The sequence below is a fragment of the Oncorhynchus nerka genome, linkage group LG20, assembly GCF_034236695.1.
Source record: "Oncorhynchus nerka isolate Pitt River linkage group LG20, Oner_Uvic_2.0, whole genome shotgun sequence".
NCBI classification, from domain to species: Eukaryota; Metazoa; Chordata; class Actinopteri; order Salmoniformes; family Salmonidae; genus Oncorhynchus; species Oncorhynchus nerka.
The window spans coordinates 33,858,484-33,984,007 of record NC_088415.1 but is presented as its reverse complement, the minus strand read 5'-3'; the positions used below and the strand labels follow the sequence as shown (position 1 = coordinate 33,984,007).

At 43.1% G+C, this 125,524-nt stretch overlaps 2 protein-coding genes and 1 non-coding gene across 12 annotated transcripts; 2 read left to right on the top strand and 1 right to left on the bottom strand.

Annotated features, from left to right (window-relative positions):
- Positions 1-43,761: 43,761 nt before the first annotated feature.
- LOC115102321 (synaptotagmin-2-like) lies at positions 43,762-73,425 on the top strand. The gene is made up of 9 exons (XM_029622145.2): positions 43,762-43,910; positions 55,844-56,060; positions 56,446-56,606; positions 60,473-60,610; positions 61,257-61,424; positions 64,652-64,819; positions 65,042-65,159; positions 65,808-65,941; positions 66,805-73,425. Exons 2-9 carry the CDS (start codon positions 55,871-55,873, stop codon positions 67,018-67,020), a joined length of 1,293 nt encoding a protein of 430 aa, XP_029478005.1. The 5' UTR covers positions 43,762-43,910; positions 55,844-55,870; the 3' UTR covers positions 67,021-73,425.
- A 154-nt stretch (positions 73,426-73,579) lies between these two features.
- LOC115102323 (protein phosphatase 1 regulatory subunit 12B-like) lies at positions 73,580-116,883 on the bottom strand. Of its 10 annotated transcripts, none has more exons than XR_003859437.2 (12): positions 116,710-116,864; positions 115,156-115,246; positions 111,853-112,071; positions 111,530-111,668; positions 111,078-111,202; positions 85,038-85,054; positions 83,131-83,260; positions 82,621-82,725; positions 82,291-82,341; positions 78,184-78,234; positions 77,649-77,747; positions 74,623-74,712 (listed from the first exon to the last, which is right to left on the bottom strand). XR_003859437.2 is itself a non-coding variant. In XM_029622149.2 (11 exons), exons 1-11 carry the CDS (start codon positions 116,727-116,729, stop codon positions 74,626-74,628), a joined length of 1,035 nt encoding a protein of 344 aa, XP_029478009.1. In that variant the 5' UTR covers positions 116,730-116,845; the 3' UTR covers positions 73,580-74,625. The 10 variants fall into 10 exon arrangements, 6 of the variants coding, with proteins under 6 accessions (XP_029478009.1, XP_029478014.1, XP_029478012.1 ...); XR_010460164.1 differs by lacking the exon at positions 77,649-77,747 and adding an exon at positions 75,920-76,179 and having other exon boundaries at positions 116,710-116,863; XR_003859438.2 differs by lacking the exon at positions 74,623-74,712 and adding an exon at positions 76,093-76,179 and having other exon boundaries at positions 116,710-116,867.
- trnaa-ugc (transfer RNA alanine (anticodon UGC)) lies at positions 110,596-110,671 on the top strand. Its single transcript has one exon. It is a non-coding gene; the product is annotated as a tRNA-Ala (tRNA).
- Positions 116,884-125,524: the final 8,641 nt, after the last annotated feature.

The following is a 125,524-nucleotide window of genomic DNA, read 5'->3' as shown; positions in this document are numbered from 1 at the left end:
AGCCAGCAAGCTGCAGCCGGGACTCCCGAGTGCTGCATTGAGCTGCATAATTAATCCAGAGGGGGAGGAGAAAGGGGAGGAGCAAAAGGTGGACCTCCGGTATGAAGAATATAATGAGCGGTAGAGACAGTAATGCTGCTGGAACGGAGCCAGCCTATTCTTGTGTGAAATCTCTGTTCAGAAGGCATGCTGAGCTCTGGACATATTTTTATGCAAAAGCAAATAGGGCACAGGACCCAATGTGTTTCTATTTCTATCAGACATATTCAGTCAGAGAGACGCAAAACTGCTTGGAGTAGGGAGCAGGGCCAGGGAGTGAAGGTAAGAGGGGATGCATATTCAGAGGAAGCACCCTCAGCTGTTTGGTCCAGCTCTGCTCTGCTCTGTTATTCTCTGTGTTCCTGTCCCATCTGTTCTCTTGGCCCCTATTATCCAATCAACTTCCACTATACTGCGTGCCAGAACACACTACTTTTCTTGCAGGGCCCTCTTTCTCTGACTCAGTCTGTTCATAATCAGCCAATTTGCTGTAAAATGCTTTCTTATTATTTGACCCGTCTGGTGATAACATACAGATCCAACTGGGGCTTGATACTATGGGTGTTTCACTGATGTGTTGGGACCTTCGTCGAGGCTAATCCTCCCCTTTTAAAATGTTGTTCTTGAGATGGTGACAGGGACCTTGAGTGTTATGTAAGTATACGCGAGACCCTTTTTATGAAGCCTCCTTCCCTTCCTCTCTCTGTGAGGAGTGTGCAATAAAAGCTTCCAAAGCCTCCTCTCCTCGGTTTTATTTATAACCACTGTTTCCCTGCAGAGGAGACTTTCTGCCAGATCAGTCATGCATTCCACACTGCAGTTTCACACAAGCAATGTGAGCGGTATGTGTGTATATATTTGTGTGGGTGCGTTTGTGGTGAGAGTAAGAGTGCGCGTGCATGTGGGGGGGCATGTGTGTCTGTGCGTGTGTGTGGCAGGTCTTGGCCAAGAAGATGGCGGTGTGTTTTTGGAGTTTACAGTAGGTCACTATCCCTGTCAGAGCTGGCTCCCCACTGGGACTCTGCTGTCACTGGTGATTGTATAATCTGGCCCGTTTCTTCACCCGTGTCATACCACCTGGGAGCACCTCTGTCACCTCACCTACCCATCACTGTGGTTCCCCCCCATCTCATCCATTCTAATGCACTGTAACTTGCTAAATCCTCAGTGAGTCTTCACTGCTCTGAGATACTGCATGTCGCTGCGCAGGTGTAGTGTCTCTATAAAACTATAGTTTAATACACTCTGAAATCCAATGTATGTATTTGTTCAATGTTTCCTGTGATTTTGTTGCTCCTTAAAAAAACACAATCAAAGAGCACTTTCATGTCTGTCCAGTTTTCTAATCACAGGTAACATTGTGGTAGAAATTGCTAAATAAGAACTGTCATAGTTTCCTTTAAGATCTGGCTGTTTGTAGGTTGAGGTAAAAAAAATCATGGGAGCTGGGGAAGAACACAAAGGCATTTGGAATGCACCCCGTGCCGGTCCTGAATCTCCCAAAGCACAGCTGGGGAGCTTGTAATGTTTGCAATCTCCTTCCCGTCTCCTGAGAGCCACCAGATCAGACTTAAATTACAAAACAAATTACCCTGTATACCCACTGCAGCAGTGCAAAGCTGATATCAAGCACAGAGGTGTGGTCCCTCCAGAAAGGTAAGTGTATATCTCAAATCCATGCTCATGACTTTCCTTTCCATACCCAATGACCAAAATCCTCTCTCCTGCACCTTATGGGTGATTTGTAGGCTGCTACAGTATGGGAGCTTTAAGGCATCCGCATGCTTCTCATCCGAAACAGTTCCGATCAGTTTGTGCATATATTATGACATTTTGTGAAGTTTTGGTCTTCCGAAAGGCTATTCGTGTACGCACATTTTTTGCTCGAGACATGCCGAAGTCTACACCCTTTCATTGGTCAACAGTATTGATTCTTCAATTAAGTGTTTGTTGTCATTCAAAGATAGACAACTCATTTTCATGCACATTTTTTCACTTGGGAAATACCACACCAAACATCTTAGTTAATATCAAATTGTGCGACTAAGATCTCCTCGGCAAAAACTGCTGCATTTTCTCGTCTTTCAAGTGAATGTCTTTTAAGGGACTATGCGAGCACAATAGGGCCCCAGCCGAACCAAAGCACGCGGAAGGCTTTAGGGTGATGGGATCATAAAGTTGTCATGCTTCTGGTTTCCCATTCATGTTCTGCCTGGATGTTTCTTTCAAAAGGGCATTTGGAATACATTCTGATTTTAAGCTCTCTCCATATACACGCTCCAAGCAAGTGTTACACCATTAAACATAAACAGTGTTTATTTACATCTTCTGTCCACCAAAATCAAAAAAACAAAGAGACATATTCTGGCTCAGTTTTAATTCCACTCCCAGGGGCCTTTCTTTACAGTGCAAAAACAGAGTTGCCATCTCCCAGCAGTACTGGGAAAACTGACCATCTGACATTAAGAATGCGGGAGTGATGTTTTTGCCAGTTCAGAGAAGCTACTAGCCCTAACTAATTCAATATCTTCTCCGAAATATTGTTACTACACTGTATTGACCAAATGATGTTATCACCTCACATTAAAAAACATCCCCTTTATATTATATATTTCTATTATGCTAGCTCTAGTACTGTGGTTTACCTATTTGATTGGCCAAACAGATGCTAAAGAAACACAGATTCCAGTGCTGGGAGAAAGTTTGAGAGAGTTGGTCCTTTAATGGCTCTGAGTGGTTGCTCAACGACAAGGTTGTTTCAATTCATTGAGTTTTGGAGGCCAGTGAGCAGAGGAAGGACACGGCATACAGAGCAGATCCTGTAGGCGCCATCAGTGCTGCTTCCTGCCTGTCACATTCCCCTTGGTTTTAGAACTTACAGAGATAGACACATAATAACAGGATGGAAAACTCAATCAGAACACAAGAATAAATTATATTTTTGTCGTGCATACAGAAAGAATGGAAATGGCTTTTAATGGCATGGCTTTTCTTGTATTGTGGCATATTCATTTTCAAGAATTGTATGATATTTTTTTGAGGTAAAACAATCAACACATTTGCCACTGACGTCACCAAACAAACATTTCCATTTAATAACATGAATTTGTGTTTGAACAGATTTGATGAGTATGAACCTGGATGGTCATAGTTAGAGGATACTACTGATGCTGTAATGTGTACGAGCTGCCTTACATACAATATACAGAAAGTATTCACATCCCTTGAATTTTTCCAAATGTTCTTGTGTTATAGTCTGCATTTAAAACGGATCAAATTGATGTTGTGTTACTGGCCAGCACACAATACCCCACAAGAAATGTATAACAAATGAAAAGCTTAAATATCTTATGTCAAAGCCAATTCCTCCTTTGGTCGTCTTTCCTTCCAGTTCTCTGCTGCCCATGACTGGAACGAATTGCAAAAATCTCTGAAGCTGGAGACTCACATCTCCCTCACTAGCTTTAAGCACCAGCTGTCAGAGCAGCTTACAGATCACTACACCTGTACATAGCCCATCTGTAAACAGCCCATCTATCTACCTACCTCATCCCCATACTGGTATTTATTTATTTATTTTGCTCCTTTGCACCCCAGTATCTCTACCTGCACATTCATCTTCTGCCGATCTACAATTCCAGTGTTTAATTGCTATATTTTAATTACTTCGCCACCATGGCCTATTTATTTCCTTAACTAACCTCATTTGCACTCACTGTATATAGACTTTTTGTTTTCTTTTGTTCTACTGTATTATTGGCTGTATGTTTTGTTTATTCCATGTGTAACTCTGTGTTGTTGTATGTGTCGAATTGCTACACTTTATCTTGGCCAGGTCGCAGTTCCAAATGAGAACTTGTTCTCAACTAGCCTACCTGGTTAAATAAAGGTTCAATTAAAAAAAATATATAAAAACAAAATAAGGATTCAACCCCTTTGTTATGGCAAGCCTTAATAAGTTAATGTGTAAAGATATGCTTAACATTAGTTGCATGGACTCACTCTGTGTGCAGATCTAGTGTTTAACATGATTTTTGAATGACTACCTCATCTCTGTACTCTACACATACAATTATCTGTAAGGTCCCTCAGTCGAGGAGTGGATTTCAAACACAGATTCAACCACAAGACCGAGGAGATTTTCCAATGTCTCTTAAAGAAGAGCACGTATTGGTAAATGGGTCAAAAAAAGCACACATTGAATATCCCTTTGAGCATGGTGAAATTATAAATGACACTTTGGATGGTGTATCAATACACCCAGTCACAACAAGGATACAGGCCTCCTTCCTAACTCAGTTGCCGGCAAGGAAGGAAGCCGCTCAGGGATTTTACCATAAGGCCAATGGTAACTTTAAAACAGTTACAGAGTTTAATGGCTGTGATAGGAGAAAACTGAAGATGGATCAACAACATTGTAGTTACTCCATAATACTAACCTAATTGATAGAGTGAAAAGAAGGCAGCATGTACATAATACAAATATTCCAAAGCATGCATCCTGTAAGCAAAAAGGCACTGAAGTAATATAGCAAAACATTTGTCCTGAATACAAAGTGTTATGTTTGGGGCAAATCCAATACAACACATTACTGAGTACCACTCCATATTTGCAAGCATAGTGGTGGCTGCATCAAATCAAATGTTATTGGTCACTAACACATATTTATCAGATGTTATTGATCACTAACGCATATTTATCAGATGTTATTGGTCACTAACACATATTTAGCAGATGTTATTGGTCACTAACACATATTTAGCAGATGTTATTGGTCACTAACACTTATCAGATGTTATTGGTCACTAACACATCTTTAGCAGATGTTATTGGTCACTAATACATATTTAGCAGATGTTATTGGTCACTAACACATATTTAGCAGATGTTATTGGTCACTAACACATATTTATCAGATGTTATTGCGGGTGTAGCGAAATGCTTGTGTTCCTAGCTCCAACTGCAGTAATATCTAACAATTCACAACAATACACACAAATCTAAAAGTAAAATAATAGAATTAAGAAATATATAAATATTGGGTTGAGCAATGTCGAAGTGGCATTGACTAAAATACAGTAAAATAGAATACAGTATATACATATGACATGAGTAAAGCATCATGTTATGGGTATGCTTGTAATCGTTAAAGACTGGGGAGTTTTTCAGAATAAGGCAAAATCCTAGAGGGAAACCTGGTTCAGTCTGCTTTCCACCAAACACTGGGAGATTAATTCACTTTTAAGCATGAAAATAACTTAAAACACAACCCCAAATCTACACTGGAGTTGCTTACCAAGAGTACCGTGAATGTTTGTGAGTGGCCGAGTTAAAGTTTTGACTTAAATCTGCTTGAAAATCTATGGAACTTGAAGAATTTATAAAATTATAATGGGCAAATACAGTACAATCCAGATGTGGAAAGCTCTTAAACCGTGTTCATGTTGGCAGTTTGAAGTGACTCAAATCCTATTTATTTGCATATCTATTATTTTTCCCGCAGTCTGAACAGCCCAAAAATCACATGGAATCGGATATTTCAAGCCACCTTACCCTAAGGATTTTGAACATTCAAAGCAACTGAAAAACATCCCCGGCAGGCATTGTTGTCACCTTAGCTTGCTACACAACTTCTGAGTGATATGAAGCAGCATCATCACCCAAAAAAACTTAGGAACAAAGTTTTGCCCACGCTGCAGGCTGCTATATCGGTCCGCTAATACAGACTATTAAAGACCTAATGCACTACCTTAGTGTGAAAAAAATATATAATCCAGGGTTTTTCTTTAATTTGACTATTTTCTACATTGTAGAATAATAGTGAAGACATCAAAACTATGAAATAACATATGGATCATGTAGTAACAAAAAAAAGTGTTAGACAAATCAAAATATATTTTATATTTGAGATTCCTCAAAGTACCCTTTACCTTGATGGCAGCTTTTTTGAAAAACCCTGGAATGAGTAGGTGTGTCAACTTTTGACTGGTACTGTATATATTTGTATTCTGTTTTTTCAGGGGGTGCTGCAGCACCCTCAACACCCCTACCTCCCGCAGCTGTGGAGGGGTGAGAGAAAAAATAAGAATACTGTGACACGACAAAATGTGCAATAAGTCCAGGGGCATGAATTCTTTCTGAAGGTCACATTCAACCTTGATGTAGAGTTCCCCATTAAAAGTGTTTGAGTGGCAGGTCACGTAAGATTGTTTAGATTAGAAGAGAGAGGTGTTGTGTGACCTTCCCCTCTCTGGCCATTGTGCAGATGCCACCCCTAAAGAAATACGACTATTGAATGAGATACGGGGGTGAAGTTCATTTATACTCCTAGGACAACTTGAATTGTGTGTCCCACCATATTGTTAAGAAGGCAGGCCTATTACTCTGCAAGCAAGGCAATCAATTGGGTGATTCTGTCATATTGTGGGACTCTCAAGTCCCAAATGGAATAAATCAGTTTTTGTTCAGTTAGCTAACCTTGGACTGCTCAATGAAAGTACAGTATAAAAGAGAATATAATAGAATATAGTTATTTATGACATTGTTTTGTGACATGGTTTTTGTGTGTCCTGCTCCATGGGCTTTTCAATTAAATTCCAAGCAGCTTGCAGAGGCATTTAGATTTCTCCAGTCCTGACAACAAATTGGTCAGGCTCTAAGGCTCCCAGCCCATCTCTTCCAATACATCAAATCCTATCATATTTAACATACAATATTGGCTTAAATTAATCACACTCTCCTCATTCTCATAATCTTTAAACAAATTTGTGAAGAGCTTTCTGAACACATAAACCAGTTGTAAGTTTGTGCTGACCAATTGTCCTTCTTATGGTCACTGTAATCATAGTTGTCAATGCCTGGTACATATGTTGAATACGATGATGGATAATGCTTTGGTATAATTGACTTTACTTTGTGTCAAGTTGTTTATTGAGCCCGAGTGTTGTGTTTATTGCAGCATGTCTCTGAGTCCTTCGCAGTTTAGAGTAGTTGTGTAGTGTAATTTCAGACTTCTGCTCAGAATGTAAAAATAGATGTGTTAAATAGAGTGAGGGAACAAAAGAGGAGACCGCTCTGTTGTGTTGTACTATCCAATTTGTACCAAGCACCATTTTAAGACCTGCAGCGATTCATACAAGGTGTATAACAATCTCTGACCGTGTTCCATCGCCTTGTTCTTATCATGAACAAACACATTCCCTCATAGCCGCGGGAAGTAGGGGTGCTGAGGGTGCTGCGGCACCACATGTCGACAGTACCCCCACCCCAAAACATCTACCCACGGACATGCATTCACTTGCCCGCTGAGGAGAACATAGAGCACATTGCATCGCAGGCTTAAGTTATTATATCATTGATAGCTAGCTCTCAAAGCAACCATATCCCATTGCCAACAAAAGTATATTAGATTTATACTGAAAATGTGGTCCGAGTACAATTATCCATTTACACTACTAAAAAGCATAACACACCATGTAGACTCAAGAACCACAGTCTGTTGATCCACCTGTACATTGTCCAAACGATGTTGCTGCATGAGAATGAGGGAAGAGAGGAAGGCCTATAGTGTCAAAAGGTGGATCGCTCAAAGAAAAGTTGAAGAGCTTGGCCCGACAATCTTTGCCACTGTTCTTGAAGTTCCCGAACAGCAACCCTGACTGACTGTCATAAACGGTCCATCAACAGGCTGCAAGGCTGTCATTTGCTGAGGAAAAGGGTATTAGTGGCTCCTTGCTCCATTCTTACATATCCCTAACAAGGTCTTTCAAGTCAGGTTTGATCATTCCTTCTCATCCATCTGGTTTGTGACGGAAACCCTTATAGACATGATGGTGGACAGTTAAGAGAGCAAGGTAAATGATTCATTTGGGCTGTCTCACTCCTTTACGAAATGATGACAATTCAAGCTGTGGGCTGGTTTGTACTCCATATTCGTATGATATTGCTGTGCATGACACTGTGTTGTAGACTGTGTGTGTGATAGAACTGATGTAACTGTTGGGGTAGGAAGGCACCCTTGTGATTCTTACGAGGCTGAATTGCTTTTAAGGTAGCGGGCAACAACTCTTCTCCTCCCACGTAATTGATGTCCCGCTTTCTTCACATCACACTTTTTCTTGCTCTGTTGATTTGTCATCTGCTTAGATCGCTGAGCAGTGAGCGTTACATGGCTTTATATGGTTCTATAAAGCAGGAATAACCAGTGAGATGAATATTCTGCACCAAGGCAACAACAGGGTGTCAAATTGTGGAGAGAGTCCTGAATTGACATGGTTAACATTAAGAACAACCCATTGGTGTGTATCATATTAATATTCCTGTTATAACGAGAAAGAGCTAGGACTCATTTGATTGGTCTCTACTTTGATTGCATTTCCCTATGAAATCGTATAGCCATGAATAGTTCAATTCCTCTCTGCCACTTTCTGCCATTTAAAAATGCAGCGCTGCTTTAATTTCTTAACAAGGCGGCTGGAAATAGTATGACACAAAGCAAGCAGGAGGACAGAGGACAGGAGATAGAGACTCATTTGATTAGGCAACGAAGCCTCTCTCACCTCCCCATTGGCCTTTTGGAAAAGCTGGTTGTTTCTATCCCACAGTGTTCAGTCTAGTTAACTCAGATTTATACAGTGGCTGTTTGGTGCTTCAAGCACAGAATCCACCTTTTCATTACTGGCCAGCTGCCACTAATCCACTGGGGTCTGAGACAATATTTTTGTGATTTAGCTGTATGCATGTGTTTGTTATTGCCTGTGTATCTGTTTCTCTCTGTGTGTGTGTGTGTGTGTGTGTGATGCCGATTTATTTTCTTCTGCCACGCTTAAAACAAGATTCCATTCGGCGGCACATACACCTACATTAATATTTTGTACACATTTCACTGTATGCAATATGCATTTCTGTTCTAGATATTGACTTTCAGTTTCACCTCATGGATGTCAAGTCCCTGAAGAATAGACAGTAAAGCTGCATAGCAGCACAATTGCACACGGCCGACAGAATGTATTCACACCCCTTCACATTTTGATGTGAAGAGATGGCATAGCAGTTCAGACGTCTTTTGTCCTCGTCTTGTCGTGTCGTGTATATATATATATTTACAACTTTTTTCACATACATTTTATTTTTATTTTCCATCAACTCATCTTCAATACACTCTCCTGCAACCTGCCTCACCAATTGATATGTATAAATACGTATTATTTACCTCAAATCTGCAATCCTCCAAGAAGCTAGCCAGAAACTCCAAGAAGCTAGCCAGAAGCTAGCCAGGAGCTAGCCAGAAGCGAATCAGAAGCTAGTTAGCTTCTTTACTGGCAACTCGTTAGTATTCAGCTAACCACGGTTTGTGGTCATCAGCTATCCTTTAACTCGAATATCTATCGCCAGTTTTGTACGGCGCAGCGCGGCTCGGAACGGAACATACCGGACCGATTTTTCTCTCCATGTCCCTGGATTTCAACTGCTCTCTGGACATTCACTCCCGGATCTCACAGCTAGCTGGCTGCTATCCGTGTGTCTATCTGCTTTCGTCGATTCCGGTGCTAACAACAGACCTCCATCCTATGCTAGCTTGCTACCGATGTCCTGGCTAGCTGTCTAAATCGCCGTGACCCCCAAACCAACCTCTCCACTCCCTTGACCCTTTTGATCACTCGACTAAGGATGCCTCTCCTTAATGTCAATATGTCTTGTCCATTGCTGTTCTGGTTAGTGTTTATTGGCTTATTTCACTGTAGAGCCTCTAGTCCTGCTCACTATACCTTATCCAACTTATTAGTTCCACCACCCACACATGCAATGACATCTCCTGGTTTCAATGATGTTTCTAGAGACAATATCTCTCTCTTCATCACTCAATACCTAGGTTTACCTCCACTGTATTCACATCCTACCATACCTTTGTCTGTACATTATACCTTGATGCTATTTTATCGCCCCCAGAAACCTCCTTTTACTCTCTGTTCCAGACGTTCTAGACGACCAATTCTTATTGCTTTTAGCCGTACCCTTATTCTTCTCCTCCTATGTTCCTCTGGCGATGTAGAGGTGAATCCAGGCCCTGCAGTGCCTAGCTCCACTCCTATTCCCCAGGCGCTCTCTTTTGATGACTTCTGTAACCGTAATAGCCTTGGTTTCATGCATGTTAACATTAGAAGCCTCCTCACTAAGTTTGTTCTTTTCACTGCTTTAGCACACTCTGCCAACCCGGATGTTCTAGCTGTGTCTGAATCCTGGCTTAGGAAGACCACCAAAAATTCAGAAATTTTAATTCCAAACTACAACATTTTCAGACAAGATAGAACTGCCAAAGGGGGCGGTGTTGCAATCTACTGCAAAGATAGCCTGCAGAGTTCTGTCCTACTATCCAGGTCTGTACCCAAACAATTTGAACTTCTACTTTTAAAAATCCACCTCTCTAAAAACAAGTCTCTCACCGTTGCCGCCTGCTATAGACCACCCTCTGCCCCCAGCTGTGCTCTGGACACCATATGTGAACTGATTGCCCCCATCTATCTTCAGAGCTCGTGCTGCTAGGCGACCTAAACTGGAACATGCTTAACACCCCAGCCATCCTACAATCTAAACTTGATGCCCTCAATCTCACACAAATTATCAATGAACCTACCAGGTACCCCCAAAGCCTTAAACACGGGCACCCTCATAGATATCATCCTAACCAACTTCCCCTCTAAATACACCTCTGCTGTCTTCAACCAAGATCTCAGCGATCACTGCCTCATTGCCTGCATCCGTAATGGGTCAGCGGTCAAACGACCTCCACTCATCACTGTAAAACGCTCCCTGAAACACTTCAGCGAGCAGGCCTTTCTAATCGACCTGGCCGGGGTGTCCTGGAAGGATATTGATCTCATCCCGTCAGTAGAGGATGCCTGGATATTTTTTAAAAATGCCTTCCTAACAATCTTAAATAAACATGCCCCATTCAAGAAAATTAGAACCAGGAACAGATATAGCCCTTGGTTCTCCCCAGACCTGACTGCCCTTAACCAACACAAAAACATCCTATGGCGTTCTGCATTAGCATCGAACAGCCCCGTGATATGCAGCTGTTCAGGGAAGCTAGAAACCGTTATACACAGGCAGTTAGAAAAGCCAAGGCTAGCTTTTTCAAGCAGAAATTTGCTTCCTGCAACACTAACTCTAAAAAGTTCTGGGACACTGTAAAGTCCATGGAGAATAAGAACACCTCCTCCCAGCTGCCCACTGCACTGAAGATAGGAAACACTGTCACCACTGATAAATCCACCATAATTGAGAATTTCAATAAGCATTTTTCTACGGCTGGCCATGCTTTCCACCTGGCAACTCCTACCCCGGTCAACAGCACTGCACCCCCAACAGCAACTCGCCCAAGCCTTCCCCATTTCTCCTTCTCCCAAATCCATTCAGCTGAAGTTCTGAAAGAGCTGAAAAATCTGGACCCCTACAAATCAGCCGGGCTAGACAATCTGGACCCTTTCTTTCTAAAATTATCTGCCGAAATTGTTGCCACCCCTATTACTAGCCTGTTCAACCTCTCTTTCGTGTCATCTGAGATTCCCAAAGATTGAAAGCAGCTGCGGTCATCCCCTCTTCAAAGGGGGACACTCTTGACCCAAACTGCTACAGACCTATATCTATCCTACCATGCCTTTCTAAGGTCTTCGAAAGCCAAGTCAACAAACAGATTACCGACCATTTCGAATCTCACCATACCTTCTCTGCTATGCAATCTGGTTTCAGAGCTGGTCATGGGTGCACCTCAGCCACGCTCAAGGTCCTAAACGATATCTTAACCGCCATCGATAAGAAACATTACTGTGCAGCCGTATTCATTGATCTGGCCAAGGCTTTCGACTCTGTCAACCACCGCATCCTCATCGGCAGACTCGACAGCCTTGGTTTCTCAAATGATTGCCTCGCCTGGTTCACCAACTACTTCTCTGATAGAGTTCAGTGTGTCAAATCGGAGGGTCTGCTGTCCGGACCTCTGGCAGTCTCTATGGGGGTGCCACAGGGTTCAATTCTTGGACCGACTCTCTTCTCTGTATACATCAATGAGGTCGCTCTTGCTGCTGGTGAGTCTCTGATCCACCTCTACGCAGACGACACCATTCTGTATACTTCTGGCCCTTCTTTGGACACTGTGTTAACAACCCTCCAGGCAAGCTTCAATGCCATACAACTCTCCTTCCGTGGCCTCCAATTGCTCTTAAATACAAGTAAAACTAAATGCATGCTCTTCAACCGATCGCTACCTGCACCTACCCGCCTGTCCAACATCACTACTCTGGACGGCTCTGACTTAGAATACGTGGACAACTACAAATACTTAGGTGTCTGGTTAGACTGTAAACTCTCCTTCCAGACCCATATCAAACATCTCCAATCCAAAGTTAAATCTAGAATTGGCTTCCTATTTCGCAACAAAGCATCCTTCACTCATGCTGCCAAACATACCCTTGTAAAATTGACCATCCTACCAATCCTCGACTTTGGCGATGTCATTTACAAAATAGCCTCCAATACCCTACTCAACAAATTGGATGCAGTCTATCACAGTGCAATCCGTTTTGTCACCAAAGCCCCATATACTACCCACCATTGCGACCTGTACGCTCTCGTTGGCTGGCCCTCGCTTCATACTCGTCGCCAAACCCACTGGCTCCATGTCATCTACAAGACCCTGCTAGGTAAAGTCCCCCTTATCTCAGCTCGCTGGTCACCATAGCATCTCCCACCTGTAGCACACGCTCCAGCAGGTATATCTCTAGTCACCCCCAAAACCAATTCTTTCTTTGGCCGCCTCTCCTTCCAGTTCTCTGCTGCCAATGACTGGAACGAACTACAAAAATCTCTTAAATTGGAAACACTTATCTCCCTCACTAGCTTTAAGCACCAACTGTCAGAGCATCTTACAGATTACTGCACCTGTACATAGCCCACCTATAATTTAGCCCAAACAACTACCTCTTTCCCAACTGTATTTAATTAATTTATTTATTTTGCTCCTTTGCACCCCATTATTTTTATTTCTACTTTGCACATTCTTCCATTGCAAAACTACCATTCCAGTGTTTTACTTGCTATATTGTATTTACTTTGCCACCATGGCCTTTTTTGCCTTTACCTCCCTTCTCACCTAATTTGCTCACATTGTATATAGACTTGTTTCTTTTTACTGTATTATTGACTGTATGTTTGTTTTACTCCATGTGTAACTCTGTGTCGTTGTATGTGTCGAACTGCTTTGCTTTATCTTGGCCAGGTCGCAATTGTAAATGAGAACTTGTTCTCAACTTGCTTACCTGGTTAAATAAAGGTGAAATAAAAAAAATAAATAAAAAAAGATGTTACGGCCTGAATTTGTAATGGCTTCAATTGAGATGAATTCATCCCTGACCTACACATAATATCCTATTATGTCAAAGTGAATTATGTTTTTAGACATTTTTACAAATTCATAGAAAATGAAAAGCTGATGGATCAACAACATTGTAATTACTCCACAATACTAACCTAAATGACAGAGTGAAAAGAAGGCAGCCTGTACCAAGTAAAAAATTCAAAAAAATGCATCCTGTTTGCAACAAGGCACAAAAGTACTAATGGCAAAAATAATTTGGCAAAGCAATTCACTTTTTGTCCTGAATACAAAATGTTATGTTTGGGGCAAATCCAATACAACGCATTACTGAGTACCACTCTCCATATTTTCGAGCTGCATGTCTCAGTCATGTTATGGGCAGGGGCACAACCTTTGTTTTAGAAGTAGGGGGGTCAGTCGGATATCCAGTCGGATAAACACTCCAACCAGCTTACCTGACCGCTCGGAGGCGTCCGCATGGTCCTAAAGCACACCGGAGCATAGTTTTGTATCACATTCCAATAATAAAACGGGGGAAGAAAAAAAAAGCTATTTCAGAATGTGGGGGGACATGTGAAAGTTGCACCCCTGGTTATGGGTGTGCTTGTAATCTTTAAGGACTGGGGAGATAAAAAGAAAAAAAAAGTTGCTAAGCACATGCAAAATCCTAGAGGAAAAAATGGTTCAGTCTGCTTTCCACCAGACACCTTTCAGCGGGAGAATAAGTTAATACACAAGGCCAAATATACACTGTAGTGGCCGAGTTACACTTTTGACTCAAATCTGCTTGAAAATGTATGGCGAGACCTGAAAATGGTTGTCAACCAATTTGACAGAGCTTCAAGAATTGCAAATATGAGTCTAACATGTATTGACTCAGGGTGTTGAATATTTGTGTAGATCCTCAACAACAAAAAAGACAATTAAATCCACTAAATGTGGAAAGAATCAAGGGGTGTGAATACTTTCTGAAGTCATTGTATGTCCAGGGGAATTGACATTTTCTCCTTATCTATTCTGTGTGCTGCTGCCCTAGTATTACTGTAGGTCTACATGTATTCTAATGCTGCACTAGAAAGGTCATGAAATGCCATCAACAGAGTGTTGTATACCAATGATTAGATCAGTTGTTAGATCAGTCATTCTCCTGCCCAAGTGAATGACAATAGACAGCATTGAGTATGACAGTCTCAATTGCACATCATCAACAACATAATGAAAGCTGTCCCTGACTGTGTTATTTTGACATATTTGGCATTTCAGGACATATTAATGCTCACTAACTGAGCCTTCTTCAAGCCCTACCAGTTAACAATGGTTAAAGTTGATGCCTACTAAGCCTGTGAACATTAACTTCATTCACAAGGCAGAGGTCAATTGATATTTTGAATGATGAATTCTGAGTATGTTCTTCTTAATGTTTGAAATAACTATTGAATCCAGCCAACCTTCCAGTGGCAAATCATTAATAAAATTGGTTGCGCTTTGAAAACAGTAAATTCATCATAGTTATCAATCATTTAAAACCCTCGAGGGCACATAGTTTCAGTCAGTATTCAGTCGGAGTCTGAGCAGTCGCTCTTATCTAAATACATTAGAATGATTTCAACTCGTGGGAATTAGGTAATTGCAGACCTTTGACTAAGGATGTTTTAACCAAAGCAAAGGGCTGAAACCCCCATCCTTGTATGCGTGAACATTCAGTTCTACTTAGGATCTCACCAAATCATCTTGATTTTAACCTGGGTAGACAGGGGTGGTCGGCAATGTGTTGCTTTCTTTTTTTTTTCTTTTTTTACCCTTTGCAGACAATGAAGTATGACCTGATATTCTTACATTTTTTTCATAAATAACATCCTGAACTTAATCCTGTGTTTGTCTGCCCTTAGGCAGAGCTTAACAGGATCCCAGCATTACGGGCCTTGAGGTAAACTAATATTTAAGTCTTAACGCAGGACATTTTGTTCCTTCTGTCACTAAAATGGAGGCTGGAAGCTAAGCTCTGGATAAGAACTCAGTAACCCTACAGGAAAGATACAGGATTTGTGGACCAGGGAAACTCACCTTTGCCTGTTTATTAAGCCTGAATATGTTATGAGTTTTGGGGCAGGTGGGTCTTGAATAACTGCCAAGATGAATGTTTCCTCTGGGTGGCTCGTTAACCATATTACTACACGAGTTGAAATTAGATTTTTTTTTATAAACCTCTTATACTGTACACCAATGAAGTATATACCACACTGCTCGGGAACACTACCCAGTGCCTTGAAGTCTCAGGAGGGCCATGTCACGGCATGGCGCTAAATAACCTTGTCTGTGATCTTAAGATTTGTGATAGCTCCCTATACTAATACATAGGCGTTTAGCTCAGTGGGCTAGTGGCCCTTAGGTGTGCAAACACCCAGAATTGGTCACCCATGCCCATATGGATACACATTCACACCTCCAACCAACAGGTCTGAAAGAACTGAATGGCACATTACTCATTTTGACTTCCTGTCAGGATAGACCCTTGCTTTTCCGACACAAGTAGTTTTTGAGGTACAGTGCTCCTCTCTGCTTTCTGATTCACAATGGGTATAAACAGTGTATCTGTGATCAATGTTTCTTCAGTGCTGCTGTGCCCACAGCGACCGTTAGCTTTGACAGGTAGCAGATGGTATGCTGTACACAGATTTACCACAGCATAGCCTTGGGTGCTGTATTTTTTGCAAGCATCTCACAATAGGTTTTCCTCCTGAATAATTAATAACATACTGCCAGTTTTATTTTCTGTATGGGCTTGGCCTGCTCGTCACAGCAGAGGAGAGGTTTTTTGCACATATTCTGAGATGTTTCCAGACCCCCCCCATCCTTATGATTTGATCATTGTGCTTCATCATTGTGATCATTGATCATTGATCATTGTGCTTCATGGTTAGCTCTGTTAACGTGTTGACATGGTGTTTTTGACAGTAAAAGGGAGCTGAGAAACATCGGATGAATGGTGCACTCCTCTCTCCTGAGATGCATGTATGTTGATTGAGTCAACGCTCTATCCTTTACATTAATCTTCCCATAATGGCTGTAGTGGATCGAGTGTTCATGCTACACAATCTACTATAATTTACAACCATCCTGTAGAATACTTTCAACATCACTAACAGAATAGCATATGCACTGGAAAAAGTCTCTAAACCTGTAAACATATAGATTCTTCTCCCCACCAAAAGAGTCCCTCCTCAACATAACCTCTTGTTGAAGTAATGTCCATACATCATGATTCATGATAACAGGACAGAACATCTGTATCGTTCTGAGAAGATATGTAGGTAAGTATTTCATACTTTACTGTCTCTCATCATGGGCCATTAGAGTGTCGGGCCATTAACCAAAAGGTTGCTAGTTTGAATCCCCAAGCCAACAAAGTGACAAATCTTTTGATGTACCCTTCAGCAAGGCACTTAACCCTAATTGTTCCAGGTTCGCCGTTGATATTGTCTGACCCTGACCATGACCCCAGTCTTTGATGGTGTCTCAGGAAGAGTTGGGATATGCAAAAAAACACATTTCCAATTCACACATGCGTATTAATACACACCTGTACATATAATAGGACTAATTATTACCAAATTATTAAGTAATACAGAGAGTTTTTTTTAATGTTGTAATTACATGATAGAAACTGCCCAATAACAACAAAATGTGTCACACAGAAGGCAACCGTTTTGGACAATGAGAGAGGACAAGGACTTGATCTATCCATCTAGGTGTTAACCATTTTGGACAATGAGAGAGGACAAGGACTTGATCTATCCATCTAGGTGTTAACCATTTTGGACAATGAGAGAGGACAAGGACTTGATCTATCCATCTAGGAGTTAACCATTTTGGACAATAAGAGAGGACAAGGACTTGATCTATCCATCTAGGAGTTAACCATTTTCAAGGGTGTTTCTGAAAGGGTCATCTAATCTGTGTACCGTAAAGTTAACAGCAGTTCGCTGCTGGAAACTGATAACTCCGCAATTACCACAAGGCTCCTAACTGGGCATCGATTGGTCTTGTTTTCTCTCCCCCTGCCCTCAGCTCATCGATTGTTGATGCAGCACCAAGATTACAAGACTGGGTGAGGCCCAGTGGTAATACCCCTATGTCTGGCTGCAGGAACATCTTTGACCTGTGTGTGTGTGTGTGTGTGTGTGTGTGTGTGTGTGTGTGTGTGTGTGTGTGTGTGTGTGTGTGTGTGTGTGTGTGTGTGTGTGTGTGTACAGAAAAATGACTGCAAATGTATAGCTGTTTTCAAGTAGAATAAAATAGACTTCTCATTTCTACAGTAACCAGCTGTGCCATATGAAGTGTTGTCAATTACGATTACATTTTCAGTTATGTGTTTGAGTAATTGAACCGAGACAATACACACACCTTATTCTCCTCCAACCATCACCAAGGGAGTTTTGTCACATAACCTATTATTGAACCTAGACAGTGTGGAGCCTGGTGTCTGACGAGATCTCAGAGGGCTATTCATCCATGCCAGACCACTGAGTTCTACGAGCTCTACTGAGGTAATGGTACAATGTGGAACTTATGACCAGCCCCTGATCACCAGCTACTGCTACTATATAGGTGTCATAAATATACTATGTTATTTCCTTTATGGAAGCATTCAGTTGATCTCAATGTCATTGATACTGTTTAAACTGTTCATGGACATTGCAATACAGTGAAAATAAAAATAACCAGATGCTGATGCCGTTTTGATTCTAATCACTCCTAAGATTCTGATTTAAAATGACAATCAGGAAACAATTTTATAATGGCAGGAAAGGCCCTTGAACGATAACAATGACAGTTGTAATGTTAATTATAAGTGAGTGTGTTAAAGTACTTGTCCTTGCCTTTCCTCTAGTCTTCCCTGTGCTGGTATGCTTGGAAGGTCAGTGCTTAATTTGGTTTGTAATGAGATTAATTGAAAATGACTCCCTTCTACTTTACAATTGATCTCACAGTTAATTATCACTATGCTCTCAGGTCAAAGCGTTCACATCACAGAAGGAGACACTGAGTCCTAGAAGACACCATCGAAAACACTTATAAGTCCTGCAAATGGTAACAGCTACTTGGAACAAGTACCTTGAAAAAGACAATACCTTCTCTATGTACTGGCACTTCAGGATAAGTGCTTATTGTAATCTCTCAAGTGCTTAGAAAAGTCATTTGTCCAAGAGTCAAAAGTTTTTCTAACGCTAGAAGGAGTCATACATTTTCAGTACTTTGTGCCCACATCAGGTGTCAGCATAATAGGCTCCAAATGAGACGCCATTACTGTGGGCTGATATAAACACAAGTGACCTTGGGAGAACCCTGCTGAGTCACTGGCTGCAGTCCTCCTCCAAGCTGCATATTCATTGGTTGTGTCCGAATACCAAAACTAGCTTATGTACTTAAACATTTAGCAGGTACTGTCTAGTAATAAGTATGCAGTATGCCACAGCCGCAACGCAGTAGTGGCTCAGCTGAGTGTTGATGGATTTTTCCAAATTCAACAGATATGCATCCATTAACCAGCCTGATAATAGCTCATTTTCAATTTGATTAATTTCTCTAAACTCTGAATAGAATATGAACGGAGGTATACAGTGCATTAGTAAAGTATTCATACCCATTCCCTTTGTCCACATTTTGGTACATTACAGCCTTATTCTAAAATGGATTAAATAAAATGTTTTTCCCTCATCAATCTACACACAATAGCCCATAATGACAAAGCGAAAACAGGTTTTTTAGAAATGTTTGCAATTTTTAAAAAACCTTGAAATACCTTATTTACATTCTGTAAGAATTCAGACCCTTTGCTATGAGACTCGAAATTGAGCTCAATTCAGACCCTTTGCTATGAGACTCGAAATTGAGCTCAGGTGCATCCTGTTTCCATTGATCATCCTTAAGATGTTTCTACAACTTGGAGTCCACCTGGGATAAATTCAATTGATTGGACATGATTTGAAAAGACCTGTCTATATAAGGTCACACAGTTTACCGTGCATGTCTGTGCAAAAACCAAGCCATGAGGTTGAAGGAATTACCTGTAGAGCTCCTAGACAGAATTGTGTCACGGTACAGATCTGGGGAAGGGTACCCAAACATTTCTGCAGCATTGAAGGTCGTCCCCAAGAACACAGTGTCCTCCATCATTCAGTTTGGAACCACCAAGACTCTTCTTAGAGCTGGCTGCCCAGCCAAACTGAGCAATCAGAGTGAAGGACCTTGGTCAAGGAGGTGACCAAGATCCCGATCGCCACTCTGACAGAACTCCAGAGTTCCTCTATGGAGATGGAAGAACCTTCCAGAAGGATAACCATTTGCAAAAAAAATATACAAATTATGGGGTATTGTGTGTAGATTGATTGATGAGCAAAACATTTTATTTAATCCATTTTAGAATAAGGCTGTAACCAAACAAAATGTGAAAAGGGTATTTTTTTCTTGCCGAATGCGCTGTATAAAAATGTAATCAAATTGCTTAGTACACACACCGAAACTTTTCAAATGTTCAAATCCAAAGACTTGCACAGAAGAACGTGGAGTCGGGAGCATCGCAAATTCAGAACCGCTGGGCAGCAACATAGCTTAGTAAACTATAGCACTGATCACTGGGAACGAGATCAGAATGAGTGCTAAGGCTTGATCCAAAATGTAATAATTGATTAGGTAGCCTAGCCTACAAAAATAAAACAAACCGTTCAAATCAAAAGGCCTGATTAACATGACATCAATAACGCAGCCACATCCCGAGTCCCTAGTAACAACACATTCATAAATCAAAAGATGGTTTAGTATTTAGTTTAAAAGCTCTGATGATGACCAAAAAAAACACTTCAGTGAGAAAACAAAAATCCACGAAAAAATACTTATGTTTTCAAAGATGTAGCCTACGATGCAATACTCGTGATCATTTTAAGGAGAACTGAAACTACTTCGCCTACATTTGAACACCACAGCAGAGGTTCCGGGCATCTTCCCAATTAAGTAGTCTTGATTTGTTTTTGGCTATTTGAAAAGAACTAGGGCTACCACTCATTACATTTACATTTTACATTTAAGTCATTTAGCAGACGCTCTTATCCAGAGCGACTTACAAATTGGTGCTTTCACCTTATGACATCCAGTGGAACAGCCACTTTACAATAGTGCATCTAGGTCTTTTAAGGGGGAGGGGGAGGGGTGAGAAGGATTACTTTATCCTATCCTAGGTATTCCTTAAAGAGGTGGGGTTTCAGGTGTCTCCGGAAGGTGGTGATTGACTCCGCTGTCCTGGCGTCGTGAGGGAGTTTGTTCCACCATTGGGGGGCCAGAGCAGCGAACAGTTTTGACTGGGCTGAGCGGGAACTGTACTTCCTCAGTGGTAGGGAGGCGAGCAGGCCAGAGGTGGATGAACGCAGTGCCCTTGTTTGGGTGTAGGGCCTGATCAGAGCCTGGAGGTACTGAGGTGCCGTTCCCCTCACAGCTCCGTAGGCAAGCACCATGGTCTTGTAGCGGATGCGAGCTTCAACTGGAAGCCAGTGGAGAGAGCGGAGGAGCGGGGTGACGTGAGAGAACTTGGGAAGGTTGAACACCAGACGGCACCAGCCCACCTCTTCCACTGCATTGTGATGAAGAGCCAAAATGTGTATACATCCTGGCATTTAAACCATACTCGATTATTTAAATGTTGCATACTATTAAATATATTTTCGTGTACTGAGAATGTGTCATACGTGATTACGTTGTTTCCCGCTATTCGTTGATTTCGGTAGCGCACCCACATATCTTGTAATTGATCAGCTGTTGTCAAAGCCGAAGTGAGTATGATATCCGGGGATTAAAAGTATACTAGATTTTCGAAATGTTGCATACTCAAACAGCCTACTATTTAGGACGCAAGTATGGGTATTCGGACATACCCACTGTCTCAACCCTTACTTTGCTATTCAAGGAGATGCGTCAGGCCAGATTCTAAGTAAATTGCCTGGTTTGTTTTGTCTGAGGACTGTAGTCAGTTTTACATGCCAGCCATGTCTTAATTGCAAAATCATTATGTCACCCTCCCCCTTTAGGTTGCGTGACTAGACGGTTTTCTGAGGTCGATCTGGTTTTCAAAGGGAAGCAGAGTTTTATTTTTGACAGCTGGCGCCGGTTTCCTAGATTTGGTTCACAGAGAGTGTGAATGTGAATGATACCCGTGAGCAGACACAGACAGCTTGTCTATCTCATGACCTACACTAACTCACTGACCACTCAATAACAGGGTCAGGCAGAAACTGAACCCCCTTGTGTCCAGAGTGGTAATGCCAGGATACAGACCAGCAGGCTCTTGAAGGTGGGTTTCATTCCACATCATGCTCTGGATATAGAAGGACTTGGTACTTGTAATGGGGTTTATATTGCTGGCAGTAGTATAGCTGTTCATAGAGTACAAAATGACTCAAACTTACTTGACAGTTCTGGAACTTTTTAAGTCTCCTTGTCAGTTGCTTTCGGTGCTTTTAGGTTGCCTCTATGACTTCATAGCATTTGAGTCTGGAGGGCTTCAGTCCCACTTGTTATAGACATACTGTAGCTTAAAAAGAAAGCAGATTGATCTATTAATCATCATGAAGAACAAGACATGCTCTATATTTGCGTGATTTTTTTCATCATCAGCATCATCATCATTTGTTTTTATATTGACTACAGATTTGGAGTGTTCTGGTACATTAGTTGGCAGCCACCACAGAGGGGAGTAATTAATCTTAAACAGTGTGCTCATTTATCCCAGTCTGCAGCTGACTGTTTGTTTCTCTGGCACTGGGTGATGGATGGCCGTATTTCTGTACATAAGCACAGCCTTCCTTGTCTCCCACTGAAGAAGCCAGGTAGCTAGACTAGAGGGAGGCCTGCAGGCTGCCACCGCTGCCCTCCATCCACCAAAGATTTATGGCCTGCTGCTTGGTGAAAAATTGCATTTTGTTCAAAGAAGTGAAATGTGATAATCGGTTTTATACAAGTGTTGAACTTGAACAAAAAGTTATGTATAAATAAAACAAAACAAAGGGGTTTCAGATGATACAGGCATCGTATGTTTTAGGGTTTGAGGTAGAAGCCATTTTAAATCACTGAACCTCTGTTTTAGAGCACACGGTCCTTGATTCCCTGTCATGGCGCTGTGGTCTCTGCGTTCTTACTGATAAACTGGGAGGGTTGACAGTTTAGAAGGACGGGAGAGAATACACTTAGCTCAAGGTCAAGAGATGCTCCTGGTTTCTGATGATTCATCACACACAGAGATGAGCACTGTGTGTGAGAAAAAGAGAATAGTTTATTAATTGCTCTTTAATAAAACACATTAAATATCCAATCTTTAATCATTACACTTCATGAATATTTTCACATGCATCGTTAACTTCGTAATAGGCTAGCTCTGAATCATTTCACAGTTGAAATAAACTCAGTTGAGGAGTTTGTAAGCCCATGATAGGAGTCAAGCTATACGGTCAGTATGCTCACTGAATTGGGCTGCAGCAAGCAGTCAGTGTATCTGATTTGATTGACGGTGTGGTATTCCCCCTCCTCGCTGTACTATTCTGTACTGCCTATATCAGCAGTGTAAAGATTGGAGCCAGAGTGTCATTATGTAGGGTTGTTTCTGCTGACGGTGAAAGACACCCACTGTCAGCAATCTGTCATGTATTGTAGCCTAGCCTACACAACAACCATCATCCCCTCACCGCCCTCCCACTCTGGGTAACTCTATGGATCAACACAGCAGCTCGCAGAAACCTCTGTCTAGTACAGTAAGTGTCCATTTAAATCCTGATTAGATAAGAGGGAAAATACACTATATATACAAAAGTATGTGGACACCCTTCAAATTAGTGGATTTGGCTATTTCAGTCATGCCTGTTGCTGACATTGAGCACACAGCCATGCAATCTCCATAGACAAACATTGTCAGTAGAATGGCCTTAATGAAGAGCTCAGTGACTTTCAACGTGACCCCGTCATAGGATGCCAGCTTTCCAACAAGTCAGTTCATCAAATTTCTGCCCTGCTAGAGCTGCCCCAGTCAACTGTAAGTGCTGTTATTGTGAAGTGGAAACGACTAGGAGCAACAACGGCTCAGCCACATAGTGGTAGGCCACACAAGCTCACAGAATGGGACCGACCAAGTGCTGAAGCGTGTAATGCGTAAAAATCGTCAGTCCTCGGTTGCAACACTCACTAACTAGTTCCAAACACTCTAGAGTGATGAATCACGCTTCATCATCTGGCAGTCCGACAGATGACTGTGGGTTTGGCGGATGCCAGGAGAACGCTACCTGCCCCAAAGCATAGTGCCAACTGTAAAGTTTGCGGGAGGAGGAATGATGTGTGGCTGTTTATCATGGTTCAGGCTAGGCCCCTTAGTTCCAGTGAAGGGAAGTCTTAATGCTACATTATACAAAGACATTCTCGATGATTCTGTGCTTCTAACTTTGTGGCAACAGTTTGTGGAAGTCCCTTTCCTGTTTCAGCATGACAATGCCCCTGTGCACAAGCACAAAGCGAGGTCCATACAGAAATGTTTTGTCAAGATTGGTGTGGAAGAACTTGACAGGACTGCACAGAGCCCTGGCCTCAACCCCATTGAACACCTTTGGGATGAATTGCAACGTCGACTGCGAGCCAGGCCTAATCCTCCAACACCGGTGCCTGATCTCACTAATGCTCTTGTGACTAAATGGAAGCAAGTCCCCGCAGCAATGTTCCAACATCTAGTGGAAAGCCTTCCCAAAAAGTGGAGGCTGTTGTAGCAGCAAAGGGAGGACCAACTCTGTAGATGGGCAATTTGTTCATGTAGTGTATGTACGCCTAGGTGCGGATTTGCAAAGGTCATTTTGAATATTAGGATAAACCAATGAAAAAACTCTGGTGGAACAAATACACAGGACGTACTGTTGACTACTGCAGTCACAAAATTATGAAAATGCACTGTTGGAGTTGATTGACAAGTATACATAATCCTTTATATCCTATTTTTATTCAGACCACATATTTTTCTACTCTACCACACTTTATTTATACTGTACCATGATGCCAACTGGGAAGACTGATATGGAATAATGTAAAAGGAGAGAAAGCTTAACCAGCCACACACAGTCAACATCATTTTTATTTATCCCTCTCTCGTCCCTCCTTATTTGCTCTCTCAACCCCTTCTTTCTTTGTTTACAACTCTTTTGTCAGCTGTTATCTAAGCGGCTGACTCTCTCCTCGCAGCACTGAAAGCTTCAATTCCCTGGCCTATCTGCTGTCTTACTAATCATTTTCCTGGAGAAGACTGCTCTATAAAATGGGCCTGCATCTGCACGTTGGGGTGTCATGCTGCGGTCTTCTACAGGATATAAACCTGGGAAAACACTTAACCTCTGTGAATGAACCTAGCCTGGCCTAAATGGCTTTTATTTTATATGCAGGGGGGACCTTAAGATAGTATTGAATAATTATCTGAAGCATTCAAATTATAGGAATTGCCTGTGTGCAAAACTGAAGCACAGTGCTGAGTCTGTGCAAGGCTTCCAGTTCTACACTCAGTGGTCAGTTTATTAAGTACACCACCCTGTTCACATGAATGGATTGCTCCTACAGACAGTGAGTCACATGGCCGTGGCTTGCTGTATAAAGCAGGCAGACAGGCATCGAGGTATCCAGTTACTGTTTGATTGAATGTTAGAATATGCAATGCGAGTGACCTAAGCAACTTTGACCATGGTATGATTGTCGGTGCCAGGCGAGATGGATCTAGTATCTCAGAAACAACCGCCCTCCTGGGCTTTTCAGACATGACCGTTTCTAGGGTTTACCGAGAATGGTGCGACAAACAAAAAGCATCCAGTCAGCAGCAGTTCTGTGGGCAAAAACAGCTAGTTGATGAGAGAGGTCGAAGGAGAATGGCAAGAATCGTACAAGCTAACAGGCGGGCCACAAACAGACAAATAATGATGCAGTACAACAGTGGTGTGCAGTACGGCAACTCTGACCACACAACTCGTCGATCCTTGTCATGGATGGGCTATTGCAGTAGACCACCACACTGGGTTCCACTCCTATCAGCTAAAAACAAGAAGAAGTGGCTCTACTGATCACCAACACTGAACAATTGAGGAGTGGAAAAACATTGCCTGGTCCGACGAATCCCGGTACCTGTTGTGTCATGCTGATGGCAGAGTCACGATTTGATGTAAGCAGTATGAGTCCATGGACCCGTCCTGCCTGGTGTCAACGTTACAGGCTGGTAGAGGTGGTGTACTGGTGTGGGGAATGTTTTCCTGGTACACGTTAGGTCCCTTGATACCAATTGAGCAACAAACGTTTCCGGCACCTTGTAGAATCCATTTCCCGGAGAATTCAGGCTGGTCTGGAGGCAAAGGGGATTTCGACCCGGTACTAGATGGGAGTACCTAATAAACTAGCTACTGAGTGTATATGTGTAGGCATGTTACTGAAGTGTTCACGTCTCTATGTTAAACCCCTGCATTGCAGCAGGCAGCCACAGCCCTTTCTTCGACCACAACCATCCACATCACAATAGAGGGATTACATTTGGGCCAGATCTCTCCAGTGTACAACGCTCCACTACACACAAACTCTCTCTCACATATACACACATGCACACATACACATCTCCCCATGTTCAAAGCTCCAGAGAGCTTGGGGGCAGCTGAGAGCCTTAAAAATCTCTTCGAAGCCACCACTGCCCCGTGTGAATTCACCCTCCTGTTTTGTGTGGAAACAGTGTAGTTGTGGAGAGTCACGTGCCTGTGAGGGGGAGAGAGAGAGAGGGAGGGATAGTTAGGAGGAACATGGGGGGATGCTGAGGGGCTCAGCGATGCAAGGGGCTGTCTCTGCTGCTGCACAATAATCTTGTTAAAGAATAGAAAGGCTCTGTATACTTTGATGGTGAGCGACATTTTCAGCTGTTTTGCTTGTATGTTCCCCCTCTCTGACACAGTGTTCAGTCAGGGAGAAACTGTATTGGAGTGATAAGTGATTACACAGTAGGCTGCTGATTCAGAACACAGATGTGGTGATGTTATGTATGACTTGTTACAGCTCCATGTAATAATCACAGTGCAGCCGTCACCGTTGCCACACAGCAAATAAATTAGAATGGAAGTCTATTCCCCTTGCCTCGACTAACCTTTAAGTAAAATAAACGACAGTCGTGTTCGGCGATGGAATTCTATATGGTGAGATATGATTCATACAGTTCCCTGGCGTAACTGGATTATATTGAACATAACTCCGTTTTGACATTAAGACAACTATGTTGGCCAACTCTAAAGATCAAAGAGAAGTATTACTCCTATTTTGACAGTTCATCAAAAGTAAATCCTTCTTCATTTCTGGCTTGGGCCCTGGGAGTCCACCTCTAAATGGTGGTTAAACCCTCCGGAGGCATCCAGCAACCAAAGCAAAGTGAAATTGTCCCGTTTACCAATAGCCAATTAAAGACAATCTCAGGCTCAGGCCCATCGTTGCTTGTTTTTCTCTGGTTTACTGTCTTCCCCAGAGGCTACAAATAGGAGGGACCGATCCAATTATCCTCAGTGGGAAAGAATGAGAAAGCAATCCCCTTTGAAGTGATTGTCTCACAGATCTGCCACATTAGGATTGATTTTGCCAAGATCTGTTGTGGACCAACAACTACCGTAATGTCATCAAGGTGATAGTAGCTGCAAGCAGTCGTGGTAACATTGGCCAATGGGTAATATTGTAATGTTTTTATGAGAGAGAGAGAGAGAGAGAGAAGGGGAGAGAGAGAGAGAGAATATACATCAGCTCCACACATCTTCTCTCGATACTTTGCTCTGCTGCAGCCCATCTTTTCTGTGAAATAATGATTGTTGCCTTTTAGCTAGAGGTCTGAGTATGGTCTGGCCTGAGCAGTGAGCTAATGGTAGGAAATGTTCTTCAACTCTCTGTCACTCAGCACCTGCAGCTAGCCATAAACACCTCAGAGCTCAGACAGTTTCACAGGCGGCTGCGGCACCACCATGGGCCTGGTGTAGAAGGAGGACTGTGTGGCTCAGTCATAACTCACTGTACTGGAACCTGGAGTCCTGAGCAGTCGTCTACGACCCATAAACTCTCTCTGTCAGCAGCAGCACACTGCAGACTGGGGCTGGGCTAGTTGCTTCACTCATACATTTGTGACATCATATTCTGAAAGGTTTTTGTATGTGACTACTGGCCATCTTGTTCTTGATACTTAATATTCTCGCTGCAGTGACTGTGTCCATGTATGCGGGTGACTCAACACTATACACGTCAGCCACTACAGCGACTGAAATGACTGCAACACTCAACAAAGAGCTGCAGTTAGTTTCAGAGTAGGTGGCAAGGAATAAGTTATTCCTAAATATTTCTAAAACTAAAAGCATTGTATTTGGAACAAACACTCACTAAACCTCAACTAATAAATAATGTGTTGAGATGACTAAATTGCTTGGAGTAACCCTAGATTGTAAACTGTCATGGTCAAAACATATTGATGCAGTAGTAGTTAAGATGGGGAGATAATAAAGCGATGCTCTGCCTTCTTAACACTATCAACAAGGCAGGTCCTACAGGCTCTAGTTTTGTCTCACCTTCACTACTGTTCAGTCGTGTGTTCAGGTGCCACAAAAAAGGCCTTAGGAAATTGCAATTGGCTCAGAACAGGGCAGCACGGCTGGCCTTTGGATGTACACAGAGAGCTAATATTAATAATATGAATGCCAATCTCTCCTGGCTGAAAGTGGAGGAGAGATTGACTTCATCACTACTGTTATTTATGAAAGGTATTGACATGATGAATGCACCGAGCTGCCTGTCTAAACTACTGGCACACAGCTCGGACACCCATGCATACCCCACAAGACATGCCACAAGAAGTCTCTTCACAGTCCCCAAGTCCAGAGCAGACTATGGGAGGCACACAGTACTACATAGAGCCATGACTACATGGAAATCTATTCCACATCAAGTAACTGACGCAAGCAGTAGAATTAGATTTTTTTTAAAGAAAAAAAACACCTTATGGAGCAGCGGGGACTGTGAAGCAACACAAACATTGGCACACACACACACACACACACACACAATAAAATACGCACTATACATACATATGGATTTAGTACTGTAGATATGTGTTAGTGGTGGAGGAGGGGACTGAGGGCACACAGTGTGTTGTGAAATCTGTGAATGTATTGTAATGTTTTTAAAATGGTATAAACTGCCTTAATTTTGCTGGACCCCAGGAAGAGTAGCTGCTGCTTTGGCAGCAGCTAACGGGGATCCATAATAAATACAAATACAGGAAGAGAGACAATGGAGTGATGACTAAGCAAATATTTAACATAGTTATTTTCTCAAGATTGCACAGAATTAGACTGAATAAGATGTCCCTTTGGATGGCTTTATGATGCACCTAGGGCAATTAAATCCTATGAATCATGAAATTCATTGTTAAGCGAAATAGTGGAGGAAAATAGACCTTGAATGAAAGACTCTCCAAGGTCTTTAAAATGCTGATGTGGCTGATTGACTATTCATTCAGACAGATCTTCTGATGGCTGAAAATGTACACAAAGGGCCAATGTTATGCCACACATATCCTGTGTACAATAGATGTTTCTTTCACTGCATCCTGACGGATTTGACATGATTCTGACACTTTTCCCTTTTCAATGTATGGAACCCACTTACATTAATAACAAAGTGGGTCAGCTTGTGCTTCTTAGGAACTAATCAATCATTCCAAGTGTTCCTGGAATCTTGCATCGACAGTTCCCACAAGTCATAAGAAATATGTGTCTGTGTGAATAGCTCTGGGTTTTGGGGTTTATAATTAAACCCAGGCCCAGAGAACATGCCCATTCAGGTTTACACTTAATGCCAAATATCTGTCCCCTTCTGGCTCTGGAGGGTTGTAGGAGAACCCATTATTAAATGTCAGAGCTCTGTCCAAAAACCTGAGAGCTGGAGAGGCTTTGTTTGGAATCTTCCCCACTTGCCTGTTGTCTCAACTAGATTAGTGGATTAATGGAACAATCACTTACTGTAGCTCTATCCAAAAACCACACAGAGACGTTGAGCATACGTTCAGTACATGCAGTTGAAATAATGTGTGTGCATATGAGTGTGACTGTGCATGCTTGCTTCCGTACATACTTGCTTCAGTGCATTTATTAGTGCGAGTACGTCATCAGCCCACTAAAATATTTATGCACGACTAATGTAGTTAATTATACAGTGGACAGAAAAGTGTCTCTCACCAGTTGGGATCGTGAAGGGCATAGTAACATGAATAACATTTGAGTGTTTCTTATTAGAAAATGGGTGTTTATTGTTAGAAAAGTCCAGGTAGACCCTCTCTGTTTCAGTCAGCTTTCTTCTGTGTGGTGCCTAATGAAAATGACCCTGTGCCCTCCATTTGGTGTGTAGGCTTCTGTTCTGGGCCAGGCTGGGTTGTATTGGGCTGTTGTTGCTGAGTCTGTGGCAAAGGATCTGTGGGGGTGGGGAGGTGGGAGGAATAGCCATAACAGGGCTATCTTGGTCCTAACCTGCCAATCACAAGCCTCCTCAGCGATACCATCAGGAAATAATTCTGCATTACATTAATTCAATAAATGCAGAGCTGTAATAAGAGGAAGGAGAAGCTTCCAGCAACAGCAAGCACTCATTATTCTGCCTCTTTGTACCAGAGTGGCCTCCAAGCATACATCAGCATGCCCTATGTGGGACTGAGACAACTGTCAGAACCTCTTACCGAGCGTACAAGTTGATTTAGGTTGCTTAACAGTTCCAGAGGGTATGCAGTCCAAATATGGGGGAGCAATATGTGAAATACACATATTTTTAGGTAACCCTTTGCACTCAGTTGCTACTGTGAGTTGCTACTCAGTTGCACAGTTGCTACTGTGTAGTTATACTGCCATTACTAAAGTAACACCATTTTATTAATTGCTATGGTAATTGCTTTGTGATAAACAGTTGGGCAGTTTTGGGGGAATCTCCATCATATTGTGACAGTAGAATGTGGTGAGGGGGATTGTAATCATCTGATTCAGATATGGACCATACTGAGCAGATAGACACACTGAATGTCCTGCCACTTAGCCTGTCACACACCCAGATACTTCAGAGACTGTTTCATATTTTACCCATTACCAGAATGGAGCTGTCCAGGGCTGAAACAGACATTTGATGCTTCAATGAGATTTCACTCTGATTGTTAGTCCATCCACACTTTAATACAGGCAACTAGATTCAGCCACGGGACCATTTTTGTCGGAGCAGATGGTCGAGGGGGTGGAACATAGTCTAAAAAGAGATTTGTATTGGAATTTTTAAATATTTTCATATCTTGATTACATTGAGACATGATCACATATATTATTTTATTTTGTTTGTGGGAATACAACAGATTTCCTAAATTAAACAACATTTTTGCTGGATTTCTGTTGATTTTACTATCAATTATTATATTTTTGTCTACTAAAAACTTTGAGGGCCCCCAAAAAATACTTGCAGTCAGGTTTTGGTCCGCCGGCCGCTTGTTGTTGATCTCTGCTATAATTTAACTGTGTCATTATTTTCATGTTTCATTTCTAGATCTGCTTGAATAAGGCAACACTCATTTTGATCGTGTGGCTACCTATCAAGATTTGGCTGTGAGTATCTGGCTAAGAGGGCAGAATATTGGCATAAAAAGTGTATTTGCAAAGCTGTAAATCTTTAATAAGGGCATATCTGGTGGACTGAACTCACCAGAAGGGTTGCTTAGTGGGAGAGAGAAGAGTAAAAGAGAGAGGAGATATAGAAGGAGCAAGAGACAGAAACTATTTATTTATTTTAAATTTGTGTGTTTTTATTTTTTTTAATTACCCCTTTTTCTTCCCAATTTCGTGGTATCCAATTGTTGTAGAAGCTACTATCTTGTCTCATCGCTACAACTCCCGTACGGGCTCGGGAGAGACGAAGGTTGAAAGTCATGCGTCCTCCAATACACAACCCAACCAGCCGCACTGCTTCTTAACACAGCGCACATCCAACCCGGAAGCCAGCCGCACCAATGTGCCAGAGGAAACACCATGTACCTGGCAACCTTGGTTAGCGCGCACTGTGCCCGTCCCGCCACAGGAGTCGCTGGTGCGCGATGAGACAAGGACATCCCTACCGGCCAAGCCCTCCCTAAACCTCCCGGTCGCGGCCCTGGGCGTTAACCCAGAGTCTCTGATGGCACAGCTGGCGCTGCAGTACAGCGCCCTTAACCACTGCGCCACCCGGGAGGCTAGAAACTATTTATTGAGTGCAGTCCTTCCTCAAGATGTAGCCGTCACTTCTATCACTGTAATTGGTCCTGGCCTCTTTAACCAGAGACAGTTCACTGCACAAACATCGTTACATGCTGCCTTCCCCTCTACTCAAACCTCCCTCAGAAAGATCATCATCTCTGTTAATTTCAGGAAGCCTCCACTAGTCTCTAGTCTTCAGTCTCTGCTGTAGGCTACACTGTGGGCATTGACCAGTCTTTGACTGGCAACAGTGTGCCAACTGCCAATGTCACCTGACATAGCATTCTGATCAAGTCGGGGCAAACCACTGAACTGACTGAACCAGTCGATGTAATTGATTAATGAATGACTTATCTTTACTAGAGAATGACTGATCAATTGGTCTTGACATAGAGTATTAATCAGTTAAAGAGTTTCCTACACTGTGTCAATGCAAATGATGATGTTCCCCTTTAGGAGCAACCATATACATTGCATTCGGAAAGTATTCAGACCACTTTACTTTTTCCACATTTGTTACGTTACAGCCTTACTCTAAAATAAATCTACATACAATACCCCATAATGACAAAGCAAAAACAGGTTTTTAGAAATTTTTGCAAATCAAAAAAACAAAAATGAAATGTCATTTTTTAAATGATTTTTTATTAGGATCCCCATTAGCTAATGTCATAACGCTAGCTAATCTTCCTGGGGTCCAACACCAATTAACCAGACATTACAAACAACCACAGTCAAGACTTCACAAACGTTCAACAAATAGACAATACAGATAATTAAAATACCTGACAGGAAACACATTTAACATTCAGTTGATGCTTTCCATTTGCTGTCCAGTCATATGGTCTATCACATTAGATGCTCTTTTATTTTTTTTATTGAAGGTGGATTTACATTTGACCTGAAAAATATGGATTGGTAAAAAGTTCCATTCAGCTATAGGTCTATATAAGACTGTAGATTTAAGGCGATTTGTCCTTGGCTTGAGTTGTTTTAGCTGCCCTGAAATTGCCTGTCTGGTTTGGTGGATATGCGTGTTGCTAGTATGTACTAATTGGACTGAAAAATACGTTTTTAATTTTTTTTTTAAATACAACATTCCTAAAGAAAATCAGAAGACTAGATAGTAATTTGTTTTTAACATAAAGCAATGAAAGATTCTGATGCATTTGAATAATATTCATTCGTTTAGAGCAATGAAGTGATAATTTGGCAGCCCTGTTTTGAGCCATTTGGAGCTTTTTCATATCTTTCTTTGCTGCAGATGACCATATAACCAGACAGTACTCTAACAGTGCTAGATGTTACATACTCTGAACAGCAAGAAAATTCCCTTACCCATCTTAATAACAATATTATCTATGACACCCAGTAGTTTTGTTTTTTTCACTTGCTCTACATGTATTCTATTCATTCCCTTAAATATCTTAATAACAATATTATCTATGACACCCAGTAGTTTTGTTTTTTTCACTTGCTCTACATGTATTCTATTCATTCCCTTAAATATCTTAATAACAATATTATCTATGACACCTAGTAGTTGAGTTTTTTTCACTTGCTCTACATGTATTCTATTTATCAACAAATGAAATTGGGGGTCATCAGCAGGAATATATCTTGAACCAAATACAATACATTTACTTTTAGAAATGTTCATCACCAATTCATCACCAATTTCATATCAACCCACTCAGACACCATTCTTAGTTCACTGCTCAGTACATCGGTTAGCTCAGATTCTGATGGTGCACTATACATTGTTGAGTCATCAGCATACATGACCACTCTTGCTTTGTTCATTACTGAAGGTAAATTATTAGTAAAGATTGTCACGCCCTGATCTTAGTATTCTGTGTTTTCTTTATTATTTTGGTTAGGCCAGGGTGTGACATGGGTTTATTATGTGGTGTGTTTTGTCTTGGGTTTTTTTCGTAGGTTTTGGGATTGTGGCTTAGTGGGGTTTTCTAGCATAGTCTATGGCTGTCTGAAGTGGTTCTCAATCAGAGGCAGGTGTTTATAGTTGTCTCTGATTGGGAACCATATTTAGGCAGCCATATTCTTTGAGTGTTTTGTGGGTGATTGTTCCTGTCTCTGTGTTTGTTTTGCACCAGTATAGGCTGTTAGGTTTTCGTGTTACGTTTATTGTTTTTGTATTGTTCGTGTTTATTCGTTATTAAACATGTATGAAAATTACCACGCTGCATTTTGGTCCGATCCTTGCTACACCTCTTCGTCAGAGGAGGAGATACCGTAACAGAATCACCCACCACAACAGGACCAAGCGGCGTGGTGACAGGCAGCGGCAGCAGGAGCAACAAAGTTTGGAAAATACGACTTGGGAGGAAATAGACAGGTGGGCGGTCGACCCAGGGAGAGTGCCGGAGCCCGCCTGGGATTCGCTGGAGCAGTGCGAAGAGGGTTATAGGAGAATGGAGTTGGAGAGACAAGCACGGCGGCGCGGAAGGAAGCCCGAGAGTCAGCCCCAAAAATGTCTTGGGGGGAGGGGCTCAGGGGCTCAGGGAAAGTGTGGCAGAGTCAGGGTTCAGACCTGAGCCAACTCCCCCTGTTTATCGTGAGGAGCCAAGGAGGAGACCAGAACCGGTGTTGGAGGTGAGCGAAGCAGAGACTGTGAAGGAGTTAATGGGGAAATTGGAGGAGAGAGTTATGAGGGCGTTACTGTGTTGGTGCTTTAGGCACGGGAATTCGCCCGACGGAGCGTGTCGGGGATTTGATGGCACCTGGGTCAGCGCTCCATACTCGTCCTGAGGTGCGTGTTAGTCGGCTGGTGAAGATTGTGCCAGCCTCACGCACCAGGCCTCCTGTGCACCTCCCTAGCCTTGCACGTCCTGTGCCAGCCCTGCTCTCAAGCTCTCCAGTACGCCTTCACGGTCCGGTCCATCCTGTGCCACCTCCACACACCAGTCCTCCGGTGGCAGCTCCCCGCACCAGGCTTCCTGTGCGTGTTCTCGGCCCAGTACCACCAGTGCCAGCACCACGCACCAGGCCTTCAGTGCGCCTCGCCTGTTCAGCGCTGCCAGAGCCTTTCTCCTCTCCAGCGCTGCCGGAGTTTCCCGCCTGTCTAGCGCTGTCAGAGCCTTTCTCCTCTCCAGCGCCGTCGGAGGCTCCCGCCTGTTTAGCGCTGTCGGAGTCTCCCGCCTGTTTAGAGCTGCCAGAGCCTTTCTCCTCTCCAGCGCTGCCGGAGTCTCCCGCCTGTTCAGCGCTACCAGAGCCTTCCTCCTCTACAGCGCTGCCGGAGTCTCCTGCCTGATTGGTGTAGATACAGTATTTGGTTAGCTGTAACTCTAAGCAATTTGGCATCTAGATTATCTGTTCCAGGCGACTTGTTATCCGAAAGAGACAACAGCATTCTTGCTACCTCTTCCCTTTCTACTTGATGAAATTTGAACCTGTCATGGTCGTCGTTGGAAATATATGGGACCAACGTGCAGCGTGATCTGGGTTCCACATCTTTATTTGTGAAACGTACAAAAACAATAAACAGCAAACGAAACGTGCAGCAAATGCAGTGCTCACAGGCAACTACACAGAAACAAGATCCCACAAAACACAGTGGGGAAATGGCTGCCTAAATATGATCCCTAATCAGAGGCAACGAAAACAGCTGCCTCTGATTGGGAACCATACCAGGCCAACAGAAATAAATGCACTAGATCACCCACCCTAGTCACACCCCGACCTAACCAAAATAGAGAATAAAAAGGCTCTCTATGCTCAGGGCGTGACAGAACCTGCATTGCCTCTCCTTCATGATACAATATTTTATAAGGGTATATGACATGGAGCCATCAGTTCGAATCATAGCATTCCTCAACTTGTCCACTTTGCCTGTAAAATATTTATTAAAGTAGTTTGCGATGTCATGTGGTTTTGTAATTAATATACCCTCTGATTCAACAAAAGAGGCAGACATGTTTGAATTCCTACCCATAATAGTGTTCAACGGTCTCCACAGCTTTTTCCCATCACCCTTTACTTCATCAATGTTGTGCTGATAGAATCCCTTCTCTTTCCTTTGTTTAGCTTGGTCACAAGATTTCTTAATTTACTATAGCTTTGCTTATCAAACAAAGTACCCGATTTATCTGCTATTTTTTTGGCATCATAATGTTGAATCATTCAATTTCTCAGTTCATCATCAGTCCATGGGGCACCATTTGACCTCACAATGCATTTTGTTAAAGGGGCGTGCTTATCAGCTATACTCATAAATCATTTCAAATCAAATTTTATTTTATTTGTCACATACACATGGTTAGCAGATGTTAATGCGAGTGTAGCGAAATGCTTGTGCTTCTAGTTCCGACAATGCAGTAATAACCAACAAGTAATCTAGCTAACAATTCCAAAACTACTACTTTATAGACACAAGTGTAAGGGGATAAAGAATATGTACATAAGATATATGAATGAGTGATGGTACAGAGCGGCATAGGCAAGATACAGTAGATGGTACCATAAACAAACTTAGTGACATTTCAGGATCATCCTTACTACACACTTCTAACTGTTGCGCATTCTTAATCTCATCCACAAATTAGTCCTGATTGAACTCTCTGTAGGACCTGAGGTAGATTATTTTAGGGCCAGCCTTTGGTATTTTAGTTTTCCTAGTGAGTGCAACCAAGTTATGATCACTGTAACCTAGTGCCACTATTACAGCTTTAGAACAATGTTCAGCCATGTTATTGAAAATGTGATTGATACAAGTTGATGATGTAATACCAGACCTATTAGTGAACGTTCTGGTTGGTAATGTCATAACTTGGGTTAGGTTACATACATTGGCAACAGAAATAACTTTTTGTCTTTGGACAATTTATTTAAAAAAAATCAATATTCATATCTCTCCAAAAATATATTTCCATATTTCACATCAACACTAGGTGGCCTATAGCAGCAACCAACTAGTATAGGTTTCACATGTGGTAAATTGTACCTGTACCCATAGTATTCAGACCCTTTACTCAGTACTTTGTTGCAGCACCTTTGGCAGTGAAGTCTTCTTGGATATGACGTTACAAGCTTGGCACACCTATATTTGGGAAGTTTCTCCCATTCTTCTCTGCAGATCCTCTCAAGCTCTGTCAGATTGGTCAGATTATCATATCCAAATCTGATATGAGGAGGGGGTGCATGGAGGGGGTGTTGTGGGATTATTTAAGATACTCTTTGAAGAGGAAGTGTTTCAGATGTTTTCAGAAGAAGGAGGGCTAAGAGACCAGAGGTGGCAGAACGGAGTATTCGGTTGGGATATAGGGTTGGAGCAGAGCCTGAACGTAGGGAGGGGCAGTTCTTCTTGCTGCTCGTTAGGCAAGTACCATGGCCTTGTAGTGGATGTGAACTTCGACTGGACGCCAGTGGAGTGTGTGGAGGAGCGGGGAGACATGGGAGAACTTGGAAAGGTTCAACACCAGGCAGGCTGCAGCGTTCTGGATAAATCGCAGGAGTGTGAGGACACAAGCGAGAATCCCAGCCAACAGTGAGTTGCGGTAGTCCAGACGGGAGATGACAAGTGCCTGCATTAGGACCTGCGCCGCTTCCTTTGTGAGGTAGGGTAGTACTCTACAGATGTTGCAGAGCATGAACCTGCAGGAGCGAGTCACTGCTTTGATGTTTGCAGAGAACGACAAGGTGTTGTCCAGGGTCACGGCAAGGTTATTTGCAATCTGGGAGAGGGACACTGTGGTAAGCACAATATAATTCACATCAGTTCCTATCTCACAGGCATAGCAGTAGTGTTATTATGTCACTTCAACAGAGCAGGTTTTTATATGGTAGTGTCTAAAGTTACCTCATCATAGTAGGTATTTATAGTATATATTATTTTATCTCGTTAGCATAGCAGGTATTTATATAGGAGTGTTCATGTTACCCCAGAAACATAGCAGGTATTTATATAGGAGTGTTCATGTTACCCCAGAAGCGCAGAGTATCTTGAGGGGTACTTACTTGTAATTAATGTTTACTTATATAGTACATTACCCATCCTGACAACCTGCCCCTCATTTAATGGCTTCCCGATGTTCCATCCAAGTGGGAGGATAAACTGACTAGTACACAACAGAGTACATGATATATCTGCATTAATGTAATTAGACTCCAGAGACCTTTATTGCAGAGTTGTGTCAGTGTCACGTGGTTTGTGCACGTGCACGTTACACCTCTGTAATTACATACTGCAATTACTACCAGTTGCATGTAGTTATTACAGGTTAACTATGAATTATTGCAATTATTACAATACTTGTTATAATTACATATGTAATTAGACTGTAATAAGGACCCCTTAAAAGGAAGTGTTACCAAAACCCTGTATGTGCATTGAATATGTATTCGGTAATTTATCATATCTGTAATGTTATTGATTTTCTATTGCTATGGCTCGAGCCAGGCATGTGCCATCACCAATCAATCAGACCGTGTTCTCTCTCGGTCTCGGTCTGTCTCTCTCCACTGCACAATGATTCTGTCCATTCAGCACCCCACAATGTGAATTAGCACTAGTATGCATTAACAGTGCTTTATGTCATTTAAAAAAATCTCAGTCGGGCTTTAAACTTACTCTTGAAAGTTGTAATAGTAGAATGGACAAGGTGCAATTTTGAAATTGGGTAGTGCATCATCAGCTCCTCTTGTCATGTTAGTCATTACATACCTTAGAGAGTTCCCCAATGCTCCCCGGGGCTCCCGAGTGGCGCAGCGGTCTAAGGCACTGCATCTCAGTGTAAGAAGTGTCACTACAGTCCCTGGTTCGAATCCATCCTGAATCGCATCCCGCCGTGCAGCGCACAATTGGCCCAGCGTCGTTCGGGTTTGACCGGTGTTGGCCATCATTGTAAATAAGAAATTGTTCTTAACTGACTTGCCTAGTTAAATAAAACATGTAAATTCCGGATGGTAGGCCCCAAATGAAAATGTTTCTGAACCCCTGCTCTAGGTGAAAGTGTTCCCTTCCGTCTCATCATGCCAGATTCAAAGTGGGCCAACCACAGCTGAAAGGCACCTTGTTTTGTTTGGAAGATGGGAGAGAATTACCTAAAAAAAAGAGAGAAAGGGTAACATGATAATATATCATTCAAAAATCATGTTAAACACTATTTTTGCACACTGTCATGACTTGCCCTGTTGGTTGAGGATTATAGGTGCCAAATTTTCCTTCCCCCCTCTCTCTCCCCACCAGTTTTATGACCGGTCATAAATATAGTCCAAGCGGTTGGAGTGGTCTGTGGGCACTTAAAGAACAATTATGTCAGATCAGTTTTGTTTTGAGATCCCATGAAGGACAGTATAACATCATAACTGTATCTCTGAATGTGTATATTTCCCAGTGATGAGATGCACATCCAAATGTTGGGGAACTGATAGGATTAAATATGAAACTATTTGTGAGAAGATGTAATGTGAATTGTTTTTCATATGAAGTCTTAACCAAGTCAGTGGTCACACCCATGTGAGCACAGGCATTATGTCGGTGTCTCAGACTGCATAAAATCCACTTCTGACAAAATGTACATTAGACCGAGCAGGGGAACGGTGTTGAACCGGACTTCACGAATGGTTAGACTCCACCAGACCAGCTCCGTGCAGCGCCAGCTATACACGTTGAAATGGTGAAGGAAACAAGACTACACATTCACAGTCTACAGCTTTATATGTAAAATAGTCTAGGAAACGAGAGAAGAACAATTTCCTCTCACCACTATAGATACCTCAGAACTATATATTCTAACGGAAAGATCCATTTGAAAGAACATTTCCCTTTCCAACGACCATTGGTACGTCTGGATGATCTGTTCAAACAGACAACCAGAGACTTTGTCAAATTACTCCCCAGACGGACCACCGATTTCAACAGAGAGACAAAGCCATATAATCGTAAATATATACATTGCAATTATTTTCGAATGAGCGGCCGTTCATGTGCAAAGTAATAGCATTTCCATGAGCATAGTTATCAGCTGCGTGTATGTTAGTGAAGGCCTTTGTCTTTTCACCTGCTCTTTCTTACATGCCCCTCCCTTTTCATTTTGTGTAACAAGCCGTCATATCGGTTTAGTCCACTAGGGACTTTTCATTGCAGTATACAGTAATCAATGAGTAACCTATTCTGTTTGTTTATGTAATTCTGTGTGATTATTTAGTCACTTAGTAAATAAATAAAGCCAATTTGAATATCACTGATTCATTATTGATGCTAGGGTTCGTGCAAATATCCAAGGATTTTGCGATGTTCAGAATGAGACTGATAGATGGTAAAAAAACAGTTAATTAATGACTGATTGATGACTGAAATGTAAGAGATATTTATATCTTTGAGTTAATTCGGAAAACGCTAACCCGTTAAATAAACTTTTTGCGTGGTGCCCCAAGTTTGCTGATGAGTTAATTGTTACATGAGTAATTTAATCATCGTATAATTAAACATCGTTTTATCAAATCGATTAACTATCGTCATCACATTAATGATAGCCAAAGACACGACAACACAGTGAGTCCATGCAACTTATGTGACTTGTTAAGCTAGATGTGTACTATTTAGGATTGCCATAACAAAGGGGTTGAATACTTATTGACTCAAGACATTTCAGCTTACATCTAAAAACATAATTCCACTTTGACATTTATGGGGCCAGTGACACAAAATCTGAATTTTATCCATTTATATTCAGGATGTAACACAAAATGTGGAAAAAGTCGTGGGCTGTGAATACTTTCTGAAGGCACTGTATAGGTTTAAGATGAAATACTGCGATTTTATTGCAATTTGATGTTCCAAACATATTGCTCAGTATATGTCTGTTGCAAAGAGATGAGAGCATGAAAATGTTCGTTTTGATCAGTCATATTGGATCACTCTTTAAAAGTAAGATGGAGAACAAGCTATAGGATGAAAAATAAGTGTTTTGGGGTACAGCTGACTAGCGGCAGCAAAAAAATACATGGATTTAAAGTATTGCGATATGTAACTGTAAAAAACGTTTTCCCTTCCATCACTAGTATTTTCTAATCTGTTCCATTTCAGTCATTCCAGTACATCAGGAGCACATGTGCACATAATTTGAAACATCTAGGTGCACACAAAGAAATGTAGGAGCAAAATTTAATATTTGAGAAATTAAAGCTAGAATTTGTACATTTTTCTAGGTGTACTGGTGCTCCTAAATATAAATTCCAGATTGCACAACAAAATATTTAGGCTCATATGTGAGTAAAATGGTCACACTGTAGAGCCCTGTACATGGCAAATCACTGTGACAGACTCAGTGAATTGACTCATAATTATTGGATCATTTCCAAGCCCGGCCTAGTAACCATCTATTGAGCATGGAATTGAAATGACTATTGTCAGGTCTTGCAGGAGCAGAGAACAAATTACACTTGCTCTTGTTTCTCCAGGCCTGAGTTGTGAAATTGAGAAAGGCCGACCCTCTCTGTTTCTTTCCCACTGATTGAGGCCTTATTGATTTCATTTTGGAGTGCTCATTGGTGGCCACTTAGGAGGCAGCTTCCCTTATGGGAAGATGATAATTTTCCGTGACACACTATAAAAAGCCCAGAGGGCTCTGAATTGTCTGGCTCAGCAAAGGTCCTACCGTACAGAGGCGCCATCATATACTATTTTTAAAAATGCTGCAAAAGAGGACAAATACATGGACTGTGCCAGTACTAAGACAACCCAAATGAAGGTCTGAAACAGTAAGCTAAGGAAAGAAATCCATGAGAAAGCTAGAGTGTTTTGAACTACCTCTATATTTAGTGTCCTGTTGGTTTTGATGCACCTATGAAATTACTACTGCTGTTGTGATTGTTATGACTACATCAACCAGTACTGCTACAGTAATACATAAATGATATTGTAGGGCTACTGCTGTTGTGATTGTTATGACTACATCAACCAGTACTGCTACAGTAATACATAAATTATATTGTAGGGCTACTGCTGTTGTGATTGTTATGACTACATCAACCAGTACTGTGATTGTATATTGAGGGCTACTGCTGCTGTTGTGATTGTTATGACTACATCAACCAGTACTGCTACAGTAATACATAAATTATATTGTAGGGCTACTGCTACTGCTGTGATTGTTATGACTACATCAACCAGTACTGCTACAGTAATACATAAATGATATTGTAGGGCTACTGCTGCTGCCACAGTGATGACTGTAATCCATCTTTGCTTTTGTCACAGCAGTTTGGAAAAGGTGTGGCAAGGAAAGGTTTAGTCAGCAAGACCCACTGCTGATTCACAGCTTCTGTCAATCTCTTTATAGCTACTTGTGAGATGCCAGCTGGATTTGAGCCCTTACAGAAAATAGGAACTACAGTTAAGTTAACATTGTTCCATGCATCCATGACTTACGAATCCCTTTTTGCCCGACATTCGAGGGGGGATGGTAATGAGACCCGTAAGATACCTCATGCAATTTATAATAGTGACAAAGTAAAAAAGTGTGAACGAAATAACCACGACAACTGAAATCTACCGTCAAACTCAGGGTTTATTAATAAACACACAGTAATGGGGGGAGCAGGAAAAGGGGCTGAGCTGGAACCAAGGAAAGAAACAAGCATCCAAAAACACCCCTAAGCTAGACTAGCCTATTTCAACAACAGCTAACTAACTAACCAAAAATACAGTGGGTGGTCCGCCCAGTTCTAACTAGGGTATTTAACAAAGTTTACCTACGGGTAGTGTATGCCCATGGGCGACTTGTCTTGGTTCCCCCTTTTCCCACCAGCAAACAAACAAACACCATAACCAAAACAATACTCACAGGTGAGGACAAAGTGCTATGGAGGTGCTCAAAGAAAAGATAGCTCAATACATAAAGAGAGTGAAACAGCGCGCTCTACAGACATGGCATTTACAGAGAGATTGAGCTCCAGAGCAAACAACTGACAGGGTTTTTAAACCAAGGGAAATGAACTGTGATTGGGTAGGAAACAGGAGGAGGTGTGTCTTCTGATTGATGATTGGTGACTGATTGGGGAGTGATGATTTTCACCTGTGAGGGGAGAAGGAGAGAAAAGAAACATACACACAGGATACACACACAGGATACTTGTATCCGTAACAATGACAGTAACATTTCTGCTGCAAAGACTTTAGTGAGTGAGTGAGTGAGTGTGTGTGTGTGCGTGTGCGTGTGCGTGTGTGCGTGTGTGTGCATGTGTGTGACAGTGGACCAACATTAGTCATGTACTGTTGCTGTAGCTTAAACATGCCATACTCCCAGGTTCAAAGAGCCTAGTGAGCATCTGAATGAGAATCTCTCAGCAGTCACTCATTCAGTGTCAAACTGCCTCTTCTGGCTGCAGTGTGTGTGCCACAGAATGCTTTCTCTATTCTTCCTCTGTTCTCTCACTCTACCTTACATCCATTTTTACAGACTCTTACTCTTCCCATTGGCTCTTTTTTTACCCCCATCCTGTTCTCATGTTGTCTTTTTCCTGTTTTCCTTTCCTGACAGCTAAACTCTGTATCGTTCCCCGAGCTGCTAGACTCTGTAGAATTCCCAGAGGTCTTGGGTGGGGTTTGTTTCAAATGCCGCTAGGTTCTTGATGTGGGTTTGACAGTATTGCATATTGATTCTCTCAGGTTGCCCTTCAGTGTTGGAGCAGGGTGGCAGAGAGGAGTGCTGCATACAGCACAGGGTGAGCAGCATCTCAAATCAGGAGGCTGAGTGAGTGAGTGAGTGAGAGAGAGAGAGAGAGAGAGAGAGAGAGAGAGAGAGAGAGAGAAAGAGCGCTGGAGTGGAGGGAGGGGGTGGAAGATGCGTGGGAGAGGAGAGAGGGAAAAGGAGGGGGGATTCACTCAGTGGGGGAAGCAAAAAAAGGCACAGAGAGGAGGGAGAGAGGAGGGAGAAGAGAGAGAGATGAGGGAGAGGAGGAGGGGATTGAGAGAAGGAAGGGTGGGGGTTGTGAGAGAGAGAGAATGTGTGTGTGTACGTTCATGTGTGTGTGTGTACAGGAGAGTGAGTACTGCTGCAGCAGGAACAGTGAGAGGAAGACTGCAGTTTCTTGGGCTGATGGGCGAGCGATCGAGGGACGTTATTAAGGCACTGTTACATTAACCCTTAAGTGCCTCTCTGGTGAATGGGTTGGCCCATCCATTGTGGATAATAGGATCAAGGAGATTGCTCTGGTAAGGTGTATTCTAACCTTTCTTCCCTGCCTGGCTTTAATTCTTTATGGGGGAATATTGAAGATTATGCAATGGAAAGGAGTGATATTTGTGAAGTGAAACTAAATGCCGCTGTCCGGTGCTGAAACTGTACTGTAGGGAAACTCAGTTGGTGCTGGAGGTTGTACTGTGACTCGATGGATCTGATCTCTGCTTGCATTACACAGTTGGAGAATATTGGTGAAGGGATGTGTATTCTTTGCTTTGCATGTTCTTCTCTAGTGCATACTGTATACGCCTTTATGACAAGCTCGATCTTACATCTTGTGACATTTGTAGATTCTAAAAGATGGTGAAATTATTTAATTTACAAACCTCTTAGCTCCTTGATTTATCTCAGTTTGTACTGTGACCAATTGCAGTTCTGGCTTGGGATATTTTATATATATATATTTTTTAATATGTTATATTTTGCTTTAGGGACTTTGAATGAACACTATGGTTGTGAATATACAGTAAGTCACTCTCATTGGCTATGGCTCATTTAGCCTGGGTGGTTCTGTGTGTAGTGTAGTGGAGTAGCTACCTATTTTCCTGGAACATTTCCAGGAGGCAGCCCTGCTGACAGCTGCTTTGTTTATCCCACCAGCGTCTATTAACACTTCACCCTGTCCTGCACTGTCAGGAACCAGAACGTGGTGCAGCTACAAACACACGGCACCCCGCCTAACAAACACCAGTCTATTGCACTGTCTGTACCTGTTCTATGCTAGGACAGGAGCCTAGGGTGTACCATGCACTCAAATAGACTCTGTGTGTAGGCTAAGACAGGACAGAGGAGGAGCAGATAAGACAGAGGCTGACAGATATGCTGAGCAGTATTGGAGAGAGGAGACCAAAGAGGGGCCATGGGGGTTTTATGAAGTGCTGTAGGATGCTTCTTTTTTTTTACTATGTATAATGTGGGATGTGTAGCCAGCGCAGGCCGGCAGGCAGAGCTGTGAGGGGACAGTTCCAAGGACAAAGCCCTGGCTATCTGGGGCTGGTCACTTCACACCTCGACAGTGCTGCTGACTCGCATTGTTTGGCTCGGCTCTGCAGCAGCCTGCCCATACATAGTCAGGACAGTAAACTGATGGAGTTCTGCATTAGAACGAAGGATATGGATTATTTCATACAGCTTTTTCATATGAAAATATTACAAAGTGCCTTTGAATCAGGATACATGTATTTGTTGGTAGTTTTATATGTTATTGAGATGAGAGCCACAAATGTTCATTGTTGTTACATGGTAATTTGAATCAAGCGTGTAAGTATTTCCGCCATTCCATCGGAAGTGGAAGTGAAGCGTCTTACGTACTGTAGACTACAGTCTCTGCCCTCCACCAGGCTCTGTGTCCTGAGGTGACTTCCTGAAATGCAAACCAACCAACCACATTGATCCTGTCCCTGGAGACAGAGTCTCAGTCTCTGCTGTTGTACCACTCACACTCAGCTAATCAATTTCAGGGGTCGGAGTGGTCACATGACGATCACAGTATGACACCACAATGCAAAGGGTGCCTAAGAATAATTGAAAATGACTAACTACACAATTATTTATCTAGTGTGTTTTTACATTCAACTTGTACTTGCAATACATCTCATATGAAAACAAAAAGGCACCCTCAATGGCCTGAAATCCATCATGGCCTGAAATCCATAGCACCGGTAAAACAACACCCTTCGCTTTCTGAATGCGGCAAAGAATTGCTTTAAAATGATCTAGATTGTGGACTGTTGGAGGATAACGTTCTTCAGCCCCCAACACGTTTATATCTCAGCCTGACGAATCCCTTGGTGGCTTTTCAAGTCCACCAGCTTTTGGTTTTTGTCAGCCTCCACCATGAATTGACAGCTGGTGTCCCACTAAAATAAACTTAGAATAGAGCCTCATTTGAACTACTCTGTGTGTCTTGTCCTCCTTTCCCACAGTGTACATACAGTGTCCACCGGAGTGTCCATTTTGCTCTCATCTCAAGAGCTCCTGCAGCTGTTTTGTAAAGAAACAGCCCAGTACTGCAAGTGACAGCTTTCAGATACTTGTCGCTTCCCTAATAATTTCCTGGGTGGAATCCATCATGATTTTTGTATTCATTCGTGAGTGATTGCCTATTTTGTATGTGGGTTAATGTGTGTAATTCTTGAGTTGTAATGCATACTTCCTCATTCTTCATGTGCTTTACCCAGCACAGTCTTAAAGGCAAATGTAGAGTCGGTTCATTAGGTATGGACTTGTTTGTTACGAGAAACGAGGGATAATACTACTTCTCCTTTCACCACGGCTCTAATATACGAACGACTAGCAACAGCAAGCAGATCATGGGAACTAAAATCTTTGAACTTTATATATTTTAGTTGATACGAGACTAAAGGATGTTTGTTCTCTACTAACAATCTCTCAAGGTCCAAATTCCGTTTGCAGATTGCAGAGCTACCAGCTATCAGAGGTCAAATGAATGCATATGATTAGTATTTGTGACTCTTTCATCTGATACGTCAACCCAACAATAACAACATTTGTGAATGCTCAGCTGTCCACCTTTTCATGCCAGCCAGGTGAAGGTGAGAGAGTGATAGAGGCGGTCTGGCCTCGTGATGTTGTGCTGCCTGCCAGGCAGATGGGTCAGAGAGAGGCAGAGTGGACGGTCCAGGCCCTGTCATCAATCCCAACCTTCTGCCAACCGCCATGCTGCTGACAAGGCATTTTCAACACTCTTTAATCTGCAGAGGTGAAAGATAAGCAGCAGGCCGCTTTTAGATCTGCAGATAGCTTTGGGTTGTTGTTGTTGTCCGGAAGTTACTTGGGCTAGATAATAAGTCGTATATTTACCGAGTAGAAGGGGACTGAATCTCTCTGCCAATGACAACGAGGGTTAGAGATTTCCAATTATTCTCTTGATTAATAATGTGTTATCATTATGTTTGGACAACATGGTTATTATTCCAGGTCTCTCAAACATGGTCTCTTCCGATTTCCTTTATAAAACGTGACTCGGAATGTCATCCAGTAACTGACACAGAAACCTTGGGTTATTGTTGCAGGAGCATCCATTGTGTTTGCCCTCCATTTTGAAACAAGAGGCTGTTGGGATCCCAATAGATGTCGTCCTATCTGCATTGCTGCAGAAGCCCGGCTCTTTCTCTGTTTTCACTACAGCTTCACATGCAGATTGGCTCACTATCTCTGTGGCAGTATGATTAATCGGCCTATCTGGGGACAGGCTGGGGAATGGGGTTGGGGGAGGGGAAGAGGAAGACATGGGACTGTAAATGATCCCAGCCCAGGACTCATAAGGCATTCAAACAGCAACCCTGACCCTGAGTATTCTGAACGACCCCTCGGACAATAGCTGAGTCACAATCAGCTGCAGGTAGGAGTTAGCTACCATTGTTTTATCCACGCCAGACAGTTTGTAAATCCTTCCTGTGGGACTGTCAGGACACAATGTTAAATGTTAGAGAAAGCTTTTCTTTGGTTCAGTTCAAACAGATCATCCACAAGGCTTTTCTTTTACTTGGAAGTGGTTTTGTGAAGTGACACGAGGGAATGAAATTATACAAGCTATCGACCGTGAAAAGACTTGGATTGCACTGTATTGCAGGTGGATTGAACTTTAGCCGGACTGCCAGGTGTCCACAATACATTTCACAGCAGGGCTTTGTGTTCATGCGTGCGTGTTTGTTTGTTTGTGTGTTGTGTGTGTGTGTGTGTGTGTGTGTGTGTGTGTGTGTGTGTGTGACTCCATGTCCCTGTAAATGTCCTCTCCTAAGGGACTGCTCAAGCAGAGCTGATGACAAAGTAGTGGTGATCAATGGCTGTATGAATGTGCAAACGTCACCCTCCCTGGTTATATGGCATTAAGCTGGAGAGATTCCTGTCTGTACAGGAATGGGAGAATTGGGGATGGGGAAGAATGTTCTTACCTACTGTAGGCATTGGTGTGGAAACCTGATAAGCTGAACCCTTTCCAGACCTGGTGCATTACTGAATGTCTTCTTGCTATCAAATATTTGTCTAATGCCCAGAGATTAGATTCCTCATTTTATATCTTTCAGAGTAAAGATCACAACCCAATGGCATGCTGTATTCCTGATCCTATACTAATGTACTCTGATGTGGTCTTTGAGACGGGTTAACACTAGTAGACAAGCATGCCTTTGGGTTTGATGAGACAGGGCTAGGGCTGCAATGAGTCAGCTGGATACTGCCGCTCAATGCCTATTCATTTAATTGCAAGCTTTAATTAAAATAAATTACAGTTCCCTAATTGCAGACTAATACACTACTAGACTATTGGGGGCATTCAGTGTGGCACAAGCCCAGAAGGCTCCAGGTCAGAGTCAAACTGCAGGACACTACATTGTCTTTAGCCCTTTGAATGTGGGCATTCCATTTTGTAAGATTTGACCACAGTCTCTTGACATTTTGTAAGATTTGACCACAGTCTCTTGACATTTTGTAAGATTTGACCACAGTCTCTTGACATTTTGTAAGATTTGACCACAGTCTCTTGACATTTTGTAAGATTTGACCACAGTCTCTTGACATTTTGTAAGATTTGACCACAGTCTCTTGACATTTTGTAAGATTTGACCACAGTCTCTTGACATTTTGTAAGATTTGACCACAGTCTCTTGACATTTTGTAAGATTTGACCACAGTCTCTTGACATTTTGTAAGATTTGACCACAGTCTCTTGACATTTTGTAAGATTTGACCACAGTCTCTTGACATTTTGTAAGATTTGACCACAGTCTCTTGACATTTTGTAAGATTTGACCACAGTCTCTTGACATTTTGTAAGATTTGACCATAGTCTCTTGACATTTTGTAAGATTTGACCACAGTCTCTTGACATTTTGTAAGATTTGACCACAGTCTCTTGACATTTTGTAAGATTTGACCACAGTCTCTTGACATTTTGTAAGATTTGACCACAGTCTCTTGACATTTTGTAAGATTTGACCACAGTCTCTTGACATTTTGTAAGATTTGACCACAGTCTCTTGACATTTTGTAAGATTTGACCACAGTCTCTTGACATTTTGTAAGATTTGACCACAGTCTCTTGACATTTTGTAAGATTTGACCACAGTCTCTTGACATTTTGTAAGATTTGACCATAGTCTCTTGACATTTTGTAAGATTTGACCACAGTCTCTTGACATTTTGTAAGATTTGACCACAGTCTCTTGACATTTTGTAAGATTTGACCACAGTCTCTTGACATTTTGTAAGATTTGACCACAGTCTCTTGACATTTTGTAAGATTTGACCACAGTCTCTTGACATTTTGTAAGATTTGAACACAGTCTCTTGACATTTTGTAAGATTTGACCACAGTCTCTTGACATTTTGTAAGATTTGACCATAGTCTCTTGACATTCTCTGAAAGCACCCCGAAGCAGTGCATACATGCTTTGCGACTAGTTCCAAACGTATCTGACTCTGTCCTCGTTATAGACTGAGCTAAGAGCTCCATAAACCTGCTGTGAGAATGACTGTTGTTTGCTACATAATGGTTGTTGGCTGTGTTAGTAGAAAAGCTTCTGTCTAAAGTACACAGCTTTATTTAGATCACATTCCCCTAACATTTTGATTATTGGAGACAGAGAAATTGCTGCTGCAGATAATGTGTAGGAGGTTGCAGCGAAAAATACTGTCAAAGAAAATGGGGCAAACGCTCCAAACATTGAGCTAGCTATGTGAGAGGATTGCCTGTGTCTCTCTCTGACAGATAACACTTCAAATACCACCTTTAGTCATCATCCACCAAATACAGTGGACATTAATTAAACATAGTGATTTGTGACATATTCAGCAGCCAGCTGTCTTTGAAAGAAACCCAGATAAGTACCAAAGTGTTTTCCACTGTCTCTTGTACTTATTATACTGTTATATTCAGTCCGAAAATATCCGTAATGACTGCAACTCATGAGACATTTGTGGCAATCTCAACAACCAAATATTTGAAATAAGTTAGTTTCAGAGCCAGTCAGTCAGTCCAGATCAGCCTCTTCATCTCTTTCTCCATCAGATGATACATAAGCAGAGGCAGCAGCCATTCTAGTAGTTTCACAGTAATCCTATTAAAACTTGTGCTCAAACTAGGCCATTAAGGCTCTGGGAGCCCCCGGTCCATTTCAGCAGGGGTAAATTGCCTTGCCAAGGGAAGTAAAGAGTTTAGGAAACAAATCTGCACATAATATCTAATTGAAACGGCACCAGAAGCCTTTTCCGCTCAACTTCTCTCAGAGTCAGTTAAGATGTCTGGAAACTCAAGTTGACCTATTGGCTAGCATTCTAATGCAAAAAAAGAAAATCACGAAACGAATCACCTGAGGTAGGCCTATAAGCCTAGTAAGTATAAGAGTTGTTCTATAGGAGGAGGGGCTTAATATGTTTACAGTGAAGGCTTGGGTACTCAGTCGAATAAAGAAAAACACAATAGGCTATATCCAAAAAAGGTGTTCTGTTCAACCTTACGTCTGTCTGTCTGTCTGTCTGTCTGTCTGTCTGTCTGTCTGTCTGTCTGTCTGTCTGTCTGTCTGTCTGTCTGTCTGTCTGTCTCTCTGTCTGTCTGTCTGTCTGTCTGTCTGTCTGTCTGTCTGTCTGTCTGGCTGGCTGGCTGGCTGTCTGTCTGTCTGTCTGGCTGGCTGTCTGTCTGTCTGTCTGTCTGTCTGCTGGCTGGCTGGCTGGCTGGCTGGCTGGCTGGCTGGCTGGCTGGCTGGCTGGCTGGCTCCTAATTGAAGTTATGTCCCTCTGTTCTTATAGGACTGGGATGATCATTTCAAATAGACTCAGGGGAGGGCATCGTCAGGACTCCAGGAGTGAATCAACGTGACTACAGACAATATTTATTCTATTTCCATTAGCGTAACCAAGACGCTGATGTTCGTTTATGATGTCGCCGTGTCATGTCTTGGAGCAATTTTTTAAAAAATTAATTTCTTTGTCAACTTATTGCAATTAATTTGTGCCAAGAGTTGCTCTGTGCAATTTGGATGGATATAATTGCTCTGTGTTAAAATGGAAAGGACAAATATGTACACCTCTCTAGAAAATACACAAATCTAAGGCCTATAAAGGACTATCTGAGTAAAAAGGCTGTCTTGACTGTCTTCACTGCTCAGTACAATTTCCATGTAGCAGTAAGATGTCATTCAAATGAATGAATAGAATGCAGGCTGGATCATCTGCAGGTCATACGCACCACCCATACAGTCCCAGATGACAGGCAGAGGCCTGCTGTGCTGCGGGGGACTAATACTTCCCATTGAGGTCATACATTAGATCACCCTGTATCTCACAGAGCCCCCGTCAATGCTGTCAAACCTACTCTAACAGCCAACCATCACAACGGCTGACCTTAGCTGAGCTAACAGTCCTTGTAAATATAACAGCCTTTTCACAATGCCCACCGTCCAATACTTAATTTACCGCCCGACTGCTCCCAGCATCCCAGCAACATGCCCCCTAGCCACAGCCCACATGCTCGTATGACCAATTTTCCCTTTACATGAAGTGACCATTTTGAGCTGAATATACAGAGGAATATCAGCCAGCTTTGCCATGGTTTAGAATGATGTATTTTCCTTCCAAGTAGAGTAAAGGGGAGTGTAATCAAAATGTTAGCTCACTTCCGGACACAGGCAGGGCACTAGCAAACAGCTGTGCAGGAGTGAGATGGAGGCGAGGTTGTCAGGGACCAGGGGAAAACAGAGGACTTGTCCATCCGTCTGGCTGTAGGAATGTGTTAATTAATCATAGTCAGGGAACTTGTTGTTGTGTAATGTAGCAGCTGCACTACTACTGCTCAGTGCTTAGTGCTCTCTGTCCTCAGATTATTTTCTGCCAGGACTGACCGGCGTGCTAATCAGCCCTCTGAGAAACAGAGACGCTCTGATGCATATAGATGGAGCTACTAGCAGCCCAGGCAGGAAACTCCCTTCAGCATGGATGATGTTGTCACACTGCCAGTGCATGTTAATCACATCCACTTCCTCCTACACCTCATCAGCATACTGTACATGTATGTTTTTAAGTGTATGTCTTAAGTATGTCACATCATCCACAGACGGCGAAGTATGATCTCTGTAGCTATATGATACACTATGTTTTGGTTTGTTCTATGCCCTTTCTTGACTGTGGTAGGATGATTAGCTAAGCGCCTTGCCCATGGGTACCTTTGAAGGGTTCAGAGGGATCCGTTTGGATTTCTTTGCCATTGACCTGTCTGGCCCATAATTACATTTCACTTTTGTTTAAGCTGGGTAATATGTTAGCTAAGAGAACACCAGAACACACAAGGGACACACAATGTGGTGTGTTTGCATGCGTGTATGTGTGCGTGTGTGTGTGTGTATGTGTGCGTGTATGTGTGCGTGTGTGTGTGCGTGTATGTGTGCGTGTATGTGTGCGTGTGTGTGTGCGTGTATGTGTGCGTGTATGTGTGCGTGTGTGTGTGCGTGTGCGTGTGTGTGTGCGTGTATGTGTGCGTGTGTGTGCGTGTATGTGTGCGTGTATGTGTGCGTGTATGTGTGCGTGTGTGTGTGCGTGTATGTGTGCGTGTATGTGTGCGCGTGTGTGTATGTGTGCGTGTATGTGTGCGTGTGTGTGTGCGTGTATGTGTGCGTGTGTGAGAGAAAGATAGATACTGAGGTGTCCATACTGAGGTGTGACTAGAATGTGCTTTATTCATTACTCAAGGGCTTAAAACCCCAAAAGAAAAATTACCTATAAATACTAAAACAAAGTAGTTAGATTGTAATTACTGTAATGCCTTCTCTCTACAATAGCAAGATACACCCCCATTACTAATGTACATGGTAATGACAATTGAACAGAGTGCCTCTTTATTGAAGTTTTCTGCCTAAGCTAGCTTTGCCATCATTCGTCAGTGAAACAGAGTAAATATTGAACTGAGGATTATCCAACGCTCCAACATTGAGTCTACCCAAACATTGTTGATTTGAGAAAGCCACGTTCCTCTCTGCTTACCGACAGTAATTCCCCTAGCATCCACATCTCAGCTGGTAGTTCGCAAAAATACTGCAAACCACAAATGAGCTGTATAATTTCCTACCTTTTGTGGTGTGATTATTTGAAGTCAACAACGGTTTCTGAGAGCTGCTCTTTATTCCAGTCTGTTTATACGCAGGAGCCCTTGATTAGCATCCAATTCTGAGGCAGTGTGCTTAGTGATGAGGGCCAGATCATACCAGGAGCCATGTTGCTCAGGGATGTGGAGGACAGCCATTTTGTTTGTTATGAGGAGAAGTAGAGGAGTCACTAACTAACCGTGAGAAACACACTGAGAGATGGAGCTCTACAGATAAAGCTGTTTCTTGTCACAGATCTGTAGCTAGTTGTTTAGTTAGTACATTTTTCATTTAAAGCAGTGGAAGTAAGTATTTGCCAATGTTTTGTTCGTCTGATATGCTGCCTCTAAGGACACGTCTAGATGGAGTAAATGTTCCTTTAGAATTGTGACGGCAAGATTTAGAAAAGCTCTGTCCAGACCAGTTGTATAGTCAAACAAAATGATCCATGGGAGACTGCATTTCATGTAGTATTTAGACAGCATATTCATGATAAGATATTGACCAGACTATTGTACACATATAGTTAGGGCATTAAGGCAGAAGAAAGACGTTCTATATATTGATATGTTTGTTTGACTGTTTATTTGGCTTGTGTTGTAAAGGAGGTATTTCTCATTGAATTTAAAGCCTCCTTCAAAGGGAAAACACCATCTATAATGAATTCACCAGCAGTAAGTGGTAAGAGCTGATCATAAAGCAGGGATAATGACTGCCATGAAGCATTGGACTAACCCTGGTCCTCTGAGCCCTCCCGCGGCCTGCCACCTTTCGACAGCAGAAGACATAAAACGCTTCACCGCACCATCTCTCCCAATGTTAATTCAGTTCTGCATAGCCTAGTCTGCCCTGAGGGTCAAACAGAAGGATAAATCTACCCGCCTTAGAGCCTGGCTGGCTGGTGATTATCACTGGGTTGTTGCTCACACAACCCAAACACCCAACACTAAGTCTTCACAGCCAAGAGTTGGACTATGATGACTGTTGTTGGCTATGTGTGATACATACCTCATGTTTAACAAATGTCTGCCCCCTGATACAGCCCATCAAACTTTTGGCATGTTTTGTAACAGACATGCCCCACAGCCAATCAGACGCAGCGTGCTATTTGTAAGAATTTGATTGGGTGGGTTTGCCTTACACAGGTGGAGGATCCACGCTGTGATTCCCCCAGTGGCTGGATGTCAGCAATTACTATCAATTCTGGGCAGAGCAAGTACAGACAGGTCGCCTCCCCTAACACCCCTGGCTTACAGGCTGGCTGAACATTCAAAGTCTTTGATGTTATTTCACATTTACATTTTAGTCATTTATAGCAGACGCTCTTATCCAGAGCGACTTGCAGTTATTAATCTTAAGATAGCTAGGTGAGAATCACATATCACAGTCGTAGTAAGTACATTCAAGACTGAAATGTATAATCCTGTGTTGCTCAGTTGGTAGAGCATGGCGCTTGCTATGCCGGGGTTGTGGGTTAGATTCCCATGGGGGACCATTATGGAAAGTATGAAAATGTATGCACTCAGAGTAAATTGCTCTGGATTAGAGTGTCTGCTAAATGACTAAAATGTCTTATTTACGATACTCTGTGACCTATCTACTGTATTTCAGCAAAATAGAATGCGTTTAAATGGAAGAGCAATGAAATCCAGACCAGTTTCTGCCTCAAGAGTCTTGAGACAGAGCATTTAGAATGCGCAAGATGGTGGAGAAAGAGGAGAAACTATTAGGGGAGATGTCAGGGAAAACACTGTTTACATGGGGTGTGACACAGATAGCATGATGGTACACTATAGCTCCTGTCTGTAGACTGAACATCTTCCCCAGAGAGAACATCTGAATGTAATGTGGTCTTCCCCACAATGCAAGTTATTTCTCCAAACATTCTTTAAAAAAAAAACACTGTAGTGTTTGAATAGAATCCTAACTGACTATTACTGTAATTGCGTGGGTGAATTTCCCTCCTCACTAACATTTTCTTTTCAAATGAAATGTTGCGGAAATGTGTTTTTAATACAACTACGGCTTATGATTCACTTCAAAAATGATTTGTTATCCCCTCATGGTCTTCTTTCGCTTAGCCAATTTAGTAGTTGCAGTCTTTCCACAAGCCATTTGTCTTCTGCAACATCAACTTGCATAACGTCGCAAACATACGTTATTCTAGTGTCATACCACATTCCTAACTAGTTCTAGTCCCTCGGAATAACATACAGATGATCCTTTCTGTTGTCAACTTCATTCAATTGTTCACCTGCAGCAATTGAGACAGACGGTATCTTCATCAGTGGAGCGGAGGATTGGCGCTTGAGAAATTAGAAATCCTTTTTGTTTGCCAATATCGCCATTGCTTTAATGGAATCAGATAGAGAAGTCTCCTTTCATTAGGTTTGTCATCCTTCACAGCCCCTCTCTGAATCTGATTACAGCTCAATCACTCATCACTTGACACAGTTCTGCTCACACTCCACTGCTGTTTTGTCGCAGTTTGACTCCTAGCCCCGATAACAGCTTTGTGACTAAATAACTGTTTTGACCACGCACAGAGCCAGCATCAGAGAATCAAAGCTGTCTTTTGCTGGCTCTGGCACTTAACTTCACACTATTCACACTACTACACTGATTTGGCTCAGGCATTCGTGATGCAAAATGCAAAGATGGATACAATGTGCTGCTAAAAGGAGCCGGTGTAGTATTACAAATGATGCACCTGAATAGCAACAGCCTTGCTTCAAGATTGTCCAGAATGTTAAGGACCTGTGTGTGGCCTTTATGACTCGGTGTTAACAGCCCTCTTTCTCTATTCATAGGGACTGTGTTTGGTCTAGCTGTCTAGGATGAAGTGGAACCTGTTCAAGAAAAAGCCTGAAGCCATGGTCGGACCTGAGCCCACCGGGGCTGCTGTCTTAACTGTGGCCCCTGGCCCCGTGGCCTCCACCGCAGCTGACAACTCCACAGAGGCTGTCAAGAACGGTGACTTCGACGACATCAAGAATAAGTTCCTCAATGAGATCGACAAGATCCCATGTGAGTGCCTGTCTGGTGAGAGGCTGGACGTTGCACAGCAACTAACACTCAGACCTGTCCAGATGAGATTTCATGACTTTTATTGATAATACTCTAAAAACAATGGCTTTGGAATTAGATCTGTTCTTCCCCTGAAGCCATTGACGTGCCCATTATGCCATTATTCAGTATCGATCAGGTGGTGTTGTTCCTAATGGCATTCTCTAAAAATCGAATTTGCACCAAATGTAATTGTTAACTAAGCAAGGGCCTCTATACTATGACTTTGGCCTCTCATATCAATCAGCAGGGAGAAATCATTGGTTGGTCAAATGTCAAACCGTTCTCTTTTTTTGTTATGCGTTTGTGTGTGTCTGTGTTTGTTGTGTTTGTGTGTGTATATCAGTGCCGTCATGGGCCATCATCGCCATCGCTGTGGTAGCTGCAACCCTGATTCTCACCTGCTGCTTCTGCATCGTTAAGAAGTGCTGTTGCAAGAAGAAGAAGAACAAGAAGGGCAAGAAAGGGAAGGGTGAAATGGGAATGAAGAACATGAAAGAAGGAGAGGTATGTTCAAACCTGGGGAGGTGGGGGGTGTTGTCATGAAGGAGGACCCTGCATTTCACACAAACTAACTTTGGCCTACATTGCCTTAAAGCTATAATGACAAGAAAGCTGCAAATCTTTAAAGATTGTGGATGCTTAACCTGAGGAATATGTACCAAATAATGCATCCCCAAAAAATGATTTTTTGGATAATGGATCATTCCGACTTGGAAATAATAAATGTATAGTTATAAAACATAAGAAATAAGATGTCAACAAACACTCAACAAAAAGTTGCTCTTTCAGTAGAATATTTGTCAATAGCAGCATAGAGGACCTATTGTCCCCTAATTAATAACCACATCACTTAGTGGATGGCATGGTGAAAATTGAGCCATGTCTAGACATTTACAATTTATAGCAATTTCAATATTTTGTAGATAATTTAACCCATCATTGAACTGTCAACATCTCGAGAAAACATTCGCCCTTCCTTCTTCATTTCTTGTTGTTAAATATTGTGTATTTGTCAGAAATGTTTAGTCCTGCTTTCTCTTGTGCATTGGGACCTGGATAAAAATGACACAGCTGAGCACTTTTGCATGGGGGAATTATACTATTGTGGATGGAATATAAAGCGTACCAATTACATGTAGCACAAAACTGCCACGGCAAAATTATAATTCTAAATAGTCCATAGTGGTAATGTGGGGCTAAATGTCTAGTGTGCCATAGATCATTTTATGAAGTACATTTAGAGTCATTTTAACATTCAACAACAACAACAGAAATATCCAAGCACTGATGGAATTCATTAAAACACAGTGCCCCTTTAGAGCTTGGAGGGGAGTATGATTATGTTAATGTCTACAGTTACTGTCTCAGGTGGGTTCTAGGACTGTGTCATTTTCCCTTGGCCCTATAGTGTAGTTGTTGACTCTGCCTCTGCTCTAATTTCCCTCTCTGGTGTCTGCTGTGAGTTCAATATCTTCCTTTCTCTCTGCTCTCCTCTTCCTCCTTCCTGCTTTGTGTCTTATGTGTGCTCCGTGTATCTTGACTGTGGTGGACTTCTCTGCCTACGGTAGGTCTGACGGCACGCGGCGCCCCTCTCTGGCCACTCTGTGTAAGCGCAGACCAGAGCAGGGGGAAAGGTGGTGGTGGGCTGGGCTTGTGGAAGGGGATTGGCAATGATGACAGTGGGTGCTATGGCTTTCTAAGTCTTGCAAGCTTACTGTAGGTGCTGTGGGTGCTTGAGGGTCTAGCTATGGGAGCGATTAAGCTGCTTCGCAAGTCCACTGATTTGATATGTTGCCACACCGACTGCCATGATGATGTCTTGAGTATCCATGGAGAGGTTGCAATTTGGGTCAAATATATATTTTTTAAACGATATGACCTCTGAAGTGGAAATGTTTGAAATGGTTTTGAAATGAACATGAAACTCATCCTATGGTTGATGGTTGATGAATGATGACGAGTGCACTGAGGCAACCCAGTAGAGATCACTAACATGCATGTGCAAAGGGTGAGGTTGGCTATTTGTCAAATTATGGGTGAAACTTTACCTCATTGAGATCATTAAACATGTTTGCACAATCGTGTTATCTAATCAAGCACATTATTGTGCATAGTAATCATCACAGAAGTATTTTACAGTAACTATAATACAAGTATTTTACAGTAACTATAATACAAGTCTTTTACAGTAACGATAATACAAGTATTTTACAGTAACTATAATACAAGTCTTTTCCATGCTCTGCTTTGAGTGTGAAATTCATATGTAATTTCTACAACCTAAATTCAGCTGTGCAAATATGCTCAGAGATCAAGGTGAGATAAAGTGGTTTGTATCTCTTGACAAAGACCAACTCAAGCCCTTTCAGAAGGTACCATTGAATGGCCACAACTTGACTTGAGAGTAATTATCCTGGATGACCCATGATGCTGCTGACCCATTAGGTTTTAGTCAACGTGTCCCTTCCTCCCTGGAGCAGTGATGTTAGTGGGAAAGAATGGTGGGCCAGAAAGTTTGACCACTGGTTAAAACGTGAGCCGCATTTGACTCCTCGTTAGACAGCATGATTCAAATGTACAACCCAGAGGTAAGTACAGTACACCAATTGACCGCATAGATTTGGATTTCATAACTCCACGAATGAGCTCACGAACCAAAAGTCATCATAGTTATGACAATGGGGGCATACTTTCGGACATACCGTTCGGTATCCTTAAATCCCACTGCATGTATGGTATGATTTAGACTGGAACTCTCCAAAATAGCATGACTTCCCATGGCTGTGCAATTTTCACGTACACAGTTTTTCAGGATTGCGAGGCATGCAATCTTGACTACCAAGATTATTAGTGTTGTTGATACAATCCTTACATGTACATCAGAAGACTATAAGAGACTGGGAAGAACTGAGTCATTTCATCTACATTTTGCTCTCTATACGGACTACTGTATTCTCCTGCATTGTGTGGCCTGGCATGCTCGAATGCAAAGCATTTACCACAACAAATTGACAGAATGCCACTATAAAGAGATGGAGTGTGTGTGTATGTGTGCATGCGTGTGTTTGAAGAGGGAGTGTATGTGGGCTTGTGTGCTTACGTATGCTTGTTGTTGGTTAAAAGTATGCTCAGTTAATGTGAGGTATATACAGTATGTAAGGCTGTGTATGCAAGGGTGAATACAGTGTATGTGTGAATGTGTTAGTAATTGGGTGGGTGTTTGTGTCTGTGAATGTGTGTTGTGTGTGGATGGCTGTCTGTGTTTTAGAATACAACGTAGAATGAGCTGCAGACTGCCCCGGTTCCTCTTCCAGGGTAAGCTCTGCGGTGAATAGCATGGCCCTACTAATTTACATATTGAGTAGTTTATGTGTCATGCACAATATTTAAAAATGAATATTCAAAAAGGTATGCAAAAAAATCCCTTAAATGGGTCAGTAATTCTACCATTAAAAAAACAATGTATTTCACCTTTATTTAACCAGGTAGGCCAGTTGAAAACACCTTTATTTAACCAGGTAGGCTAGTTGAGAACACCTTTATTTAACCAGGTAGGCCAGTTGAGAACAAGTTCTCATTTACCATAGTGTCATGGTTAGCTATTTTGTTAATTGTATGATCATATGAACTGACAATGGGATTTGTAAATGTTACCAATAACTATAGATACTGTACAATACATCTGTAACAAGCATTGTGTATTAGCAGAAGTTATTAGCTCATATCTGCTGGAGACAAGTGTTGCTTTTTCAGTCATTACGATGATTATGTCAGTGGAGGTGTAATCACTGTAGGACATGTTGTGGTATATTTGACTCTTATCACTCTATTATCACTCTGAGTGTTGCAATGGGATAGATCCTCAACGTTTCAGAAGCATGAGTAGTTACAGAGATCACAATCTCAGATCTGATCCAATCTATAGTACATGTCTGCCTCAAGGATGCTTTTACAAGATCTCTAGGGTGCACAGCATTTGTCCTGCCTGGGGCTACCCCCTGTTGCAAACTCTGACTACATATTGACTGTTTTACTTCACATTTTCTTATTTTTTTACATTCAGTATATCCCTCTATTTCTCTCTTCTGTCAATGACTATACAGTAAATAATGAACGATGAATATAGAGTGCAAAAGCAAATGGTGTCACCCAAGGAATAGTGAAATCAAGTCATGTTGCAACTAAGGTCATGTATGAAAAGATGTGCACACTGCACTGGTAACATCTGGGTAAACAAGGGGGGAAAGTGGCAGGTAGATGGCTGCTGTGACTAACCAGACTGCTGAAGAAGAACCTATAGGTGCTTTTTACTCTCTCTGTTCAAATGTCTGACGCCCCCTCTGCCCCCTCCGGCCCCCTTGTCATTCTAGAAACAGGACGATGATGATTATGATGAAGATGACGCTGAGACTGGTATGACTGGAGATGAGAAAGAGGAAGAGGTGAAGGAGAAAGAAAAGCTCGGGAAGCTTCAGTACTCCATAGATTATGACTTCCAGGACAACAAGGTGGGTGTTTTGACTTGAACAGGTGGCTTTCTTACGACCCATTAGCTTAAATAGACTATTTTACTGTGTTGGGAAAAAGTCCAAAAATAAGCTTCAGTGCACAAACGGCCTAAGCCTTTAGTCCAAGTTAGTTTTCAAAGCAATTGATTTATGCCATTTGGTGAGTGTTTTTTAGCCTCCAGAAAATGCAGCTTTGAATGAATATGTCTTGGTTGGGCAAAAGCCAAGGACAGCAGTAAATGTGACATTTCTGACACTAAAGGATTGATTCAACCCATCATTCTACAGTTATATCCTTTCAGGATAAAATCAGTCAAACTTTTACCAAGACTCGATTCCTTGTTTGTGTTATATAAGCAACGTATGAATGGATTTCCTTGACCTGTTACGCAGTGTTTGCTCCGTCCTCTTACTCTTCTGTGGAGAATCTTCTTTGTTCACTGAGACCTTGAGGACCTCACAACAGACTAAAGCATCGTAACGTGTTATACAAGCATAAAGCAAAGGCTTTCTTTCCTCTGTTCAAATAAATATCTGTTCCAAGAACAGAAGGTCGTCTCTGGAACTGTGAGCTGACACTTTCTGGGTACATAGTGCATTGAGGCAGATTGACTGACCCCTTTGACCCTTGACCCCTGACCCACAGCTCACAGTGGGCCTCCTCCAAGCAGCTGATCTCCTCTCCATGGACAGCGGTGGCACATCGGATCCCTATGTCAAAGTCTACGTCCTCCCAGACAAGAAGAAGCATTTTACTACCAAAGTGCACAAGAAGACACTGAATCCTACCTTCAATGAGACCTTCATCTTCAAGGTAGGCTACTGTACTTTGATCTCTCTCCTATACCGTATATCAGAATTATAAAGATAAATCTAATAGTCCTAAACTATGGTGGATGATCAGACCATAACTCCTGCCAGACAGCTAGTTTCCCAAAGCCTGATGCATCAGCTATGCTTTCTGTCTCATTCGATTCATCTGCTGGAGTGATGTTTCAGATAACACCTCATAATTATGTCAGCAGCATACCACCCTGCATACCACTGCTGGCTTGCTTTGAAGCTAAGCAGGGTTGGTCCTGGTCAGTTCCTGGACGGGAGACCAGATGCTGCTGGAAGTGGTGTTGGAGGGCCAGTAAGGAGGCACTCTTTCCTCTGGTCTAAAAAAATATCTCAATACCCCAGGGCAGTGATTGGGGACACTGCCCTGTGTAGGGTGCTGTCTTTCAGATGGGTCATTAAACGGGTGTCCTGACTCTCTGAGGTCATTAAAGATCCCATGGCACTTATCGTAAGAGTAGGGATGTTAACCCCGGTGTCCTGGCTAATTTCCCAATCTGGCCCTCAAACCATCACGGTCACCTAATAATCTCCAGTTTACAATTGGTTTATTCATCCCTGCTGGAAATGAGAATGTGTTCTCAGTCAACTTACCTGGTAAAATAACGGATAAATAAAATAATGGAGATTCCCCAATCCACTGCAGACTCCCTGCATCTGATACCAGCTAGCCTCCACAAGAGTCAGCGCCTTGCATGTGTAGATGCTCAGCTGCTTTTACACACATGTATTCTTTATAAGAGTAGTCCTCCTTTAAAACAATCTCTATTTTTTCCTCGTGTTTGTTTAATTAAATTAGGGTAGAAATAAATCCCTATCTTATAAAACTATCATAAAAATTCCATATATCTGGTAATATCTGAAGTTCAAAGACATTATTAGATGATTTAGGAACCATGACTTACAAGCTATTCTTCAGATATTGTGTAACCACTGTCTAATGTGTACAGTATATATATGACTCTAATTTCAGCAACCAGGAATAGCCTCAAGCGTCCCAATGTTAGAATCTAATTAAAGCTACAGTCTGTTCCCAGGTGCTTTCATTAATGTTAGTGGGTGTGTGTGTGTGTGTGCACATCTGTGTGCATATGATGGAGATCAGATGTATAGACTATTCATTAAACTCGATTCTGGCTAGAGAACGTGACTGGAAGAGCTTGGCCAGTGATAAAGCACAACTTTTGAAGCCTATGAGCTGAGCTGATCTGAGCAGGGGATAGGATGGGATTGAGCTGAGCTGATCTGAGCAGGGGATAGGATGGGATTGAGCTGAGCTGATCTGAGCAGGGGATAGGATGGGATTGAGCTGAGCTGATCTGAGCAGGGGATAGGATGGGATTGAGCTGAGCTGAGCAGGGGATAGGATGGGATTGAGCTGAGCTGATCTGAACAGGGGATAGGATGGGATTGAGCTGAGCTGAGCAGGGGATAGGATGGGATTGAGCTGAGCTGATCTGAGCAGGGGACAGGATGGGATTGAGCTGAGCTGAGCAGGGGATAGGATGGGATTGAGCTGAGCTGATCTGAACAGGGGATAGGATGGGATTGAGCTGAGCTGATCTGAACAGGGGATAGGATGGGATTGAGCTGAGCTGAGCAGGGGATAGGATGGGATTGAGCTGAGCTGATCTGAGCAGGGGATAGGATGGGATTGAGCTGAGCTGAGCAGGGGATAGGATGGGATTGAGCTGAGCTGATCTGAACAGGGGATAGGATGGGATTGAGTTGAGCTGATCTGAACAGGGGATAGGATGGGATTGAGCTGAGCTGATCTGAACAGGGGATAGGATGGGATTGAGCTGAGCTGATCTGAACAGGGGATAGGATGGGATTGAGCTGAGCTGATCTGAGCAGGGGATAGGATGGGATTGAGCTGAGCTGATCTGAGCAGGGGATAGGATGGGATGAGCTGATCTGAGCAGGGGATAGGATGGGATTGAGCTGAGCTGATCTGAGCAGGGGATAGGATGGGATTGAGCTGAGCTGAGCTGATCTGAGCAGGGGATAGGATGGGATTGAGCTGAGCTGATCTGAGCAGGGGATAGGATGGGATTGAGCTGAGCTGATCTGAACAGGGGATAGGATGGGATTGAGCTGAGCTGATCTGAGCAGGGGAGCAGGGGACAGGATGGGATTGAGCTGATCTGAGCAGGGGATAGGATGGGATTGAGCTGAGCTGATCTGAGCAGGGGATAGGATGGGATTGAGCTGAGCTGATCTGAGCAGGGGATAGGATGGGATTGAGCTGAGCTGATCTGAGCAGGGGATAGGATGGGATTGAGCTGAGCTGATATGAGCTGAGCTGATCTGAGCAGGGGATAGGATGGGATTGAGCTGAGCTGAGCTGATCTGAGCAGGGGATAGGATGGGATTGAGCTGAGCTGAGCTGATCTGAGCAGGGGATAGGATGGGATTGAGCTGAGCTGATCTGAGCAGGGGATAGGATGGGATTGAGCTGAGCTGATCTGAGCAGGGGATAGGATGGGATTGAGCTGAGTTGATCTGAGCTGAGCAGGGGATAGGATGGGATTGAGCTGAGCTGATCTGAGCAGGGGATAGGATGGGATTGAGCTGAGCTGATCTGAGCAGGGGATAGGATGGGATTGAGCTGATCTGAGCAGGGGATAGGATGGGATTGAGCTGATCTGAGCAGGGGATAGGATGGGATTGAGCTGAGCTGATCTGAGCAGGGGATAGGATGGGATTGCAATCCAGTTAAAGGAGAACGCCACCTCCCTTCTTCCTGTTTGACTGCTGACAGGCTGTACTGTTTGGTTCTGCTGAGTGAGCAGCACACAATTCAGGCTGGCTCTGGCCCTCTGTTCCTCTTATCCCACTAATCATTCCCATACGCCCATCACTTCTCTGGGGGCAGAGAGAGCATCAGCTCTCATTGCAGGGAAATACAGCCCAGACCCATTATAGAGATGACCAAAGAGGTCCAAGATACTCTGCCCTCATTTATGCACTTCCATATTGTGAGATTCTTTGGATGCTACATACAGCTATTTGTGCATGTCTGGTTCTCATCATTCAAGGTCAAAGTATGTAGAACAGGTAAAAAAAAAAAATCTAAAATGGCATTGGCAAACCTGTTCTCAAAGACTCGTTAAAACTCTCCTCAACTAAGCAAAGGTGTTCTTGCTTTAGAGGGTAACATTTATAAAAGATGGTGCTAGTAATGTTGATGTTTTTCAGATTCCATTCCAAGAGATGGGTGGCAAGACTTTGGTCATGCAGGTCTTTGACTTTGACCGCTTCTCTAAGCACGACGTCATCGGAGAGGTGAAACTACCCTTGCACAAACTGGACCTGGCCCAGCCACTGGAGGAGTGGAGGGACCTGGACAGTGCAGAGAAAGAAGAGGTAAATGTGGAGTACTATCTCCCCACTTTCACTCAGTCCTTTGAAATATCATGTTCTGAATATCAGTTCAGAGCGATTTTTATCCTCATGGTGTGAATGGTTCCCTTATATAGGTGCTTCTTATGGGTAAGGACATGCATACAATTAACATTGAGGATGAATGTTATTACATTGAATACGTTGTGTTCTCCTCTTCGCCCTCTTCTCCCATCCCACACGCAGCAAGAGAAGCTGGGAGATATCTGCATCTCTCTGCGCTACGTGCCCACTGCCGGGAAACTCACCATCTGCATCCTGGAGGCCAAGAACCTCAAGAAGATGGACGTGGGAGGACTGTCAGGTGAAATATGGAAAGATAATCACTGTGAACAAAACACTGGAAACAGATGCACTGTGGAGTATAAGCTGTCCCTACCTCCCATATCCTGTTTCCATGTGTTCCCCTTGGTCAAGGACAAGGACATTGTGCTGTAAGCACCAGTATTCTACCTCCATTCACACAGTACGAAACCCAAATCTGTATTCCCATTAGAGAGCTAATAAAAAAAGAATACAGCTATTTTCAGTGTTTCTTTGTGCATAATAATGTGGTAGAGGCTAAATACCAGTCAAACCTTGCTGCTGTAGACTACATTGCAAGCAGCCAATCTCCGGGGCGATTCAGTCTGTGCTCACGTGCTGACTCTGCAGTACCCACCACTCTCCTTTCAATAGCTCCACTCCCTTCAGCTAAACTGCACTGCAACCATCTGCTGGCGGTTTACTGCATTGCAGCCACTGCTGGGTTCCTTTGTGTTGTTACTAGAGTGCTGATGATAGTGAAGTATTGTGTTTTAAAGATCAAACTCTGCTGAAACTGTGATAAATGGGCAGGAAGCTAAATCTACTAAGCTACAAAAGAGCCATGTTTGTTAATTATCCCAATAGTGAGTCTGTGATCAGGCTTGTTTTAATACCTGGCTGTGTGTATCGCTCGCTCTGTGTGCAGATCCCTATGTGAAGATCAACTTGATGCAGAACGGCAAGCGTCTGAAGAAGAAGAAGACCACGGTGAAGAAGAACACTCTGAATCCATACTACAACGAGTCCTTCAGCTTTGAGATCCCTATTGAGCAGATGCAGGTAGAGTGTACAGCTGGGAACAAAGCACAGACAGGCAGGCAGACAGACAGACAGACAGACAGACAGGCAGACAGACAGACAGACAGACAGACAGACAGACAGACAGACAGACAGACAGACAGACAGACAGACAGACAGACAGACAGACAGACAGACAGACAGACAGACAGACAGACAGACAGACAGACAGACAGACAGACAGACAGACAGACAGACAGACAGACAGACAGACAGACAGTTAGTTTATGGAGACTTCCTCAATTACACAGAATGGTCAATGGCAAATACATCTCAACTGATCCCTCTGAACCCTTCAAATGTGCCCGCGGGCAAAGGCACTTAGCTAATTATCCTACCACAGTCAAGTAAGGGCATAGAACAAACCAAAATATACTATATCACAAAGCTACAGAGATCATACTTCGGCGTCTGTGGATGATGTGACATACTTAAGACATACACTTAAAAACATACATGTACAGTATGCTGATTAGGTGTAGGAGGAAGTGGATGTGATTAACATGCACTGGCAGTGTGACAACATCATCCATGCTGAAGGGAGTTTCCTGCCTGGGCTGCTAGTAGCTCCATCTATATGCATCAGAGCGTCTCTGTTTCTCAGAGGGCTGATTAGCATGCCGTGCTAAAACCAGAATTAAATCACACCCCCTCGTGTATCATTGCTTTAATACCTGTGGAATTGGATGATACACCCTAAATGACAGTAATGTGTACAGCTGGGTGGGAACAAAGTGCCCAAAGGCATACAGTACATGCACCATAGAATTAGATGATGCAATTGTATTCTGTAAGATCATTATAAATGCCAATAATGTAACACCTTTCTTTTTCTCATTCCCTAGAAAATCCAAGCTGTGGTCACAGTGCTGGATTATGACAAGATTGGTAAAAACGACGCCATCGGAAAGATCTGGGTGGGCAGCAAGGCGACGGGCACCCAGCTGAAGCACTGGTCCGACATGCTGGCCAACCCTCGCCGCCCCATCGCTCAGTGGCATCCACTGCAGCCCGAGGAGGAGATTGATGCTTCGCTGGCAGCCCTGAACGCCAAGAAGTAAACCTCCTCTACCCCAAACACCCATACCCAAACCTACCTATCCACCTCACCCCTGGTCATACACATCTCCCAATACTACATTCCAAACCAACACACCAACCGATTCTACACCCTTCACCTCAAAATATACATAAATATACATATCCTAATTGACGTGATGAAAACATTATAGAGTAGAAAAGCGTTGTATTCCCCCTCAGCTGTGCCATTCCACAAGGAGATGTTACAAGACAGATTACTCATTTGATTGCATTGGAAACATACATTTGTATTGGGGTTGCAGTTAGTAACATGTTATCATGAAGATAGAAGCCTAGCGTGCGAAAACAGGAGTCCGATGTGATGGAGGATGAGGAAAGTACAACCATGTATTCACTCTTTCTGTACCTTTTCAACCCCCTCCCCTTAGAGAAAATGTTTGCTTCAATACTGCTTAATACTTCAAATGCTTTATACTGCCATGTAATAGAAGAAAAACACAAGCAGGTTCATTCCTTGGGTGTATTGTTGCACCATGATCCACACCTGCCAGTTACTTACTGACTAGATGACATTAGTTTGAACTACATTCCTAGAGTTGGGTAAAGAGTAGGGATAGCCAATATCCAGATACCCCACACTGTTAACACACTGCCTTTTTGATCATTAGCTCATCTGCTCACCCATATTCTCAGGTACACTGAGAGAAAACTGAAACGTCATGCCTTTCTTTCTAAACGGGTTGTCATTCAAAATGCTCCGCAACATGATTTGAAAACCTCTGTCTGGTGCTGGATTGGTTTCTTGTTCAATGATCTGAGACTAGTCTAAGTATATCACTGAAATTAACCAGGGGATAGTCTCTCTAGAGTGTCTCTCGATAGCACAGTTTGTGGCTGTCAATCAACAGAGTTGAGATGTGAGACGTGTTTAGGATAAAGGGACTATGAGCCACTGTAAGGGTCTAGCTTGGGCTATGCTGGGAAAGCATGCGAGAGACAGAGAGAATATCTATGTGGAAACTCGAAGGACTGAATGGGACCCTGGTTGACACAATGTTGTTTGTCAGGTGTCTATTCTACTGCCTGCAATCTACCACCTTCTCCTCCACTGCCTCTAGTATATATAATCTATCTCCCTGTTCAGTGCTACTGCCATTAGTCATGGATTCACAACAAGGATTTCACTTCTTCAAAGGAATCCCTGTATCCGTCTTACAGTCATAAAGGAGACAAGCCTTCTAAGAAATGAAATAAGCAATTCTCAACTACCAGGGACGCCTTCCAATTAGCTGTGTTGTTTTTTACTCACCCTCTTATTTTCAACTTCAAACACTTTTATTCCTCAAGCACTTTAAATCCAAATGTTCTGTTCTGCTTATCCTACTCTCCAAAACCAGAGCTTTAACAATTTATTTTATGATGAATAATTCCTGGTAAAAAAAACCTAAAAAAACAAGAGCAAGAGAGGGAATTTGAGTGAATCATTGTTTTTGTTTGTTTGGTTTGATCATTTGTAACCTTGCCTGTCTTGTGACTATACTTTGATTGTTCTGAGAACATTTTCTCTTAAGTTTGATTGAAAGGATAAGGTCTGGAAGGGGGTACTGTTGTGTGTATGTTATACACAGATGGCCAAACTGCTGAGTCCAATTGCACTATACTGGATATCACTCTGTTATGTGGTTATAGACGTTGTTCTTTGATCTATGTTGTTTTTGTGACGAGATGTTGTGAGTTTGAGTTGGTTGTGGAGTGTACAGCCACACAAGTCAGGTCTCATGTTAGAAAGTCTGCTGATTGGGAAAGAGACACGTTTTAGTCAAATGCTGCTCCTCGGATCCTTCACTTGAATGAGTGATTTTTACACTTTGACTTTTCTCTTGGGATAAATTTGATTATAAAAGTGGGCATATGACTGAATGAAATGTACAATTTGCTTACCCTCTTAAACATGTAAAAGTCCAAGCAAATATATAATTAGATAAGAGCCACCCTGGTCATTTTATGGAACATGAACTGTTCCTGTGCACCATCTTGTTCAAAAAAACAAAATGGTACGAAAAACGACTCGATTGTGTTCAAGAACAAGCAAAGCAATTTAATGTTTTAACAGTTTGATAACTTTTATACTGGAAGATTTTTGGGAATTACAGTAGTGATTGTTGGTTAATTTATTACTTTTCTCTATTGGACAACCATTTCTTCATTTATATGTCCAGTAGGGGTCAGATTAGTTATGTTTTACATTTAGTTTCTTCTCTATGTTCAAAAAGCAACACTAAAGAAAAGACAACATGCAAGCAATCAAACAACCCATCGCTGTGTAGTTTCCTATATACATAGTTCATGCATGTTTCTACAAAATACTGTACATAAGAGCATGTTTTAGAGATGAAGCAATTATATCTTGTGTACGTACGTATGTGGGTGTCATTTGTCATTTTAATACTGTAACAATGGAGGAAAACGATGCACAGTATATTTTCGAAATGAATCAAATGTGTATTATTTTCCATGAATGAGTTATTGGAGAGAATGTCATAATATATTAGAAATACGATCCTGTCCACGCCTGAACTTTTGAGCAAGTGCGTTGTGAAGTACTGTGTGTGAGTTCATGTAGGATGAAAACGTAGCTGCATGCTTGCTATCTAACTCCTTGTGCTATTTCATTTGGACTAATCATCATTTATTTCATATGAATTTATTCATACAATGTTTTATTTTGTGATTATTTAAGTTTATTGTTGTTTTCTTTACAAATATCAAACATTTAGGGGTCTCACAGTTCAAGAAATATATATATCCCGAAGTGGAACTCTCCAATGATCAGTGCCAATGCTGAAATGAGACAGAACTGAATCCACACATCTCCACACTGTGGACAAAAAGCCCCCTATTGTACATTTATTGGTTTTGTTTCACTTTGCGTTGGTTTAATGACCTGATACCCTTTTGCAATTCTGGATATTTGACAGTGTTTATTAAAGGAATATGTGTATGTGTATACAGATAGTTGAATTAGATCAAAACTAAAGCCATAAGACTCAAGCACTAGCTCTTTAGAGCTCTGCTGAGTAACTAGAGTTAGAGAAGTGTTTTTGATGACACATCTATATATTCCTAGTTCAGTGTTTCTCTTCTACATTACCTTCAGAACTCTGTACTCATCTAGATTCCAGAAGGCAAAATACTGAGCAGTTGTGAGTTTAGTAGAGTGGATGTGATTTTGTTTTCTACTATGAAGTTGTTGAAGTTGTCTTTATTTTCTAAATGTAGTAGCAGATTTTTTTCCTGTGATGTCATTTGTATATGCCTTGTTTTGATAGTAGGAATCATGGGTCATGCTCTTCTTATGTCAAAAGATGCTATCGGAAATATTCAAAAGGCGGCATGCAGAACATTTACATGATCCAACTGTGTGTCAGGCTGGTCTGTCGGTGATCATTGGGCTGAGTGCAATTCATTTAGGACCCTGACTGCGGTCTATGGACCCCTCTATAGGAACTATGCTGTCACGGAACAGCTGAGTTTTCATCTCCAGTGGCTTTACAGACATGACTTATACATATGATATATCGTGATCAACGATATGCCAAACAATCTATATCTAACTTGTAACAATGCCAAGCCTCAGCATCATTTCTTTGATCAACATCTGGTGCGTTCATGGTAAACTGTAAAGTTAAGATAAATAATCTACAGCATAATCTTAGCCACTTTGATGGAAACTAGCTGTGTCAAGTCGACATTTTGTCTAATGGCAACACTATTTAAATAATAACAGTGTTGTCTGATGTCCCATTCAACATGTTTGCAACAATGTAATAGCAGGATCATTGATGTTGCTTCTTCACTCAAATGTAAAATGTTACAATCGAACCTGTTGGACTGTGACCGAACCGAGGCACATTAATCCAGTTGAAGATTTCAGTGTCTTTCTAAAATACTGCCAGTATATCCATCTATATTTACAATTCTATGAAGATCCTCATCAGTAATCTGTTTGAATCTATTTCAGAGCCAAAATAATTCCACTGATGCGGATGCAGATTAGACGATAAGATAACTTTCATTAAAGGTTAATATACAGCACATTTGTGTCAAAAAGATTGTTTCAATGCGTTTTACACTGCCACGGTCATTGCAATCAAGACCACCAGCTGGACAGTTAGGTCTATGGAGGAAAGAGACTGAGAACTGTGTGTTTGTCTGTATTTATGTATGTGTGTTATAGCAGAGGTTCTCAAACTTTTTGGGGCCGGTGACCCTTTTTGTGATAGCAAATTCATCAGGGACCCCCTCATAAAAAAATATATATATATATATATATAGCATACAGGGAGTTTTACTATGACTTCGGAAGTGCATGGCCAGACTAAGGAACATTTTAAAGGCCCACCTCTTGGCATCTGAGAAAATGTTGCAGTTTTCAAGCTAATATCCTGCAATTCTACACAATTTTGCAATGATGCAGAGAGAAAATGTTTCAATTTTAAAGTTGGAAGTGTTTTGTTTTTTTGCCCTAACACCACACAGATGATTCACATGATTAAAGCGTGATGATTATTTGAATCAGCTGTGGAGTATTATGGCAAAAACCAAAAGGTGCACCCCTTGGTGTCCTGAGGACTGAGTTTGGGAAACCCTACCTAAATTGAAGCAATAACAAAAAACTCTGTTTTGGTAAAAAGCTGAGTGATGGGCCTGGAGAAATGTAACAACTCTTAAATGCATAGACAGAGCTATGGATACAAGGACTGACCATCCACACAATCAAAATGATAGTTTTAACAATATTTTGAGGCTATGCAGTGTTTGTTTACGTTTACATCGTTTACAAACATTGGACTAAAACAAGCTTATATTTTGGGTTCTGATGGGGTAAGATATGACAGTTGAACTAAGCTCACAAGTTATATTATGGTAAAAATGGATGTAGCAACTAAGGATTCTCGCTTTAAATTACAAAGCATTTACGTGTGGGGGAGGTACAATCATTTTTCAGAAGAAAAATGGATAATTGGTGGAGCACTGTGGATACCATCATCCCTGTGAGCCTCCCAGGCCCATGTTGCCCAAGGTTAAGAACATAGATTCTAGATGAATAATATGACATTGTATTACACCCTCTAAACTTATTCCACAGATTCATTGAACCTGAAATATGATTTGAGATATGACCACGGACCCCACTTTGAGAACCCCTGTGTCATAGGAACAAAAAGCATAGGACCTTTCTAAAGTGAGCTGTTGCAGTGCAAAAACACAGTACTACTGCAACTTACTATACCTAAACATATATATCTGCATGCCCAGAATACATAAACCATGCCTAATTGTACATTTGTGGTGATGAAAATAATTAACAAACATATTTTTATTTACAAGGGTTAATAGAGTTTAAAATTATTGCTATTATAGTATTACATATTTGTTGATAGCCTAAATTGATAAACTGTATCTACCTTATGCACAACTGCTTCAGAAACTAACTGTAGGCTATATCTCAGCAGGGGAGAAACAACGGATTGAGAGCAGGATGATTCACACACTACATACCACAGTTCTTTTGTACTACTGGCTGCTTTGTTTCTATTAAATGACATTTAAGTACATTATAAAAAAGGGGTCAATGGGACTAAAAGGGAAACTAGAGTCCATCATATTCTCCAACTTCCATGTCCGCAATGTGTTAGGGGGTGTCATTGGGCATAGGTCACTCACCACCTAACGATGTGTTCTCCTGTCTCTGTTTGCGTAGCTCGCTTTGTACTGTAATAATCACTAGGTTAGTGTTGTGTTTCTTTGTGTTATATTAAGAATGCGAAACTGCAGTAGGGCCAATTGAAGAGACAATTATTGAACTTTTCCACCATGAAGTCACTGTTTTGTCTTACCATTAATGTGCTGTTGTTGTGGAACTGGGCTCGCGGAGGTCTTTGGATCCAGAATTATAATGACAGATTTTCAGAGGAACGTCGTCCTTCACGTTTACAACATGGATATATATACAGTACTGCCAAAATGCGCAGAATATTACCAACTCTTTGAACTTTTCCTTCACTCCTCATTCTCCATACTAGGATTGTATTCCAAAAGACTGTTTTCCTTTGTTCTCTCTTCATCCTCTTTTTAAGCCTCAGAGGACCATGAGATTGTGCGTCCTCAGGCTGTGTTTCTCTGTGTCTTAGTGTTGTGGTGCGTGTGTTCATGTCAGTACTTGTGCCTACTGTGGATCGCATGCTTTAGCCCTTGACTGGACACAAAACGTTGCTCAAATACAAACTCCCTACAGCCCGTCAGCGGATGAGCATCGAGGATCCTTGTAAAGTTATCGAGGGAACCAAATAACTCAATACAGATCTATCATAAGTGTTACCAGCTCTGTACGAAACAAATAGGAAATAAAGGCCTTTTAATTAGCTTGGATTCATGTGTTGTCTGTGCATCATGACTTGACTTTGTTCTTTACAAGGGGATTTCAACTTCAGCATCAGAGGGCTGGATTATGAGCTACCCGTTAATTTCGCAAGATATCTGGAATTTATGGCACATTGGTAGTGAGAACTCAGATGATTTATTATTTAACCATCTATAGTTTATTAAGCAAGTGATCAAACCACAGCTGTGTGTACAAGTAGAATGTCAGTATTTCGGTCTCGTATAACATTTACATACATGGTAAAGTTATTTCAACATAAAATACTGTCTTTAAATATACGTACAGTTCATTAGACTGATAGCTGTATTGGTCTTTAAGGAAAGGCACATAAAGAAGGCCCTTGTATGTTGTTCCCTGTGCATTACAAATCATGTACATGTTTCACTTGAAATAAAAAGAGGCTGTCCATCTTCCAACATAAGTTACTATGTGGGCTCCAACGGTACGGTTTAATAGGACACATTAATACTATAATCGGTACAAATATAGTTGAGTATAGGTTCAAAGATTCTAAACCAAAAAATGCATAAATAAATTATTAAAATATCTTAACAAATGTGACAAGTATGACATCTCAGAGACTATAGTAGACCACACTGATGAGCAGCTCAGAGAAAAGGGTCTGTGACGGAAATTGAACTACAAACCATAAAGATGAATCATAAACAAGTCACAACATCTCACATCAGAAGCATTCATGGCAATGTGTAATGTTATCACTGCAATGAAAGATTATTGAAAGTAATTCCTATGAGTGCTTTTTCAGTAGTTTGAGAAAAATAAAGTTGTTTTTGCAGTGCACAATGAAGCACAAAATAAATACAGTATGTTTGTGATGTACAGGTAAAATATGTGGATGTGATATTGTTTAGATTGCTGGTCTGGAGCTTGGCAGTTTACTGTACCCCAGACCAACACTCTCTTTGTGCGGACGCTGTGTGCTCTTCACACCTTTGACCTACTGGTATGAAGTGGGCCTAAGAGCATAGAGGTCAAGGGTCGAGGCAGGGGTCATCCGGATTTGGAAGGTTCCTCACCATGCCTCTGAGAACAGCTGGCAGGTAGGTGTCACTAAGCACCATGGTTCAGTGTCAGGGTGGGAGGGTACCGAATGCTAATGATAGTGACACGTTGCAAGCATCAGGGAAGTGTCTGACTTTTTACAGGGGGCACCACCCTTTTACTTGGACAACTTGCTGATGACACGAATCAGAGCCCCGTTCTCGTCCTTCAGTCTTTGGTTGTCTGATTTGAGCTCTGTCAAGACCTACAGGAACAGAGAGAGCAGCATTAGATTGTCATGGTAGCTTGTTCTCTGTAGGGAACAGTGGTGACGCATACTGTAGACAGAAATATGTGGAAGGGACACTGCCTTGTCTATGTTCCTTCTGCTGAGGGACATTGACAGACATGATATAAACATTGTTTATCATTTTCAGGCGAATTAGGAATGATATTCAATATTTAAATCACCAAGAACTCATTGCTAAATGATTGAACTCTACAGTCACGACATGCAAAGGGTGGACAAAAGATTAGCTTTCAGCAATGAGAGCATGCTGATACAGTATGATAGGGACATTATTTGGGCGTATGGTTCTATTTGCAAACTGCGAACCGAAAGGGAGAGAGATGCAAGGCGATCAACTTCCTCAATCTAGGTCATCTCCCACAGCATGAGTAATGATTAAAAATAGCCACAATCTTTGTCAAAATCTCCCCCATCCCCCACAGACAGTGCAGTGAACAATAACATTTTGTGCTTGCATGAAAAAGCCAACACAGACGATGATGCACTCATCTCTTCACCCCTGTCTAGTCCAGTTACCACAATCAAATAGCAACATATTGTTATGTATTATATTTGACGATGCATACTGCCAATGCCCCTGGAGAACAAGGACTGTTTGTCCTGTTCTGTCTCCGTCAAAGCTGTATGTAGTACACACACACACACACTAATGTGCACATGTTTTTTGGGCCAGTGGAAAAGGGTTTAGTGAGTTAATGGATGCCAATGAGATTACACATTCCATTGCCACATGATTGAGACAAAATGTACTAGTTCAAAATGTCAAATTCCCTGTCAGCCACTACATTGGACACTGTAGCAAGAGGCAAACAATGAAATGTTAATCCCTACACAAGGTCCAATTGGTGACTTCGGCACTCGGCCATGCAGCAGTCTCTCAAGCACCGTCCAGACTGTTTCTGGGTTCGTTCAAGCTGTTGATTAAGTGACTCACTTGACTATACTGTAATAATAACCACTGGAGAAACGTCAGGCTGCAACTACTACTGTCCTGGTCTCTACACAGCCTAGTAATTCGCCTATGCAGCTATGTAGCTCAAAATAGATTTAAAGGCAGCGGTCACAAGATTATTTAGGGAGAGGGGTTTTAGAGTCAGCAAGAGGTATGCCACATGAGTGAGAGAGGCCAAAGGTGGAGGAGTGAGAGGTGGGCGGAACCTGCCTGAGAAGAGTACAGCAGCACAGCAGCAGAGAGGGGAGGAGGTGCAGCAGGAGGAGAACCAGGAGGAGGAAGGCAGAGGAGGATGTGTGGCTGAGGAAGAGGGTGGTAGAGAGGTGGAGGCTTGGGGTACAGGGGGGTTAGAGGTCCTCTGTCTCAGGCAGGGAGGCCATCTGGGAAAGGTGGGCGAGGACACGCAGCATGGCCCTGTTCTCAGCCAAGAGACGCTCATTGCCGCTCCGCAGTGCCAGAACAGGGAGGGCCTATACACACAGGAAGATGGAGAGACAGAAAGACAGAGCAGGGGGGCAGGCCAGTGCATGGGAGGAGACCGAGATATAAACACACACAATCACGCACAGAGGCAGACGTACACACTGAGGAGCTCCTCAACAACATTCACACAAATAGATACTGTAAAAGGAAACAAGAAAAATCTATGCAAAAGAAAAGCTAAGCACAGCAAGGAGCTATCCTTAGTTCTGCTCTCCACAAACCTGGGCAGTTTTAAAAAGGCAGAGGCTGGGGAGATGCTGTATGGATTACATAGCTTGTCAGTCATGCTGGGATGAGAAGTGGGCAGGGGACTTTCAATATAACATTACATTTCAGCATAAGTAAGAGAGCCCAATAAGTTATAGGAAAATGGAAATTATTAATTTCCCTGGGTTCCCTGTCAAGACTGAGGTAAACATCAGGTCTGGGGATTGACGCCGTTCCTAAGGGAAACCACAGGCACGCAAGGAGGCAGCACACACACAGAGACAGAGGAAAGTCGAGCCCCATGTGGCTCAGAGAGTGGCCTCAGAGGCTTCCCCTCAACAACCCAGAGAGGAGAAGAAAGTCAGGTAGAACAGGAAGAAGTTAAGATTAGCCTGAAGGGAAGGGAAAAGCTGGGGGGAAAGGAAGAGAGAAGCCCAGTGAGGAGAAGAAGGCTAGAGAGAAAGAGAGAAGACTAGGGAGAAAGAGATGGAGGAGATCCAGCTGCTAACACCCCAGGGCACTTAGGAGGAAACCATTTGAAGTCTGCCTTTACTCGGACTGAAAAATTCATGGACATGTAAGACTGTTCCTCTGTGCTGTCTCGGTAAGCCTTTCACAACACACTGTTCTGAAGGACCACCATTGAAAAGTTTATCTTGGAGTGGAGAGAGAGAGAGAGAGGAGAGAGCCAGAGGGGTGAGATTGAGAGAGAATGCATAGTTATCCATCATGGTGTTTTAACGCTCTTGATCTCTTTGATATCTACCAGAGCTGACTTCACTAAGCCCTGTAGATAAATTCCCAAATGTTGCCAGAGCTGAAGTTTCAGAGGCTGACAGGAATAATCCTAGCCCTTTATTCAAAAGAAGAAAACCAAAGATCAGTGAGCCATAGGGAGTAACCAGAATTTCCACACATTGGACAGACACTGTGGCACAGGGAAAAGTATAGAAACACACCAGAATATGTGAATAGTGGAAAAGCATGTCAGTATAATGTTGCATGTGCATATCTCTATCCCAGTGAGCAAAACTGGTTTCAATGACATCCAAGCAACCTGGTTTCTTGTTGTAATGACATTACAGCCAGCCTGCTGGGATATGACTTTACATACGTATCTGGTGTATGTACTCTAACGTGTGCAATGTGTATGTTTGTGTGCACAGACATGTGTTCATGCCTAGGTCTCTAAAGAGGTGAGGTGACAGGCAGGTGTCAATCACTTCTCGGTGGCGACCAGACCACTCACCGTCCCGTCCCCCCTCCCTGGCCCTGAGCCAGCCTGCCTCATGCTTGGGGCTCAGGGCTGGTACCCACAGCGGAAATTTCTCACTGGGGCAGCTTCCTGCTGAGGCAACATGGGGTCACAACATGGGGTCAAACATTCTGTTCCCGTCTTCCGTCTCACATCTCTGTGTCACATGCTGAGTAGTCATCATAACCTTTGGATATTGCTAGAAGTGGTTCCAACTTACACTAGGTTCACGTCTACTCAGTCCTGAATGATATCCTGTTGCTGTTTTGCTCTCCCCCTTGCTCTTTGAAATGCTAAATATGTGTAGCCTATAACAGACAGCAGGCTGTGCTGCTGGGTGTGTGACTGTAGCAGCGTGGAGTTTCTCACTCCCTTTCCTGAGCCCTGACCTTGGCAGGGGATACTCAGAATGATGCTGGATAATGAGCCTGAAATTTGGCCTACTCCCTCAACCTCACCTGTTTTCCTATAATTACCAAGCAGAGCCTTGTACTGACCTCCGCCCTTCCTGTTACAGTGAAGGCCTTACCTTGAGCTCCTCCTCCATGTCTGTTACCCTCTTCTCCAGAGCCTGTTTTTCCTGAGAAGGGTAAATGTTAGAACAGGTCGTTCGGGTCAGAATCAAAATGGATGTTAAGATTTCTACTTTTAAGTTAAGAGTTATTTTTCAATTCTCACACATGATAATGAGCCCATAGTGGAATGAACATACAGAAACCAACACACAGTAATATGACATGGAAGAGATCAGAAGAAAAGAGATTATAAGGGCACAAGGTGAGACCCAAATGCAGACACAGGAGGCAGATGGTGGAGCGCCGATATTTATTACACCAAAAGAGGTAGGCAAAAGACAGGTCGGGGACAGGCGACAGTTCATAAACCAGGTCAGAGTCCAAACAGTACCAGGGGATAGGCAGGCTCGAGGTCAGGACAGGCAGGGGTTCAGTGAACAGGTTCGAGTCCAAACAGTACCAGGGGATAGGCAGGCTCGAGGTCAGGACAGGCAGGGGTTCAGTGAACAGGTTCGAGTCCAAACAGTACCAGGGGACAGGCAGGCTCGAGGTCAGAACAGGCAGATTCGGCACCAGGACAGGCAAGGGTCAAAACCAGGAGGGCTAGGAAAAAACAGAGACTGGGAAAAATAGGAGCTAGGAGAAACGCTTGTTGACTTGGCACAGAGAGACAGGCACAGAGAGACAGGAAACGCGGGGATAAATACACCAGGGACTAATGGGGAAAACAGGAGACACCTGGAGGTGGGTGGAGACAATCACCAAGTCAGGTGAAACAGATCAGGCATGACAGTACCCCCCCCTCTAGGGACACCACCTGGTGTCCTACCTGGGCGCATACCTGGCTGACCGGGATTTCGGCGGTGAAAGTCGGCAATGAGGGCCGGGCCCAGGATGACTCTAGCGGGTACCCAGCACCTCTCCTCTGGGCCATAACCCTCCCAGTCAACCAGGTACTGTAAACCCCTGCCCCATGGTCGAACACCAAGGAGACGTTTAACCGTGTATGCTGGATGGCCATCGATGAAACGGTGGGAGGGATGGGCCTGGAGACAGAAGATAAAGGGCTGTGAGGCACGTGCTTAATCCTAAACACATGGAAAGTTGGGTGAATACGGGGGGTACGCGGTAAAACAAGATGGACAGCAGGGGAACTAAGGACCCTAGAGATGGGAAAAGGACCCCATGAAATGGGGCAGGTCCCGAGTGGAAAGCCATACCCTCTGCGGTAGTGGGGAGCTGGAGGCTGGTGGTGGTCCGCTTATCGACGATACCTGGAGTGGGTCTTGAGAAGTGCCGCCCGAGCTCTTCTCCAGGTACATCGACAGCAGTGGACAAACATCTGGTCCGAGGGTACGTTAACCTCCTTCTCTTGTTCTGGTAAGATTGGAAGGTTGAAGGTTGATAGCACTCAAAAGGGGAGAGTCCCGTGGCTGAATAGGGAAGGGTGTTCTGGGCATACTCCACCCAGACCAGTTGTTGGCTTCAGGTAGTGGGGTTGGTTGAGACCAGGCATCTTAGGGTGGTTTCTAGGGCCTGGTTAGCTCGCTCCGACTGGCCATTGGATTGGGGATGGAATCTGGAGGACAGGCTGGCCGAGGACTCAATAGGGGTGCAGAACGCCTTCCAAAATGAGACAAGAACTAAGGACCCCGGTTGGAGACCATGTCCACCGGAAGTCCATGGATCCAGAAGACGTGCTGCACCATAAGCTGTGCCGTCTCCTTGGCAGAGGATAGTTTGGGGAGAGGGATGGAATGGGCAGCCTTGGAGAACCGGTTCAATAACGTCAGAATGACAGTGTTACCATCAGATGGAGGGAGCCCAGTGACAAAGTCCAGAGAGATATAGGACCAGGGACAATGAGGGACAGGTAGTGGCTGAAGGAGGCCAGAAGGAGCTTGCCGTGGAGTCTTGTTCTGAGCACACTGTGCACGTGGCGACGAAGGCAAGATGTCAGGAACCATTGTGGGCCACCAGAAACATTGTCGAACAAACGCTAGGGTACAACGGGAACCTGGATGACAGGTCAGCCTGGAGGAATGAGCCCATTCCAGGACCATATTGAGTTAGGGACAAACAACCGGTTAGCCGGGCCCCATTTAGGTCCAGGCTGGAAGGATTCAATACCCCAATCCACTGAAGCCACAAGGCATGAGGTAGGGAGAATGGTATCGGAGACCGGGGGTGTGGCAGAGGAACTGTATAGGCGGGAGAGGGTGTCAGGCTTCACATTTTTGGAACCTGGGCGGTAGGAAATGGTGAAGTTGAATCTGGTGCACAATAAAGCCCACCAGGCCTGCCTGGAGTTAAGGCGCTTGGCTGTACGGAGATATTCCACATTTTTATGGTCGGTCCAAACCAAGAATGGCTGTTCTGCTCCTTCCAGCAAGTGTCTCCACTCTTCCAGCGCCATCTTGACGACTAGGTCGTAGTTCCTCTCTGCAGAATTGAGACGATGAGACAGGAAGGCATAGGGATGGAGCTTCTGGTCCTGGGCAGATTGCTGGTGCAGGATAGCCCCCACTCCAATATCAGAAGCATCAACCTCTACCACAAATTGACGGGATAGATCCGGATGGACGAGGATGGATGCTGTGGTGAACCGATGCCTCAGGTCCACAAGGTCTCTGTCAACCGCTGGAGACCATGTGAACGGTACTTTGGGAGAGGTGAGTGCAGAGAGGGGTGCTGCCAGGGTGCTGTAGCCCCAAATGAAATGGCTGTAGCGAACCCCAGGAAACATAACTGCACCCTGGACGTAGGTTGAGGCCACTCTACCACTGCTTAACTTTTTCAGGATCCATTTGGACTTTTCCATCAGTGATGGCATATCCCAGAAAGGAGATTGTAGAGCGGTGGAACTCACACTTCTCGGCTTTCACCAACAATTGGTTCTCCAGGAGGCACTGAAGGACTTGTCTGACATAAAGAACGTGTTCTTGGGCAGACCGGGAAAAAAACAGGATGTCGTCAAGGTAGATGAACACGAAACGGTTTAGCATGTCCCGGAGCACATCGTTTACCAGAGCTTGGAAGACAGCGGGGACATTGATGAGTCCAAACGACATGACCTGGTACTCATAATGTCCACTGGTTGTGTTAAATGCTGTCTTCCACTCATCTCCTTCGAGTATCCAAACCAGGTGGTAGGCATTCCGAAGGTCCAGTTTGGAAAAAATGTTGGTCACCTGGAGAGGTTCAAAGGCCGAGGAGAGGAGTGGTAGGGGGGGTAACAATTCTTGATCGTTATATAATTCAGACCCCAGTAGTTAATGCATGGACGCAGGTTCTTGTCCTTCTCCACAAAGACAAACCCCGCACCGGCAGGAGATGCAGACAGACGGATGCCTCCAGTACCTAGAGAATCCTTAATGTACTCTTCCATGGGCTTGGTCTCCGGGCCAGATAGGGAATATAGACGACCACGAGGTGGTGTGGTGCCTGGGAGGAGATCAATGGCACAATCATAGGATGGTACGGGGGAAGAGAAGTAGCCCGTGCCAAACTGCCAGTTTGTAATATAAATGCACAAAGTGAGACCCAAATGTAGACACAGGAGGCAGATGGTGGAGCTCCTATATTTATTACACCAAAAGGGGTAGAAAAAGACAGGTCGGGGACAGGAGAGAGTTCCTCTACCAGAGTCCAAACAGAGTACAAACAGTACCAGGGGATAGGCAGGCTTGAGGTCAGGACAGGCAGAGTGGTCAGGCAGGCGGATTCAGACTCAGGACAGGCAAGGGTCAAAACCAGGAGGGCTAGGAAAAAACAGAGACTGGGGAAAAATAGGAGCTAGGAGAAACGTTGGTTGACTTGGCAAAACAAGAAGAACTGGCACAGAGAGACAGGAAACACAGGGATAAATACACCAGGGACTAATGGGGGAAACAGGGGACACCTGGAGGTGGGTGGAGACAATCACTAAGACAGGTGAAACAGATCAGGGCGTGACAGAGAAGAAAAAAAGAGGAGAGTGAAAGAAAATGTTGACGTCAAGCTGTCAGGATTGAAGGAGAATTGGAGTGGTGAAATCAAGTAGATGAGGCAGATGAGGCAGATGGCTTCGTGAAAAAAAATGAAAAAGATGCCCTCAAGATTTTAGAATAAGTGATAAATACCCTTTTTTCTGATTCAAGTACAGTGGATCTTTCAGATATTCTGTCCTGTTTCTGTAAGACAGAGTGGCACTGTTATCACAAAGTGAAAAAAATAATGCAGTGGGTTGATTTAAAATGGGATAAAACTGAATTTTATATACAGTATGTTTGACAACTTTGTGGGGGGTACACTGGTTCATTCTCTAATCATTTTGCGGTTGCTTTGAACAATGTATTGCTAAAATGCAATATGCATGTTGTTGAGACGTGTGAACTAGACTGAGCTTAATTAAGATAGTCTACACATGGCTATACAGGACAGTGTCAGTGTTGTGTGCAGTATTACTGTACCTGGTTGACTTTGTCCAGCTGGGAGCGGATCTTGGTCAGCTCATGTTTGCTGTCATCCAGCCGGGACTTGAGCTTGTCATTCTCTGCCAAGGCGTCTTCATACATCTGAAAGAGGACAAACCAAAGGTTTAATGCTTATGCCACTTGGAGATACCTTATCATATGTAAACATTTGTCCTATGATAGTCCAGCTCTGCACCAGGTGAATCAAAACTGTCATCAAGGCAAAAGGTGGATATCTTGAAGAATCTCAAATATAAAATATATTTTGATTTGTTTTAAACTTCTTTTTTTGGTTACTACATGATTCTATATGTGTTAGTTCATAGTTTTGATGTCTACAATGTAGAAAAATAGTAAACAATTTAGAAAAACCCTTGAATGAGTAGGTGTCTCCAAACTTTTGACTGGTACTGTATGTTTAATTTTTTTTTTTTTTACCAGTTAGTCTAAGATAAAAAAATATATTTAAAAAATCGGCTTCCCTTCTGGGTCCGACAGTACGCCTACCTTCTTGTAGTCCCTGGGGCTGGTGTCATCCTCTTGCTTGTTCAATGCTGCCAGTCTGGTCTCCCTCCGTGTGTAGGAGCTGGTTCTGCCCAGTGGTTCAGCCTTGCTGTCCCCACCACCAGAGTCCAACCTGGGAGGAAGGAGGAAGCACAGTGGGTGGGTGGTTTACAGCATACAGCTGACATTGCAACAGTGTTGAAACACTGACATACATTGTTGTTGAAACATTGACATAGATATATATATTTGGAGTGCTGTATGTACAGTACCAGTCAAAAGTCTGGACACAGCTACTCATTCAAAAGGTTTTTCTTTATTTTTACATTGTAAAAATTCTACATTGTAGAATAATAAGGAAGACATCAAAACTATGGAATCATGTAGTAACCAAAAACGTGTTAAATAAATCAAAATATATTTGAGATTTGAGATTCTTCAAAGTAACCAACCTTTGCCTTGATGACAGCTTTGCACACTATTGGCATTCTCTCAACCAGCTTCATGAGGTAGTCACATGGAATGTATTTAAATTAACAGGTGTGCCTTGTTAAAATCTAATTTGTGTATTTTTTTTCTTTCTTAATGCATTTCAGCCAATCAGTTGTGTTGTGACAAGGTAGGGTTGGTATACAGAAGACAGCACTCTTTGGTAAAAGACCAAGTCCATATTATGGCAGGAACAGCACAAATAAGCAAAGAGAAACAACAGTCCATCACTACTTTAAGATATGAAGGTCAGTCAATACAGAACATTTCAAGAACTTTAAAATATTTCTTAAAGTACAGTCAAAAAAAACAAACAAGCGCTATGATGAAACTGGCTCTCATGAGGACCGCCACAGGAAATAAAGACCCAGAGTTACCTCTGCTGCAGAGGACAAGTACATTAGAGTTACCAGTCTCAGAAATTGCAGCCCAAATAAATGCTTCACAGAGTTCAAGTAACAGACACATCTCAACATCAACAGTTCAGAGGAGACTGCATGAATCGGTCCTTCATGGTCGAATTGCTGCAAAGAAACCACTACTAAAGGACACCAATAATACGAAGAGACTTGCTTGGGCCAAGAAACAGGAGTAATGTACATTAGACCTTTGCAGATCTGTCCTTCGGTCTGATGAGTCCAAATTTGAGATTTTTGGTTCAAAACCCTGTGTGTTTGTGAGATGCAGAGAAGGTGAATGGATGATCTTTGCATGTGTGGTTCCCACCGTGTAGCATAGAGGAGGTGGTGTGATGATGCTTTGCTGGTGACATTGTTGCTGATTTATTTAGAATTCAAGGCATACTTAACCAGCATGGCTAACACAGCATTCTGCAGCAATACGCCATCCCATCTGATTTGCGCTTAGTAGGACTATCATTTGTTTTTGAACAGGGCAATGACCCAACACACCTCCAGGCTGTGTAAGGGCTATTTGACCAATACGGAGAATGATGGAGTGCTGCATCAGATGACCTGGCCTCCACAATCACCCAACCCAATTGAGATGGTTTGGGATGAGTTGGACCACATAGTGAAGGTTAAGCAGCCAACAAGTGCTCAGCATATGTGGGAACTCCTGAAAAGCATTCCAGGTGAAGCTGGTTGAGAGGATGCCAAGAGTGTGCAAAGCTGTCATCAAGGCAAAGGGTGGCTACTTTGAAGAATCTAAAATCTAAAATATATTTTGATTTGATTAACACTTTTTTGGTTACTACATGATTCCATATGTGTTATTTCATAGTTTTGATGTCTTCACTATTATTCAACAATGTAGAAAATAGTAAAAATAAGGAAAAACCCTTGAAGGAGTAGATATGTCCAAACTTTTGACTGGTTCTGTATATCTCATGAGCTAAAAAACAAAAATAGCTCTCAAATTTAGAAGAACGCAAGAGAAGGAATATCTAAATCTGTACTTACCTTGATGCCCTGTCATGCTGAAAATGAACAGAGAAAAGTGAAGTCAGAAACTTAATCACAAACAGCTTTTACTGTATGAAATCAATCTGAGACATTTCCATTGTATGAAGTATCAACCAGAGACTAAAATATTTTCCATTAGGACACCATGCAAAGAAAAAGAGAACCTTTGTAACATCCAAGCCACATTGTGTTCAGATGCCTTGTGTCCCAAAGGACAGGGATTGCATAGGCCTACACAAGTGATCTGCTTGTGATATATCATTCACGGGACCTGGCATGCTCTTCTCTCCTTCTCTGGCACATCCTTCTCTAGTAAGCCCTGTTAATCTTTAAGTGAGTGTTTGCCATCATGTCTCTAAAGGTCCCAGTTTACTGGGTGACAGACTCCAAGTGATGACCTCAGGGTATCCGCCATATCATAATGGCTGTGTCTCAAATAGCACCCTATTCCCTATTTAGTGCACTGCTTTTAACCAGAGCCCTATGGGGATGTAGGGAATAGGATACCATTTGGGACATATTCTGGCTTGGCGTGATCTGGTCCTGACTATATGACTGCATGGCTGCCCAGGCCTGACCGGAGGTGTTTACTGCCTTTCAGTTGGGTAAATTGTGTACGGATATTAGCTATTTACTTGAATAAAGTGTAAAGTCTAGAATATGTCCGGTCCAACATGTTTCTCTTCAGTTTCCATCTGTGCTCTCTGTTCTTAGTGAGAAAGGCATCAAATATGGTTGTCTGCACTCAGTAATGACTAGGCCTATCAACACTATGTTCAAATGAAATCAAATCACGTACACAGTTAGTAGGTGTTATTGCAGATGCAGTGATATGCTTATGTTCCTAGTTCAAATGTCAAACAAGCACCTAAATACATATAGATTTTTATATACAGTTGAAGTTGGAAGTTTACATACAATTATGTTGGAATCATTAAAACTCGTTTCTCAACCACTCCACAAATGTATTGTTAACAAACTATAGTTTTGGCAAGTCGGTTAGGACATCTACTTTGTGCATGACACAAGCCATTTTTCCAACAATTGTTGACAGATTATTTCACTTATAATTCACTGTATCACAATTCCAGTGGGTCAGAAGTTTACATACACTAAGTTGACTGTGCCTTTAAACAGCTTGTAAAATTCCAGAAAATTATATCATGGCTTAAGAAGCTTCTAGTAGGCTAATTGACATTATTTGAGTCAATTGGAGGTGTACCTGTGGATGTATTTCAAGGCCTACCTTCAAACTCAGTGCCTCTTTACTTGACATCATGGGAAAATCAAAAGAAATCAGCCAAGACCTCAGAAAAAATTGTGGACCTCCACAAGTCTGGATCATCCTTGGGAGCAATTTCCGAACGCCTGAAGGTACCACGTTCATCTGTACAAACAATAATACGCAAGTATAAACACCATGGGACCATGCAGCCGTCAAACCACTCAGGAAGGAGACGCGTTCTGTCTCCTAGAGATGAACGTACTTTGGTGTGAAAAGTGCAAATCAATCCCAGAACAACAGCAAAGGACCTTGTGAAGATGCTGGAGGAAACAGGTACAAGATAATCTATATTCACAGTAAAACGAGTCCTATATCGACATAACCTGAATGTCTGCCCACCAAGGAAGAAGTCACTGCTCCAAAACCGCCATAAAAAAAGTGCACATGGGGACAAAGATCGTACTTTTTGGAGATATGTCCTCTGGTCTGATGAAACAAAAATAGAACTGTTTGGCCATAATGACCATCGTTATGTTTGGAGGAAAAAGAGGGAGGCTTGCAAGCCTAAGAATACCATCCCAACCGTAAAGCACGGGGGTGGCAGCATCATGTTGTGGGGGTGCTTTGCTGCAGGAGGGACTGGTGCATTTCACAAAATAGATGGCATCATGGGGAAGGAAAATGATGTGGATATATTGAAGCAACATCTCAAGATATCGGTCAGGAAGTTAAAGCTTGGTCGCAAATGGGTCTTCCAAATGGACAATCACCGCAAGCATACTTCCAAAGTTGTGACAAAATGGCTTATCGACAACAAAGTCAAGGTATTGGAGTGGCCATCACAAAGCCCTGACCTCAATCCTATAGAAAATGTGTGAGCATAACTGAAAAAGCGTGTGCGAGCAAGGAGGCCTACAAACCTGACTCAGTTACACCAGCTCTGTCAGGAGAAATGGGCCAAAATTCACCCAACTTATTGTGGGAAGCTTGTGGAAGGCTACCCGAAACGTTTGACTCAAGTTAAAAAATGTAAAGGCAATGCTACCAAATACTAATTGAGTCTATGTAAACATCTGACCCACTGGGAATGTGATGATAGAAATCAAATCTGAAATAAATCATTCTATCTACTATAATCCTGACATTTCACGTTCTTAAAATAAAGTGGTGATTCTAACTGACCTAAGACAGGGGATTTTTACTAGGATTAAATGTCAGGAATTGTGAAAAACTGAATTTAAATGTATTTGGCTAAGGTGTATGTAAACCTCCCACTTCGACTGTATATAAATAGTATGTCAAAATGTTTAAAGTGACCAGTGTTCATGACTATGTACATATGGCAGCAGTCCTTAAGGTGCAGGGTAGAGTACCTAATTTTAGCTGGCTAGTGACAGTGACTAAGGGGCAGGAGTAGGGTAGGGTGCTGGACTGAGAGTCAGTAGACATGACCCATGGCTGCTGATCCTTGATAAGTGCACATTATGACATGACACTACAGAGAACATTTTGAAATTGTGAAAAAGAGAGAGCGATAAAAAGAGAGAGGGATTAAAAGAGGGAGAAACAGGACAGAGTGTGATATCCTTGTGATGTCTGGACAGATCTCATGTTCTCTTGCATTCTTTGAGATTTGGAGCTGTTCTCCTGCCTGGGAAAGAGAGCCCTTTAAACACTTACAAAGAGATCAGCTTATTCCCTGGATCTATACTTTGTGGAACCACTCTGGATGACACTCTGGTCTGTCAGTGTTGGGGAAGCTACTCTGAAAATATAGTTTACCAAGCTACCAATTACTTCACACTGGAAGAAGTTGAGCTATAAAGCTACAGAGAAATATAGTTTAGAAAGCTAAAGCTACATTGAAAAAGTAGTTGATTACATCAAAACTAACTGGTGAAAATGTATCATATCTAAATCTGAAACCTTGTTTTATAAGTGCATTGCAGTTCACCATTCAAATACTGCAGATTCCTTTTGTATGGATAGCTGCATGTGATAATGCACTGTTGTTTAGTTTATCAGGATCCCCATTAGCTATTGCACATGCACCAGATACTCTTCCAGGTGTCCACAGAAAAACAGAATACATTACAGAGTACAGAACAGTTATAGACAATAACAAAATAAGACATTACATACTAAATTAAATAAGAGTTATATATTGTCGAGACAACAAAAATACTATTAACACAATATTCATTTATACATATCAATATAATTTTACACAGTACAGTTAATGAGAGCTCTCTGTTATACAATATGTTTTTTTTTAAAGCTACAGTTTGCTGTGAGTCTATGCAGGACAAACCCAAGAGCAGAAGCAGACCTAAGTGCCTGGTCTTTATTTGGAGGCTCATACACTGTAACATCCACATGGAGGGGAGGTCAATTCAAGGCGCATCATGCGAGAGAGAGTCCTCTCCTCTGTGAATGTTTATACAGCACTGCCAAAGCTGCCTGGCCTTATGTGGTCATGTCTTCGACTCCATCCAGCCTCATCTCCATCCAGGGACAGAGGGATCCCAGTGACATCTGATGAAGAAGGGCCAAGGATGAGAGGGCCAGGATGACTGCTCTGATGAACTGTACAGGATAAAACACTAACACTGGGTGATCTCATGTCTTTGACAATCTATCTACAGTTTCACTGACAGGCAGCTCACTTGAGTCTCACTTGAGGCTACAATTAGTATCCAAACAGACATACATTCTCACATTTGATGTACTTTGATGTACTTAAGAGTGCTAATTTGTAATAGTAAAGAAATGTGGGCTTTGAGCAACAAGTCTCCATAAATATTCTTACACTGTGAATAATGGCACTAGTCATTTCCAGGTACCTCCTGGAGCTGGCTTGGAGATAGCAGGGGTACCCAAACCAGTACCACAGTTTGGGAACCACTAATCTAGGTCATGCAGAAACATCCATTGTGACATTTTTAAATCTCCTTCTATTTTAGCTCCAATAGCCTTAGAGTGAGCGGGCCAGAGGCTCGGGGATCAGACATGTGGGAGCTATTTCACAGATTAATGAATTACAGAGATGAATTTCCCCAATGTTTTTTTCCCAGAGCTAATCAAAAAAATCTTGCCAAGTTAATTTATTTCTAATTCTTTTACAATGTGTATGCATCCTGAAACATTGTAAATGAACATAGTCAAACAGTGATGTGGGCTTTGATCTCACCTAAAAACATCTGGGTTCCTCAGCATTGGGCCAAAACGCTGCAAGACTTTGTAGTGGGGCCGAGCGGCTATGGAGATGGGCAGTAGGAGTGCCTCAGGATGCAGTTTAGGGATGCAACCTACACTGTGTTCCGAGTTATCTAGCAGAACCTTATAGAATAACAAAGAGATATATGATGGGACCCTGATGGCACTGCGCCTGGTCATGGCACTGCGCACAGTCCTCGCTCTCTATTTATAGAAAGAGCATCAGAATCGGCATGGGACTGGGACTGGATAAGCCATATAAGGCCTAACAGATGCCTGGGGAGTCAACAGGTTAGAAATAACAACACAACCTTAGATTGATGAACTGCACTGTGCGTTCAAACACACAGCCAATGGGTTTACAACTCGTCACGACCAACCAGCACACATTGGGTCTGCTGTTGTACAGTACACATGCTGGGGGTTGACTGGGCTGCTGTGGAGGGTCTCTCCTTTAGTACACTCCCTACAGTCCCTTCAGAACGTATTCACATGCCTGGACTTTTTCCACATTTTGTATTGTTACAAAGTGGGATTTAATAAACACTGATATATGTATATATATATATATATATATATATATATATATATATATATATATATTTTTTTTAAACAATACAAAACAGCATACAAATGACAGCATACAAACACACACAAACATCAATGACATCACTCTACCCAGACCCACCTACTCACACCCCCATCTCCAGCGCCCGCATCACTCTCTGCCACATGGCCTCAAACTGCACCATTTTGTTTCTCTCACTGCACCCTCATATGCCATGTCTTTTAATATGCAGACTGATTCAAAGTAAATGTACGTTGTAATTCTTCTCACAGACAACTTTTTAACTCTGCCCATAGCTTTTGGACTTTAAAGCATTCCCCGAAGGCATAGATTATTGAGTCATTGTTAGTTTTACACTTAAGACATGACTGTGCTGTACAATTTGTGAATGTTGTCCCTTGTATAATCAATTCTAGATATTAGTTTACACTGGAATAATCATACATTTTAGTTAACTGTAATTTCATTAGTTAAGTTCCTAATTCCAATATCATTTCATTTGAAATCTTGGTTCCAATAGTTCATATTTTTTCCTTAGAGATTGTCTGTTGGATAGGCTCTCTGCAAGGTTTTGTATATCTTACCTATCATATGAACATCCTTTTCTGACTCAAATAGGATTCCCTCAAGATTGCTCAGATGTCCAAAAGATTTCAAATCAACATTTTGTGATATGAAACTTTTGAGTTGCATGTATTTAAAAATATCTACATTGGTCAGTCCAAAAAATTGGAAATAATTGTATGTCCTAGTACCCTCATAATATATGGTTTCTATGCCTTTAGTCTTCCATGCATGCTTAACATTTATTTGATTGTAATTTTTGTCAACAATCTAAACAAAATACTAATGTCAAAGTGGATAAACATTTTAACATTTTATTTGTAATTAATGGAAAATAAAACAATAATAACACTAAACACTAACACTAAAACACTGATTAGATAGATTTTCAAGATGATTTAAGTGAAAGCTGTAACAATGCCACTCATTCAATGTTGTCTTGGTAAGCAACTCCAGCGTATATTTGACCTTGTGTTTTAGGTAATTGTCCGGCTGAAAGGTGAATTTGTCTTCCAGTGTCTGTTGGAAAGCAGAGTGAACCAAGTTTTCCTCTAGGATTTTGCCTGTGTTTAGCTCTACTGTAGTCCTTGCCGATGTTCAAGCATACCCATAACATGATGCAGCTACCACCATGCTTGAAAATATGAAGAGTTGTACTCAGTGATGTGTTGTGTTTGCCCCAAACATAATTGTATGTGTGGGGTACAGAGAAGGGGTAGTCATTTAAAAACCATGTTAAAAACTATTAGTGCACACAGAGTCCATGCATCTTATTATGTTACTTTTTAAGGACATTTTTACTCCTGAACTTATTCAAGCCATAACAAAATGGTTGAATTCTTATTGACCCAAGACATTTCATTTTTTTCCATTTTTTTCCATTTTTGTAAACATTTCTTAAAACATAATTCGACTTGGACAATATCCGGACATTGTGTGGAGATCAGTGACACAAAATCTAAATGTAATCCATTTCAAATTCAGGCTGTAACACAACAAAATGTGGAACAGTCAAGGTGTGTGAATACTTTCTGAAGGAAATGTATATAAACACTCCACAGTTACCATCACTCCCCCCTACACACTATCTATGCTTTATAATCAGCTCCCGCCCTGTCCCAGCCTTGATGCAAAGCCTATCAGAGCGAGGCTGTGCTTAATGTTATTGCTCTGCAAAGTGTTTCATTTCTTGAAAGACTGTTTTAATGGTCAGCCCCCTCCTCTCTCTTCTTCTCACCTCTTATCCCGAGGCTGGCTGCCTGGACTCTTGCCCGTTCACCCGCCTGGAAAATATGAGTGAGTTCCACCCTACCGGAATGACCATAGGCTACTGTACTATACACATAACCATAAAAGCCTATGCTGCTTTTCCAGCTATTCACTGCAGATCTCGCATGTTTCTGGCCATAATTTAGGAAATTACTGATAAGAGTAAACAACTAAAATACCTCCCCATTTTGGCTTATTATTCTCACTTGGAAGACTTTTCCTCGTCTAAGTACTGAGAGGCGTCAGGACTTCTGGCCAAATTTCCGCTCTTGTCCAAAGTTTGACATTAAGCATTTCCTCTGAGGAGGCAGACGTGTTTGCTTGTTTACAGTCAAGGCCTGTAGCTTAATGTCTGCTGCTTTGCTGCACACAACAAAACATCTCCCTTGGCAGAGAGAAATGCACCATGTTTTCATCATAAACAATGAGGAGAGTTCTAAACATATCACACCATGCCACTTCCAGTCACTTTTTTACGTGCACTTTTTTCTCACAGGAAAATATTGCAAATATGTCTTCATTCTGTGCTGACATCATGGAAACTTCATGCCTGAGCTCCAGAGCTTTGGGATTCTCCTGACAGTATAGGGAGACCGTGACACTGTGAGTACTGAGGTAGTGGAGGGCCATGGTACTCTACTGTCAGTACTGTGGTAGTGGAGGGCCATGATACTATACTGTCAGTACTGTGGTAGTGGAGGGCCATGCTACTATACTGTCAGTACTGTGGTAGTGGAGGAACATGATACTCTACTGTCAGTACTGTGGTAGTGAAGGGCCATGATACTCTACTGTCAGTACTGTGGTAGTGGAGGGCCATGATACTCTACGGTTAGTACTGTGGTAGTGGAGGATAATGAAACTCTACTCTCAGTACTGTGGTAGTGGAGGGCCATGATACTCTACGGTTAGTACTGTGGTAGTGGAGGATAATGATACTCTACTGTCAGTACTGTGGTAGTGGAGGGCCATGATACTCTACTGTCAGTACTGTGGTAGTGGAGGGCCATGCTACTATACTGTCAGTACTGTGGTAGTGGGGGCCATGATACTATACTGTCAGTACTGTGGTAGTGGAGGGCCATGATACTATACTGTCAGTACTGTGGTAGTGGAGGGCCATGGTACTATACTGTCAGTACTGTGGTAGTGGAGGGCCATGATACTATACTGTCAGTACTGTGGTAGTGGAGGGCCATGATACTATACTGTCAGTACCGTGGTAGTAGAGGGCCATGATACTATCCTGTCAGTACTGTGGTAGTGGAGGGCCATGATACTATACTGTCAGTACTGTGGTAGTGGAGGGCCATGATACTATACTGTCAGTACTGTGGTAGTGGAGGGCCATGATACTATACTGTCAGTACTGTGGTAGTGGAGGGCCATGATACTATCCTGTCAGTACTGTGGTAGTGGAGGGCCATGATACTATCCTGTCAGTACTGTGGTAGTGGAGGATAATGATACTCTACTGTCAGTACTGTGGTAGTGGAGGGCCATGATACTCTACTGTCAGTACTGTGGTAGTGGAGGGCCATGCTACTATACTGTCAGTACTGTGGTAGTGGGGGCCATGATACTATACTGTCAGTACTGTGGTAGTGGAGGGCCATGATACTATACTGTCAGTACTATGGTAGTGGAGGGCCATGGTACTATACTGTCAGTACTGTGGTAGTGGAGGGCCATGATACTATACTGTCAGTACTGTGGTAGTGGAGGGCCATGATACTATACTGTCAGTACCGTGGTAGTAGAGGGCCATGATACTATCCTGTCAGTACTGTGGTAGTGGAGGGCCATGATACTATACTGTCAGTACTGTGGTAGTGGAGGGCCATGATACTATACTGTCAGTACTGTGGTAGTGGAGGGCCATGATACTATACTGTCAGTACTGTGGTAGTGGAGGGCCATGATACTATCCTGTCAGTACTGTGGTAGTGGAGGGCCATGATACTATACTGTCAGTACTGTGGTAGTGGAGGGCCATGGTACTATACTGTCAGTACTGTGGTAGTGGAGGGCCATGGTACTATACTGTCAGTACTGTGGTAGTGGAGGGCCATGATACTATACTGTCAGTACTGTGGTAGTGGAGGGCCATGATACTATACTGTCAGTACTGTGGTAGTGGAGGGCCATGATACTATACTGTCAGTACTGTGGTAGTGGAGGGCCATGATACTATACTGTCAGTACTGTGGTAGTGGAGGGCCATGGTACTATACTGTCAGTACTGTGGTAGTGGAGGGCCATGATACTATACTGTCAGTACCGTGGTAGTAGAGGGCCATGATACTATCCTGTCAGTACTGTGGTAGTGGAGGGCCATGATACTATACTGTCAGTACTGTGGTAGTGGAGGGCCATGATACTATACTGTCAGTACTGTGGTAGTGGAGGGCCATGATACTATCCTGTCAGTACTGTGGTAGTGGAGGGCCATGATACTATACTGTCAGTACCGTGGTAGTGGGGGGCCATGATACTATCCTGTCAGTACCGTGGTAGTGGAGGGCCATGATACTATACTGTCAGTACTGTGGTAGTGGGGGCCATGATACTATCCTGTCAGTACTGTGGTAGTGGAGGGCCATGATACTATCCTGTCAGTACCGTGGTAGTGGAGGGCCATGATACTATACTGTCAGTACTGTGGTAGTGGGGGCCATGATACTATCCTGTCAGTACTGTGGTAGTGGAGGGCCATGATACTATACTGTCAGTACTGTGGTAGTGGGGGCCATGATACTATCCTGTCAGTACTGTGGTAGTGGGGGGCCATGATACTATCCTGTCAGTACCGTGGTAGTGGAGGGCCATGATACTATACTGTCAGTACTGTGGTAGTGGGGGCCATGATACTATCCTGTCAGTACTGTGGTAGTGGAGGGCCATGATACTATACTGTCAGTACTGTGGTAGTGGGGGCCATGATACTATACTGTCAGTACTGTGGTAGTGGAGGGACATGATACTATCCTGTCAGTACTGTGGTAGTGGAGGGCCATGATACTATACTGTCAGTACTGTGATAGTGGAGGGCCATGATACTATCCTGTCAGTACTGTGGTATTGGAGGGCCATGATACTATACTGTCAGTACTGTGGTAGTGGAGGGCCATGGTACTATACTGTCAGTACTGTGGTAGTGGAGGGCCATGGTACTATACTGTCAGTACTGTGGTAGTGGAGGGCCATGATACTATACTGTCAGTACTGTGGTAGTGGAGGGCCATGCTACTATACTGTCAGTACTGTGGTAGTGGAGGGCCATGATACTCTACTGTCAGTACTGTGGTAGTGAAGGGCCATGATACTCTACTGTCAGTACTGTGGTAGTGGAGGGCCATGATACTCTACGGTTAGTACTGTGGTAGTGGAGGATAATGATACTCTACTGTCAGTACTGTGGTAGTGGAGGGCCATGATACTCTACTCTCAGTACTGTGGTAGTGGAGGGCCATGATACTCTACGGTTAGTACTGTGGTAGTGGAGGATAATGATACTCTACTGTCAGTACTGTGGTAGTGGAGGGCCATGATACTCTACTGTCAGTACTGTGGTAGTGGAGGGCCATGCTACTATACTGTCAGTACTGTGGTAGTGGGGGCCATGATACTATACTGTCAGTACTGTGGTAGTGGAGGGCCATGATACTATACTGTCAGTACTGTGGTAGTGGAGGGCCATGATACTATACTGTCAGTACCGTGGTAGTAGAGGGCCATGATACTATCCTGTCAGTACTGTAGTAGTGGAGGGCCATGATACTATACTGTCAGTACTGTGGTAGTGGAGGGCCATGATACTATACTGTCAGTACTGTGGTAGTGGAGGGCCATGATACTATACTGTCAGTACTGTGGTAGTGGAGGGCCATGATACTATCCTGTCAGTACTGTGGTAGTGGAGGGCCATGCTACTATACTGTCAGTACTGTGGTAGTGGAGGGCCATGATACTATACTGTCAGTACTGTGGTAGTGGAGGGCCATGATACTATACTGTCAGTACTGTGGTAGTGGAGGGCCATTATACTCTACGGTTAGTACGGTGGTAGTGGAGGATAATGATACTATACTGTCAGTACTGTGGTAGTGGAGGGCCATGATACTATACTGTCAGTACTGTGGTAGTGGAGGGCCATGATACTATACTGTCAGTACTGTGGTAGTGGAGGGCCATGATACTATACTGTCAGTACTGTGGTAGTGGAGGGCCATGGTACTATACTGTCAGTACTGTGGTAGTGGAGGGCCATGGTACTATACTGTCAGTACTGTGGTAGTGGAGGGCCATGATACTATACTGTCAGTACTGTGGTAGTGGAGGGCCATGATACTATACTGTCAGTACTGTGGTAGTGGAGGGCCATGATACTATACTGTCAGTACTGTGGTAGTGGAGGGCCATGATACTATACTGTCAGTACTGTGGTAGTGGAGGGCCATGGTACTATACTGTCAGTACTGTGGTAGTGGAGGGCCATGATACTATACTGTCAGTACTGTGGTAGTGGAGGGCCATGATACTATACTGTCAGTACCGTGGTAGTAGAGGGCCATGATACTATCCTGTCAGTACTGTGGTAGTGGAGGGCCATGATACTATACTGTCAGTACTGTGGTAGTGGAGGGCCATGATACTATACTGTCAGTACTGTGGTAGTGGAGGGCCATGATACTATCCTGTCAGTACTGTGGTAGTGGAGGGCCATGATACTATACTGTCAGTACCGTGGTAGTGGGGGCCATGATACTATCCTGTCAGTACTGTGGTAGTGGAGGGCCATGATACTATACTGTCAGTACTGTGGTAGTGGGGGCCATGATACTATCCTGTCAGTACTGTGGTAGTGGAGGGCCATGATACTATCCTGTCAGTACCGTGGTAGTGGAGTGCCATGATACTATACTGTCAGTACTGTGGTAGTGGGGGCCATGATACTATCCTGTCAGTACTGTGGTAGTGGAGGGCCATGATACTATACTGTCAGTACTGTGGTAGTGGGGGCCATGATACTATCCTGTCAGTACTGTGGTAGTGGGGGGCCATGATACTATCCTGTCAGTACCGTGGTAGTGGAGGGCCATGATACTATACTGTCAGTACTGTGGTAGTGGGGGCCATGATACTATCCTGTCAGTACTGTGGTAGTGGAGGGCCATGATACTATACTGTCAGTACTGTGGTAGTGGGGGCCATGATACTATACTGTCAGTACTGTGGTAGTGGAGGGCCATGATACTATCCTGTCAGTACTGTGGTAGTGGAGGGCCATGATACTATACTGTCAGTACTGTGGTAGTGGAGGGCCATGATACTATCCTGTCAGTACTGTGGTAGTGGAGGGCCATGATACTATACTGTCAGTACTGTGGTAGTGGAGGGCCATGGTACTATACTGTCAGTACTGTGGTAGTGGAGGGCCATGGTACTATACTGTCAGTACTGTGGTAGTGGAGGGCCATGATACTATACTGTCAGTACTGTGGTAGTGGAGGGCCATGATACTATACTGTCAGTACTGTGGTAGTGGAGGGCCATGATACTATACTGTCAGTACTGTGGTAGTGGAGGGCCATGATACTATACTGTCAGTACTGTGGTAGTGGAGGGCCATGGTACTATACTGTCAGTACTGTGGTAGTGGAGGGCCATGATACTACACTGTCAGTACTGTGGTAGTGGAGGGCCATGATACTATACTGTCAGTACTGTGGTAGTGGAGGGCCATGATACTATACTGTCAGTACTGTGGTAGTGGAGGGCCATGATACTATACTGTCAGTACTGTGGTAGTGGGGGCCATGATACTATCCTGTCAGTACTGTGGTAGTGGAGGGCCATGATACTATACTGTCAGTACTGTGGTAGTGGGGGCCATGATACTATCCTGTCAGTACTGTGGTAGTGGAGGGCCATGATACTATCCTGTCAGTACTGTGGTAGTGGAGGGCCATGATACTATACTGTCAGTACTGTGGTAGTGGGGGCCATGATACTATCCTGTCAGTACTGTGGTAGTGGAGGGCCATGATACTATACTGTCAGTACTGTGGTAGTGGGGGCCATGATACTATCCTGTCAGTACTGTGGTAGTGGGGGGCCATGATACTATCCTGTCAGTACCGTGGTAGTGGAGGGCCATGATACTATACTGTCAGTACTGTGGTAGTGGGGGCCATGATACTATCCTGTCAGTACTGTGGTAGTGGAGGGCCATGATACTATACTGTCAGTACTGTGGTAGTGGGGGCCATGATACTATACTGTCAGTACTGTGGTAGTGGAGGGCCATGATACTATCCTGTCAGTACTGTGGTAGTGGAGGGCCATGATACTATACTGTCAGTACTGTGGTAGTGGAGGGCCATGATACTATCCTGTCAGTACTGTGGTAGTGGAGGGCCATGATACTATACTGTCAGTACTGTGGTAGTGGAGGGCCATGGTACTATACTGTCAGTACTGTGGTAGTGGAGGGCCATGGTACTATACTGTCAGTACTGTGGTAGTGGAGGGCCATGATACTATACTGTCAGTACTGTGGTAGTGGAGGGCCATGATACTATACTGTCAGTACTGTGTTAGTGGAGGGCCATGATACTATACTGTCAGTACTGTGGTAGTGGAGGGCCATGATACTATACTGTCAGTACTGTGGTAGTGGAGGGCCATGGTACTATACTGTCAGTACTGTGGTAGTGGAGGGCCATGATACTACACTGTCAGTACTGTGGTAGTGGAGGGCCATGATACTATACTGTCAGTACCGTGGTAGTAGAGGGCCATGATACTATCCTGTCAGTACTGTGGTAGTGGAGGGCCATGATACTATACTGTCAGTACTGTGGTAGTGGAGGGCCATGATACTATCCTGTCAGTACTGTGGTAGTGGAGGGCCATGATACTATACTGTCAGTACCGTGGTAGTGGGGGGCCATGATACTATCCTGTCAGTACCGTGGTAGTGGAGGGCCATCATACTATACTGTCAGTACTGTGGTAGTGGGGGCCATGATGCTATACTGTCAGTACTGTGGTAGTGGAGGGCCATGATACTATCCTGTCAGTACCTGTCAGTACTGTGGTAGTGGAGGGCCATGATACTATACTGTCAGTACTGTGGTAGTGGGGGCCATGATACTATCCTGTCAGTACTGTGGTAGTGGAGGGCCATGATACTATACTGTCAGTACTGTGGTAGTGGGGGCCATGATACTATCCTGTCAGTACTGTGGTAGTGGGGGGCCATGATACTATCCTGTCAGTACTGTGGTAGTGGAGGGCCATGATACTATACTGTCAGTACTGTGGTAGTGGGGGCCATGATACTATCCTGTCAGTACTGTGGTAGTGGAGGGCCATGATACTATACTGTCAGTACTGTGGTAGTGGGGGCCATGATACTATACTGTCAGTACTGTGGTAGTGGAGGGCCATGATACTATCCTGTCAGTACCGTGGTAGTGGAGGGCCATGATACTATACTGTCAGTACTGTGGTAGTGGGGGCCATGATACTATCCTGTCAGTACTGTGGTAGTGGAGGGCCATGATACTATCCTGTCAGTACCGTGGTAGTGGAGGGCCATGATACAATCCTGTCAGTACTGTGGTAGTAGAGGGCCATGATACTATACTGTCAGTACTGTGGTAGTGGAGGGCCATGATACTATACTGTCAGTACTGTGGTAGTGGAGGGCCATGATACTATACTGTCAGTACTGTGGTAGTGGAGGGCCATGCTACTATACTGTCAGTACTGTGGTAGTGGAGGGCCATGATACTATACTGTCAGTACTGTGGTAGTGGAGGGCCATGATACTATCCTGTCAGTACTGTGGTAGTGGAGGGCCATGATACTATACTGTCAGTACCGTGGTAGTGGAGGGCCATGATACTATCCTGTCAGTACCGTGGTAGTGGAGGGCCATGATACTATCCTGTCAGTACTGTGGTAGTAGAGGGCCATGATACTATACTGTCAGTACTGTGGTAGTGGAGGGCCATGATACTATACTGTCAGTACTGTGGTAGTGGAGGGCCATGATACTCTGCTGTCAGTACTGTGGTAGTGGAGGGCCATGATACTCTACTGTCAGTACTGTGGTAGTGGAGGGCCATGATACTATACTGTCAGTACTGTGGTAGTGGAGGGCCATGCTACTATACTGTCAGTACTGTGGTAGTGGAGGGCCATGATACTATACTGTCAGTACTGTGGTAGTGGAGGGCCATGATACTATCCTGTCAGTACTGTGGTAGTGGAGGGCCATGCTACTATACTGTCAGTACTGTGGTAGTGGAGGGCCATGATACTATACTGTCAGTACTGTGGTAGTGGAGGGCCATGATACTATACTGTCAGTACTGTGGTAGTGGAGGGCCATTATACTCTACGGTTAGTACGGTGGTAGTGGAGGATAATGATACTATACTGTCAGTACTGTGGTAGTGGAGGGCCATGGTACTATACTGTCAGTACTGTGGTAGTGGGGGCCATGATACTATCCTGTCAGTACTGTGGTAGTGGAGGGCCATGATACTATACTGTCAGTACTGTGGTAGTGGAGGGCCATGATACTATACTGTTAGTACTGTGGTAGTGGAGGGCCATGATACTATCCTGTCAGTACTGTGGTAGTGGAGGGCCATGCTACTATACTGTCAGTACTGTGGTAGTGGAGGGCCATGATACTATACTGTCAGTACTGTGGTAGTGGAGGGCCATGATACTATCCTGTCAGTACCGTGGTAGTAGAGGGCCATGATACTATACTGTCAGTACTGTGGTAGTGGAGGGCCATGATACTATACTGTCAGTACTGTGGTAGTGGAGGGCCATGATACTCTGCTGTCAGTACTGTGGTAGTGGAGGGCCATGATACTCTACTGTCAGTACTGTGGTAGTGGAGGGCCATGATACTATACTGTCAGTACTGTGGTAGTGGAGGGCCATGCTACTATACTGTCAGTACTGTGGTAGTGGAGGGCCATGATACTATACTGTCAGTACTGTGGTAGTGGAGGGCCATGATAGTTAAACCCCTGTCTCCATTACTTCCATTACTTCCATCTGAAAACCGACTTTTATGTATCTTTTCTTCTTGTGCTTTTTAATGATTTAAATGAGCATATTCCGCTGTGGCTCTGTGCTACCAAGGCAGAGGCAATACCAAGAGATAATCAGGTAATAAATAACACATCAATAAACGTCAACCATATCAGTTAATAAGACACTGAAAAACAACAGGAAATCACAAATGGAATGTTTCAATACCTAAATATTTTCCAGACTATGCTGCCAGGTACCCCGTGCTTCTGAAGCAGATTCTCCCCAGTCCCACCTCTCTCTTTCAAGGGTTGTGCAACAGTCAGGTGGTTGGCACAGTGGCATGTCTGGTCATGTGTCCAGAGCACAGAACTAAATACATCTAATCTACAGAGAAGCCTTTTCTCTCTCTATGAGCAGCAGATTAAATAAATCGGGATGATATATCAGATACTAACACCCACGTAATGTCAGGTGTTTCTTTTAGGCTTAACGTAGAGTGATATTGGATCAGCACACTAGAGGTGACAATTACAGTAAGAGCTGGGAGTAAACCGGCCACAACATAATCATCATTTAAGAGCCTTTGATAGGCAAGGCGCCCGCCCGCCCGCACGCACACACACACACGATTAGGGACTATCAGTGATATTTAAATAGAATTCGTAGGAATTCAAACTAGTAGAGAACACTCGTTTCTACAGTTCAAATAAGATTCAAGCGGAAACAGTGGCTACAGAAACTACTCTGAGGATCCGACAAGAGAGAGGTAACAGTTGGTGTCTTACTCTGAAGTTCTTGGCCGTGGGAGAGGGTGAGGAGGGTGGTGAGTCTGACAGAGACTTCCTAGTCCTGGACAGCTCCTTGGTGCGTGGGTACATAGATGACATCTCCACACTCTACCCAGAACACAGACGCAGGTCCGGTCAAGTCTCGACAGTACCGTCCACAGACAGAGGCTTCCAATCCAGAACAGAGGAACAGATCCACAGACTGTGGCTGCTGCTGCGCTTAGCCTCGCCGGGATCCTGAGCAACAGGTGTATGCGTGTATGAGGAGTCCCGATCCACAGTCCAGAGGGCTGGAGAGAGAGAGCGCTGCTAACTCTGGAATTATTTCTGCTGATATGAACTCGCCCTCGCTTCCTCCCCAAAGTGTAGACAGCAAAACAATCATTAGACAAGAATGAAAACAACCAAAATAATGTTCTCCTCTTAACTCGTACAACTCCTACAAACACACGCACCCCTGTTTTACTCAAGAGGTAGACTAATCAACTTAGTTGAGGATTGTTAGACCACAGCGTCAGCACTCAGAGACCCTGTTGTACATCAAAGTCCTCGCACCCAAAGACAAACCCAACCACAGTGAACAGTTTGTTCCAGATGATCTCGCTTCCCATGTTTCTCTAAATATTCACTCTCTCCATCTCCCTCCCTCTCCCTCTCCCATCTCCCCAGTCCCAACTGACTCCCTCACCCTTCACTCACTCCCCTCTCTCCCTGCTCACTCCAGCTCTGGCAGTACTCTCTGGCAGGCTGCCAGAGGCTCTGTTGTGTACAGGCTCTGGGCTAAAACTGTCCATTGATGTGGATGAGGATAAGGAAAGGGGGGAGTAGACAGACAGAAGTAGGGGGGAGTCGAGATCAACAGTGACCGGTCAAGTAACCCTGTCCTCCCATGACGCTTCAGGGAGAAGTGATGTTAGTACGAGTGTTGACATTTGGATGTACGGCCACTGCGTCCGAGCCCTCTCTGTTTTTCACAATCTGTTTCATGGTACTTGCCATGCTGCTGTAACAACCATGACAGTGAGCTGAGCTCATGGGCTAATTTTACACTTGATTTCTTCCTGTGTCGTCGGTTAGCACACACAGAGGCAACAATGACTCAATCTGTGGCAACTGCGTGGGGTTCTAGAAGACAGAAATATGAATAAGTCGCTGCGGGATTTCTCTATCTTACACAACCCCCCAAACCCATGTTCCCCCATCCCCCAATCCTTCCTCTCAGTCTGCACACACAGGCCATAGTCTCACTGTTACTTTCCTTTTATAGAGTTTTGCAGCAATGTGGCTGTTCCTGAACTCTTTTATCTTCCTCATTCATCTACTGAAAAAGACAGACAGACAAAGCCAGAGAGAGAGAGAGAGAGAGGGAATGAGAGAGAATGAATTCTGGCCTGGCGGTCTAGTTTTGAGCCCTGGCTCTGGCCTTCCCAACATCTGAGTTATACTGAGGACTGAGGTCCGTCTCTTTGCACAGGGAAAATACAGCCATTCAACTGTAGCAAGGCAACGAGACAAAATCAGAGAAAGTAAATCTGCTAACTGAGATCTGAGTACATTTTCACAGTTTGATCTTTTTCTTTTTAAATGCACATTGGTTTTGCACATTAGACCTGTGTGATTTAAAACCTTAGTGTGATTTAAAACCTGGAGTTTTTGACTTGTGCCATGTCATCTCAATGATACACTATCTGTGCTTTATGGTCCATAGATAAGAACCATAGAAGTTTCACATATATCAAATATGAGAATCCAATCTGTCCGTATGAATTGTTCCAGTTCATATTCTACCCAGCCTGCCTCAATGGCCATCTGTGTGCTGGAGAGTCTGTTTCTATCCCAAATGGAACCCTATTCCCTACAACATGCACTACTTTTGGCCAGAGCACTATGGGCCTTGGTCATAAATAGTGCACTATATAGGCAATAGGGTGCTGGACAGTCTGCATTTCTACACAGGAAGTCCAATAGCTTCTCTGTGGCAGTGAACTGCACTGGTTCTGGCTGTGGAGATAGGCCTGCTGAGACCTATATAAAGAGTTGATTTCAGCTGGAGTTCCCCATACTGGATCTGGGGCTTAGGTTGAGTAGACTGACTCTTTCCTTCATGACTTTCCATATGGAACATTCTCATACATCACTTGGCTATGGTCTCCTCCTCTCCTTTCCTCTCTCCCCCTCCGACTCAGAATAACTCTGGTCCTTAAATCAAATCAAATCAAATCAAATGTATTTATATAGCCCTTCGTACATCAGCTGATATCTCAAAGTGCTGTACAGAAACCCAGCCTAAAACCCCAAACAGCAAGCAATGCAGGTGTAGAAGCACGGTGGCTAGGAAAAACTCCCTAGAAAGGCCAAAACCTAGAGAGGAACCAGGCTATGTGGGGTGGCCAGTCCTCTTCTGGCTGTGCCGGGTGGAGATTATAACAGAACATGGCCAAGATGTTCAAATGTTCATAAATGACCAGCATGGTCGAATAATAATAAGGCAGAACAGTTAAACACTTACTTTGAAGTAATCAGGTTAATGTCATCATATGTTACTCTGGCAGATGTACAATAAATACTAAATAAATACTAAATACTTTTCAAGGAGTGGATAGTGGCTGCTTGACTAGTTTAAAGGGAAAATTCACAATTTTCCAACTTCATATTCATCAATTCCAGCACCACCCCAACATCAACATATGTGAAAGTGGCGCTTTTCTATGTTTTGTAGTAAAAAAGATAGAAGATCAGTGTTTCCAATGACATCATCAGTATGCATCATGTGATTTTAAACAGTTATGAGTGGGCATTGTCTACTAATTGGTTTATGATGTCATTGGAAACACTTATCCTCCTCTATATTTTTCCCTGCAAAACATAGAAATGCACTATTTTCAAATATGTTGATGTTGGGTGTGTTGCTGGAGATGATGAATATGAAGTAGATTTTTTTTAAATGTCCCTTTAAGTGTTACTGGCAGAGACAGATCCCTGGTGTGGGGTCATTCTACAAGTCTAAGAGAGGCCAAAACCCAAACAGTCACGGGGAGACAGACACACACATAATAACACATACAGATACATTCAGACAGTCAGACTCTCTCTCCATCTGTTTTCTTGCCTTCGCTGGTCTGTCAAGATCTTTAGCATCTTTACGGGGGGATGAGCTGTACCTTGGCCTAAGTCACAGCTTAGAGATGATGAGTTCTGAGAACCTCAGAGTTTACAGATACTCTGGAGTTCTAATACTACTCTCAACCCTCCTAAGCCAACCTGCTCTCTGCAACAACAGAACTGCTGAATCTCTGTAGCACACACAGCTAAGCTCCTTGCCGTGATGGGCTATACAGAACGAGCTCTCCTTACACTGAGAGTAGGCCTATCAAACACTCCTGTGTTTATCTCTGAATAATGGAATAATACATCATAATAAAGTTGGGAAATGAGGAAAGTAGAGGGAACAGGAAGCTCTCTGATAACATAATCTCGACGTCAGGAGCTAAAGAAAGTAGAACGTATGCCTAGGAGCAAAGTCTTTCTCTCAGGGTTTTTTCTCTTTCTTTCTCTCGTTCCCTCAGCCTCCACGTTAATTATCCCATTTCAGAGTAGTGAAAGACTGGAGAGGACTCCAGCTGAGATCTACTGCACCTGTCTCTGGCCTGGGTTCTGCTAAGATCATTATAGACACAGAGGCAAGCAGAGTTCATTGTTGGTAATGTGGCCTGTGGTCACCTTTCCGTCCTTTCCAGATAAAACCTTGCTGTCTGGTTAGGGGGGCGATTATCACAGTCAGATTTAGGCCTGGGTTTAAAAGCTGAGGAACGCTCATGTTACGGACTGTCCATGTCTGGGATTCCGCCATGGGACAGCCGGACTGCAATAGAGACAGTGAGCTCAAAAAGCAATCACTACCCCTCTCACACTACAGTACACCATCCCCAAGTTAATCTACATTCTTCTCTGGGACTCCCCTCCACTGCACCGGCATCCCCCAAATCGCCTCAGCCCACTCTCTCACTCTCTTTTCCCCCTGTTAGTATCTATTTCTGGGAATCTCCATTTCACTGTAGGGGAGAGTGGGGTAAGTTGAGAAATGTTTTACATTCAGCATTACTCCATCAAGGGAAATATAGTATTATTTCTAACAAAGATATTTACATATATTTGAGGATGTTGTGTATCCCTGGAAATAATCCGAATTCATGTATACATTCCAGTTTTTAAAACATACCGTAGCTTATCCAAAAAGGTGGTCTCTTGGCACAGATGAGCCTCGGGACAGGGTAAGTTAAGCCACCTACTGATTTCTGTACTGAATTAAACATTACCACTACCTTTTTAAAACCATGCCTATCTTCATTTCCCCAAACCCAATTCAACACAATGCAAAAGCTTTTTTGCCTTTTAATAAGTACTTATTTTAACACACCTAACAAACACAGTGTACCTTTTGAACACTTTTAACATAGGCCAGGCCAGGTTGTTACCTCACATCCCAGCCATAATGCCTTGCATTACGCCTGGGACGAAAACAGAGCCCATACAAGGATGCACTTTCACGCTAGGTTTAGGACCTCATATTGAAGCTTCTAGAGACCCCAACTGATTTCTAGAGCAATCTTAAAAGTATCTGCTTTGGTTTAGATGCAAGCATCATGAAACCTCTAACACAGGGATGGGCAACTTCGATGTAGGTGGGGGCCACCAAAAATCTGAACTCATCATGAGTGGCTTGCGTGTCTGCGTACCCACATCCATACCCACATAAGCCTTTTATGGGGCCCCAAGTGAGATTTTATTGCGAGCAAAACATTTTAGTCTGCCCCCATCTTAGAATTAATTTCCTGCAATTCTACACATTTTGCCATGGGGGCAGAGAGAAGATTTGTGCAGATGTCTAACCTACAGGTAGAAGGAAAACACCATTAGAGAAAGACAGAGAGAGAGAGAGAGAGAGAGAGAGAGAGAGAGAGAGAGAGAGAGACAGTATGATTCTGGCTGCAGAATTCAAGGCTAAGACGCAGGAGAGAAGCTCCCTGTTTTGCCCAATATGGTATGGAATGTCAAGATACCTGGAGCATGTGATGTGGTTGAAGAAGGAAAGGGAAGGAGAGGGTCACAGTTGTAAATGAGAACTTGTTCTCAACTGGCCTACCTGGTTAAATAAAGGTGAAATAAAATAAAAATGGGGTTTGTGGGTGCTGCTCCCTGCCCTGGACTCTCTCCCAGTGTGACACAACAGCTCTATCACAAACATTCAAACTACACTAACATTGCAGTACAGCTCCTTTGGCAATACACAACACTTTCACGGCCTGTGTATGCGACACTACTGATCAGATGCTAATCAATACTTTGTATCAAAGAAAAGCAAGCACATGTAAACACACACGCACACACATACAGTGCCTTCGGAAAATATTCAGACCCCCTTGACTTTTTCCACATTTTGTTAGGTTACAGCCTTTTTCCAAAATTAATGTTGTTGTGTTTTCATTAATCTAGACACAATACCCCATAATGACAAAGCAAATATTACATTTACATTAGTATTCAGACCCTTTACTCAGCACTTTGTTGAAGCATATTTGGCAGCGATTACAACCTAGAGTCTTCTTGGGTATGACGTTACAAGCTTGGAACACCTGTATTTGGGAAGTTTCTCCCATTCTTCTCTGCAGATCCTCTCAAGCTCTGTCAGGTTGGATGGGGAGCGTCGCTGCACAGCTACAGTGCCTTGCGAAAGTATTCGGCCCCCTTGAACTTTGCGACCTTTTGCCACATTTCAGGCTTCAAACATAAAGATATAAAACTGTATTTTTTTGTGAAGAATCAACAACAAGTGGGACACAATCATGAAGTGGAACAACATTTATTGGATATTTCAAACTTTTTTAACAAATCAAAAACTGAAAAATTGGGCGTGCAAAATTATTCAGCCCCTTTACTTTCAGTGCAGCAAACTCTCTCCAGAAGTTCAGTGAGGATCTCTGAATGATCCAATGTTGACCTAAATGACTAATGATGATAAATACAATCCACCTGTGTGTAATCAAGTCTCCGTATAAATGCACCTGCACTGTGATAGTCTCAGAGGTCCGTTAAAAGCGCAGAGAGCATCATGAAGAACAAGGAACACACCAGGCAGGTCCGAGACACTGTTGTGAAGAAGTTTAAAGCCGGATTTGGATACAAAAAGATTTCCCAAGCTTTAAACATCCCAAGGAGCACTGTGCAAGCGATAATATTGAAATGGAAGGAGTATCAGACCACTGCAAATCTACCAAGACCTGGCCGTCCCTCTAAACTTTCAGCTCATACAAGGAGAAGAGTGATCAGAGATGCAGCCAAGAGGCCCATGATCACTCTGGATGAACTGCAGAGATCTACAGCTGAGGTGGGAGACTCTGTCCATAGGACAACAATCAGTCGTATATTGCACAAATCTGGCCTTTATGGAAGAATGGCAAGAAGAAAGCCATTTCTTAAAGATATCCATAAAAAGTGTTGTTTAAAGTTTGCCACAAGCCACCTGGGAGACACACCAAACATGTGGAAGAAGGTGCTCTGGTCAGATGAAACCAAAATTGAACTTTTTGGCAACAATGCAAAACGTTATGTTTGGCGTAAAAGCAACACAGCTCATCACCCTGAACACACCATCCCCACTGTCAAACATGGTGGTGGCAGCATCATGGTTTGGGCCTGCTTTTCTTCAGCAGGGACAGGGAAGATGGTTCAAATTGATGGGAAGATGGATGGAGCCAAATACAGGACCATTCTCGAGGAAAACCTGATGGAGTCTTCAAAAGACCTGAGACTGGGACAGAGATTTGTCTTCCAACAAGACAATGATCCAAAACATAAAGCAAAATCTACAATAGAATGGTTCAAAAATAAACATATCCAGGTGTTAGAATGGCCAAGTCAAAGTCCAGACCTGAATCCAATCGAGAATCTGTGGAAAGAACTGAAAACTGCTGTTCACAAATGCTCTCCATCCAACCTCAATGAGCTCGAGCTGTTTTGCAAGGAGGAATGGGAAAAAATGTCAGTCTCTCGATGTGCAAAACTGATAGAGACATACCCCAAGCGACTTACAGCTGTAATCGCAGCAAAAGGTGGCGCTACAAAGTATTAACTTAAGGGGGCTGAATAATTTTGCACGCCCAATTTTGCAGTTTTTGATTTGTTAAAAAAGTTTGAAATATCCAATAAATGTCGTTCCACTTCATGATTGTGTCCCACTTGTTGTTGATTCTTCACAAAAAATACAGTTTTATATCTTTATGTTTGAAGCCTGAAATGTGGCAAAAGGTCGCAAAGTTCAAGGGGGCCAAATACTTTCGCAAGGCACTGTATTTTCAGGTCTCTCCAGAGATGTTCGATCAGGTTTAAGTCCGGGCTCTGGATGGGCCAATGAAGGACATTCAGAGACTTGTCCCGAAGCCACTCCTGTGTTGTCTTGGCTGTGTGCTTAGGGTCGTTGTCCTGTTGGAAGGTGAACCTTCACTCCAGTCTGAGGTCCTGAGAGCCCTGGAGCAGGTTTTCATCAAGGATTTCTCTGTACTTTTCTTTTAATCTTTGCTTCAATCCTGACTAGTCTCCCAGTCCCACAACCCCACAGCATGATGTTGCCACCACCATACTTCACCGTAGGGATGATGCCAGGTTTCCTCCAGACATGATGCTTGGCATTCAGGCCAAATAATCTTGGTTTCATCCGACCAGAGAATCTTGAAGAGAAGCAGGCTGTCACGTGCCTTTTACTGAGGAATGGCTTCCGTCTGGCCACTCTACCATAAAGGCCTGATTGGTGGAGTGCAGCAGAGATGGTTGTCCTTCTGGAAGGTTTCCCATCTCCACAGAGGAACTCTAGAGCTCTGTCAGAGTGACTATTGGGTTCTTGGTCACCTCACTGACCAAAGCCCTTCTCCCCTGATTGCTCAGTTTGGCCGGGCGGGAGCAAAAACAGCTCAGCCGCAAAGGTGGTAGGCCAGACAAGCTCACAGAACGGGACCGCCAAAGCACATAAAAATTGTTTGTCCTCGGTTGCAACACTCACTACCGAGTTCCAAATGGCCTCTGGAAGCAACATCAACACAAGAACTGCTCGTCGGGAGCTTCATGAAATGGGTTTCCATTGCCAAACAACCGCACACAAGCCTAAGACCACCGCAGGCAATGCCAAGCTTCGGCATGAATGGTGTAAAGCTCGCTGCCATTGGACTGGAGCAGTGGAAATGCGTTATCTGGAGTGATGAATCACACTTCATCATTTGGCAGTCTGACGAAAAAACCTGGGTTTGGTGGATGCCAGGAGAACGAAACCTGCCCGAATGCATACCGCCAACTGTAAAGTTTGATGGAAGAAGAATAATGGTTTGGGGCTGCTTTTCATGGTTCGGGCTAAGCCCTTTAGTTCCAGTGAAGGGAAATCTTAATGCTACCGCATACAATGACATTCTAGACAATTCTGTGCTTCCAACTTTTTGGCAATAGTTTGGGGAAGGCCCTTTCCTGTTTCATCATGACAATGCCCCCGTGCACAAAGTGAGGTCCATACAGAAATGGCTTCTCAAGATTGATGTGGAAGAACTTGACTGGACTGCAAAGGGCCCTGACCTCAACCCCATCGAAGGCCTTTGGGATGAATTGGGACGCCGACTGCGAGCCATGCCTAATCGCCCAACATCAGTGCCCAACCTCACTAATGCTCTTGTGGCTGAATGGAAGCAAGTCCCCGCAGCAATGTTCCAACATCTAGTAGAAAGCCTTCCTAGAAGAGTGGAGGCCGTTCTAGCAGCAAAAGGGGGATCAACTCCCTTTTAATGCCCATGATTGACGAACAGGTGTCCACATACTTTTGGTCCCGTGTGGCTCAGTTGGCAGAGCATGGCACTTGCAATGCCATGGTTGTGGGTTCGATTCCCACAGGGGACCAGTACGAACAAATATGAACATTTCAACGTGGCATTCAACGTCACTACTTTAAGTCGCTCTGAAATTAGAGAGTCTGCTAAATGACTAGAATGAATGAATGAATGTGAATGTAGTGTATTTCAAGAATCATAGAAATCTCCTGCTATTACTCTGACAATATAGTCAGTGAAGTGTGTAATAGAATATAATTACAACTCCCCATTGCAAATGCAACTAATGTTGCTCAACAAATGGCCCATCATCTGGGAGGAGAATGGCACTGTACTGAAATAATACTTTCTTTTGTCACCACCTAGTGGTAGCTGAAAATGTCACAGATGGAGATCATATTTTTTGTTGTTCAATTCAGAAAAATGTCAAATCTATGAGATCATAGCTTTAACCTTGGTAGTGAATTTGATACATACCTTAAAAGTCTGGTAGGTTTCATCGGCCTCTTGGTCACAGAAGCAAAGATGTTTCTCTCTTGTGGCGAGGCCACGTTTGGAGGGATCCTCAACGGGGTTCTGGTTTTCATCTTTCCATTCAACTTCTACAGTATTCACATGATAAGAGACAATCACTAAACAGTTACTGCGTCTAACCATGCCAAGTTATTTATCCTATAGAGTTCTTACAGTAAAAAATAACAATAAAACAAATTAAAACCGATGGACTGACTGAGACAGTCTTATAGGACGAAGGGTGTCAGGTACAACAATTTATTCCTATGGTACATACTGTACATCACATGACAAGGATATATCGATACAGTAAAATTTCTGTAGCAAAGCAACTTCCTTAAAACGTGCTTGAGTAAAATACAAACATCTGGATTCAGTCGTTTCTGTGTGACTGTGTACAATGTGTGGTTGCTGACCTTTGGAGAATGTGCGGATGGCCAGGCTGGAGGAGAAAGGCAGGGTATAGAGCCCACTGGCAGAGGGAGATATGAGCCCTGGTCCTGCAGTGGAATACTCTGCCTCCATGGTCTCCAGCCTTGATCTATGATTTCCAAGCTTAAAATGGAAACACAGTGCATCAATACTTGGCTCATCTGAACCTTAAACGACACAGCTACTATAGTACAAGATGACCTCTCACAAAATGCCATTCATAGATTATCTATAAACAATAACCAATGACAATAATAAGATCCTGAGGTGAAAGGTCAATGCTAAATGACTCAAGTTTTATCCCCACCTCGTCTAGCTCCCTGCTCCATGTAGGACTGTGATCCTCTGTCTCCACATACTGGGCCAGGCTGGAGCTGGCCTCTCCTCTGTCCTCCGTAGACCCTCTCCCCGGCAGACAGGACCTGTCAGTCAGTCTGCTACATCCACCCTCTGTCCGTCTGTCTCTGTCCAGAGGAGACAGACTGTAGGTCCTCTGAGCCTCCTTCAGTTCAGACAGGGTCACACCCTGACGAAGATGCAGACAGTACATCCTAAGATCAACAAGATACTATAGATCAGTGGTTCCCAAACTTTTTATGGTCCCGTACACCTTCAAACATTCAACCTCCAGCTGCGTACCCCCTCTAGCACCATGGTCAGCGCACTATCAAATGTTGTTTTTTGCAAATTCAAATTTTCACAGATCCGCCTGTTGCAATTTCGATGAGGCTCTCTTGTTCAGATATCGGTAAATGGACTGGAGGCAGGGCATGAAAGGGATAACAAATCCAGTTGTTTGAGTCGTCCGTTTAGGGAAAGTACCTGCGTAATTGCGCAACCAGCTCACTCAGGTGCTTCACTATATCACATTTGACATTGTCCGTAAGCTTGAGTTAATTTGCACACAAAAAAATCATACAATGATGGAAAGACCCATGTGTTGTCCTTGTTAATGCAGGCATAAAAGAGCTATAACTTCTTAATCATAGCCTCAATTTTGTCCCTCACATTGAATATAATTGCGGAGAGTCCCTGTAATCCCAGATAGGCCAGTCGTGTGAGAAACTCGTCATCGTGCAAGTGGTCAGACAAGTGAAAATTATGGTCAATTAAAAAAAATGTGTCAAAACTTTGCCCCTTGATAACCAGCACACTTCTGTATGTTGTAAAAGTGTTACATGGTCGCTGCCCATATCAATGTATAATGCAGAAAATGTTCAGGGGCCCATTTTCACTGTCGTGTCCAAAACGTCTTTCAAGCTGTCCGGCATTCCCTTGGCAGCAAGAGCCTCTCGGTGGATGCTGCAGTGTACCCAAGTGGCATCGGGAGCAACTTCTTGCACGCACGTTACCACTCCACTATGTCTCCCTGCGATGGCTTTTGCCACATCGGTACAGACACCAAAGTCCATTTGATGTCACAAAGCTGTCCAGCACTTTAAAAACATCCTCTCATGTTGTCCTGGTTTCCAGTGGTTTGCTGAAGAGGATCTCTTCCTTAATTGACCCCCTATAAACGTAACGGACATATAACAGGAGCTGTGCCAAGCCCGCCACATCTGTTGACTCATCCATCTGTAACACATAATTCACTGGCTTATATGCGAAGCAGTATTTGTTTCAAAACATCTCCTGCCATGTCACTGATGCGTTGTGAAACAGTGTTGTTTGATGAAGGCATTGTCTGTATAGTTTTTTGGTCTTTTCCCCCAGCATTGCCCCAGCCATATCTGCGGCAGCATGAAGAATTAAGTCCTCCACAACAGTATGGGGCTTGCCTGTCCTAGCTCACTATATGGTATCTGTTGCTTTTATACATTTCTTACTACTCGAAAGTCATCTTTATTCACGCTCAAAAAACTCTTGTGGCTAATTTTTCAAATGGTCATGTTTAGTTTCTAAAGGTCTGCGAAAGAGTGAAGGTTTGCCACGAGAGAGTAACGGTTAATGTGATTGGATGTTAATTATTTGTCTAGGTTACCTGTATTTCACATTGTTGTTCTTTCACTGATTTTTGGCAGTGAAACGAGGCTACTCAGCTGAGAAACAAACCTCACTCAAATTTTTACACATGGAATAAACAAACATACAGTCAGTAATAAAATAGAAAAAGTCTATATACAGTGTGTGCAAATGAGGTAGGATAAGGGAGGTAGGATAAGGGAGGAACCCTAACCATAAGGCAATAAATAGGCCATAGTAGTGAAATAATTACAAACAATTAAACACAGGATTACAATTAAACACAGGAGTGATAGATGTGCAGAAGATGAGTGTGCAAGTGGAGATACTGGGGTGCAAAGGAGCAAAAAAATAAAAAATAAATAACAGTGTGGGGATGAGGTAGTTGGATGGGCTATTTACAGATGGGCTATGTACAGGTGCAGTGATCTGTGAGCTGCTCTGACAGCTGGTGCTTAAAGTTAGTGAGGGAGATATGAGTCTCCAGCTTCAGTGATTTTTGCAGTTCGTTCCGGTCATTGGCAGCAGAGAACTGGAAGGAAAGGTGGCCAAAGGAGGAATTGGCTTTGGGGGTGACCAGTGAAATATACCTGCTGGACCACGTGCTACGGGTAGGTGCTGCTATAGTGACCAGTGAGTGGAGATAAGACGGGGCTTTACCTAGCAAAGACTTATAGATGACCTTAGGCCAGTGGGTTTGGCGATGGATATGAAGTGAGGGCCAGCCAACGAGAGCATACAGGTCGCAGTGGTGGGTAGTATATGGGGCTTTGGTGACAAAACGGATGGCACTGTGATAGACTACATCCAATTTGCTGAGTAGAGTGTTGGAAGCTATTTTGTAAATGATATCGCCGAAGTCGAGGATCGGTAGGATGGTCAGTTTTCGAGGGTATGTTTGGCAGCATGAGTGAAGGATGCTTTGTTGCGAAATAGGGAGTTGATTCTAGATTTAATTGTGGATTGGAGATGCTTAATGTGAGTCTGGAAGGATAATTTATAGTCTAACCAGACACCTGGGTATTTGTCCACATATTCTAAGTCAGAACCGTCCAGAGTAGTGATGCTAGGCGGGCGGGCAGGTGTGAGTAGCGATCGGTTGAAGAGCATGCATTTAGTTTTACTTGCATTTAAGAGCAGTTGGAGTCCACAGAAGGAGGGTTGTATGGCATTGAAGCTTGTCTGGAGGTTAGTTAACACAGTGTCCAAAGAAGGGCCAGAAGTATACAGAATGGTGTCGTCTGCGTAGAAGTGGATCAAAGAATCACCAGCAGCAAGAGCGGCATCATTGATGTATACAGAGGAGAGAGTCGGCCTGAGGATTGAACTTTGTGGTACCCCCATAGAGACTGCCAGAAGTCCGGACAAAATGTATAGCCCTGTTGAAAATATAAATATACTGTTTGAAAATGTGAATAAAAATATTTTTTTTATTTGGTGTACCCCCCAACGGCAGTTTGGAAATACCTGCTATAGATAAATAAGCACAATAAAACCACATGAATAGTAAAGCATATCTTGGGGTTGGGTTCCCTGACACAGACGAAGCCTTGTCTTGTATTCCTAATGGAGAATTTCCATTGACCATGCATTTTCACTCCAGGACTAGACTTAATCTGTGTCCGGGAAATTGGCCCTTGTGTTGTACCTGTGTGGATCTGCGGGTTTGCCTGGCCTGGCGAGACCTGGCCTTCCTCTGAGACTCTGCCTCCTCATCTCTCACCGGGGTTAGATATGACCTGCAGGGTTGGAAACAGGACAGCTGCACTTTTGAGGACATAGCTGTCATGCCCTATAAATAGTTTCAATGAACTCTGGACACACTGTCACGTAGTACTCGAGCACAGCACGAGGTAACAAAGTATCAGGGTGAGTTGACATTAGGCTCAAATGATCATCACAACCTTTAAGAAGAAATAAGAGGGTAGCAGTGCAATCAAACACATCCATAATCTTCATGGGAAGTGATCGCTCTGAAAGGTACTACCAAAACAGATATTCAGAGCAGGTTACATGTAATTGCGTCCTCATTATGTTGAAGTGGCTCTTCATTCCAACAACTTAAACAACTTAGTTATTCATATCATGATATACTTAATGAAAGACCATCACAAAAGAACAATGGACTACACAAAGTACACAATAAGTTCACAATAATAACCAAAGGACTGAATCACCTCCTCAATGCTTGGCGCTATAATCAATAGTACAATTCTCTTAGGACTGTGTGGTATTCCTTTCATGATTATGTTTCGTGTCTCAGTAACCAATCAATGAACCCTGAGTGACAGCCACGTAAGCAGGCATTGAGTTCCAAAGACAGAGAGAGGAAAAGTCGAGTAAGCAGCATTCAGGGTAATGGCTAATGTTGTTCCCACTAGTACCAGCTACAGGCTGCTCTCCCTCCCTCCCTTTTACTGTACTGAGTATTGCTTGATCAGCCTCTGCTCTGCCAGGGAGGCACCCTCCACACCCTCCATGCTGAGAGAAAGCCTAAGTAGGCTGTCTGTCAGGACCACAGTCTACTGCATTATTTAACACTGATTAAAAGGCTGTGGATGGTTACATTACCAGCAGCTGGGATTCTGTAGCAACATTACAGTCATATTTATAGACAGTAGCAGATTCACAATCATAAAAAAAAGACTTTAGGCAAAAGTGATATAGGAGATAACATACTTTTGCATACGTTTCAAAAACACTTGATTTAAGCATGTCAAATTTGAGACCAAATATTTATATAGGATGCATTTGGGGTTGGGGTTGTAATTTAAACATGCTGGTGGGAGGTATTTTAGTTCCAATGCACCAGCATCTACTATTCCATTTATAATGACCGTATTATTGAACCTGACCAACAAAATGTAATGACCCTAAATGGGGTATGTGAAGAAACATTTATTTCCTTCCATTGAGTGTACTAAATATGTACAGCACTTTAGCTATACACTCTCACTCCTGGGTTGTGCGCTAACACACACAACCCAGGGGCACCAACTTCCCACACAGTACAATACAAATACCAGGGAAGGGAATACCGTCCAATACCAAACACCAGTGAGGGGGCCACGCCAGTGAGGGGGCCACACCACCATCTCGGATCAAAGTAAAAGAAGTAGCTAGCTTTTTCATTCTGCATGTAAAAACACAGGGAAGTCATGCAGATAAGGGAATAGGATAAGGGTCGGGGTGAGTTCCATACCTGGGCAGACAGGCTTGCATGGTCCCAGGCTAGCTGAAGGTCAGAGACTGAGGCCGGTGGAGAGAGACTGCAGTGGGAGAGGCCAGATAGGATCCTGGGAGAGGGAGGAGTGATAACAGGGAGGGGGAGAGAAGGAAAAGGAGAGAGAGAGAGACTGTTTCCTCTCCATCAGCTAGGCAAGGCGAGGCACAGCGCAGTCAATACACAGACTCATACAGTAGGCGGGCCGCGAGGCAATCTGAGCCAATTGTGTCTCCAAGAGCCTGATGCAAGAGCTGCAGTTTACACACTACACAAGCGTGCGAGGGGATTGGCCTGAGCAAGCTGCTGCAACGATTCGCTAAACTTGATCACATTATGAGGGTGCAAGATGATTTGTAGATCAGTGATTCAGTGCAGATACACAAAATGGTTGTAGTCTTCACAAATTTAGAAATAATTGCATAACGATACTAATCCATTGTGCATTGTTACAAAGCAATGTCATGTTTGTGTTGTATTTTAGTTTGTTTTACATTGCATCTGATATTGATTCTATTTTGTCTTATGAATTGTACACTGAGTATACAAAACATTAGGAACACCTGCTCTTTCCATGACAGACTGAGCAGGTGAAAGATATGATCCCTTATTGATATCACTTGTTAAATCCACTTCAGTCAGTGTAGATGACAGGTTAAAGACAAATGTTTAAGCTTTGAGACAATTAACACATGGATTGTGAATGTGTGCCATTCAGAGGGTGAATGGGCAAGACAAAAGATTTAAGTGCCTTTGAACGGGGTATGGTAGTAGGTGCCAGGCGCATCGGATTGAATGTGTCAGGAAAAACAGCGCTTTTCACACTCAACAGCTTCCGGTGTGTATCAAGAATGGTCCACCATCCAAAGGACATCCAGCCAACTTGACACAACCGTGTCAAGCATTGGAGTCAACATGGGTCAGCATCCCTATGGAACGCTTTCGACACCTTGTATAGTCCCATTTCCCAACTAATTAAGACTGTTCTGAGGGCAAAGGGGTTGCAACTCAATATTAGGAAGGTGTTCCTAATGTTTTGTGCACTCAGTGTATTTGCAGGGCTCCCTTGTGAAAGAGACCCTGGTCTAAATGGTGACTTCCTGTTCAAATAAAGGTAAAGTAAAATACAACTTCCTGTGACCTTATCCTTTACCATGTAAAAATGTAATAATACACTGAACAAAAATATAAATGCAACACGTAAAGTGTTGGTCCCATGTTTCTTGAGCTGAAATAAAAGATCCTTCTCACGAAATTTGTGCACAAATTTGTTTACACCGTTAGTGAGAATTTCTCATTTGCCAAGATAATCCATGCACCTCACGTGTAGTATACCAATAATCTGATTAAACAGTGTGACCATTACAAGGGTGCACCTGGTGCTGGGGACAATAAAAGGCCACCAAAATGTGCAGTTTTGTCACATAACACAATGCCACAAATGTTGAGAGAGTATGCAATTGGCATGCTGACTGCAGGAATGTCCACCAAAGCTGTTGTCAGAGAATTTAATGTTCAGCGCTCTACCATAAGGCACCTTCAACATCGTTTTAGAGAATTAGGCAGTTCATCCAACCGGCCTCACACCCACAGACCACATGTAACCACGCAACCATAGGACCCCTACATCCAGCTTCTTCACCTGCAGGATTGTCTGAGACCAGCCACCTGGTCAGCTGATGAAACTGTGGGTTTCTGCACAAACTGTAAGAAACCGTCTCAGGGAGCGTGTTCGTCATCCTCACCAGGGTCTTGACCTGACTTTAGTTTGGCGTCGTAACAGACTTCAGTTGGCAAATGCTCCCCTTTGATGGCCAGTGGCACACTGGAGAAGTGTGCTCTTCACAGATGAATCCCAGTTTCAAATGTACCGGGCAGATGGCAGACAACGTACAGTTGAAGTCGGAAGTTTACATACACTTACGAATCATTAAAACTCGTTTTTCAACCACTCCACAAATTTATTGTTAATAACAAACTATAGTTTTGGCAAGTCGGTTAGGACATCTACTTTGTGCATGACACAAGTCATTTTTCCAACAATTGTTGACAGATTATTTCACTTATAATTCACTATATCACAATTCCAGTGGGTCAGAAGTTTACATACACTAAGTTGCTTGTGCTTTTAAATCGCTTGGAAAATTCCAGAAAATGTCATGGCTTAAGAAGCTTCTGATAGGCTAATTGACACTATTTGAGTCAATTGGAGGTGTACCTGCCGAAGAACACCATTCCAACCGTGAAGCACGGGGGTGGCAGCATCGTGTTGTGGTGGTGCTTTGCTGCAGGAGGGACTGGTGCACTTCACAAAATAGATGGCTTCATGAGGAAGGGAAAATTATGTGGATATATTGAAGCACCATCTCAAGACATCAGTCAGGAAGTAAAAGCTTGGTTGCAAATGGGTCTTGCTAATGGACAATGACCCCAAGCATACTTCCAAAGTTGTGGCAAAATGGCTTAAGGACACCAAAGTCAAGATATTGGAGTGGCCATCACAAAGCCTTGACCCTATAGAACATTTGTAGGCAGAACTGAAAAAGTGTGTGCAAGCATGGAGGCCTACAAACTTGACTCAGTTACACCAGCTCTGTCAGGAGGAATGCGTCATATTTCACCAAACTTATTGTGGGAAGCTTGTGGCAGGCTACCAGAAACATTTGACCCAATTTTTTAAAATTCAAGGCAATGCTACCAAACACTAATTGAGTGTATGTACACTTCTGACCCACTGGGAATGCGATGAAAGAAATAAAAGCTGAAATAAATCATTCTCTACTATTATTCTGACATTTCACATTCTTAAAATAAAGTTGTGATCCTAACTGACCTAATACAGGGACTTTTTACTAGGATTAAATGTCATGAATTGTGCAAAGCTGAATGTATTCGGCTAAGGTGTATGTAAACTTCTGCCTTCCAACTTTATATGGCGTTGTCTGGGCAAGCGGTTTTCTGATGTCAATGTTGTGAACAGAGTGCCCCATGGTGGCGGTGGGGGTTATGGCATGGGCAGGCAAAAGCTACAGATAACGAACACAATTGCATTTTATCGATGGCAATTTGAATGCACAGAGATACCGTGATGAGATCCTGACGCCCATTGTCGTGCCATTCATCGCCATCAGCTCATGTTTCAGCATGATAACGCATGGCCCAAGGATCTGTACACAATTCCTGGAAGCTGAAAATGTCCCATGTTCTTCCATGGCCTGCATACTCACCAGACATGTCACCAATTGAACATGTTTGGGATGCTCTGGATCAACCTGTGCAACAGCGTGTTCAAGCTCCCGCCAATATCCAGGAACTTCACACAGCCATCAAATAGGAGTGCGACAACATTCTACAGGCCACAATCAGCCTGTTCAACTCTAGGCGAAGGCGATGTGTCACGCTGCGTGAAGCAGATGGTGATCACACCAGATACTGACTGGTTTTCTGATCCACACTCCTATTCTTTTTTTAAAGGTAGCTGTGACCAACAGATACATATCTGCATTCCCAGTCATGTGAAATCCATAGATTAGGGCCTAATTAATTAATTTCAATTGACTGATTTCCTTATAGGAATTGTAACTCACTAAAATCTTAGGAATTGTTGCATTTATATTTTTGTTCAGTGTACATCATAAATTGTTGGGTGTGAACAAGTTTGGTAATATTTCTGATCAATTGAATGATTTTCAGGTATGCAATAGTATTTCAACTCAGCTTAACAGGTATAATAGTAAACCATAGTGGCAGTACCAAACCAGAGTTCAAGTCATTATTCTTAACCAGAGGAAAGATTCTACACAAAAATGCAAAGGCGTGTGTTACCACACACACACACACACACACACACACACACACACACACACACACACACACACACACACACACACACACACACACACACACACACACACACACGTCTTCGTGCTTTTCAGCATTTCATCATGAGTCATTCCTCACATGGCATGCACGGACATGTGGAATAAAATTATTATAGACACTCACCCTTCCACAATATATCTATGCTGCAGTTTAGCACTAAGTGGGACTACTTCACAGCAGTACATCATTAGAAAATGTAAAAATGGCAACATATTAGTTTGACCTTGGTGAAGGTGACTCAGAAGCAGTACAGGGCAAATAAGTGTGTCACTGTGACCACATGTTTTACTCCCTGTAGGGACACAAAGACACCATTTTAATCCATGAACAGAAATGAAGGCATTTTCTGCAGCTGTAAAATGACAAGGCCGTAACAAAGATGTTCACTTCAGTTCATATGAGCTACTATTCAATCAATAGTAGAAAAAAATAAATGAGGAGACTGAACTTTATGTAAAAAAATTCCAGAGGATAGCCCAGGGTTTATTTTATAAAAGATACATCACAGAGATCTGAGATGAACGGTACGTTGTGAGAGAAGAACCCAATGCCTGGGCAGTAACAGCGCACTTTGTGTACAGACAAACAGTTTAAAGAAAAAAAGTCAATAAAAACAACTAGACTAACAATCTTCAGTAAAACTGTACATAAATGTTAGCATTTCACAGATATGGCCCTTGCTACCCCCATGCTATTCCTTTAGTAGGCTGTTATTTGTTTACACAGGAATTAGGACTCTTGTTCTGTATATCTTATTCTAATTAAAATCCCAACAAGACATTTCAGACAATGACAAAAAAGAAAGCCAATTTCATATCAACAAGATGGGCATATTTTATGGCTTTATTTGATCGTGTGAGTGAATTAGTGTTTTCCTATTGGCTGTTTAGTTAGTCCTCCTTGTCACTTTGTTTCAACTGAGCTTGCAGAAAAAGTGACATTTTGGTGTACGTAAAATAATCTATAGAAAGAGCTGTGTTAAAATAGATTAAAGCTTTGAGGTTGGTATTGGCAGGTGAGTCCTGAATATTATTAACCATCGCCTGACCAGTTAGCCCTCTCATACACACGTTCATTGATGTAACAATACTGATTCTAGAGAATTGTGTGAATCCTATTGACCTGATTTTTCCCCTTGGTGAGAAAAAGTGAATGTTTATTGCACCTCAACATCGGCAATGCCTTCCCATTTGTCATGATGCAGACTGAACGTGTCCATTATCCTCTGTGGTTGTAGAAGACTTGCTGTTTACATTCACCCTGTAAAATATAATACCATGAGTTATCAGAGAGATCAATGGTAATGTTTTTTTACTAAAGGCCCTGGAGCTGACCAAGCAAATCAGAAAAACAACATTTCATACACTATTGCCCACAATAACCTTTAGTGAGGAACACTGCTCAACCAATGAGAGACGATATTGGCGTCGGTAACACATTAAGTTGCTCTTATATCTGTGTAATTACACTGTAATTAGACTAGTAACATTGCATTAACACATTAATTTTCCTCACTTGAAACAATTTCAGGCCAAAAGAGGTAACAGAGTAATTGTAAAGTCTTTGAAATAAAGATGGATACACTCCTTACATAAAATCGGGCTGACGAAGAAATTTGAGTTTGAAATGCATTTTAAGACAGACTTACATTCCTCCTCAGGAGAGGCCTCATCGTCTTCTGTTTTTTCGTCTTCTTCCTCCCCTTGCTCCTCCTCTGCTTCAGAATCCTCCTGGTCTACATTCTCTTCTGCCAACCACTCTTCCGGTCCTGCCTCTGCCAAGTCCTCCTGCTCCTCGACCATCTCCTCCTCTGCAGGAGCAGTCTGTTCCTCTGTGAGAGCAGAGTCCTCCTGTTCAGCAGGCTCCCCATCCAAGTGAGCTGCCTCCTTCTCCACCACCTCCTCCTCAGCAGCCTGCCCCTCTTCCACCTCCTCAGCAACAGTATCAGCAGCAGCCAGAGCAGTCTCCTCCGCCACCTCCTCCTCCTCTTCCACCTCCTCAGCAGCAGCCAGAGCAGTCTCCTCCGCCACCCCCTCCTCCTCTTCCACCTCCTCAGCAGCAGCCAGAGCAGTCTCCTCCGCCACCTCCTCCTCTTCCACCTCCTCAGCAGCAGCCAGAGCAGTCTCCTCCGCCACCTCCTCTGAGGGCTCATCTGTTTGAAACCCTCCTTCCAGCTGGAACAGACAGAATTATAGTGAGTTAGTACTTAGGGGAACTACAGGGCCTATGGTGACTTTGTAATCATGCATTTGGCCTACATTGCAGTATATGAATGGGAATACAACATTTACCCCAAACTCAGAGAATCCACAGCAGGCAATTAGCCCCTACATACTAATGGTTTAGTAGCAATCTCATAAAAGTTCCCCATGGACACATGCTGGGTAAAAATAGTTGCGAGAATGGATATGCTCCTCTGTACAAAATAGTGCAACATTTTTTGCCATTACAAACACCAATGTTGAGATGAGAAAATATCTATATATTTTTTTAAATAATAACCTGTGACCGGTCCTGATGTACCTGTACATCTGACTATTCATTAAAAGAAGAAAATACTATTAGTAAGTCTCAGTAAGTACTATTAGTTAGTAAATTAGTAAGTACTATTAGAAAAGTGTAAAACAAACTATTTTGGCTATATTTGAGGGTGACCCAGTCCACTACCAATCTGATATTCTAAACCCTGTGTGAGACTTCCTGTTGGTGTTACCTGGGCGACCTGTTTCTGCACAGCCTCCAGCTGAGCGAGGAGCTCAGAGTGCAGACTGTGGGCCGCTGAGTTCTGCTCCTGCAGACTCTGTTCTACCGTAACCAGCTGCTCCTCCACACTGGCCTGCTGGGCCCTCTGAGACTGCCCCATCTCCATCAGCTCCCTGAAACACAGGTATGCACACACAGTGAGACGCACAGTGAAACCAACCAATACAGAAATATAAACCAATATACTTAAAGTTGCAGAAAGTTCCCCCAAAGAACCCAGGTATCCTCCTGCTTCTGGGATAATTCTTTTGAAAAAAAAGTGAACTTTGGGAAGGTTTCAGGAATTGACCAACCCCAAATACACTACATACTTGACACTTGCGATCTCCACTGTACTGGCCTCAAGTTGAGCCTGGTTGGCAGCCAGCTGTTCCTTAAGCCCTAGGAGCTCTGATGTCTGGCCCTCCAATGTGGCGCTCAGTGTGCCCTACCAGCCCTTCCCTCTCCTCCAGCTTGGACTCAGCCTCCGCCAGGCTCCCTGTCAGGCCCTCGACGCTCTGGGCCATCTCCGTGCTCACCCTTGCCAGGCCCTCCACCTGCAGCCGGACAGCCTCAAACTCTTCGCTCTTCCCCTTCAGCATTGCCTGCAGCTGGGTCAGCTGATCCGCGGACACTGTGGCCTGCTGCATCTCTGCCAGCCGGGCCTTCATCTCTGTGTGTAGGGAGAGGACCTGGGTGGGCAGGTCTGAGGTCTTCAGTTGTTCAGCTATGGCCAGGGCCATGCCTACCTGCTTCTGGGCCAGTTCGTATGACTCTTCCAGGGTGTTGAGGCGATGCTCAAAGTCGTCGGTACTGAGCAGCTGCAAGGAAATAAAACTAGATTTAGATCTAAATAACATCTTGAAAGCACCAGCCCAGACACTGGTCTCCAAACAAAGGGCAGCTTCTTTCATGATGAATAGACAATTATGGCAAGCCATCATACTTTCTTATGGCTGCACAATGTACTGTAAGTGAGCAGTCAGAAACAGACACTATTTATAAAGTATTTTACTACTCATGCTATTCATCCTTGGGAGGAAACTATCTATTGGTGAAAACAGTTCCAGTAAGTGGGTGTAAAGAAATGAGAACATATTCACCAGGTACTGCAATTGCTGTAGGATAATCCTATGATTTAAGTAGGACAATTTAATTCTGTTAACAGTTTACCTTCAGGCCTTACCTTCAAACTCAGTGCCTCTTTGCTTGACATCATGAAAATATCAAAAGAAATCAGCCAAGACCTCAAGAAAAAAAGTCTGGTTCATCCTTGGGAACAATTTCCAAATGCCTGAAGGTACCACATTCATCTGTACAAACAATAGTACGCAAGTATAAACACCATGGGACCAAGCAGCCATCATACCGCTCAGGAAGGAGACATATTCAGTCTCCTAGAGATGAACGTACTTTGGTGCGAAAAGTGCAAATCAATCCCAGAACAACAGCAAAGGACCTTGTGAATATACTAGAGGAAATAGGTTAAAAGTATCTATATCCACAGTAAAACGAGTCCTATATCGACATAACCTGAAAGGCCGCTCAGCAAGGAAGAAGCCACTGCTCCAAAACCGGCATAAAAAAGCCAGACTACAGTTTGCAACTGCACATGTGAACAAAGATCGTACTATTTGGAGAAATGTCCTCTGGTGTGATGAACTGTTTGGCCATAATGACCATTATGTTTGGAGGAAAAAGGAGGAGGCTTGCAAGCCGAAGAACACCATCCCAACCGTGAAGCACAGGGGTGGCAGCATCATGTTGTGGGGGTGCTTTGCTGCAGGAGGGACTGGTGCACTTCACAAAATAGATGGCATATTAAAAATAAAAACTATGTGGATATATTGAAGCAACGTCTCAAGACATCATTCAGGAAGTTAAAGCTTGGTCGCAAATGGGTCTTCCAAATGGACAATGACCCCAAGTATACTTCCAAATTTGTGGCAAAATGGCTTGAGGACAACAAAGTCAAGGTATTGGAGTGGCCATCACAAAGCCCTGACCTCAATCTTATAGAAAAGTTGTGGACAGAACTGAAAAAACAAGGAGGCCTACAAAACTGACTCAGTTACACCAGCTCTGTCAGGAGGAATGGGCCAAAATTCACCAAACTTATTGTGGGAAGCTTGTGGAAGGCTACCCGAAACATTTGACCCAAGTTAAACAA

What these genes read in the sequence shown, in the direction of transcription:
- LOC115102321 (XM_029622145.2), top strand. Translation starts at nt 55,871, where the DNA reads ATGAAGTGGAACCTGTTCAAGAAAAAGCCTGAAGCCATGGTCGGACCT. An exon ending in TGAGATCGACAAGATCCCAT is followed by an intron (nt 56,061 to 56,445) that starts GTGAGTGCCTGT and finishes TGTGTATATCAG; the next exon opens with TGCCGTCATGGGCCATCATC. An exon ending in AGAACATGAAAGAAGGAGAG is followed by an intron (nt 56,607 to 60,472) that starts GTATGTTCAAAC and finishes TTGTCATTCTAG; the next exon opens with AAACAGGACGATGATGATTA.
- LOC115102323 (XM_029622149.2), bottom strand. Translation starts at nt 116,729, where the DNA reads ATGCAAGCCTGTCTGCCCAG. An exon ending in AAACCCGCAGATCCACACAG is followed by an intron (nt 112,072 to 115,155) that starts GTACAACACAAG and finishes CATCTTCGTCAG; the next exon opens with GGTGTGACCCTGTCTGAACT. An exon ending in AGCTGGACAAAGTCAACCAG is followed by an intron (nt 82,342 to 82,620) that starts GTACAGTAATAC and finishes TCTGTCTTACAG; the next exon opens with AAACAGGACAGAATATCTGA.